Source organism: Nicotiana sylvestris, chromosome 4, assembly GCF_000393655.2.
Source record: "Nicotiana sylvestris chromosome 4, ASM39365v2, whole genome shotgun sequence".
NCBI classification, from domain to species: domain Eukaryota; kingdom Viridiplantae; phylum Streptophyta; class Magnoliopsida; order Solanales; family Solanaceae; genus Nicotiana; species Nicotiana sylvestris.
The window spans coordinates 176715380-176859558 of record NC_091060.1 but is presented as its reverse complement, the minus strand read 5'-3'; the positions used below and the strand labels follow the sequence as shown (position 1 = coordinate 176859558).

General features: G+C 39.6%; 1 protein-coding gene across 1 annotated transcript; it reads left to right on the top strand.

The window, feature by feature from the left end:
- Positions 1-36084: 36084 nt before the first annotated feature.
- Positions 36085-36579, top strand: LOC138890579 (uncharacterized). Its single transcript, XM_070173975.1, has one exon. It carries the CDS (start codon positions 36085-36087, stop codon positions 36577-36579), a length of 495 nt encoding a protein of 164 aa, XP_070030076.1.
- Positions 36580-144179: the final 107600 nt, after the last annotated feature.

Below are 144179 nucleotides of genomic sequence, written 5' to 3'. Positions count from 1 at the left end.
ACATATCAGAACATAGTAGAGAAAAATACAGTAGAAAAAGCATACGAGAACACAGTATAGGAAAATACAGAAACATAGTAGAGGCAAATACATACAAAAAAGAAAAGGAAAGTCAAAGAAACATTAAAATACTTTCAGAAAACCCTAGATCGGAAAAGAAAGATTTTGAAAGTAGTTTTTGAAAGAAAAGTCAGGAAAATCATTTAAAATCTTAAGGAAAGCATGGATATGGAACAGATCTAGAGAGATTAGAAAAACCTCACAACTAGGGTTTTCAGAGGAACCCAAATGATGAGAAAGGCTTGGATCTAAGCAAGAGGAGTCGAGACCATGCTTCAAAATAGATATAGCTCGCCAGAATGGGGTCGGAGATGGCCGTGGAACTCGAATCGACAAAGGTCTGGACACAACCCTTCATGGTCGAGTCATGGAGCTTCAGTTAACCAGACGTAAGGAACCATAAGTGGCTTGGTGGGTGGTGAAACCACCATGGATCTAGGTTAGAGGGTGGCCAGAGAAGGTGAAAAGGATTCATCGAAGAAGAGGGGACGGGGGGAAGGTTCTAGAGAGAACCATAGGTTAGAGAGATAGATACAAGTAATGGGAAATGAGGGGTGTTGGGGGGTCGTTTAATTAAAAACGGTAAGGGCGGATCTAGACCGTTGATCAAATTTGATCGACGACCACGATTTGATCCGGGTTGGGCCGGGTAGTTTTAGGATTGGGCTTGGAGTTTTGGGTCGATTTAATTTGGATTGGGGAATGGGTTTAATTAGGCCAGATTAGAAAGTCAAACGTGGCTATAAGTTAAATAGCCTCGTTTTCCCTTTTAATTTATAAAAAAAAAAAAAATCTGAAAACAAATTCAAAGTACTAAACTGACTTATAATATATAATTATCAATTTAAAAATATAAAATCCCATTTTATAAATATGACACGGATTTAAACTTAAAAATGGTTAATATTGCAATTATGCAATTCTATCCTTAAAAATTACCAAATAATTTTGTAAAAATGTGTAAAAATACCTTAGCTATATTTTAATACAAAAATGAGACGCCAATAAATGAATCACCAAAAATGATAATTTTGGGGATAATTATTGGGTTTTATTGATAAAATAAAGCAGTAAATTGATTTAAAAATCTTTGAAAAATTAAGAAAAAAACAATGTAGCCTTGGAAAATACTCATATATGCTTAGACATGCTATTTTGAAAGGTATTTTACACAAAAAAGATATAGGGAAAAATTGGCTGTCAACAGGGAGGTGATTTGAGACTTAGGAGCGTGATCATAATGTGTTTTGGAGGTCCGGAGTAGATTTAGGCTTGAATTGGCGAAATTGGATTTTTGGCGTTCTCCGGTTGATAGGTGAGATTTTGATATAGGGGTCGGAATGGAATTCCAAGAGTTGCAGTAGTTCCGTTATGTCATTTGGGATGTGTGTACAAAATTTCAGGTCATTCGAACGTAGTTTGGTTGGTTTTTTTTATCAAAAGCGTAATTTAGAAGATTTTGGAATTCTTAGGCTTGAATCCGATGCGAATTTGGTGTTTTGATGTTGTTTTGTGCGTTCGGAAGGGTGGAACAAGTTTGAATGATGTTATGGGATATGTTGGCATGTTTGGTTGAGGTCCCGGGGGCCTCGGGTGAGTTTCAGGTGGTCAATCGGACCATTTCATGTTTTGGAAAAGTGCATTGAGTTCGCGAGGGAGGCTTCGCGTTCGCGTAGAGGAAGTTGGGCAGCTGGGTTTGAGGTTGATTTGTTCATCACGTTTGCGAGAAGGGTAGCGCGTTCACGAAGGTCAGGCTAAGGAACCATCGCGTTCGCGAGGGACTGGACGCGTTCGTGTAAGAGGAAATTTGGTCAAAGTTAGATTGTGCTTTGTGAACGCGAGGCATTGAGCGCGTTCGCGAAGAAGGAATTGAGGCCTGGGCAGAATGTTTAAATACTCATCTTGTCCGTGATTTTGGGGTTAACTTCCACCATTTTTGAGCGATTTTGGAGCTTTTTGAAGAGGATTGAAGAGGGATTCAAGGGGAAACACTTGGAGGTAAGATTTATGGACTTAATACTCGATTCTAATGTAAAATTTACCTAATTGATCATGAAAGTTAAGCCTAATATTGAAGAACTAGGGCTTGTACTTGGAGACCTAGAATTTGGGATTTGAGGGGTCGTTTGTGGTTGGATTTTGATTCTTTTGATATGAATGAACTCGAGGAATTATAAGGATTCCATTGATGTTATTTTTATCGGAATTCGAGACGTGGGCCCGGGGCTCAGGTTTGGCCAGTTTCGGGATTTGTGCTATAATTTAATTGTAAGGCCCCGTGAAAACTTGTACTCAAAACTGGGTAGCTTGTGGTGCCAAGTCCCGAATATCTTTTAGGAATGTGTAAAATTAAGCGAGCCGCAGTTCGGACCCTTTTGGTACTGATCTATGTTATAAATACTGTTTTCCAGAAATACTGTTTTCCAGGAAATGCAATTCTGCGGTCTAGAATGCGGTCGCATAACAGATATGCTGACCGCATAATCGCCGCAAAGTGAGTCAGTGTGTTGGTCGAATTAGAGGTTAAATATGCGGTCTAATATGCGATTGCATAACGGATATGCGGACCGCATAGTCGTCGCATATTTCCCTTGGGATTTTGTGAGGGGCAGTTCTGCGGTGCACTATGCGACCGCATAATGGGTATGTGGACCGCATTTCTGCCACATACCCAGGCAGTGTATTCAGATTTTGGGAGTACTTTTGCGGTCCATTCTGCGAACCGCATTTCTACTCTGCGATCGCAAAGTGCGATCGCATACCTAACTCGGGCTCCTATTTTTCTAAATTTTAAATCCGACCCCTTCTTCAATAAAACATCCCAACCCCTTATTTTAACATATTTTCTGAACAAAACTAGAGAGAGGGAAGAGAGAATTCTTGAGAGATAAAGTCCTACCTTCATCAATTTGATTCTTCAAAGTCACTCGGGGCGGGGAATTTCAAGTAATTGTCTTCATCTCTATTCTTGCAGGTAAAATCCCCAACCCTTTTTCATTGTTTTCATATTTAAACAAAAAGGGGGATTCTCATCCGTTAATTCTTGAAAATGGAAGTTGAGATACACATGCATGTCCTTTAAAACCTAGAATCTAGTAAGAGGAATTGGGTAGAACTAAAGATTTGCAGAAGAGGGGTTGATAACCTAAGTAAGTTCGGGCTGAGTTTGTGAACTTCAATTCTAAGTTATATGTGTTAACTTGTGAACTAGATTGACGGTACTAGGTTGTTGGTGAATTAGAAATAGAAGAAAAAAGGGGGGGGAATTCGACTCCAGGTATGTATTGCTAACTTTAACCTTTGTAAAGTCACCTTGTTTGGTGTACGAGTGTCACACCTCCTTTTTCACTCGCGCCGCCCAAAGGGGCTCGGAAGGGAGTTTTTCCAATTAAAGGACAATCGAAACGGAATTTTATTTAAAGATTCAGAGTCGCCACTTGGGAGATTTATGGTGTCCCAAGTCACCGGTTGAATTCCAAATCGAGGAAAATATTGACTCTGTTTAATACTCTACGCACCAAAAATCCGGATAAGGAATTCTGTTAACCTGGGAGAAGGTGTTAGGCATTCCCGAGTTCCGTGGTTCTAGCACGGTTGCTCAATTGTCGTATTCAGCTTATTTATCTGATTTTATACATGTTGAATTTATGCGCAAATTTTAGCTCTTTAACGCTTTTATTATTATTATTATTATTATTATTATTATTATTATTATCATTATTATTATTATTATTATTATTATTATTATTTTACAATGAATTGCAATGTTGTGAAAATGTATCTCGAACCACATCACAATCAATGCATCTGTGGTCGTCGACACACTTCGACTTCGTTGAGATTTGGATTTGGGTCACATCAATGTACACCCGTGTTTAAGAAAGTAAATTATTAAAAGGCTCACCTAAAGCGACTAACACATTATTATTTTTGAGAAGGCCGTGAAATCTTGCTAAAACGGCCTATCCGAAGTCTAATTAATTATTAACCATTTATTGAGGGCCCCGCAACTTGCGTTTTATTTGGCGAGGCTCGTCTCATTTATTTTTAAAGGTCAATCCTAAAGTAACTATGATTTTCCTATATTATTTGTCTAAAAAAAAGTAAATAAATCCTAATTAGTTAATATTAAAATTTGAGTTTCAAGTTCAAGTCCATATCTAAACAAAAAAAACGCCTTTCAATCTGGAACCGCTACCTAACTTAAAACTCACACTGGGCCACTTGACTACTAACGAGCCAATTGCCAAAAGGCCCAGGCCATATGATGTATGCTTTGGACAAAAGTCCCACTTTTCCTGATTGCGTTTACCAAACAGCATTAGAGTTCAACATTATACATTTATTCAGATTAAACACTTCATTCATGTCCACTTATCAAACAGCCGCTTCATTAAATGGTGAGCCGATGCTGATATCAATTATTCATCTACACTATTAAACCTATGTTGAAATAAGGACCTCAACAGGACGGGAGAAATGACATTAATAGCTAATCCGTGGGTACTAACTGACGCAGTCTGAAATGTTTTTTAAAATACGTGTTTATCTTAAAATCGAAAGGGACCGGGCCATAACAAGTTTGAACAGTCCAAAGATTCAACGGAATACGTACATAGGCCTATTGAGATTATTCGTTATACTATCATCATCAGCTAAACCAAACTAAATTGCTAAACATATGGAAATACATTTAATTAGTCTAACAGCATGCGATTTAACAGTCCACATTAGTTCGAGTATGTTCCAATTCATATGAAATAAATACAATTGGAATGAGCCTAAACAAATACAAACTTCCTATCATTTGCCCTATTGCTACATCTTGAACATAGATACTATGAAGCAGGCAAACGTGCATTTCTCAGTTCATTTCAACTTCTGCTTCAAATTTAAGCTTACATAAACACATGGTTTCAGAAGTGTGTACTTGGAAATGTTTACAATGGGAGAAAAGGAAGATTAGCAGCAGCAAAACAGCAACAGCAGTATAACAGAACAGCTCAGTGACAGTTTTTAAAACCAATAGTGGAGTCCCAAGAATACTCAATGAAACAGCACCAATACAAAACAATGCAGACCGGGAAATAACAGCTTAAAAAAACACTTAGAACCTTAGTTAAACCCCAGAAATATTCAGCAATTAGAACAGAACCAGGATGTATTCAGAAATACCAAAGATGCAAGGATCAGTCCTGATTTTTCAACAGTGGAAGAAAGACTTCACTTTTCAGTTTTGTTTTATCTCTCAACCCTCTCTTTTAACTTTCTCCAATTACTGAACTTTTAGGTGTTTAAAATTCACCCTATTCAACTCTAAAATTACCGAATTTTGATGATAAAATCCAGCAAGTTTTTAACTTGAACTATGAATGTTTTCTCTTTCTTCAAAGTTCAGTTTTCATTCACTCTTCTTCTTAGTTCTCCTCCTGCAATTCTCACTCTTCCTTCTTTTAAAATCAGTCCCCAACACCCTTTTTATACAAATCTGCCCTTCCTTTCAACTTACTACCCAACCCTTTTCCTTATTCAAATCAGAACTTTCCACTATAATTCCACTAAGGAAAGCTTTTTCTTAAATTCAACCCCTCACTCCCTTTGGTTCCCCATTAGTGTATTAATTAATACCCCACTAACAAAGCACTAACACTAAAATATAAACCTAACTGTTTCATTCCCAAATCAGCCCTGAAAATCCCTTAATATTACTGCCTCCTAATACAACTATTCAACTGTATTAAAATCTTAATTCTGAAATCTGTTTAACTAACCATTAACCCAAAACTGATTTGATTACAGCTATAACCAATTCAGCTAGTACTTTAAGGCAGAAAAATACATCAAATATAAAGGTTCCAGGGATTCAGAACAATGCTCCTAATCAAAATAGAATCTGAATTAATCGGATAACTAATTTGAAAACTATGAACAACAGAATGCCGAATGATTCAAACTATACGAACGACCTAATCAACAAAACTTAATTAGTCGATTACGTATTACAACTGACACTGAGCAAATCAGCAACAAAGAAATATGCAATTCGGGTAATTTCAGTGTTATTGACAGAATCATGGATTAACTGGAAACTAACTAATCGACGCAACTTATTAATCGGTTACACACATAATAATTACAGCAAACATAAACAAATGACAGATTTGGACCAAATAAAAAGGTCTATTGGAGATGAGAAGATGAATTGAAAAAGTATGGAAACTCAATAAAACTAAACTAAACAGATACATAGATAGAAAAATCATAAATAGAGAATAAAGGAAAAAGAAAAATACCTCATAACCTCAGAACTATAAGGACCCAGGCTCGAACTCGGATTTGGACACTTTGAGGTCGAACAGACCTTAGTCGAAGTGTTCTCAACTAAGAACACTTCGATTAAGGTCGATTAAACCCCAAATCCTCACTTAATTTGGACGGATTCCATGATTTGGAATTTCTAGGGTTCCGTTTTTTCGATTTAGGGTTCGAACGTTTCTAAGTAGATTTGAATGGAACCAAAATCATTTATGGTATGAGGGAGGTCTGGGGGTCACCTGGTATGAATTTGGAACGGATCGGGGTAGGTTCATGTTTGGCTCGAATCTTCAAACGAAGATTCGAGGAGTTTCAGGAAGATTCAAAGCCAACGGGTACTGATCTGTAATGAGGGTGGTCAGATGGCTTAGGGGTGTTAATTTGGTAGTCATCGGAACAAGTGAGGTCTCAGACGGACTCTTTGATTGAAGATTCGAGACATTGGGTATGGATTCGAGGGAAACTAATACCAGATCTGGAAAGAGGATGTCGTGGGGAAGTTATGGTGTAATTTTGGGGTCGTTTGGACCACCGGAACCGCCGTGAGGCGATTTCCGGTGAATGGTGCTCGGTGGCTAGAGGTGGCAGACATGTCTGGTCTCTGAAGATCAGAGATGAAGGTAAAAGGGGGGTATGGCTTTGGGGGTGTGGGGTAAGGATTTGGGCTTATATACGGAGGGGTTGTTTCGATCTTAGCCGTTAGATCAATTAAGATCAACGGCCAGGATAAAAGGGGTTAAACTATACGGTGTCGTTTGGTTTAAACAGGGGGTCGGGCTTAACCGGGTAATGGGTCAGGGGTCGGGTTTGGTCACAGCTTTGGGACTGTTTGATCATCTGAGATCAATGGTCCAGATTGAGACGCTTGAAACGGCGTCGTTTGATAGAGGCTGGAGACGGGTTGGATTGGACTTGGGCATGGGGTGTGATTTTGGGCCTGACTTCTCTTTTAAAAACTGGCCCAGTCCGAATTTCTTCATATTTTTTGAACTCTTTTCCTTTTCCTTTTTTAATTTTCAAATTTAAACACAATTCCTAATTAATTTGTAAAAATCAAAAATAAAACTACACAAATATTAATTAATACTTACAACAATTAACACATAAATTAAAACCTTAAAATAAAAATCAACCAATGACAATAAATAGAATAAAACACATATTTTTATGATTTTCCTTTTAGAGCCAAATAATGGTTTAATTAATTCTTAAATGCATAATTAAATCCTAGATATGCATGCAACATGTATATTATTTTTTATTTTTGTAATTTTCAATTAACTACAACAAGGTAAACATTTACGGACAGAAACATAAATAATTATCCAAAAATGCCACGCAAATCCTAAAAATTGCACACCTAGAGAACTTTGTTTTATTTTTGATTTCTTTTGGAGTAGTTTTCGTGAAGCAAAAATCACGTGCTCACAGCTTCCCCTCTTTGTCCGAAAACACGAAGGGTTTTCATGCAAAGATAAAGTGAGCGGATACGAGCGATTTTTGCCCGTTGGAATACTCCGTGTGAAGCATTTTTTTGAAAAAGATTTAACCGAAACTTTGCTTCAAAGGTTTCCTACATATCCCTGGCTAGAAGGGAATCAGGTTAATGTAGTTCAGGAAATTTTTGGCAGCTGGAACTACCATGGAACTGCAATTTTATTGTTACTGCTGCTGCATGCTGTTACTACTGTTTACCGATCTCCTTATTACACCGTGCCAAAAGAAAACAAGACGTTAGACTAAACTAGGAATTGCAAAATCTTATCTATCTTCCACTTGCTCTGGTTGCTTTTGCTTTCTTGTCGGCTTGTGTTTCCTCTGGTGCCTTTCTTTCGAAAACTGCTGGGGATGTCACTAGCCTTTTGCTTTTCTGAACACAAGTTTTATTATTCCGCTATGTCTGCTGGGGACACTGCTTCCTACATTAAAGCTTGTTATGCTGAGGATTTTTGTTGTATCCCTCCTTATTACTGACTTCTGTTTGATCTTGAAATGTATTCCTCTATTCTGCAGGCGGGGACGCTCCTGACACCAACTTGACTTCTTCAACTTAAAATATAACAACCTCCGTTCTACAGGTGGGCTCCTGACTCCAACTTAACATTCCACAACCTCCGTTCTACAGGCAGGCTCCTGACTTCTTCAACTTAAAAATATAACAACCTCCGTTCTACAGGCGGGCTCCTGACTCTAACAACTTCTTGAAAAATAATTCAGCCCCCATTCTCCAGGCGGGCTCCTGACTTCTTTTAAATATAACAACCTCCGTTCTACAGGTGGGCTCATGACTTCAACAACTTCTTGAAAGTAATTCAGCCTCCATTCTCCAGGCGGGCTCCTGACTTCTTTTAAATATAACAACCTCCGTTCTACAGGCGGGCTGCTAACTTCAACAACTACTTGAAAAATAATTCAGCCTCCATTCTCCAGGCGGGCTCCTGACTTCTTTTAAATATAACAACCTCCGTTCTACAGGCGGGCTCCTGACTTCAACAACTTCTTGAAAAATAATTTAGCCTCCATTCTCCAGGCGGGCTCCTGGTTTCTTTTAAATATAACAACCTTCGTTCTACAGGCGGGCTCCTAACTTCAACAACTTAAAAAATAAATCGGCCTCCATTCTCCAGGAGGGCTCCTGACTTCTTTTAAATATAACAACCTCTGTTCTATAGGCGGGCTCCTGACTTCAACAACTTAAAAAACAAATCATCCTCCATTCTCCATGCGGGCTCCTGACTTCTTTTAAATATAACAACCTCCGTTCTACAGGCGGGCTCCTGACTTTAACAACTTAAAAAATAAATCAGCCTCCATTCTCCAGGTGGGCTCCTGACTTCTTTTAAATATAACAACCTCCGTTCTACAGGCGGGCTCCTGACTTCAACAACTTCTTGAAAAATAATTCAGCCTCCATTCTCCAGGCGGGCTCTTGACTTCTTTTAAATATAACAACCTCCGTTCTACAGGCAATCTCCTGACTTCAACAACTTCTTGAAAGTAATTCAGCCTCCATTCTCCAGGCGGGCTCCTGACTTCTTTTAAATATAACAACCTCCGTTCTACAGGCGGGCTCCTGACTTCAACAACTTAAAAAATAAATCAGCCTCCATTCTCCAGGAGGGCTCCTGACTTCTTTTAAATATAACAACCTCCGTTCTACAGGCAGGCTCCTGACTTCAACTACTTAAAAAATAAATCAGCCTCCACTCTCCAGACGGGCTCCTGACTTCTTTTAAATATAACAACCTCCGTTCTACAGGCGGGCTCCTGACTTCAACAACTTAAAAAAGAAATCAGCCTCCATTCTCCAGGCGGGATCCTGACTTCTTTTAAATATAACAACCTCCGTTCTACAGGCGGGCTCCTGACTTCAACAACAACTTAAATGTAACACCTCCATTCTCCAGGCGGGCTCCTGACTTCTTCAACTGATTCCTTCAAAACTGGTGTTTTATTCCTCTGAAGACTGCTGGGGATAACACCGATATTTCATTTTACCAATTTGTCATTTTCCTTCTTCAAAGACTATTTCCTTTAAAGCTGGTGCTTTCACTTCCCTGGAACATGCCGGGAATAATACTGCTGGGGAATTATCTTCCTCCTTTTAACAATGGTGGGGATGATATTGATCCAAAGGTCATAACTTTGGGTTATCTTACTTCTTCCAAGATTGTTTTTCTTTTAAAACTTGTATCTCCCTTCTTGTATACTGCTGGGGATTTTATTTCCTTTAAAACTTGTGTCATCTTCTCTCTTTCCCAAATGGCTATCTGCTTTCAAGAAAATTTTCGTAATGAGAGAAAATTTTCTGCCCCAGTTTGATAATCTTCTTTGTGACCCTGTCTTCCTGCTGTCAATAATATTTCTTTTTCCTGCTTAAAATCAAAGAGAAATTTGTTAGTTTAAAATGTGGTGAGTGGTCGTGCCACTTCTGCTGGGGATGGTTTTCCCTTTTTCCTATCCCTGCTTTGCTACAAAACTTGCTGGGGATGATATTATTTGCTGAGGATGATACTCCTGATGGGATGGTTTTTCTTTTCTCTTCCTTCCCACTCTGTATTGTCTGACCATTATGGAGCTTGGTCGAGAATCTGTCGGAGTTGTTCCTGTATCTCGCAAATCTGCTGGGGATCCTCTTGGAATTTGATCCATAACTTTTTAACTGTCGTTTTTCCATTTTTTCCCAACTTCCCCTGGAAATTTGGTCCTCTTGGGATCTAGACCCATTCATCATTTAGTCTTGCGACCAACTTCTTTTTGCTTTGTCGCCTTATCTTTGGCCTGTCCTATTCTCATTTTTGCTTTGCACCATTTTGGCAATTGGTAGTAAGCTCTGAAGATCCTTTTCAAAAATAAACTGCTAAGGAAGTAAAGTCTTTAAACCAAGAAATGATAAAGTGATTTTCAAAAATAGAAAAAGAAGAAGTCTTTCTGAACAAATGCTGGGGAAAAAAGAAAGAAAAGAACTTATCTGAGATATAACTGATCCCAACGATCATGTCGTGCATTCCGGATTGATCAACCTAGTCTATTCGTATCAATCAATCTTTCGGATGGCCTCATTTTGCTGGGGATAAACAAGTACTCAACTCTTTGCCAAATGCGGATCCTTTCCGCCAATCTTGTCTTGTCGCCTCATAGTGCCCTTCGAGGGGTTTTCACTAATAAGACTCTCTCATTTCTCTCAACTCTCGTTGCATTACGGTGCCTGCGAAGGTTTTCACCAATAAGATCTTTCGTTTTATTTCTCTCATCTTTCGTCGCCTTATGGTGCCTGTGAAGGTTTTCACCGATAAGACTCTCTCATTTTATTTTATTTTTCAGCTGGGGATTGGAGTGCTGCCGATATGACTCTATCTGTTGGGGATTCTTTAGGCTATCAATTCATTTCCGACTTATGATCTTCTTCTTTGCTGGGGATCAGAGTGTTATTCCCGACTTCCGTTTGCATGACTTTGCACTTCTCGAATACTGATCGGGAGGTCTTTTTGGACATCAATATGGGTTTTCGTGTCTGGCTAAAAGGAAAAGGGGTATTAAAAAAATCTCAAAATAATTTTGATGGGTAAAACATTACAAATCTTGGAATCAAACTTTCTTTCCCAAAATTATAAACACAACTTCTGCCCCAGTTTTTCTTGCTTGGGGATTTTTATTTTTTGTTACACTATGACCGAGCCGTGAGGCGCCTACGTATCCTTCTTTGAGGAATCAGGTTAAACGTAGTTCCCAATTCCTTTGTTTTTCCTGTGATTTTTTCTTTTGTCTTTATTATCATTATTTTTCTCTTTTTCTTTTTCTTTCATTTTAATTACTGATTCCAAAAGAGGGATATGAAAGAATAAATAAGGCTCAAAAGGGGAAGCAAAGAATAAAGTGTTTGGATAGAAGAAATAATTGCCTCCGTCACTTCATTCTCCGATAAATGGAAACCACAAACAAACAACAATTAAAATCAAAAGAAATCATACATTATATCTCTTAACTGCGTCAGAATTGATAGCCATGTCGACGCATTTCCCGTCGATATCTATTAAACATAAAGCGCCATTGGACAACACTTGGGTTATAATGAACGATCCTTGCCAATTCGGGGAGAACTTGCCTTTTGCTTCGGCCTGATGTGGCAGGATTCGTTTCAACACCTGCTGCCCCACCTCAAATTTTTTGGGGCGCACCTTCTTGTTGTAGGCGCTCGCCATTCTCTTTTGATATAATTGGACATGACACACAGCTGGCAATCTCTTTTCATCAATTAGGTTCAACTGCTCCAACCGGGCTTTGACCCACTCGTCATCATCAATCTCAGCCTCAGCGACAATCTGAAGGGATGGAATTTCAACTTCTGCCGGTATTACTGCTTCAGTTCCATATACCAATAAATAAGGAGTTGCCCCTACTGAAGTACGGACAGTGGTGCGATAACCCAATAATGCAAATGGTAATTTTTCATGCCATTGTCGGGATCCTTCTACAATCTTCCTCAGTATCTTCTTGATATTCTTGTTGGCTGCTTCAATTGCTCCATTCGCCTTGGGACGATATGGTGTGGAATTACGATGTGTAATCTTAAACTGTTGACATACCTCTTTCATCAAATTGTTGTTAAGATTAGCACCATTATCCGTGATGATCACTTTTGGGACCCCAAATCTACAGATGATATGGGAGTGAACAAAATCCACCACTGCTTTCTTGGTTACCGACTTGAAGGTTTTAGCTTCAACCCACTTAGTGAAATAGTCGATGGCCACTAGAATGAACCTATGACTGTTGGTTGTTGCTGGCTCAATAGGTCCAATGACATCCATGCCCCAGGCAACAAATGGACATGGCACTGACATTGTATGCAATTCTGTCGGCGGAGAATGAATCAAATCTCCGTGTATCTGACATTGATGGCATTTCCGCACGAAATTGATACAATCACGCTCCATAGTGAGCCAATAATACCCTGCTCGAAGAATCTTCTTCGTCAATACATATCCGCTCATATGTGGCCCACAAACTCCAGCATGTACCTCTGTCATAACTGTCGTGGCTTGACTGGCATCTATACATCTCAGCAATCCCAAATCTAGGGTTCTTTTGTACAACACTCCTCCACTGAGGAAGAATCCACTTGACAATCGTCAAATGGCTCTTTTTTTATCTCCGGTGGCCTGCTCCGGGTATATCCCCATCCTGAGGTACTCCTTGACGTCATAAAACCATGGCTCGCCATCCACTTCTTCCTCTATCATGTTGCAATAGGCATGCTGATCGTGAACCTGGATGTGCAACGGGTCAACATGAATTTTGTCTGGGTGGTGCAACATCGATGCTAAAGTGGCCAATGCATCGGAAACCTCATTGTGAACTCTTGGGATGTGTTTGAACTCTAATGATCGAAATCGCTTGCTCAAATCGTGCAAACATTGTCGATATGGTATGAGTTTCAAATACCGTGTTTCCCACTCACCCTGAATCTGATGCACCAGGATGCCCGAGTCTCCCAAGACCAAAACGTACTGGACATCCATGTCTGCAGCTAGTCGCAAACCCAAAATGCATGCCTCATACTCAGCCATGTTGTTGGTACAATAGAAACGCAGCTGAGCTGTAACAGGATAATGACATCCTATTTCATAAATAAGTACCGCTCCTATTCCAACTCCATTCGCATTTGCGGCTCCATCAAAGAAAAGCTTCCAACCTGTTTCCTCAGGTAATTCCAACTCATCTATATGCATTACTTCCTAATCAGGAAAATACGTCCTCAACGGCTTGTATTCTTCATTAATAGATTCTCAGCCAAGTGATCGGCCAGCGCTTGGACCTTCATTGTTGTCCTCGTCACATAGACGATGTCGAACTTCATGAGTAATATTTGCCATTTTGCTAACCTCCCTATGGGCATAGGCTTTTGGAAAATATACTTTAATGGATCCAAGCGGGAAATGAGATAAGTAGTATATGAGGACAAATAATGCTTCAATTTCTGGGCCACCCAAGTTAGGGCGCAACATGTCTTCTCGAGTTGAGTGTACTTGACCTCATATACTGTAAACTTCTTGCTGAGATAATAGATGGCTTGCTCATTCCTTCCTGTAATGTCGTGTTGTCCCAACATGCAGCCAAACAAATTCTCCAGGACCATTAGATAAAGAATTAACGGTCTCCCCGGCTCAGGTGGAACCAACACAGGCGGATTTGATAAATATCCTTTGATCTGGTTAAATGCCTCCTGACATTCTGCAGTCTTTTCTATCGCAACATCTTTCTTCAGTAGCCGAAAGATGGGTTCACAAGTTGTTGTGAGTTGAAGCCATATGTTGGGATTAATTACTTGCAAGTTTTGCTAGTGACCATTTTATAGGGGAAAATTGATCGGAAATTTCCATTGGAATCCACGATGATTTAAACTCCCCATAAACCCTTACATTCGAGGACGAATGTTCCTAAGGGGGGGAGGGTGTTACAACCCATATCCACATGTGTTAGTTCATGCCATATATTAGTTAACATAAATCCAAGAAGGAATTATCTTTGAGATGATAAGAAGTCAATCCTATTGGTCTTAAGTGATACAAGAGTGTATAAGGGTGATTAACCAGTATTAGAAGTTAAACGAATCAAGGATGTTGTAACTCGTATTTTCAGGTAATCTAGCGGTGCTTAATACACTCAAGAGGTCATTTATTAAGGTATTTTAATCATATAATATCCGTATCATAAGTCTTGAAGTCAAACGAGTTATGAAACAAAAGTCGACAAAAGTTGTCGCAACTTAGGTTCATAATTTTACTTAAACATTAGGTCAAATGTTTCTAATCTTTTCTCATAATTTACAAGGCATTGGAGGGATATTTCATGGAAATTTAAGGTCAAATTGGAGTTGTTCTTTCTGTATAAAGGTAAGGAACCTCTTACTCTATATGTATTTAAGATTATCCAAGTTGCGGCTAAGCCATTGAAGCTAGAACTTGTGAGATATATATCGAAAGGCTTGGTAGTAATGTTATTGTTTTGTGGACTGTTTTGCGTTGTTGTTGGGCTGCGTATTTTACTACTATCTTGTGGAGTTTTGGAGGAGGAAGGGTGTGGAGAAACACCATATATATGTAGGGTTATGGGCTGATAGTTATTCGTAACATTTCCAGGTTGTTTGACACGACTACGGTGGTCGTCGTATGTATGGAGTGATTAGGCTGTGTGTGGACTATTTTGGGAGGCTCAATATGTTTATTATTGATGTTGTTTGGGCTGTTTGGTGACTGTTTTGAATGGTGTGAGGTCATATATATAGGGGAGGTGCTGTCCGTTTCATCGTAAAATAGGTTGTGGTCGATACATAATAGTTATGACGCTTAAATGATAACGATAGTATCGTTTCTCTTATTGTAGACTAAGGAGTTTTGACAATTGCATAGCTTGAGATTGGGGCAGTATATACAAGGTATGTGAGGCTATCCCTTTCCTTCTTTTGCACGACTCCGATTGTACATAATGTAATGAACGAGCTTCCAAGATACTCTACTCTTAGAAGCTAGCAGTACTTACATTGTTTTCCCTCTTATGGAACGATTGATGTTAATGTTGCTTCTCTTATTCTTATGTTATCAATGTTGTTGGTACTTCCTGATTCTTATAAGGTTCATAGTGAAGAGTTAGTCCTAATAACGTGTACAGAGGATACTGACCTTACGTCACTCCGAAAGGTTTAGAATGTGATTCCATGAGTCGAGCATGCATTATATATATGTATCTATTTTAATCTACCGAGCCACGCTATAGTTGGCCGGGTACGGCACCTATTGTGCAACCACTGATCAGTTGGGTTTTACCGAGCCTATTATGGCCGGGTACGATATGATGATGATGATGCCCACAGAGGCGAATGTTTTAAAGGTTTATGTATTTATACATATGTATCATGCATTTCATGTCAGTAGCCCTCAGAGGTACTAAGATGTTACAGGTTGTATATTCTCTATCCTTGCTTACATTACTGATCGTATTTATGGTTCCCTACCTTACATACTCAGTACTTTATTCGTACTGACGTCCTTTTATTTGTGGACGCTGCATGTCGTGCTGCAGGTCCTGATAGACAGACAGGTGCAGCTCCCCCACCACAGTAGGCTGTCCAGTTCAGCGGTGATTGGCGAGATCCCTTCTCCGGACTTGCCTTGGTCTTGGTATGCATTTTTGTTATAGACATTATGGGTATGTCGGGGCCCTGTTCCGGCTATGTTGCAGCACTTATGTTCCTTTAGAGGCTCATAGACAGGTGTCGACTCATGTATAGTTTGGTATGCCTTGTCGGCTAGTTTTTGTTGTATAGTCTTTCATGGTAGCGTGGTAGCTCATACCTTATATATAGTTTCTTGATTGTCTGGTCATCCCATATTATATATGTTCATGCCATCAGTTTTTATTGTTGGTTGTCCATGATCCATGTCTACCATTTATATTGATCTCGTCAGCCGTAAAAGATAATAAAGAAGGTTAGATAAAATGTACGTTGGTGCTCGACAAGTATGGTCGGGTGCTAGTCATGGCCCTCCAGTTTGGGTCGTGACAAACTTCGTATCAGAGCAGCTTGTCTATTAGCCGTGTCTAGTAGAGTCTTGATTATGGATGTGTAGCGGGCCACATTTATTATCAGGAGGCTACATGACATCTAGGGTTGTTACTTTCTTCCTGAATCTAGATCGTGCGTAGAGTTGAGTCGTAAGTGTTTGTCTCTAATATTCACCTTGGGGTGCACCAGTCCTATTCATGTGGAAGAAAGATGGGTCGTTACGGATGTGTATCGACTATCGATAATTGAATAAGTCTACTATTAAGAACAAGTATCCACTTCAAACAATTGATGACCTGTTTGACCAACTCCAGGATGCCAAGTATTTCTCCAAGATTGATTTACGTTCAGGGTATCATCAGGTGAGGGTTAAGGAGAAGGATATTCCAAAGACGGCCTTCCGAACAAGATATGGGCACTTTGAGTTCTTGGTGATGTCGTTCGGGCTAACAAATGCCCCAGCAGCTTTTATGGATCTCATGAATACTATATTCAGGCCCTATCCTGATGTGTTCGCGATTGTATTCATTGATGACATTCTAGTGTATTCTCGTTCGGAGGCGGAACATGCGGGCCACTTGCGGATAGTATTACAGATGCTTCAGGATCGTAAGTTATATGCTAAGCTCTCCAAATGTGAATTCTGGCTGAACTCAGTAGCATTCCTTGGCCATGTGATATCTGATGAGGGTATTAGTGTCGACACTCAGAAGATCGATGCAGTAAAGAATTGGCCGAGACCTACAACACCATCAGAAGTCCGCAGCTTCCTAGGGCTAGCAGGATATTATAGGCGGTTTGTAGAAGGATTTTCCTCTATATCATCACCATTGACTAAGTTAACACAAAAAGCTACCAAATTCCAGTGGTCTGACACTTGTGAACGTAGTTTTCAGGAGCTGAAGAATTGATTGACATCCGCACCAGTGCTCACTCTCCCTGAAGGAACAGAAGGTTATGTGGTATATTGTGATGCCTCAGGTATAGGTTTGGGGTGCGTATTGATGCAGCATGGGAAGGTGATTGCTTATGCATCAAGACAATTGAAGAAGCATGAAAAGAATTATCCAACCCATGATTTGGAATTGGCTGCAGTAATATATGCTTTGAAGATATGGCGGCACTACTTATACGGCGTCCATGTTGACATCTACACAGATCACAAGAGTTTACAATACATCTTCAAGCAGAAAGAGTTGAATTTGAGGCAGCGTAGGTGGCTTGAATTATTGAAAGACTACGACGTCGAGATATTGTATCATCCCGGTAAAGCCAATGTTGTGGCAGACGCTCTCAGCCGTAAATCAATGGGAAGCTTAGTACATATTGAGGCAGGTAGATGGGGGTTGACTAAAGAGCTTCATCAGCTAGCCAATATGAGAATCAGATTGTTAGACTCTGATGACGGAGGTGTTACTGTACAGAATACATCAGAATCATCTTTGGTAGCCGAGGTAAAAACACGACAATATGTAGATCATATCTTAGTACGATTAAGAGAAAGCATTAAACAGTGTAAAAGTATGGCTTTTGGGATCGGAAAAGACGGGGCACTGAGATACCAGAGCCGATTGTGTGTGCCTAATGTGGCAGGGTTGCGAGAGAAGATTATGAATGAGATTCATCAATCCCGATATTCCATCCATCCCGGCTCGACAAAGATGTATCATGATGTCAAGGAGCAGTATTGGTGGGATAATATGAAGAAGTCTATTGCAGAATTTGTAGCCCAGTGTCCCAATTGTCAACAAGTAAAGATAGAACATCAGAAACCCGGTGGATTGCTTCAAAATATAGAGATTCCGACCTGGAAGTGGGAGGTGATTAATATGGACTTCATTATTGGATTACCTCGCTCTTATCATAAGTTTGACTCCATCTGGGTGATAATTGATCGACTTACAAAATGTGCCCATTTTCTGCCAGTGAAGACAACTTACACGGCTGAAGATTATGCGAAGTTGTATATCAAGGAGATTGTTAGGCTTCATGGTGTGCCCGTATCTATTATATCAGACCGAGGAGCTCAATTTACGGCTAACTTTTGGAGGTCTTTCCAGAAGGGTTTAGGCACACAAGTAAATCTCAGCACTGCATTTCATCCGCAGACTGACGGACAGGCTGAACGTACCATTCAGACACTGGAAGATATGCTACGAGCATGTGTTCTAGATTTTAAGGGGAATTGGGATGATCATCTTCCACTCATAGAATTCGCCTATAACAATAGCTACCATTCCAGTATTAAAATGGCCCCATACGAGGCACTATACGGGAGGAGATGTAGATCACCAGTTGGATGGTTCGAAGTCGGTGAAACAGAATTATATGGGCCAGATTTGATTCACCAAGCTATTGAGAAGGTGAAAGTGATACAGGAGCGATTGAGGACGGCACAAAGCAGGCAAAAATCTTATTCTGATGTCCGACGTCGTGATCTAGAGTTTGAGGTTGGTGATTGGGTTTTCCTGAGGATCTCACCAATAAAGGGTATTATGCGTTTTGGGAAGAAAGGTAAGCTGAGTCCAAGGTATATCGGGCCGTATAAAATTCTTCGACGAATTGGACAGGTTGCTTATGAGTTAGAATTGCCATCCGAATTGGAATTTGTCCACCCGGTATTCCATGTATCTATGTTGAGGAAATGTATTGGAGACCCTTCTCGAGTCGTCCCTATCAAAGATGTACAAGTTACAGAGGACCTATCATATGAAGAAGTGCCAGTGGCGATATTAGATCGACAAGTCCGCAAGCTGAGAACAAAAGATGTAGCTTCCGTCAAAGTATTGTGGAGGAACAAAAATATGGAAGAAATGACATGGGAAGCAGAAGAGGAGATGCAGTCTAAATACCCTTACCTATTCCATAATGAAGATAACAAGGATGCTGGTGGAAGACAGGATACATTAGAAGGTGAAACGGCTCTATGAGGTAAGCAATAATTTGAGAATACTCCTCCTTAATACAAAATGGTGATATGTAGATAATGTAAATATGCATAATGCTTTGTGTAGCCTTGTGAAGCCATATGTTGGGCTTAATTGCTTGCAAGTTTTGCTAGTGACCATTTTATAGGGGAAAATTGATCGGAAATTTCCATTGGAATCCACGATGATTTAAACTCCCCATGAACCCTTACATTCGAGGACGAATGTTCCTAAGGGGGGAGGGTGTTACAACCCATATCCACATGTGTTAGTTCATGCCATATATTAGTTAACATAAATCCAAGAAGGAATTATCTTTGAGATGATAAGAAGTCAATCCTATTGGTCTTAAGTGATACAAGAGTGTATAAGGGTGATTAACAAGTATTAGAAGTTAAATGAATCAAGGATGTTGTAACTCGTATTTTCAGGTAAATCTAGCAGTGCTTAATACACTCAAGAGGTCATGTATTAAGGTATTTTAATCATATAATATCTGTATCATAAGTCTTGAAGTCAAACGAGTTAAGAAACAAAAGTCGACAAAAGTTGTCGCAACTTAGGTTCATAATTTTACTTAAACATTAGGTCAAATGTTTCTAATCTTTTCTCCTAATTTACAAGGGATTACTGGGTGATATACTAACCAAATTAAAGATCTATGAGTCTAGTTTCCAACGCATTAAACCGTTCATCGATACGATCTCGGAGTAGAGAGATATTCGCGTTTTCGCGAGACTGCGCCAAGCACCTCTCTATGGGGCCCACTAAGTCGGTTTAAGATATTTGGACCTATATAGGATGACTACAACCCGTTTTAAGTCATTTCTTTTCACTATTTTCAGACCTTAGAACCCTAGGAACATCCTCTCAAGGTTCTCTCAAGATTCAAGACCCAAAAAAAGGGCAAACAACACAAATCAAGTGTCGGGAATTCCGTGGCGCTAGTAAGTCTCTTGTTCTTCTTGTTGTTGCTCATTTTTGTGTCGTTCCAGCTCATGTGGGAGGTTGTTTTAAAGGGTTTATGTTCTGTAAATACTCCCTCATGTTCTTAATATCAATCCTAGGTGATTTCAAGCCTTCTAAAGTGATTCTAGTGCCGAAAAACACTAATTGATCGCTAGTTTCACTTTTTTGTTGTTGTGGCAGCATTGGAGGGATATTTCATGGAAATTTAAGGTCAAATTGGAGTTGTTCTCTTATTGTAGACTAAGGAGTTTTGACAATTGCATAGCTTGAGATTGGGGCAGTATATACAAGGTATGTGAGGCTATCCCTTTCCTTCTTTTGCACGACTCCGATTGTACATAATGTAATGAACGAGCTTCCAAGATACTCTACTCTTAGAAGCTAGCAGTACTTACATTGTTTTCCCTCTTATGGAACGATTGATGTTAATGTTGCTTCTCTTATTCTTATGTTATCAATGTTGTTGGTACTTCCTAATTCTTATAAGGTTCATAGTGAAGAGTTAGTCCTAATAACGTGTATAGAGGATACCGACCTTACGTCACTCCGAAAGGTTTAGAATGTGATTCCATGAGTCGAGCATGCATTATATATATGTATCTATTTTACTCTACCGAGCCACGCTATAGTTGGCCGGGTACGACACCTATTGTGCAACCACTGATCAGTTGGGTTTTACCGAGCTCCACGTGGCCGGGTACGATTCTACCGAGCCTATTATGGCCGGGTACGATATGATGATGATGATGCCCACAGAGGCGAATGCTTTAAAGGTTTATGTATTTATACATATGTATCATGCATTTCATGTAAGTAGCCCTCCTTACATACTCAGTACTTTATTCATACTGACGTCCTTTTATTTGTGGATGCTGCATGTCGTGCTGCAGGTCCTGATAGACAGGCAGGTGCAGCTCCCCCACCACAGTAGGCTGTCCAGTTCAGCGGTGATTGGCGAGATCCCTTCTCCGGACTTGCCTTGGTCTTGGTATGCATTTTTGTTATAGACATTATGGGTATGTCGGGGCCCTGTTCCGGCTATGTTGCAGGCACTTATGTTCCTTTAGAGGCTCATAGATAGGTGTCGACTCATGTATAGTTTGGTATGCCTTGTCGGCTAGTTTTTGTTGTATAGTCTTTCATGGTAGCGTGGTAGCTCATACCTTATATATAGTTTCTTGATTGTCTGGTCATCCCATATTATATATGTTCATGCCATCAGTTTGTATTGCTGGTTGTCCATGATCTATGTCTACCATTTATATTGATCTCGTCAGCCGTAAAAGATAATAAAGAATGTTAGATAAAATGTACGTTGGTGCTCGGTAAGTATGGTCGGGTGCTAGTCATGGCCCTCCAGTTTGGGTCGTGACAAACCCCAAATGCACATTTGGCCGGGTTGAGCTTAATATCATATATTCGAAGTCTTTGAAAAAACCTCTTTAGGTCTGCTACGTGGTCTTCCTGATACTTGGATTTTATGATCACATCGTCCACGTACACCTCAATTTCTTTGTGGATCATGTCATGAAACACAATGGTCATCGCTCTCATGTACGTTTCTCCAGCATTTTTCAAACCAAATAGCATTACCTGGTAGCAATACGTTCCCCACGGCATAATGAATGTCGTCTTTTCCGCATCTTCTTCATCCATCAGAATCTGATGATACCCAGCATAGCAATCTACAAAAGATCCGATCTCACGTCTAGCACAATTGTCGATCAAGATATGGATGTTGGGTAAAGGAAAGTTGTCCTTTGGACTCGCCCTGTTCAGATTGCGGTAATCGACACACACCCTGATCTTCCCATCTTTCTTCGGCACTGGCACCACATTAGCCAAACAATTAGGATATCGAGTGACACGAATAACCTTTGTTTGCAACTGTTTGGTTACTTCCTCTTTAATCTTCACACTCATGTCTGTTTTGAACTTCCTCAATTTTTGCTTGACGGGAGGGCATGCCGGGCCAGTAGGCAATTTATGAACTACTAAATCCGTGCTTAACCCCGGCATGTCATCATATGACCATGCAAAAACATCTTTGAACTCAATAAGTGTTTTGATTAATTCTTCACTGATATTTGGTGCAATGTGGATGCTTATTTTAGTTTCCTTGATATCGACTGCATCCCCTAAATTGATGGCTTCTGTGTCATTTAAGTTGGGCCTGGATTTTTCTTCAAACTGGCTTAATTCTCTGTTTATCTCCTCGAAGGCTTCATCCTCATCGTATTCCGATTCATTATCATAATCGACCTCTTGTATAGTTAGTTCGGAATCAGATTGATCTTTTAGACTAGGTTGAAGATCCGTTGTGCATGCCATGTCGTTAATACCAGTATGAAAAGAACTGTCCAGAAAAAGAAAAGAAGGAAACAAAATTAAAAATAAAAATAAGGAATAAAGAAGAAACTTTTCATTTTATTGAATTATGGGATAACAAGGTTTCACACTTTGTTGAGCAATAATAAAAATAAAAAGGAATCTGGATTATAACCCTGGAATAATCCAGAAAACAAGAAGGAAAATTAGAGCCAACTACCAGGACTCCCTCCTAGTAGGAGGAGGAGTAGCTGTCCAGTTGTTGACATTGGCCCTAGGCTCCACAAACTTTATGTCTTCCCTACTGGAACCCTCTCCAGCTTCTATCATGTTAACATCAGCGAACATTCTTTCAAATCCCTCATTCAAATCTCCATCTGGCCCGATCAAGGGTCCAAGAACTTCCGGGACTGGCAACTTTCTGCACCCTGCTTTGACAAATGATCTGGACAGGCGTGGGATTGACTTAGGAAGGACCCAGACTCTTTTCTTCAACTTGCGAGCCCGCTTTACATCCACTGCGGTGGGCTTGAATCCCAGCCCAAAAGTATCCAGGTTCTTGGGCAAAGAAACTGGCTGAACCATTCCCTGCAGATCGATCCCCAAACCTTTTCCTGGTACAAACCCGTTGTTCAACATCTCTGAGGCTATCATGAAGGTTGCAGCTGTGATTCTGGGAAGTGGAAGGCCCCCACCCTCAGGAATTTTGTCTACTGAGATTGTGTCAAAAATCTGATAAACCCATGGGCCTTTGTCATCGTCGGTTTCTATGAAAGGTACAATAGCATCACTGACGGCATGTGTGCCGTCATCCCCGTGTACCACAATCTCTTGTCTACCCCATCCAAATTTGACCATTTGATGCAGTGTAGAAGGCACTACTTTAGCTGCGTGGATCCAGGGTCGTCCCAACAAAATATTGTACGATACCGCCACATCTATCACTTGAAATTCCATGGTGAACTCGACTGGACCAATGGTTAATTCCAATACGATATCACCCACTGTGTCAGTACCGCCCCCATAAAAACCTCGGACGCAGACGTTGTTCTTGTGGATCCTATCATCAGCAAACTTTAGTTTGTTCAGAGTGGCCAAAAGACAGATATTGGCACTTGATCCATTATCAATTAGTACTCGAGTGACCACCGAGTCTTCGCATTTTACCGTCAAGTAGAGTGCCATGTTGTGTTTTGTACCCTCTATCGGTAACTCATCGTTAGAGAATGTCACTCGGTTTACTTCGAAGATCTTGTGCACTATTTTCTCCAAATGGTTCACTGAGAGCTTGTCCGGGACATGGGCTTCATTCAGAATCTTCATTAAGGCCTAACAATGATCGCTTGAATGGATCAACAAGGATAGCAATGAAATCTGGGCTGGGGTCTTTCTCAACTGCTCTATAATTGAGTAGTCCTGGGCCTTCATCTTCTTCAAAAAACTCTTCTGCTTCTTCCTCTGTTACTGGCTTCTTTATTGCTACAGGATTGGTCCTTCTCAATTCTGCGGGAACAAAACACCTTCCCGAACGAGTTAACCCCTGAGCCTCGTATACCTCTTCCACAACCTCCTTTCCCTTATGCATCACTGTCACTTGACTATAGCTCCACGACACAGCTTTCTCACTTGTTATCGGCAACTGCATGACTGGCCTGATAACAACTGGTTCCACGTGGAATCCCTTTACCACCAACACTGGTGTGCTTGATACTCCCTGCAACACTGCCTTGGCTGTCTCTGGCTTCTTCGCAGCAACAGACGAATCTTTCCCCATTACCACAAATGGCTTGTCATCTGCCTTTCCCAACTGTACCACTGCCTTTCCACTGGTCGAATTTTCGTTCGGACTGGCACGAATCATCATTACCGTTTGTGAGGGTGTTTTAAGTTTCCCTCCTTCGTGCACTAGTTCGATCATGTGGTCCTCATGGTGCACTGGTAACGGGTTTTCATTGATGTTGGGTGTCTCTGGTGCCTGAACCTCGATCCTATTTGTGTCAATAAGATCTTGTATGGTAGTCTTCAACTTCCAACACTTCTCAGTATCATGCTCGGGAGCCCCCGAACAATATTCACAGCTTACTGAATGGTCCAAATTTCTGGGAAGGGGATTTGGCAATTTGGGTTCAACAGGACTTAATAAGCCTATCTGCCTCAACTTGTGAAACAGAGTAGTATAGGTTTCTCCCAACGGAGTGAATGTTCTCGGCTTCTGCATCCTTTCATTTCTGAAAGCCTGATTTCCGCGGAAGCTTGGCCCTGAAGGATTCCTGTAGGCCCTTAGTGGTGGATATGTGTTTTGTGGAGGGGGATATGTATTTTGTGGAGGTGGATATGTATGTTGGGGAGCCGGCGCATGCTATTGCGGACGAGCCGGAGGCTGGGTGTAAGTTTGGGTGTGATGGACGGAGAAATGGGGTTCTTGTGGTGGATAATAGGGTTGTGGAGGGTTGTGTGGATTGTGTGGATAATTTGGGTAATGGGGTCTGGTTTGGTAGCGAGGGGCTGGACCTCTTGATCTGGACCAAGTACCTGCTTCGACTGTTGCGACCTCCTCTCTCTTCTTTTTCCCGAGCGCACCTCCCGTGCCGCTTTGGATAGCCTGAGTTGTGGCCTTGATCGCCGAATAACTCATTATCTTGTTGGACCTGAGTCCCTCTTCAACCATGCCGCCCATTTTTACTACTTCATTGAAAGATTTACCAACTGACGTCACCAGGTGACCAAAGTAAGTTGGCTCCAAAGTTTGTAAGAAGTAGTCCACCATTTCACCTTCCCTCATTGGTGGATCGACTCTTGCTGCTTGTTCTCTCCAACGGAATCCGAATTCCCTGAAGCTCTCTCCAGGCTTTTTCTCAAGTTTTAACAGTGTGAGACGGTCGGGGACGATCTTGAGGTTATACTGGAAATGACCTGCAAACGCTTGTGCTAGATCGTCCCAGGTATACCACCTGCTAGGATCCTACCTTGTGTACCATTCTAATGCGGACCCGCTTAAACTTTGACCGAAATAAGCAATCAGCAACTCATCCTTTCCACCTGCCCCTCTCATCTTACTACAGAAACCTCGTAGATGCGCCATGGGATCACCATGCCCCTCATATAGATCAAACTTTGGCATCTTAAAACCTGCCGGCAATTGAACATGGGGGAAGGGATAGAGATCTTTATAAGACACACTGACTTGGCTTCCCAGTCTATGCATATTCCTGAAGGATTGCTCCAGGATTTTCACTTTACGGAGCACTTCGTCCTGCTCCGGATTCTTAGCTGGCCTCTCAGTTTCAGTCGGGAGCTGAAGGTGAGAGGTGTAAGTGTATGGCTCGGGTAGTTTGAAGGTGAGTTCAGGAGGATAGTACTGGTTGTCGTGAACCTGAAACACTGGTTCCTCGGGTGATTTTTGCAATGTGGAGGGTGGAGGTTCCACGAAAATAGGAACAGCTGGTGGAGGAGAGTTTTGTTTAGGTGGTGAAGCTTGGGGATTATAGGAAGTTTCCCCTTGATAGTATTGGGCAATGGGGAATATCGTTGATGGACCAGTGGACGGGTGTTCCGGAGTCCGAGCTGGTGAAAGGGTAGGAGTAGGGGGAAGTATTGGTGGTGTTTGTCCCTTAGCCCAGGCTAGGTGCATCCCAACAATCTCTTATCTCAACCTGTCCACTTCCTCCTTCATCATTTGCATCTCCGACTTTTCCTCCTCAACACTTTTGTCCGAACCAGACATACTTTCCGGAATGGGCCCTTTTGATCTTGTGTGGTAATGGTAATCTGCCAGAACGTTCTAACGAGCTAACTGTTTTGAAATCTTTTTCTTTGGAAAACAACAAACTTGTTAGCGTTAGAGTTTAACACATATTGCAATTTCACATTGGGGAATGCAATGTTCCTAGGCAGTTAACCATTTCTAACATGTTTTTGCTTTGACTACATGCGTCATTCCGGCTTATATCCTTTCTTTATTCACTTTGCCTCTTCTTTTTATCTTTTAGTGGTGGTCGAATCTTATGTAGATTGCCTACGTATCATGTCCTCGCATGAATCAGACCGGGCGTAGTTCTGCCATTAGTAAACATAAAAACGCAATTTTGCATTTTATTACCAAAATATATTATTACAAGCTACGCATTTGAAGAAAAACAAACAAACGAAATACAGACTCCACACTATTAACATTGTTTGATATGAAAAGAGAACAGAGGGGTAGACAACAGATTTTTAAAAACCAAACAAGTGCAGACTTGAACTAGGGATACATTAAAGCCTTAAATTTTGGTGCCCGCGAGGCATCGTTCGGCCTTTCCGCGGGTTTTGATGCCAGGCCTCTTTGCAAGATTTTTAATTACTCCATGATCCGGTGGACATAACCGATGACTGAGGCAAAAAAGGGTATCATGGGGCATTTCTTCACATGTTAGGCACTTCGTGGTGATGTAGCGCCCAATCTCATCGATCCTACCCCTGATTCTATCCCTTTCCATACACAGCTGTTCTATTCGTTGATTCTTTAATCCCAATACTTGAGTGTTGTCAACGAGCTGATCTTGGAACCTCTCCATTTGTTCTTCCATTCGGGCTATTGAATCATAGCAGTGCTCCCTGTCCGTTCTAGCATCTCGGGCTTGTTTAAAGACCCGATCTCTGAGAGTGGAATTTGTTTCTCTCAATACTGCAATTCTCCCTTCATAATCCCTTCTCACTTGCCATAGATGCTTTTTCCGTGCTGCTGTACCTTTTGCCCATCTGGCCCGCATTCTTGCTATGCTAGCCTCGGATCTTTCCAAGTCTTTTCGGCTTTCAATGACCTGATTCCTTAACCCTGCTATCAACCTCTTATCGGACCGACTTCTCCGTTGGTTGTCGGCATCCATTTTCATCTTTTGGATCTGAGCTTTGAGGATCTCGCTTTCTATGGCTAGCTTGTTCTTTTCTCCTTCATCGGCAGCAACCTGCACTTTGTTCTCAAATTTCAGATCCTTAATCTGTTGTTTCAGCTTGCCTATTTCTGCCCTGTAGCTCTCTTCTTTACCCAACCAATCCCATTGTTCTTGTGACGCCTGGACGAACTCTTGGAGATGGGGTTTTTTGGCCGGTCTCCCGAACTCGATTTCTTTCCTAAACCAAGCAAGGTATCCCGGCAAAACATCACCCTTGGACCGATCACGTACACATGTATTGGCTGTTAGGCATTGACATTCGCTCCAAATTTGTCGGACGGCTGCTTCAAGAAACTGTCCGCTGGGCCCGATCTCGACTACTTGGCAACTAAGATCTTCATATTTCGGAACTATTTGGCATCTCCCCAGTTGTCTCAATACTCGATACGGGGCGTAGGGTTGAATACTACGGAGTCACATCAAAAGGAAATGGGGTCCCATGGCGGTCATATATATGATTTCATTCGTAGGCAACCATCTAAATGATTCGGCCCGCAGTATTAGAACGGAGTCAGGCTATCCATTCTGTGACCCCCTCTAGTAAGTTGATCCCGTCAACCCCTCTCTGTCGATCCATAACTCATAAATTGAGGACAACGACATAGGTGTTCGATCATCCACATCTGCAGCAACACATTGCACCCCTCAAAGAAATTTCCCCCGACTTTGCAAGCTGTGAGAGCGAGGAAGATTTCAGTTACTATCATGGGTACGAGGGTGCTTTTGGCCTGAGTGAGTAAAGTGCTGACAACCCCGGACACTCATATGTCAATGTTCCCGTCTTTTCTAGGAAACACCAGGAGTCCCAGAAAGGCCATCATGAACGCAACACACCTATGTTCTTCCCACTTTAGGCGGTTTCCTTTGCTACAAATTTTGTTTTCCGGCTTGTTGAACCCCCCTATGTGGCCATACTTGTTGTATATAAACCGCAAAGTACAAAAACCAGCTGCCAAGTCTAGATTGTAGACCCCTCTGCTTATGTTCAGAGAGTCTAGGAACCTGTGTACGGCTACGGCCCTTGGAGCGATTAGGTACTGGTGTCTCAAAGGAATTTTGGGGCTCCCGATGTACCCGGCTATTTCTTCCAATGTTGGGGTAAGTTCAAAATCCGAGAAGCGAAATACGTTGTGAGCCGGGTCCCAGAATGCGACCAAGGCCTTTATGATATCCCCTCTAGGATTAATCTTCAGCAACCCAGGGAGGCCTCTCAGGTATAGATTGATTGTGTCGCGTCCTGCCTCGCCCAAGTCATCCCACCACATGTGCAACTCCAAAGGGATCTTGTTCACAATTGTTACGTGCGAAGTCTGACTTGTGCTCATTCTGCACATTTATTAGTGTGATTAAGTAAAAAAATAAAATTTATCTGACTCAACACGTTGGCTATATATATATATATTTTTTTTCTTCGAGATTTAAAGGAAGATTTGGTTCCGAACACGGCCTTCGAGCATTTCGGAAATGAAGATTTTAAGGCTGTGAGGGTCAAGTGACCAAAACTCTAAAGGATGATCAAAAGTGGTCGTTTACGTAAAATTAGCCTTCCGGCGTCCCTTTCGGGAACATTCGGCTATTCTTGCAAAAAACGGCATCACCCGATTTATTTATGTTGACAATCAAAAATTGACATTTTTTGACTATTTTTTGCAAAAGGGGAGGTTGAACCCGATGAGAGTTGTCTACGTATCTCACACCCTGTGAGAATCAAACCGGCGTAGTTCGGGCCGATAAAACAAACTTATTTTGAAAAAAAACTCCATTTTATTGGCAAATAAAACTATTTTTCTTTTTTTTTTTCTTTCTATTTTCTCAAAAATTCGGCAGAGTTTCGACATCATTTTCAAAACAAGTGATTAACCCTCATGCCTATATTTCTCTTTCCTCAAAATATTCACAAGCCAGTCAGCATGTCAGTCCGAAGCAAATAAATGCACAAGTAGAAGCAAATAAGATGTATCATGATGGTCATTTTCATTTTTGGTACACCTGTCCTAGACAGACCCAACCCCTATGTTGAGCCTCCAAAGTCAAATGCGCGTGATGCAAACAAACGTTCCTACTAGGGATCCGGCATGAAACTAAGTTATTCTAGGTTCATAACTTGGGTATTTGTTCTAGACTGTGTACCCGAGCGGACAACTCGAGTCGAGGAGGGGGCTACGTACCGGGAACCTAAAGGCCATCCGGCTTAGTAACTTGTCCGGCCTCTTTCTTATTTCAGGTATTGACACTAACAGAATAGGGAGTCTCGACCAGCAAGCACATCCCCGGAGGTAAGAATAGAAGGGTTTCGGCACAGTTTATATACAGTTCAGATAATATCAAAGCGGTAAAAGCAGCATTTAGCACATTAGGTCCAAACATGTAACCAAATTCAGATAAAACTAAATATAACAATTTATCTAAGCTCGAATTTCTAACCCTGAACCAGTGGTTCTGGGTTACCTCCCCATCATAGTCGCCAGAGCTGTCACACCTCCTTTTTCACTCACGCCACCCAAAGGGGCGCGAAAGAGAGTTTTTCCAATTAAAGGACAATCGAAACGGGATTTTATTTAAAGATTCAGAGTCGCCACTTAGGAGATTTATGGTGTCCCAGGTCACTGGTTGAATCCCAAATCGAGGAAAATATTGACTCTGTTTAACAGTCTATGCATCAGAAATCCGGATAAGGAATTCTGTTTACCCGGGAGAAGGTGTTAGGCATTCCCGAGTTCCGCGGTTCTAGCACGGTTGCTCAATTGTCGTATTCAGCTTATTTATCTGATTTTATACATGTTGAATTTATGCGCAAATTTTAGCTCTTTAACGCTTTTATTATTATTATTATTATTATTATTATTATTATTATTATTTTACAATGAATTGCAACGTTGTGAAAATATATCTCGAACCACGTCACAATCAATGCACCCGTGGTCGTCGACACACTTCGACTTCATTGAGATTTGGATTTGGGTCACATCAATGTACACCCGTGTTTAAGAAAGTAAATTATTAAAAGTCTCACCTAAAGAGACTAGCACATTATTATTTTTGAGAAGGCCGTGAAATCTTACTAAAACGGCCTATCAGAAGTCTAATTAATTATTAACCATTTATTGAGGACCCCGCAACTTGCGTTTTATTTGGCGAGGCTCGTCTCATTTATTTTTAAAGGTCAATCCTAAAGTAACTATGATTTTCCTATATTATTTGTCTAAAAAAAAGTAAATAAATCCTAATTAGTTAATATTAAAATTCGAGTTTCAAGTTCAAGTCCATATCTAAACAAAAAAAACGCCTTTCAATCTGGAACCGCTACCTAACTTAAAACTCACACTGGGCCACTTGACTACTAACGAGCCAATTGCCAAAAGGCCCAGGCCATATGATGTATGCTTTGGACAAAAGTCCCACTTTTCCTGATTGCGTTTACCAAACAGCATTAGAGTTCAACATTATACATTTATTCAGATTAAACACTTCATTCATGTCCACTTATCAAACAGCCGCTTCATTAAATGGTGAGCCGATGCTGATATCAATTATTCATCTACACTATTAAACCTATGTTGAAATAAGGAACTCAACAGGACGGGAGAAATGACATTAATAGCTAATCCGTGGGTACTAACTGACGCAGTCTGAAATGTTTTTTAAAATACGTGTTTATCTTAAAATCGAACGGGACCGGGCTATAACAAGTTTGAACAGTCCAAAGATTCAACGGAATACGTACATAGGCCTATTGAGATTATTCGTTATACTATCATCATCAGCTAAACCAAACTAAATTGCTAAACATATGGAAATACATTTAATTAGTCTAACAGCATGCGATTTAACAGTCCACATTAGTTCGAGTATGTTCCAATTCACATGAAATAAATACAATTGGAATGAGCCTAAACAAATACAAACTTCCTATCATTTGCCCTATTGCTACATCTTGAACATAGATACTATGAAGCAGGCAAACGTGCATTTCTCAGTTCATTTCAACTTTTGCTTCAAAATTAAGCTTACATCAACACATGGTTTCAGAAGTGTGTACTTGGAAATGTTTACAATGGGAGTAAAGGAAGATTAGCAGCAGCAAAACAGCAACAGCAGTATAACAGAACAGCTCAGTGACAGTTTTTAAAACCAACAGTGGAGTCCCAAGAATACTCAATGAAACAGCACCAATACAAAACAATGCAAACCGGGAAATAACAGCTTAAAAAACACTTAGACCCTCAGTTAAACCCCAGAAATATTCAGCAATTAGAACAGAACCAGGATGTATTCAGAAATACCAAAGATGCAAGGATCAGTCCTGATTTTTCAACAGTGGAAGAAAGACTTCACTTTTCAGTTTTGTTTTATCTCTCAACCCTCTCTTTTAACTTTCTCCAATTACTGAACTTTTAGGTGTTTAAAATTCAGCCTATTCAACTCTAAAATTACCGAATTTTGATGATAAAATCCAGCAAGTTTTTAACTTGAACTATGAATGTTTTCTCTTTCTTCAAAGTTCAGTTTTCATTCACTCTTCTTCTTAGTTCTCCTCCTGCAATTCTCACTCTCTCATTCTTTTAAAATCAGTCCCCAACACCCTTTTTATACAAATCTTCCCTTCCTTTCAACTTACTGCCCGACCCTTTTCCTTATTCAAATCAGAATTTTCCACTATAATTCCACTAAGGAAAGTTTTTTCTTAAATTCAGCCCCCCACTCCCTTTGGTTCCCCATTAGTGTATTAATTAATACCCCACTAACAAAGCACTAACACTAAAATATAAACCTAACTGTTTCATTCCCAAATCAACCCTGAAAATCCCTTAATATTACTGCCTCCTAATACAACTATTCAACTGTATTAAAATCTTAATTCTGAAATCAGTTTTACTAACCATTAACCCAAAACTGATTTGATTACAGCTATAACCAATTCAGCTAGTACTTTAAGGCAGAAAAATACATCAAATATAAAGGTTCCAGGGATTCAGAACAATACTCCTAATCAAAATAGAATCTGAATTAATCGGATAACTAATTTGAAAACTATGAACAACAGAATGCCGAATGATTCAAACTATACGAACGACCTAATCAACAAAACTTAATTAGTCGATTACGTATTACAACTGACACTGAGCAAATCAGCAACAAAGAAATAGGCAATTCGGGTAATTTCAGTGTTATTGACAGAATCATGGATTAACTGGAAACTAACTAATCAACGCAACTTATTAATCGATTACACACATAATAATTACAGCAAACATAAACAAATGACAGATTTGGACCAAATAAAAAGGTCTATTGGAGATGAGAAGATGAATTGAAAAAGCATGGAAACTCAATAAAACTAAACTAAACAGATACATAGATAGAAAAATCATAAATACAGAATAAAGGAAAAAGAAAAATACCTCATAACCTCAGAACTATACGGACCCAGGCTCGAACTCGGATTTGGACACTTTGAGGTCGAACAGACCTTAGTAGAAGTGTTCTCAACTAAGAACACTTCGATTAAGGTCGATTACACCCCAAATCCTCACTTAATTTGGACGGATTCCATGATTTGGAATTTCTAGGGTTCCGTTTTTTCGATTTAGGGTTCGAACGTTTCTAAGCAGATTTGAATGGAACCAAAATCATTTATGGTATGAGGGAGGTCTGGGGGTCAGCTGGTATGAATTTGGAACGGATCGGGGTAGGTTCATGTTTGGCTCGAATCTTCAAACGAAGATTCGAGGAGTTTCAAGAAGATTCGAAGCCAACGGGTACTGGATCTGTAATGAGGGTGGTCAGATGGCTTAGGGGTGTTAATTTGGTAATCATCGGAACAAGTAAGGTCTCAGATGGACTCTTTGATTGAAGATTCGAGACATTGGGTATGCATTCGAGGGAAACTAATACCAGATCTGGAAAGAGGATGTCGTGGGGAAGCTATGGTGTAATTTTGGGGTCGTTTGGACCACCGGAACCGCCGTGAGGCGATTTCCGGTGGGTGGTGCTCGGTGGCTAGAGGTGGCAGACATGTCTGGTCTCTGAAGATCAGAGACGAAGGTGAAAGGGGGGGTATGGCTTTGGGGGTGTGAGGTAAGGATTTGGGCTTATATACGGAGGGGTTGTTTCGATCTTAGCCGTTAGATCAATTAAGATCAACGACCAGGATAAAAGGGGTTAAACTACACGGTGTCGTTTGGTTAAACAGGGGGGTCAGGCTTAACCGGGTAATGGGTCAGGGGTCGGGTTTGGTCACAGCATTGGGACCATTTGATCATCTGAGATCAACGGTCCAGATTGAGACGCTTGAAACGGCGTCGTTTGATAGAGGCTGGAGACGGGTTGGATTGGACCTGGGCATGGGGTGTGATTTTGGGCCTGACTTCTCTTTTAAAAACTGGCCCAGTCCGAATTTCTTCATATTTTTTGAACTCTTTTCCTTTTCCTTTTTTAATTTTCAAATTTAAACACAATTCCTAATTAATTTGTAAAAATCAAAAATAAAACTACACAAATATTAATTAATACTTACAACAATTAACACACAAATTAAAACCTTAAAATAAAAATCAACCAATGACAATGAATAGAATAAAACGCATATTTTTATGATTTTCCTTTTAGAGCCAAATAATGGTTTAATTAATTCTTAAATGCATAATCAAATCCTAGATATGCATGCAACATGTATATTATTTGTTTTTTGTATTTGTCAATTAACTACAACAAGGTAAACATTTACGGACAGAAACATAAATAATTATCCAAAAATGCCACGCAAATCCTAAAAATTGCACACCAAGAGAACTTTGTTTTATTTTTGATTTCTTTTGGAGTAGTTTTCGTGAAGCAAAAATCACGTGCTCACAACGAGTAATTGGTATGTGTTACTTATGTGGACTATTTGCAAATTCTTGTGATTAATATGCCTTTAATGTTGTTGGTTAAGTCTCGCGATATAAGGGTGTAAGTAAATGGCAACAAACAAAGTGTGTGTGTGTGAATGTGTTTGTGTGGTAAGAACTGTGTAACAAATGATGGAAAGAAATCGTAATTGATGCAATTGAAACAACTGAATATCATACGCGACTTGTCGCGAGCAATTATCGTTGTGACTTAAGTTTTATACGGGTTGTTGCATATGATGGAAATGGTATTGACGTTTATGAAAATTCTTTGTGAATTGTTGTTGTTGTCGTGTGAAATGTGATTATCCGGTGGGATCGGATTGGGCGCCGCAACACGAAGTTATAAGGTGTGGGTTGTGGCGATAAGGGTGACCGAGGTAATAAGGGTGGAAAAGTGATTGAAATCACTATTGAAATAAAAATATGTGAAAGTTGTGAAATCATTGATGTGATGAATAATGTTGAAAGGGGAAAAGGAGAGATTGTGGAGTTTATTTGGCTTTGGTTGTTCCTTTCATGTGCATTTGTTTGTTGATTCTATTATTGTTTGTTATCTGTGCATTTCTTGATTTTACTTGGGGTAAAATTTGTTCATACATACCAGTACAATTCAAATGTACTGACGTCCCTTTTGTCGGGGGCGCTACATTCGTGTTATGATTGTAGGTGGTTCCATAACAGGTACTCCAGCCTACCGACAGTAGCACTCCTTCACCTCCCGTCACCTGAATTGGTGAGCCTCTTTCCTCTCGGGGCCCTGCGTGGCTCATGCCGCTTATCCTCCCGAAAATTTTATTTTGGTATTTGTGTAAGGTATAGCCGGACCCTTGTTACCGGCAAGTATTGTAACACTCTTATGTATCTCTAGAGGCTCCGTAGACTGGAAATATGGGTTATGTACTTATATATTTTGGGCAGTATAACTTGTAAACCACGCTAAGTAACTATGCATGTTATGTAAATCTCGTAAGAATGTGTTTAAATTTATAAATGGCTATTTCACTTGGTTAATGGGTAATGGAAACGCAGGGTATCACGTGGAATAGGAAAGTCACCCAGGTCCGCTTGGCTGGGGCTACCCGGTCACGCCTCTCGATTTTTGGGGCGTGACAAACTTGGTATCAGAACCTAAGGTTTTAAAGTATCCTAGGATGTCTCAAAGCCGTGTCTAGTAGAGTCTCCTTTATCGGTGTGTTGTCGATCACATCTATAAGTTGGAGGCTAAATGGGCATTTAGAAAATTACCTTCTTCTTTGTTACTCTATATCGTGCGGTGAAGTGAAAAGTGGAAGTATTTACATCTAACTCGTGCTCTGTTCCAAATTTTCAGTAATCGCACCTAAGAAGAGATCTAGACTCGACCTTGGGGCCAATGCCACCCCAAGTGTGGCTGTGAATCATGTACCTGATGTCGTGGGTGAGAGTGACTCCCCGGTCTTGAATCTACCTGGCCCATCTATTCCAGATCCAAGTATTCATGTTCCAGCTGCGGCAGAGGGTGCTACCATCCCTCCCGCTGATATTCCTGATCTTGATGCAAATCCAGCTTTTGGTCCCGGGGTTTATGATGGGACCTTAGAGGAGCCATCCATATGTTGACCCAGTTAGTGGCCGCTCAGGACAAGAGATCTCATGATGCCCCTGCGCCCCCCAGCGGACAGGGAGATTCCGCCAGCTCCAGAGTCAACCAGTTTCTGCGGTTGGCCCCTCCAGAGTTCACGGGCACAGACCCAGAGGCCGATCCACAGGATTTCCTTGATGAAATGTATAAGACCCTTCGAGTGATGAAGGCTACAGAGACAGAAGGGGTTGAGTTGGCTTCATACAGGTTGAGGCGAGCAACGTATTCGTGGTTCGAGATGTGGGAGGATTCCCGTGGGGAGGGAAGACCTCCGTCTAGATGGGATGAGTTTGTAGATGCATTCATGGACCACTTCTTGCCTGCCGAGACAATGGCGGCCCATGCCACAGAGTTTGAGGTCCTCAAGCAGGGCAGTATGAGTGTTTGGGAGTACCACATGGAGTTTGTGAGGTTGTCCAAGTATGCTCCTCAGTTAGTGTCGACCATGGATGCTCGAGTTCGGTGATTCGTTCAGGGTCTTAGTCCTTTGGTGGTGAATGAGGCTGCTACAATGGCCTTACACTCATATATGAATTATGGGGAGATTGTGGGGTTCGCTCAAGCCACAAAGGCTAGGAAGTTGAAAATATGGGCAGAACGGGAGAGTAGCAGCAGGAACCGATCAGCGTGTCACTCAGGGAGACCAGTTCCGGGGAAAGGGCCATCAGGGCCAACCCAGTCATATGCCCAGTCCTCAGCAAGTGCACCGCCATCTGTGCATAGTTATCAGTAGAGCAGTCACTTGAGATCAGGTTCAGACAGTAGGAGACCCCATCATTCCGGTCGTTTAGGAGGATCACAGTAGCAGGGGAGGGCTTCATTCCCCAAGTGTGGGAGGTTCCATTCCGAGACTTGTTATTTGGATATTCCGGTGTGTTATAGATGCGGGGTAAGAGGTCATATCCAGCGGGACTGTCGTGCGCCCAGTCAGGGCATGGGTAGGGGGTTTGCTCAGTCATCCGGTTCTTCAGCTGCCACATCATCCGTGCATCCTCCATCCCCAGCAGGGCGTGGTGTAGTTAGGGGTAGAGCTCGTGGTATAGGTGTACCCAGCCGGTTTTACGCCTTGAGTGGTCGCCAGAGTGCAGAGGCCTCCCTAGATGTTGCTACAGGTATCTTGTCTATTCAGGCCATTGATGTTATGCTCTTATTGATCCGGGGTCCTTTTTGTCTTATGTCACCCTATTCATTGCTTCAAGTTTTGGGGTAGAACCCGAACAGCTTCATGAGCCGTTCTGTGTATGGACTCCGGTTGGTGATTCTAATACAACCACGCGAGTTTATATGAATTATGTTGTCATGATATGTGGTCGTGCTACCACGACCGATCTTATTGAGCTTGAAATGGTAGATTTTGATGTGATTATGGGAATGGACTGGCTTTATTCATGCTTTGCTAAACTTGACTGCCGAACGAGAGTCATGAGGCTTGAGTTCCCTAATGAGCCGGTTATTTAGTGGAAGGGAAATGGTGTGGTGCCGAAAGGTAGGTTTATTTCCTACCTTAAGGCTTCGAAGATGATTAGGAAGGGGTGTATCTACCATTTGGTCCGGGTGGCGGACACCACTTTAGAAGTGTCTATCCCCGAGTCCGTGGCAGTTGTGAATGAGTTTCTTGAAGTGTTTCCGAACGAGCTTCCAGGGATCCCGCCAAATAGGGAGATTGATTTCGGGATTGATGTATTGCCAGATACGCGGACGATATCTATTCCACCATACAGAATGGCGCTAACGGAGTTAAGGGAGTTAAAGAACAGTTGAAGGATTTATTAGAAAAGGGGTTCATACAGCCAAGTGTGTCACCGTGGGGTGCCCCGGTTCTTTTTGTCATAAAGAAGGATGGGTCGCTCCGGATGTGTATTGATTATCGACAGCTTAACAAGGTTACCATCAAGAATAAATATCCTTTTCCTCGGATAGATGATTTGCTCGACCAATTGCAAGGTGCGAGGTTCTTTTCCAAAATTGATCTACGGTCTAGGTATCACCAATTGAAGATCGGAGAACAGGATATTCCTAAGACCGCTTTCAGAACTCGCTATGGTCACTTTGAATTATTGGTCATGTCTTTTGAGCTAACCAACGCCCCGACAACTTTCATGGATCTTATGAATCGGGTCTTCAAGCCATTTCTAGACTCCTTTGTGATTGTTTTCATTGATGATATCCTTGTTTATTCGCGGAGCCGGGAGGATCATGCCGATCACCTCAGGGCAGTTCTGCAGACCCTTTATCAGCACCAGTTGTATGCTAAATTTTCAAACTGTGAATTTTGGTTGGAGTCCGTTACCTTTCTGGGCCATATTGTTTCCAGTGAAGGGATTCAGGTGGATCCCCAGAAGATTGCAGTAGTAAAAGATTGGCCTAGACCCACGACCTCGATGGAGATCCGTAGCTTCTTGGGTTTAGCGGGGTATTATCAGAGGTTTGTGGAGGGATTCTCTACCCTCGCCTCCCCTTTGACTAAGTTGACGCAGAAAGCAGTTAAGTTCCAATGGTACGACGCTTGTGAGAAAAGTTTTCAGGAATTGAAGTCGAGATTGACCTTGACGCCGATATTGACCTTGCCGGAAGGCACGAAAGGATTTGTGGTTTATTGCGATGCCTCCAGGGTCGGTTTAGGGTGTGTGTTGATGCAACATGGGAAGGTTATAGCGTATGCTTCAAGGCAACTCAAGAATCATGAGAAGAATTATCCGATGCATGATTTGGAGCTTGCGGCAGTTGTATTTGCCTTGAAAATATGGCGGCATTATCTTTATGGGGTCCATGTGGATGTGTTCTCGGACCACAAGAGTCTCCAATATTTGTTCAAGTTGAAGGAGTTGAATTTAAGGCAGCGGTGGTGGTTAGAATTGATCAAGGATTATGATATGGATATTATATACCATCTAGGGAAGGCAAATGTGGTGGCCAACGCTCTCAGTCAGAAGTCCATGGGTAGATTGGCTCATTTGGGAGCGGATCAGAGGCCTTTAGCTCGGGAGGTTTATCAATTGGCTAGTCTGGGGGTTCGTATTTCGACCTTAGACGAGGGGAAGGTTATGGAGCGTAATGGAGCAGAATCGTCACTAGTAGCGGAAGTCAAGGAAAAGCAGCTCATTGATCCAGCATTAGCACAAATGAAGGAGGCAGTTTTGAATAACAAGACTTCGACATTTTCACTCGGTGGTGAGGATGGTGTATTATGATGTCAAGGTAGGCTATGTGTTCCAGATATGGATAATCTTCGGGGGAGGGTAATGGCGGAGGCTCATCATTCCAGGTATTCTGTGCACCCAGGTTCTACGAAAATGTACCGTGATCTCAAGGAAATTTATTGGTGGAACAGTATGAAAAGGGATGTGGCGGACTTTCTATCTAAATGTCCGAATTGTCAGCAAGTAAAAGCTGAGCACCAGCGGCCCAGTGGGTTAACTCAGCTTATGGAAATACCAATGGGGAAATGGGAGATTATCAACATGGATTTCGTGGTAGGGTTACCTCGCACTCAGCGCAAGTTCGACTCAATTTGGGTAATAGTGGATCGACTCACCAAATCAGCTCACTTCTTGCCAGTCAAGTCCACGGATACTGCGGAACAATATGCTCAATTTTATATCAAGGAAATAGTAAGGCTTCATGTCACTCCACTTTCTATTATCTCAGATCGAGGGGCCTAGTTCACAGCTAATTTTTGGAAGAAATTTCAGCAAGGTTTGGGTACTCAGGTGAATCTCAGCACGGCTTTCCATCCGCAGACTGATGGTCAAGCGGAGCGGACTATTCAGATGCTTGAAGATATGTTACGGGCTTGTGTCTTGGATTTCAAAGGTAATTGGGATGATCACTTGCCACTTATAGAATTTTCTTACAATAACAGCTTTCATGTTAGCATTCAGATGGCCCCATTTGAGGCATTGTACGGGAGGAGATATAGGTCTCCGATTGGATGGTTCGAAGTGGGTGAAGCAGAATTGTTAGGGCCAGATCTCGTGCACCAGGTTATGGAAAAAGTTAAAATCATTCAGGAAAGGCTGAAAGCTGCTCAGAGTCGCCAGAAATCTTATGCGGACATTCATCAAAGAAAATTGGAATTCCAAGTAGATGATTGGGTGTTCTTGAGGGTATCTCCTATGAAGGGAGTCATGCGATTTGGGAAGAAAGAGAAATTGAGTCCTAGATATGCCGGGCCGTATCGGGTCACTCAAAGGATAGGACAGGTGGCCTATAGACTGGAATTGCCCCTGAAATATCATTAGTGCACCCGGTGTTCCATATATCTATGTTAAAGAAAGTGGTTGGAGACCCATCCATCATCGTGCCAATCGAGGCTATCAAGGTCCATGAAGAGTTATCATATGAAGAAATTCCAGTCGTTATTCTTGATAGGCAAGTCCGCAAATTGAGAAACAAGGAAGTTGCTTCAGTTAAAGTGCTATGGCAAAGTCAACAAGTCGAGGAAGCCACGTGGGAAGTGGAAAGTGAAATGAAATAAAAATATCCCCATCTGTTTGAACAAGTCTAGTAGTGATCGTGCAAACTCTTGTCTCTAAGTAAACTGATGTTGTGTTCAATCTGGTGCAAAGACACCCCATATTTTTCCCTAAATGCTTTACTATTGTAACTCCTCAAGTTGTGCAAGAATTGTATGTGTTGTGATTAATTGAGTCATGCGCAAGCCCCTGTTTGGTAAATGAAAGTTTTATAAGAACTCATGTGATAAGTGAATGATTAAAGACAATGTAGATTGGTAATGATTAATTGGAATACGTATAGTGTATTGGAGTGGTTGAACTGTATGGAACTCATTGAAGTGGCCAAATTATGTGCAGGTGTTGAGGTAATGAATTGTATACCAGTTGTAGGGATAATAGGGATAGCGTAATGGTGCTTGGAAATAATGTTTTCGGGGCTCTCTGACATGTAGATAAGTCTAGTTACAAAGGGAACTCTGGAATTTTTTTTTTTCAAAAATTGGGAGTTTGCATATCATGTTTTCAAAACCAACCGATTTCCAAAATCCTCATTCGAGGATGAATGATTTTAAGTGGGGGAGGATGTAAGGCCCCATGAAAACTTGTACTCAAAACCGAGTAGCTCGTGATGCCAAGTTCCGAATATATGTTAGGAATGTGTAAAATTAAGCGAGTCGCGGTTCAGACCCTTTTGGTACTGATCTATGTTATAAAAAGTCAAGAAATACTATTTTCCAGGAAATGCAATTATGTGGTCTAGAATGAGTTCGCATAACAGATATGCGGACCGCATAATCGCCGCAAAGTGAGTCAGTGTGTTGGTCGAATTGGAGGTTAAATATGCTGTCCAATATGCGATTGCATAATGGATATGCGGACCGCATATTCATCGCATATTTCCCTTGGGATTTTGTGAGGGGCAGTTCTGCGGTGCACTATGCGACTGCATAATAATTATGCGGACCGCATTTCTGCCACATACCCAGGCAGTGTGTTCAGATTTTGGGAGCACTTTTGCGGTCCATTCTGCGGACCGCATTTCCACTGTGCGATCGCAAAGTGCGATCGCATACCTAACTCGGGCTTCTATTTTTCTAAATTTTAAATCCGACCCCTTCTTCAATAAAACACCCCAACCCCTTATTTAAACATATTTTCTGAACAAAACTAGAGAGAGGGAAGAGAGAATTCTTGAGAGATAAAGTCCTACCTTCATCAATTTGATTCTTCAAAGTCACTCGGGGCGGGGAATTTCAAGTAATTGTCTTCATCTCCGTTCTTGCAGGTAAAATCCCCAATCCTTTTTCATTATTTTCAGATTTAAACAAAAAGGGGAATTCTCATGCGTTAATTCTTGAAAATGGAAGTTGAGATACACATGCATGCCCTTTAAAATCTAGAATCTAGTAAGAGAAATTGTAGAACTAAAGATTTGCAAAAGCGGGGTTGATAACCTAAGTAAGTTCGGGCTGAGTTTGTGAACTTCAATTCTAAGTTATATGTGTTAACTTGTGAACTAGATTGATGGTACTAGGTTGTTGGTGAATTGGAAATAGAAGAAAAAAGGGGGGGGGGAATTCGACTCCAGGTATGTATTGCTAACTTTAATCTTTGTAAAGTCACCTTGTTTGGTGTACGAGTAATTGGTATGTGTTACTTATGTGGACTATTTACGAATTCTTGTGATTATTATGCCTTGAATATTGTTGGTTAAGTCTCCCGATATAAGGGTGTAAGTAAATGGCAACAAACCAAGTGTGTGTGAATGTGTTTATGTGGTAAGAGCTGTGTAACAAATGATGGAAAGAAATCGTAATTGATGCAATTGAAACAACTATGGTAATATCATACGTGACTTGTCGCGGGCAATTATCATTGTGACTTAAGTTGTATACAGGTTGTTGCATATGATGGAAATGGTATTGACGTTTATGAAAATTCTTTGTGAATTGTTGTTGTTGTCGTGTGAAATGTGATTGTTCGGTGGGATCGGGTTGCGCACCGCAACACGAAGTTATAAGGTGTGGGTGTTGGCGATAAGGGTAGCCGAGGTAATAAGGGTGGCCGAGGTAATAAGGGTGGAAAAGTGATCGAAATCACTATTGAAATAAAAATATGTGAAAGTTGTAAAATCATTGATGTGATGTAATAATGTTGAAAAGGGAAAAGGAGAGATTGTGGAGTTTGTTTGGCTTTGGTTGTTCCTTTCATGTGCATTTGATTGTTGATTCTATTACTGTTTATTATATGTGCATTTCTTGATTTTACTTAGGGTAAAGTTTGTTCATATATACCAGTACAATTCAAATGTACTGACGTCACTTTTGTCGGGGGCGCTACATTCGTGTTATGATTGTAGGTGGTTCCATAACAGGTACTCCAGCCCACCGAGAGTAGCACTCCTTCACCTCCCATCAGCTGAATTGGTGAGCCCCTTTCCTCTCGGGGCCCTGCGTGGCTCATGCCGCTTATCCTCCCGAAAATTTTATTTTGGTATTTGCGTAAGTTATAGCCGGAGCCTTGTTACCAGCAAGTATTGTAACACTCTTCTATATCTCTAGAGGCTCCGTAGACTGGAAATATGGGTTATGTACTTATATATTTTGGGCAGTATAACTTGTAAACCACGCTGAGTAACTATGCATGTTATGTAAATCTCGTAAGAATGTGTTTAAATTTATAAATGGATATTTCACTTGGTTAATGGGTAATGGAAACGCAGGGTATCACGTGGAATAGGAAAGGCACCCAGGTCCCTTGGCTGGGGGCTACCCGGTCGAGCGCTGGTCACGCCCCTCGGTTTTTGGGGCGTGACATTAATTTCTTTCGAGTGGCCTTTGTTCCCTTAGCATATTTTTATGGTTTTGCACTACTTTGGTTATATTTGGAGCATCCGGAGGGCGATTCGAGGGGCAAAGGCATCGTGAGCTATAGATTTGGACCGGGTAGAGGTGAGTAATGATTGTAAATGTTGTCCTGAGTGTATGAAACCCCAGATTGCACATCATTGTGCTATATTGAGGTGACACACATGCTAGATGACGAGTGTGGGATCGTGCACTGTTGGGGATTGTGACTTAGTCCATCCTGAATGATTGTTATTTGATTGAAAATTGTTTGTTATCATTATGTTTTGGGCTGAATGCCATATTTGGGCCTCGTAACAACTATTTGAACCCTTAGGGGATTTTTACTGATATTTCCTCACTGTTTTGACTCTATACTTGAACTCGATCATGCTATATTCTATATTTTCATAACTCAGCCATGTTTACAACACTTTAACACTTAAATGATATTTTAAATGATATTTTGGGCTGAGCACCATGTTTTACTGTTACCCGAGTGGCTTGTGAGATTCTGACTGAGTAAGGCCAAGGGCCTATGTTGTGAGGAAACATTGATTATGATTATGAGGCCGAGGTCCTGAGTTTTGTACGCCACGAGGTGGCTTGTTGATATGAGGCCAAGAGCCTAGTGATGATGCCATGAGATGGCTTGATATTGTGCTTGGGATGTAAGAGGCCCCTCCAGGAGTCTGCACACCTCAAGTGAGCGCGGGTACCCATTGTGACGTGAGATATAGCCCAAGGGGCTAGTATTGTTCCATGTGTTGCCCAAGAGGCTGATTCTGTGGTATTGTGCCCGAGGGCGGTTCTTTATGTGTTTATCTTTTCTAGCTTCCTGTCACTTACTTGCTTAATTGTTAAAAAGGCACTTTTTAAGAAGTTTAAACTGAACTAAAGTGACTTCACATATTTTTATTGCTTCATTGTTTTTACTGGCTTTTACTGCTTTTTTATAGCCTGTTGATGTGGCTTTGTGTGGTTTCTTATTACTCAGTCTGCATTTATTATTATTATTCACTTATTTGGAGTACTCACTTTACTCCCTGCACCCCCTGTGCAGATTCAGGCACATCAGGTCCTACTTACGAGGGTTGAGAGCTGTCTAGCAGATTCCGGAGATTCACTAGGTAGCTGCCCGACGATTTGCAGCCCAGTGCTTCTCCCTCTATCTTATTTCCTTCTGTTTTAATTATGTAATAGTGGAGTAGACTCTTTCAGACTTGTAATATTATTATAGATGCTCATGACTGGTGACACCCCGATGTCGGGCTATGTCTTTTTCTGCAAACTGTATTATTTACCTTATTTTGGGATTTATGATTATGATTAAGACTTAGTTTTATTACATAATTGCTAAAAATTAAATTGGGAACGTGTCGGCTGGCCTTGTCTTCATGAGAGGTGCCATCACGATCGGATTCGGGTTTAGGGGTTAGGTTACATAGGTCTCACGAGTCATGAGCAGGTTTAGTAGAGTCTCGCGGATCAGTATGGAGACGTCTGTATTTATCCTCGAGAGGCAGCAGAACCTTTAGGAAAAACTTCATATTCTTGAAATTCTTGTCGTGCGAATATGTTGATCCGAGCACTAAACTTCTATTATTCTATTCTCTCACAGATGGTGAGGATACATGCTACCGATCAAGATGGACGACTACCAGTACCACCAGTTGTGGTCACTAGAGGCCGAAGACGCGGTCGTAGTCATGGTAGGGGCAGGGGTGTGGCCCGCACAACAGCTAGGGCAGCACCTGCAGATCCACCAGTCTCCCCATTTCAGAATTAGGTCCTAGCTGTGGACGCTCTAGTAGCACCAGCTCAGGCACCAGTTGTGCCCATTGTGATTCTAGGTCTTCAGGAGGCCTTGGCTTAGATTTTGTCAGTATGCACTAGCCTAGCTCGGGTGGTCTAAGTTATTACAATCGTAGCTACTTCTCAGGCCGGGGGAGGCACTCAGACGCCCACCGATTGCACACCTGAGCAGGTTGTGCAGGGACTTCAGACACTGGGGGCACATCCAGCCCAACCAGTTGCAGCCGCTCAGGACTATGTAGTTCCTGCCATGCCAGAGGACGAGCAGTGTAGGTTTGAGAGGTTTGGCAGACTTCAGCCTCCGACCTTCAGTGGTGCAGAGGGCGAGGATGCCCAGGATTTCTTGGATAAGTGTTAGAGGATGCTTCGTACAGTGGGTATTCTGAAGACCAACAGGGTCGCTTTCACTACTTATCAGTTTTTTGGAGCTGTCGTCACTTGGTGGAAGGCTTTTGAGAGCTGTAGGCTTGTTGGTGCAGCACCCCTTACCTGGGAGCAGTTCTTCGTTCTCTTTCTGGAGAAGTATGTGTTGTAGTCTCGCAGAGAGGAGCTGCGCATACAGTTTGAGTAGTTGCGTCAGGGAGAGATGATTGTGATGCAGTATGAGATGTGGTTCTCCGAGTTAGCTCGTCATGCTATTTGGTTGGTTCCGACAGATAGAGAGAGGATTGGGAGGTTTGTGGATGGCCTCATTTATCAACTTCGTATTCTCATGACTAAGGAGAGGGTGACTGGTGCTACTTTTGAGGAGGTTGTAGACATTGCTCGTGAGATTGAGTCAGTTCGTCGCCAGGAGCGAGAGGAGAGGGAGGCCAAGAGGCCTCGAGGATTTGGTAGTTATAGTGGTGCTCCTTCGAGAGGTCAGTTTCAGCACTGCAAAGGCCGTCCATTCAGGCATGCTCAGCCAGCTCGCCCAGGTTATCGTGGGGCATCATCAGGTCATGGTTCTCACAATTCTCATCAGGGCCAGTCATCACTTAGTGCCCTTCTAGCTCAGAGTATGTCCCGCGCTCCATTAGTTCAGGGCTCTTCTATGCCAGGTGCATCTGCTAGTCATTCTGGTGCTAGGGGTTCCCTTCAGTCCCCATCTCCAGCACCCGGGAGCTGCTATGAGTGTGGAGAGATGGGTCATATATGGAGGCAGTATCCTCATTGTCTTGCGGTTTCATCTCAGTAGAGGACTCAGCCATCGGCTTCAGCACTAGTTACTTCACCACTACCCGCCCAGCCAGCTAAGGGTGGAGGTCAGTCAACCAGGGGTTTCCCTAGAGGGGGAGGTTGATTAGGTGGCGGCCAGGCCCGTTTCTATGCACTTCCAACTAGACCCTATATTGTTGCTTCCGATGTTGCTATTACAGGTATTGTTTTAGTCTGCCACATAGATGCCTCTATATTATTTGATCCCGATTTCACCTTTTCTTATGTGTCATCATACTTTGCTCGTTATTTGGATACGCCCGTGAGTCTCTTGTTTCACCTGTTCATGTATCTACTCTGGTGGACAATACTGTTTTTGTAGACCGTTTGTATCGGTCGTGTTGGTGACTATTTGGGGTCTTGAGACCCGAGTGGATCTTTTACTATTATGTTTAGTGGATATTGATGTCATTTTGGGCATGGATTGGCTATCTCCATATCGTGTCATTCTGGACTGTCATGCTAAAACAATCACATTGGCTATACCGGGTGTGCCATAGATTGAGTGGCGAGGTGTGACTGATTATGTTCTCAGTAGGGTAATCTCATTTTAGAAGGCCCAGCGTATGGTTGGGAAGTGTTGTCTTTCATATCTAGCATTTGTGAGGGATATCGGTACAGAGACTCCCAGTATTGATTCTGTTCCAGTTGTGAGGGATTTTCCCGATGTGTTTCCCTCAGACCTGTCGGGCATGCCACCGGACATGGACATTGACTTTGGTATTGACCTGGTGTCGGGCACTCAGCCCATTTCTATTCGCTCATATTGTATGGCACCAGCGGAGTTGAAGGAGTTAAAAGAGTAGCTTCAGGAACTCCTTGATAAGGGGTTCATTCAGCCTAGTGTGTCACCTTGGGGTGTGCCGATTCTATTTGTGAAGAAGAAGGATGGCATAATGAGGACGTGCATTGATTATAGGCAGTTGAACAAAGTAACAGTTAAGAACAAGTATCCTTTGCCTCGCATTGATGATTTATTCGACCAGCTTCAGGGAGCGAGAGTGTTCTCTAAGATTGATCTCAGTTCAGGTTATCACTAGTTGAAGATCAGGGACTCGGATATTCTTAAGACAGCTTTCAGGACCCGATATAGTCATTATGAGTTCTTGGTGATGTTTTTTGGGTTGATCAATGCCCCAGCAGCGTTCATGCATTTGATGAACAGCGTGTTCTGGCCTTATCTCGACTCATTTGTCATAGTATTCATTGATGATATTCTGGTGTATTCACTTAGTCAGGAGGAGCACGCGATGCATTTGAGAGTAGTGTTGCAGATATTGAGGGAGGAGAAGCTTTATGCAAAATTCTCTAAGTGTGAGTTTTGGCTCTATTTAGTGGCTTTCTTGGGGCACGTGGTGTCCAGCGAGGGTATTCAGGTTGATCCAAAGAAGATAGAGGCAGTTCAGAGTTGGCCCAGACCGTCCTCGGCCATAGAGATTCACAACTTTCTTGGTTTGGCGGGCTATTATCACCGGTTTGTTCAGGGATTCTCATCTATCACATCACCCTTGACCAAGTTGACTCAGAAGGGTGCTTCATTTGTATGGCCGGATGAGTGTGAGGAGAGCTTTTAGAAGCTCAAGATAGCCTTGACCACGGCTCCAGTGTTAGTTTTGCCATCAGCTTCAGGTTTATATACCGTGTATTGTGATACTTCAAAAGTTGGTATTGGGTATGTATTGATGCAGAAGGGTAGAGTTATTGCTTATGCTTCTCGTCCGTTGAAGCCCCATGAGAAGAACTACCCCGTTCATGATTTAGAGTTGGTTGTTATTGTTCATGCGTTGAAGATTTGGAGGCATTACTTGTATGGTATGTCTTGTGAGGTGTGTACTGATCATCATAGCCTCCAGCACTTGTTCAAACAGAAGGATCTCAATTTGAGGCAGCGAAGATGGTTGGAGTTGCTAAAGGATTATGATATCACAATATTGTACCATCCGGGGAAGGCTAATGTGGTGGCCGATGCTTTGAGTCAAAAGGTGGTGAGTATGGGGAGTTTGACATATATTCTAAATGGGGAGAGACCTCTTGTAGTTGATGTTCAGGACTTGTCCAATCGGTTCGTGAGGTGAGATATTTTGGAGCCCAGTAGGGTATTAGCTTGTGTAGTTTCTCGGTCTTCCTTATATGATCGCATCAGAGAGCGCCAGTATGATGATCCTCAATTTCTTGTCCTTAGGCACAGAGTTCAGCACGATGATGATAGAGATGTGACCATTGGTGATGACGGGGTGATGAGGATGCAGGGCTGGATATGTATGCCCAATGTAGATGGGCTTCGGGAGTTGATTCTAGAGGAGGCCCATAGCTCATGGTATTCCATTCATCCGGGTGCCGCGAAGATGTATCAGGATTTGAGGCGGCATTATTGGTAGAGGAGAATGAAGAAAGACATTATGGTATTTGTAGCTCAGTGTCTCAATTGTCAGTAGGTGAAATATGAGCATCAGAGACCGGGTGGCTTGCTTCAGCTGATGGATATTGCAGAGAGAAAGTGGGAGCGGATCACCATGGACTTTGTAGTTGGGATCCCACAGACTTTGAAGAAGTTCAATGCTATTTGGGTGATTGTAGATCGGCGGACCAAGTCCGCGCACTTCATCCCTGTGTGTACTACCTATTCTTTAGAGCGGTTGGCAGAGATCTATATCCGGGAGATTGTTCGTTTTCATGGTGTCCCAGTTTCCATCATTTCAGATAGGAGCACTCAGTTTACATCACAGTTTTGGAGGTCTGTGCAGCGAGATTTGGGTACTCAGGTTGAGTTGAGCACATGTTTTCACCCTCAGACGGACGGGCAATCCGAGCACACTATTCAGATATTTGAGGACATGTTGCGTGCTTATGTCATTGATTTCGGAGGGTCATGGGATCAGTTTCTACTGCTTACAGAGTTTGCTTATAACAACAGCTACTAGTCGAGTATTCAAATGGCTCCATATGAGGCTTTGTATGAGAGGCAGTATAGATCTCCAGTTGGTTGGTTTGAGCTGGGTGAGGCTAGACTATTGGGGACAACCTTGGTGCAAGGTGCTTTAGAAAAGGTGAAGGTAATTCAGGAGAGGCTTCGTACAGCGCAATCAAGACAAAAGAGTTATGCTGACAAGAAGGTTAGGGATGTTGTCCTACATGGTTGGTGAGAAGGTTTTGTTGAAGGTTTCACCCATGAAGGGTGTTATGAGGTTTGGGAAGAAGGGTAAATTGAGTCCTCGGTTCATTGGGCCTTTTGAGGTGCTTCAGAGGATTGAGGAGGTGGCTTATGTGCTTGTTTTGCCACCCAGCTTGTCGAGTGTGCATTTTGTATTCCATGTTTCTATGTTTCGGAAGTATATTGGGATCCCTCTCATGTTTTGGATTTCAGCACGGTTTAGTTAGATTGTGATTTGACTTATGATGTGGAGCCAGCAGCTATTTTGGAGCGTTAGGTTCGAAAGTTGAGATCAAAGGATATAGCTTCAGTGAAAATGCAGTGGAGAGGTCGTCCCGTGGAGGAGGCTACCTGGAAGACCGAGCGGGAGATGCGGAGCAGATATCCTCACCTGTTTGAGGCTTCAGGTATGTTTCTTGACTCGTTCGAGGACAAACGTTTGTTTAAGAGGGGGAGGATGTGACGACCTGGCCAGTCGTCTCATGAGTTACTGCTTTGTTTCCCCCATTTCTACTTCTTATTGCTTTGTTTATCGGTTTTATGAGTGATCGGGTTGGTTCACTCGGGTTTGGAAAGGATTTTGTAAGGTTTGAGATATTTAGTCTCTTTTGAGAAAGCTTAAGTTGGAAAAGTCAACCGGAAGTTGACTTATGTCTTAGAGGGCTCGGATGTGAGTTCCAATGGTTCGAATAGATTCGGGAGGTGATTTAGGACTTAGGAGCGTGATCGGAACGTGTTTTGGAGGTCCGGAGTAAATTTAGGATTGAATTGGCGAAATTGAATTTTTGGCGTTCTCCGGTTGATAGGTGAAATTTTGATATAGGGGTCAAAATGGAATTCCGAGAGTTGCAGTAGTTTCGTTGTGTCATTTGGGATGTGTGTGCAAAATTTCAGGTCATTCGGACATGGTTTGGTTGGGTTTTTTTATCAAAAGCGTAATTTAAAAGATTTTGAAATTCTTAGGCTTGAATCTGATGTGAATTTGGTGCTTTGATGTTGTTTTGAGCATTCCGAAGGTTGGAGCAAGTTTGAATGATGTTATGGGATATGTTGGCATGTTTGGTTGAGGTCCTGGGGGGCTCGGGTGAGTTTCGGATGGTCAATCGGACCATTTCATGTTTTGGAAAAGTGCAGAAAACTGTTGTTCAGTGTTGCAGAGAAATGACCTTCGCGTTCGCGAGTAGACCCTCGCGTTCGCGAAGGGTTAGCTGGTGAGGCTGATATTTTAGCCTTCATGTTCGCGAGGAAGGCTCTGCATTCGCGAAGGGCTGGGGTCGTTGTGCATCACATTCGCGAGGTAGGCTTCGCGTTCGCGTAGAGGAAATTGGGTAGCTGGATTTGAGGTTGATTTGTTCATTGCGTTCGCGAGAAGGGTAGCACATTCGTGAAGGTCAGGCTGAGAAACCATCGCGTTCGCGAGGGATTGGACGCGTTCACGTAAGAGGGAATTTGGTCAAAGTTAGATTGTGCTTTGCGAATGCGAGGCGTTGACCGCATTCACGAAAAAAGAATTGAGGCCTGAGCAGAATGTTTAAATAGTCATCTTGTCCGCGATTTTCGGGTTAACTTCCACCATTTTTGAGCGATTTTGGAGCTTTTTGAAGAGGATTGAAGAGGGATTCAAGGGGAAACACTTGGAGGTAAGATTTATGGACTTAATACTCGATTCTAATGTGAATTCTACCTAATTAATCATGGAAATTAAGCCTAATATTGAAGAACTAGGGCTTGTAATTGGAGACCTAGAATTTGGGATTTGAGGGGCCGTTTGTGGTTGGATTTTGATGCTTTTGGTATGAATGAACTCGGGGAGTGATAAGGAGTCCATTGATATGATTTTTATCGGAATCCGAGACGTGGAACTGGGGGTCGGGTTTGGCCAATTTCGTGATTTGTGTTGTAATTTGATTTCTTTTGAGTGGGCTTTGTTCCCTTAGTGTGAGCATATGATTTTTGCCGCATGCGAAATACTCCTATAAAATCCCAAGAAAATAGATTTTTTGTTAATTACTTGCCATTTTAGGAATTTTTGTAGAATTTTCTTAATTATTTGCATTTTTCTGTGCATGTTTAATCTATTTAAATCATGAAAAATACCAATGGCATTTAGGATTTGTTTTTACATTTATTGAATTAATCAGTAATATTTGTTTTATAGAAATTTGAAAATCACAAAAATAGCTCATTTTTACATTTTTGTTTTTAATTTTTAGTTTATTGACTTTTTCCTTTTTAACTTAGAATTAAATGATGTTTTCTGAATTGCACCAATTTCAATCTCCCAAATCAGCCCAAACCTGGCCAAAAATTCGTTCCCAAACCCGCCAAAACCCAAGCCCAAACCAACCCAAACCCGGTCCAGCCCCGTCTAACCCCAAAATACCCCGTTTTTGTAGCAATCAATCACAGCCGTTGGATTCGATCATCTAATGGCTCAGAACTAGTTGGTCACTTAATATTTAACTGTCTTAACCCGGTCCAACCCCCCCCCCCAAATCAAACCCTTGTCATTCTTCATCTCCTTACCTCAAATAATAAACCCTAGCCGCCCTTTAATCCCACGCCGCGTCCACTGCAAACCACCGCCGGAAATCGCCTCACGACGGTTGTGATGGTCCAATCACCCCCAAAATAACACCATGAACTCCCCTTCACCTCCTCAATCCATATCCCTAGTCCTTTTCCTTCGAATGTTCGAATCTTAAATCAAAAATCTGGCCAAAACTTTAATCGTTCCAAATCGCTTCAAACTCACACCCTATGACCCTTACCCCTCTCTAAGCCCCAAACCACCCTTAGCCCCCCTCGAGTCAGCCCCAGTTTGTTCAAATTCCAAATCTTAGATTCCAGAAAAGCCCTAGGTCCTCCCCTCTTCTTTTCTTGGTCAGTGAGTGGTTGAATGAACCCCAAACCGTCATTAGTCGATTGTCCCCTGTTGAGGACAGTTGATTAATGACGGTTGAAGGTTCACTTTCTTTCTTTGAAGAATTCGTCCAAGTTCATGAAAGATTTCTAAAGCAGACAAGGTTATTTCTCCTCTTTTGTTTTATTCGTTTCCCTCTGATTTTCTCCTCTTCTTTCATTCTTCATGGTTTTTGTTTTGCTTTAACTGCATGGCTAGTTTTTTTGGTTTTAAATTTATTAATTATGCTTCTGTACTTGATCGTTAATAATAATCATTTAGTTTAGGGTTAATGTTCGAGTTTTCCATCAGGGTTTCAGTTTCCTTTTCAATTTGGTTTGTTAGTGTTCATGAAGTTAAAATCAACATATTAGTATCATTCGAATCCCTGTTTTTAGCTGGCTGTTTTAATTGTTTCAAAGGTTGAAATAGGTTATTCACTATTTGTTACTTGTTAAATGTAAGTTTCAATTGGTGAATCATTGGATTGTTTCTGATTTCAAAACTTATTGATGCCCTTCGATTCAGTTTGCCTTTGGTTTCTATTAGAAAATTGTTAGTCCTGTTTGTAATTTTTCAGGACTTTTAAGGTTTAACTGAATAGGATAGAAACTTTAGGGACCCCATTTGAATTAAAAGGGTTCAGGTAAAATGTAATAAGCAGGCTTCAAAGGGGTAATTTAGGGTTTTTCTATTTAGAGAAATATCAGAATCCTCTAGAACGGGGGCCGCTGGCCTCTTTTGGTTAGTACAAACTACTAAAACCAATAGGGGAAGACCAGTTGTCCCAATTCTGTTGGGAATATGTTGTTTATGGCTAAGAAATAATTCCTTCAGCATAAGGCATTATATATCCCTATATATAGTGCCTTTTCCCATAGAGAAAGGAGGATTTTTTTATCATCATTTTACTGCACAAAAGCCCTATCTACTTTTTTAAAAAGCTCAGATTCCAGAAGTCATGAGAAAACTTCCAAACTTTTTATTTTTTTCCCGATTCTTGTCAAGTTTAAAATATGGTTGAAGTAAAGGATCTCCTTGTTTTCGTTTGGCTGGTTTCTTGGTCTCAAATTATCTCTATTTGGTCTGGATTTACTACTGGTTTTTGGCTAGTTTCTTGCTGAAGTTTGGGTTTCCTATCCTCTTTTGGTTTTCTTGACCTTTATTTGGTCACTCTTCTGCCATACTTTTAGTTTCATGGTATGTACAGTGTTCAACTTGAATTAAATCAATTTTGAGTTCAAAATTTGTATTTTTTTTAAGCTTGTTTGGTTAGTTGATTCTGATGTTAGCCTAGGAATCATAGCTGTTTGAATTTGAAGTTAATTGAACCATGGGTTAGTCTGAATGTTTGTTGCATTTGATCGTAAAGTCTGTGATGCATATGTGTTAAAATTCAATATGTTTGACTGCTGAATCAGTATATGTACACTTATGAAAGATGTGTTCAAAACTCCTCTCTTATAGCAGCACAAAAGGAAAGTGAATCTGACCCCATAAATGGTCAGATTCATCCCTTAATAGTGCATAATAGTATTGATTTGTTCAGTATATGCCTATGTTATTTCCCCTTCCCCTCTTTCCTCTTTTACTAAAATGAGAGCCATGGAACAAATCATGGTTTACGAAATCACTATTTGTCTATAAGGCTGACCTTCAACATGGTTAGACTTATGAACAACATTATTTTTTCCTTTAATCATTTTTTATTAAGATTAACTCGGTAATATTGCAGGTCCATACATTTGAAGATATCTTGTGAATCTGACCCTTCCACATGGTCAAATTCATGAGAATCTTGACTCATTTGAAGCTGGAGCAACAGCAGCTTGAGAACCCCCTTTCATTTTTCTATGTAATCTAGTTTAGGGCACTAATGTAGTCCATATTTGATACTTTGGTCAATTCTTAAATCTGTAATTAATTGGACTGGACTCTACAAATTTATATACTAGTTAATGTAGTATGTAGCTATATTTTAAAGTGTGTTAGTATGCTATGAAAAAAAGGGGGGGCAAAACTTGGTTATTGATTTTAGTTTGGCTATTTGACTCCAGTAATCTCAAAAGCTTGTTCATCCACGTTTAAAAATGGTTTTCTTTTCCATATTTTAGGACTCAAGTCTGATTCTGTGAAAATGTTTAATAATAAATTAAGGGCCCAAACGAAACTGACTTGCGAAATGAGTTTGAACCTGGGCCATTGGGCCTGGGTCCTAAGCTTAAACCCAGGTTTTTACCTCATAGTTCATGGCATGAATGTGATGTTTCTTGCAAATCGTTTTTTAGTATGATTAACATTCAATTTGTAGTTGTGGATCTGAATTCCCTTTATTTCGAAAAGAAAGTTCACTTATAGCTCATGATTTATATATATACTATGGCTAAAAATGCAAAAGGGGTGGATAGGCCCAACCGGTGAAAATGCACAACTGGGCCCGCCTAAAATTTAAGTCCAACGTGCGCTGGTTGTTGCAGATTCAGCACTGTATTTTGAGGTTCCGGGCCAAATAGTGAGCCCAAGCATGCCTTTCAAGCTGATTTTTTTTATGCCACAGCTAGCTTTTGTCCAAAAAAGATTAAAGGCCTGATTCTTGTACCCTAAAACCTGTTTATAATCATTAGTTCTCGATAAGTTTAAGTTAGTTTACAAATAAGAATACTCTTAGGTGGATTTAATTAATTGCTTTTCTTTTAAAATAATATGAGGCGTGCCATGCCAAATAAAACCCCTAAGCTTATGGCACTCACAGAACTAGCTAGCTTCTATAGAAAATTTGAAGTGTGCCATTTTCATTAAACAACCCATGGCCCTCGTGTAATTAATACTAACTCTTTTAAAAATCTAGGTGTGCCATCAATTAAACTTTCCATGACCCTCGCAAACATTGTTATTAATTTGAACCTTCGTAGTTGCTTTAGGCATGTTTTTTAAATTGATTTTGTTCCAAAATTACTAAATTCGGGTTTACATTTCATGTGACCCAATTTCAATCCTCAACAATGTTAAATAGAACGTGTCGCAAACCGCGGGTGCATTTCATGTAGCGTGGTTCAAGGCATGTTTTAAATAACGTTGAATCTTCCTAAAAGAGTTTTAAAATGATTAAAAGCGGTTCTAAAGTTAAAAATGCACCATAGGTTAAAACACGTAATAAATCAGACAATAGGCCAATTTTAATAGTTTAAGCGACCGTGCTAAAACCACGAAACCCGAGAATGCCTAACACTTTCTCCCGAATTAACAGAATTTCTTATCTAGAATTTCTGGTTCGCAGACTTCAAAATAAAGTCGAAACTTTCCTCGATTTGGGATTTAAAAATAAATCGGTGACTTGGAACACCATAAACTATTCCAAGTGGCGACTCTGAAAAATTAAATAAAATAATCTCATTTCGAATAATGTCACTTTAACTAGAAAAATTCCCTTATACCCTTTCGGGTGGAAAAAAGGAGGTGTGACACTTAGCATATTTTCTTGGTTTTGCACTGATTTTGGTTAGATTTGGAATTCGAGGGGAAAAGGCATCGCGAGCTATAGATTTGGACAGGGTAGAGGTGAGTAATGATTGTATGTTGTCCTAAGGGTATGAAACCTCGGATGACACATCATTGTGCTATGTTGAGGTAACGCGCACGCTAGATGACGAGCGTGGGGTCATCCACTGTTAGAGATTATGACTTAGTCCATCCCGAATAATTGTTTTACCACATATTTGATTGAAAACTATTTGTTATCATCATGTTTTGGGTTGAATGCCATATTTGGGCCTCGTGCCAACTATTTGAACCCTTAGGGAATTTTTACTGATATTTTCTCATTGTTTTGGCTCTATACTTGAACTCAGTCAGGCTATATTTTACTGTTTTCATAACTCAACCATGTTTACTCTGTAATGATATTTTGGGCTGAGCACCATGTTTTACTATTTTCCGAGTGGCTTGTGAGATTCTAACTGACTAAGGTCAAGGGCCTATGTTCTGAGAAAACACTGATTATGATTTTGAGGCCAAGGGCCTGAGATTTGTACGCCACGAGGTGGCTTGTTGATATGAGGCAGAGAGCCTAGTGATGATGCCACGAGATGGCTTGATATTGCCTTTGGGCCGTAAGGGGGCCCTCCAGGAGTCTACACACCTCCAGTGAGCGCGGGTACCCATTGTGACGTGAGATATAGCCCGAGGGGCTGGTATTGTTCCATGTGTTGCCCGAGGGGCTGATTTTGTGGTATTGTGCCCTAGGGGCGGTTCTTTATGTGTTTATATTTCCTAGTTTCCGGTCACTTACTTGCTTAATTATTAAAAAGTCACTTTTTTAAGAAGTTTAAACTGAACTAAAGTGACTTCACATATTTTTATTGCTTCATTGTTTTTACTGGCTTTTACTGCTTCTTCATATCCTATTGACGTGCCTTTGCGGGGTTTCTTATTACTCAGTCTGCATTTATTATTATTACTCACTGAGTTGAAGTACTCACTTTACCCCCTGCACCCCGTGTGCAAATTCAGGCACATCAGGTCCTGCTTGCGAGGGTTGAGAGCTATCCAGCAGATTCCGGAGATTCACTAGGTAGTTGCCCGGCGATTCGCAGCCCAGTGCTTCTCCCTCCATCTTATTTCTTTCTATTTTAGTTATGTAATAGTGGAGTAGACTCTTTCAGACTTGTAGTATTATTATAGATGCTTATGACTAGTGACACCCCGATGTTGGGCTATGTCTTTTTCCGCAAATTGTATTATTTACCTTATTTTGGGATTTATGATTATGATTAAGACTTAGTTTTATTGCTTAATTACTAAAAATGAATTGGTAACGTGTCGGCTGGCCTTGTCTTCACAAGAGGCACCATCACGACCGGGTCCGAATTTAGGGTCGTGACATAACCTCACCCACTAGGTAAGTCAAATAACAACAATTTGATTCAATTAATATTTAACTGACTCTAATATACTCCCCAAGGACTGGTAGTACAAATCATGAACTTCTAAGATTAGAGTTTACAAAGCTGGTATGAAATAAATACATTATCTGTTTGAAATATACATGAACATATTCAAAATTCTAGAGCTACCTAGAGCAAGAGGCAACTAAGTCTGGATCGCAAGTACATCCTCAATACTAACTCCCGCCATGCACAGCAACATCGACATCCGAGATCTGCACGCAATGTGCAGAAGTGTAGTATGAGTACAACCGACCCCATGTACTCAATAAGTAACAAACCTAACCTTAGGTTGAAAGTAGTGACGAGCTGGAACATTGGTCGGGTCCAACATCAATAACCAACAGCAATTCATAACAATGTAAAGCAAATAATAAAAGAAGCACTCGGAATTTAAACTACTCAACTTTTTCATAATTCCCGAACAAAATAGTCCCGATTTTCAAGTATATCAGTGAAAATCCAAATCCTTCACCGAAATTGTCAAAAATATGAGTAAGTTTGAAAATTATAATTTTTCCCAAAAATCTTTCATTAGGTAGGTGTTTCATTTTCAGATAGCATGAGGAAAGTACATCTCTATGCCAACATGTCAAGACACGGGTAAAATCATGAATGTCACCAAAGTTGGTCAGTAAAAGGAAATACATTTTTATGCATGTATCTCAAGTACACATGTCAAATGTAATGCCTCTCAGTGATTAACTCATGTACTCACACTCTCAGAGTACTCAATCTCACTGTCTCGCATTTCTCCCTTATCGGGCTAAATACTCAGCACACTAAATCACTCAGCACTGTACAATACTCGTTGCGGCGTGCAACCCGATCCACATACATATAGTCATAAGGCTTGTTGTGGCATGCAACCCGATCCATATATATAACCATAAGGCTCTTTGCAGCGTGCAGCCCGATCCCATAAAATGTAATCAATATAACATGTTGTGGCATGTAGCCTGATTCTATAACAATCACGCATAATCAAGCTCGCAGCCTCACTCAGTCCTCAATCTTTCCAGTCTCACTCACAGGCTCACAATATCATAAAATTAGCCCGACAACAATGATATGACGTATCAATAAATAACAACTGAGATTGAGATATGATATAAATGCATGAATATGACTTAGTACGAACATATAAGTAAAATCAAAGAGATGACAGCAAAAAATGACTACTATGGGTCCCATATCGGCATAAAGCCTAACATGATATCTAGCATGATTGACAGCTCAATAACTTTATCACATGATGAAAACACAAATAACAACAAGATAGGGCCGCTATACAGTCCCATAGAAACAACGGAGTCACAATTCACAGGGTGCACGCCCACACGCCCGTCAACTAGCATATGCATCACCTCAATACCAATCACACAACATGTAATTCGGCGTTTCATACCCTCAACACTAAGTTTAGAAGAGTTAGTTATCTCAAACCGCATAATTCTTTTATTTCATTATGCCTTTACCTCGCGAATCGACCTCTTAACGCCTCGAATATAGACATAATTAATTTGAATCAGTCAACACAAATTATAGGAATTAATTCTGTATGAAAATACTGATTTTCCACAAAAATCCAAAATTTAACTCAAAAATTGCCCGTAGGGCCCACGTCTCAGAACCCGACGAAACTAACAAAATCCGACAACTCATTCAACTACGTGTTCAACCATACTAATTTTATTCAAATCTGACTCTGAGTCGGTATTCAAAACTCAAAAATTTATTTTTGTGAAATTATAGAAATTTCTTCAGATTTCTTTTGAAAAATCAATAATCTAATGCTGAAAATAAAGATTAATCCATGAAATATAATTACAAGTGAGTCAAGAATGCTTACCTGAAATACACCCGAGCCCCTCGGAACCCCGTCCGAACGTGCCAACAAGTCTCAAAATATATCACGGACTTAATCGAGGCCTCAAATCACATCAAACAATGCTAAAAACATGAATCACACCCCAATTCAAGCCTAATGGAACTAAGAAATTCCAACTTCTACATTCGATGCCGAAACCTACCAAATCAAGTTCATTGACCTCAAATTTTGTACATAAGTCATAAATGACATAATGGAGCTATTCCAATTTTCATAATCGGATTTCAGTTCCGATATCAAAAAGTTAACTCCCCATTCAAACTTCCAAACTTAAATTTCTGTTTTAGCCATTTCAAGCCTAATTACACTACAAACTTCCAAATAATTTTCCGAGCACGCTCCTAAGTACAAAATTACCATATGGATCTAAGGGTGGAAAGTGGGTCGGTTAGGCCCGGGTCCGGCCCAGGCCCGCGAGCCTATATGGGTAGTGGGCCTAAACGGGCCTACCTATTTATGCTCAGGACCATGGGGTTTGAGGCCCATGTGGGCCAGTTCACACGCAAAGCCCGTTAGGACCGGGACCGTTTGGGCCCGGGACCGGCTCCTAAGTGGGCCAGTTCAACCGGTCCTAACCGGTCCCAAATGGGCCCAACGGCTATAATTTAAAAAAATTCTATTTTAAAAATTTGACCGTTGGCTATTGAAAAAATAGCCATTATGGCTGCCAAATTGCCACGACCCAAATTCCACTAAGGGTCGTGATGGTGCCGGACACCGCTGTCAGGCAAGCCAACCAAAATACTTAATTAAATTCTCATTGTAATAATTTTGAAAACTATGACTTTCCTTCAATTTTACCAGTAAAAGATAATCGTTTCAAATCGAATATGACTGTTAAGCAGTTAATACAAGATACCCCATAATCATCCCAGAACCCGGTGTCACAAGTGCATGAACATTTACTAGGAATGAAATAAAATATAGTAACTGTCCGGAATACAAGTGGACAGAAATGAAAATACAGTACAATACTCCGAATGAGACTCTGCTGGCTATGGTCGTCTCGATAAATGCAACTCACCTGAGTCTCCGTATCAACCATGTCGTTATTCCACTAGCCACACATAAACCTGTGCAACAAAAATGCCCAGTAAGTGTAGTATGAGTACGAAAATAACGTGTACCCAATGAGTATCCCGTCTAATCTCGAAGAAGTAGAGACGAGAGGTTGACTTCAATATTTACTAGTGGTTCAATGGTAATATATTATTAATGCGAATAATCATGGCTTTATTAAGAACGAAAGAAATTTCAAATAAGTCCCAAACAGGTAAAAGTTCCTTTTTATATTAAAAGTTTCTGGATTCATAATCTATTAATTTTCAATTATCTCAAGGCTAGGAGGGAAAATATTAATATCAATAAACTTTAAGGCAAGCAATACCAGCATGTGCAAACCCTGCCGAGGTCGTACGGCCTAATCCAACAGAAATGTAAAATGTGCACTGCCGAGGGTCGAACGGTGCGAACCATAGATGCATCTATTACCCCTCTCGCGAATCATCCTTGCGATGCGATCAACATAAAATAAACAAACACCCTGCTCGCGAATCATACATGTGACGCAAGTACACATAGAATCACATATTTAAACAGTTAATCAAGGCTTCATTAATGAAAAACTATCCATGAAAATCCAAATCCTCCCTTTTTTAACGATTTAAGATAAAAAATGAAGTTTAATCCTTTTAGAAATTCATTTACCAATTCGATAGAATTTAAGTAATTCAAACTGTCAATAGGATCACAAATATTTCCAAGTACAACATGCTTTTGGGTCCTAGACTACCCGGACAATAGCATAATAGTAGCTACGCACGGACCTTCGTCACCTCGTGCGTAGCCCCCACAAATCGGAGCACATAATCAATTAACTCACCTATGGGGACAATTCCCTCTTACAAGGTTAGAAAGGAGACTCACCTCGCTCCGAGGTTCCATAACCGGCTTCCAAACCCTTCCGACGACTCAAATCAATGCGCAACGCTCGAAAACTAGCCAAGAAATGAGAAAATCCATAAATATAGGCTCTAATACTCACAACAATTTAACTCAGATAAATTCCTAACTCCGCTCGAAGAGTTGACAAAATCGCCCTCTAGCCCACTTGCCCGGATTTCAAAAAAACTCACAAAATCTGACAACCCATTCCGATACGAGTTCAACCATACCAATTTTATCATATTCCGATAACGAATCGACCTCTAAATTTAGAATTTTTGTTTTTGAAAAGTTTACAAATTTTCTCCAATTTCTTCCATTTGATTCACTAATACTTGATGAAAATAACTATGGAATCATTAAATATAATAACTTTTGGATATAGAACACTTACCCCAATCCATATGGTGAAAATCGCCTCAAAAATCGCTTTAATCCTAGCTCCATAGCTCCAAATATGAGTAAAAAACTCGAACTTCTCGATTTATACACTGTCCACCATTTTCGCACATGCGGTTACTGTTCACGCACCTGCGAAAAACACAGCAGCTGCCCAGAAATTTCAGCAGCTTTTAATTTCACTAAAAATGCTCTAACTCCATCATACGAACTCGGAATTCGATGATTCTTGTTTCTATGAGTCACAAATAATAATACAAACCTATTCTTTCAATCGAAACTCAATTCGGAGCTCATTTACTCAATGCGATACCAATTTCGCTCGTTAAACAACTAACTCATGTTTTGCGCTAAAAACTCAATCACGACTTGAAGAAATTAGACCAAACCTTTCAGATCACCCCTACAATTCATTATCAAAATCTCAAAAGTTTCGAAATTGAGTTTCGATCTTTAGAACTAAAAATAGACCTTTGGATCATTACATGCTTATGCTCAAAACGCTAAACTCTTCCAAAAACTCCTCCAAAACTCATCCGAGCTCCATGGGATCCCAACCAAGTATACTAACAAGTCCCATAACATGACACGAACTTAGTCGATGCCTCAAATTACATTGAACAATACTAAAACATGAATCGCACTTCAATTCAAGCTTAATGAACTTTAGAATTTCAAACTTCTACATTCGATGTCGAAACCCATTAGATCACGTCCGATTGACCTCAAATTTTGCACATAAGTCATATTCGATATTACGGACCTGCTCCAACTTTCAGAATTGGAATCCGACCCCGATATCAAAAAGTCAAACTCTCGGTCAAACTTCTCAAAAACCTTCAAATTTCTATCTTTAGCCAAATGACTTCAAAATGACCTACGGACCTCCGAATTCACTTCCAATCGCGCTCCCAACTCCAGAATCACCATACGGAGCTACTCCCAGATTCGGAATCCCAAACGGACATTGATAACCCTGAAATGCACTTCAACCCAGACTTATGAAATTACTCCAAAATGCTAACTTCCACAATAGGTGTTAAAACGTTCCCGGATTTTTCAAAACCCGATCCGGACATACGCCCAAGTTTGAAATCATCATACGAACCTGCTGGAACCTTTGAATCCCGATTCTGAGGTTGTTTAGTCAAAAATCCAACCTTAGTTAATTCTTTCAACTTAAAGCTTCCGAAATGAGAATTCTCTTCCCAAATCAACTCCGAACTTCCCGAAATTCAATTCTGATTGTGCGCACAAGTCATAATACCTGAAGTGAAGTTGCTCATGGCCTCAAACCGCTGAACGACGTGCTAGAGCTCAAAACGACCTATCGGGTCGTTACAAAAATGGTCGTTGGATATCGTCAAATTCAATTCTTTTTATATAGGTTATTGTCAATGTCAATTCTTAGTGCAATATTTCTTAGGACAAGCATGGGAAGAGAGGGTAAGAAAGCCCAAAAAATCTTTTATACACCTTTACTTCAAGAATCAGAGATTGGTAGATTCTCAAAGTAGTTTGAGTGGCATATTGTACACATACACTGAAGTATTAAATTAATCACCTAAGTAATACTAAAAGAACATGAAAGATAAAGAATTAAATAAATAAATAAATTATAAAAAGAGAAGAGAAGTTGATAACTCTAACAAGCTTTATCCATAAAGAACTAAATCTAGCAATAAAAAGGAGAAAACATAGTCAATCTCTAAGATTCTAAAACCATCTCTAAAAATAAAATACTTTCTAATACATCAGAGATTTTTTCTCCAACAATACACACGCGCAGGATGACAGCATAACATCTTGAAATTTAAAATGAAATATGCAGAACAAACAATGTCCCAACATAATGAATAGGCTCCTTTGCTGAAAGAGAACTCTAATTTAAGCCGTTTGACTTGAATTCTAATTTGATCCTACTGCTACTAATTCTTATAGCAGCAATTGCATGCTCTCTCAAAGCTATATTTTTATATCTAAATCACAAACTTCTTGATGCATATTGTTCTTTGACGTTACTCAAAATTCACTTAGAATACTTAATCGAAGCTAAGCTCCTGCATATTTGAATAAACTGAAAGAAGCATAGTTGCTACAGGAGGAACAAGCAAAGTTTATATCGATAAATATTTTTAGCAATTGACATAAAACTTAAAGTCTTAAACCATGACATCCTGCTCTGGATTGGAGCCAATAAGGAATGAGGAAAGAACACAAATATGAAAATGAGGACGCTAATTAGTAATACCAACAAGTGCCTTCCTGTATCCCAGACTTAGGAGCACTAGCAGTGGAATGAAAAGAATAGAACATGATTTTTTTTCTCTTCAACCTCTCCATGCCCTTCTTCCTCACTTTGGTAAAAAAATAAATAGGAGAAAACAATTTGAAGATGAAAATCCAATACTCAACAAAGATGCCATTTGAGCTTCTTTTACACCATAAATATGCCAGATCCAATTTACAGCGGAGGACACAAATGAAAAAAAACAAAAAGGTAAAAAGGCATGTTGTTTCTTTTGAGAAGCAAATATAGATCAGACTATATATTGTCACAAAATGTTGAATTACTTTGGACGCAAAACAAGTCTCGTCTCAGGAATTTTACTTATTATCGGAAATGTTGTCTAAACAGCTGAATATCGAAGATTGACGGCCTAAAATTAAAGCAAACAGAAAATTAGAACTGAACCTCAAAAGAAACCTTGAACAACCTTGCCTCTGCTAGAATGGAATACATACCACTATGGAGACATGAAACTTGATCCAGGTGACTCCTTCTTTCTGTCCCTCTCTGACTATATAGAGTGTATGTGTCTCATTCTATGAGGACGAGTACGAGTGAGGGTCTGAGTGACTGTGTGCGGTTAAAAGTGTATCAGTGCGTGTGCAAGATTTTTCTTCTTTTTTTTGGGTATTTTGGCTTTCCCTCATTTTTTGCTATTTTCTTTCCTTGTATGTAAGGGTGACAAGTGGACCGGTTGGGCCCGGCCCAGGACCGCGAACCTATATGAGTAGTGGGCCTAAACGGGCTTACTGGTTTAAGCCTGGGACCAGGGGGTTTGAGGCTCATGTGGGCCGATTTACACGCGAAGCCCGTTAGGACCGGGATCATTTGGGCCGGGACCGGCTCCTAAGTGGGCCGATTCAACCGGTCTCAAACGGTCCTAAACGGGCCCAACGACTATAATTTTAAAAAAATTCTATTTTAAAAATCTGACCGTTGGCTATTGAAAAAATAGCTGCTATGGCTGCCAAAATGGTCGTTGGCTATTTATAAAATAGCCATTTACCCTCCCCCCCCCCAACTTTGTTTTAACTCCAAACTTTTTATAATCACACTTTTTCCCTATTTTCAATTATAAATACCCCCTCATTCTTTCATTTTTCTTCACCGAATCATCAATATCTCTCTAATTTTCTTCTTAAATTGGTTACTTTGTTGTTGCAACTTGTGTGAAAAATTATAAAGTTGGTGAATTGAAGTCTTCAATGATAATTAATTCGTAAATTCGGTAAACTTGTTCCAACTCTTTAGTTTAGATATTATATTTTTGTTTGTTTTATTTAATTACTTTGTATAATTATAATTAAGATGGCATATTCCTTAAAAATATTTAGTAAAAATAAGGGAAAATCCAAGAGTGGTGAACCTAGTGGCCAATCTATTCCTCCTCTAGTTCCCCCTCCTCCCCTACCCAAACCTCATACCCGCCCTCCACCTACTCCTATTCTTGATAGTGATAATACTTTATTACAATTTACGGATAGTCAATATGTGCATAATGTTGGTGGTGGTGGGCGTTTAGATGATGAATATATGAACAACCTTTATGGTAATCCAACTATAGATGAAGAAGATGAGCAGGAAATAGATTTAGATGAAACACAACCAGATGATGATACACCCACTAGTCATGTTGCTCAAGTTAACCCAGCTAATCCAAATGATGCCCTGGATGACTCCCCCCCCCCCCCGTTACTACCCCCACTTTTTCTAGAAAACCTTCTAAACGGGCCGAAATATATCTTGTTTGGCCATTTTTTATTCAAATAAGAGAAAAAAATAAAGCTCAGTGTAAAACTTGTGGCAAAGAGTTAGCCTTTAACTATGTTGATCGGGGGGCGAGAAGTTTGAGGAAACACATAATGTGACGATCCGACCCGTCGTCTCATAGGTTACCGCTCTGTTTTTCCCATTCTCAGCTTCTTTATGCTTTATTATCCGTACCTTATGTAATCGAGTTGGTTTGGAGTGGTTTTGATAAAAAATGAGACACTTAGTCTCTTTTAAGAAGGCTTAAGTTGGAAAAGTCAACCGGACATTGACTTATGAGTTAGAGGGCTCGGATGTGAATTCTGACGGTTCGGTTAGCTCCGGGAGGTGATTTGTGACTTAGGAGTGTGATCGGAAGTGGTTTTGGAGGTCCGGTGTAGAATTAGGCTTGAATTGGCGAAGTCAGTATTTTGGCGAATTCCGGTTGATAGGTGAGATTTTGATCCGAGGTTCGGAATAGAATTCGGAGAGTTGTTGTAGCTTTGTTATGTTATTTATGATGTGTGTGCAAAATTTCAGGTTATTCGGACATCATTTAGTCGGGTTTTTTTTCAAAAGTGTATTTCGCAAGTTTTTGGAAGCTTAGGCTTGAATTCAATGAGTTTTGGGTAATTTGATGTTGTTTGAGGTGTTTTGATGATTGGAACAGTTTTGAATGATGTTATAAGTTATGTTGGTATGTTTGGTTGGGGCCCCATGAGGCTCGGATATGTTTTGGAAAAGTTTTTGGAAGATTTTGGCATTTCGATTATGAGCATGTAATGATCCAAAGGTCCATTTTTAGTTCTAGAGTTTGAAATTTGATTTTGAGACTTCAAGAATTTGATAATGAATTATAGGAGCGATCTGGAAAGTTTGGTCTAATTTCATCAAGTCGCGATTGAGTTTTGACACGAAACATGAGTTAATTGTTTAACGAGCGAAATGGGTATTGAACTGAGCAAATGAGCTCCGAATTGAGTTTCTACTGAAGGGCTATGTTCATATTATTATTTGTGACTCATAGGAACAAGAATCATCAAATTGCGAGGTCCAAGTCCCGAGAAATGAATTTTTGAGTAAAATTGCTTTCTGAAAATATTTAAGGAAAATGGAAATGAAATTTGATTAGAAAGTGATGGTATCGGGCCCGTATTTTGGTTTCGGTGCCCGGTACAGGTCTTATATATAGTTTAAGCACTTTCTGTAAAGTTTGGTTGAAAACAAACGTCGTTTGACGTGTTTCGGACTCAAAATGGAAAATTTGATGTTTTATGAAATTTGAAAGAATTCATGGATTTTAAAGCTTAATTCGTGGTATATGACGTTACTTTGGCGATTTGATCGCACGGTTAAGTTCGTAGGATGTTGTTGAGTTAGTGTATGTGTTTAGTTAGGAGCCCCGAGGGCTCGAGAGTGTTTCGGAGGTGTCTCGGGGTGATTTCGGACTTAGGAAAATTGGAGAAAATTGCAGAAATAGTACCCCGTGAACAGTACCGTGTACAGTACTCAGTGAACAGTACCGTGTACAGTAACACGCGTGAACAGCAGCCGAAAATTTTGGACAGTGTAGAGAAAGAGCAGTCCGATTTTCTTTCATTTTTTGGACTTTCAAGCTCGAATTTTGGGCAATTTTGAGCGAGAAGTTATGGGAATTCTTGGGGTAAGTGTTCTTGACCCCCTTGTGATTATATTCCATGAATAAATCTTCATTTTTGGCTTTAGATTATTGATATTTGAAGAGAAATGGATGATTTCCTAAAATTCCCTAAAGATGAATTTTTAAGATTTGAAAGTCAATCCGATGTCGGATTTTGGTAAAATTTATATGGTTGAACTCATGGTTGGATGGGGGTTCATATTCCGTGACTTTTGTCGTATTCCGAGATGTGGGCGGGCCCCACGGGCAAATTTTGAGTGTAATTTCGAATTTTTGATGGACAATGTAGAATTCCATATGGAATTAATTCTTATAATTTTTATTAACTGGATCGAATCGTTATGGCTAGATTCGAGGCATTCAGAGGTTAATAAGGGGCAAAGGCATCGCGATCTAGAGAATTAGCCTGTTCGAGGTGAGTAATTGATGTAAATGATGTCCTGAGGGTTTGAAACACCGGAATTTCACATCGTAACGCTATATTAAGGTGACTTGCACGCCGGATAACGGGCGTGGGGTAGAGCACCATTGGGGATTGTGACTTGGTCCATCCCGAGAGATGTTTTTACCGTGTTTTCTACTTGAACTAAATTGAGAATCATCCTTACTTGGATTTGATTGTTACATTTGGGCTTCTTGCCAATTATTTGAATCTTTCAGGGATTGATATCACTGTTTTCGCATATTTTGCTTATCATTTTATCTCAGTCCAAGGTTTTAAATACTATTTTGCAAACTCAGCCATCTTTCTAAGATTTGAAAACTTAAATGATATGTCTAAATGATATTTCGGGCTGAGAACTACTGTTTTACGAATGCCCAAGGGGCTTATGATGATTTCTGGATTGAGCATGGATCGGGCTGCTCGCCGCAGCAGTGTTACATTGATATTGAGGCCGAGGGCCTGGTTGATTACATTGATATTGAGGCCGAGAGCCTGTGTGATTATACTGATATTGATATGAGGCCGAGGGCCTAGATTTGATGCCACGAGATGGCTTGATATTGCGCTTGGGCTGTAGGAGCTCCTCCGGAGTCTGTACTAACCCCCCAGTGAGCGTCGTCGACGATAAATAAATATGGATGGCTCGGAATGCACGCCATAATGGGTACCAGAGGGTACCGTCATATGCATTGCATTGCACTCATGCATTTATTCCTTATCTGCATTATCTGCCATAATAATTATGTGCTCTTATTTCATTGACTGGTTGCTTCATACTATTCTGAGCCTGAGGGGCTGATACTGTTCTGAGATACTGAGCCCGAGGGGCAGATTTCTACTTATTATTTTGATACTGAGCCCGAGGGGCAGATTTCTACTTGTTATTTTGATACTGAGCCCGAGGGGCAGATTTCTACTTGTTGTTTTAATAGTGAGCTCGGGGGCAGATTTCTACTCATCATTTTACTGCCAAATTACCTTTTTTACTGGTTTAAAAGAAATTTCACATGATGTTTATCCGAATTGTTATTTTAAATGATTTCACTGCTTCTGTATAGAATGTTGTGTGCCTTAACGTGTTTTAGATCATTACATGCTTATGCTTAAAACGGTAAAAATCTTCCAAAAACTCTTCCAAAACTTATCCGAGCCTCATGGGATCCCAACAAAGTATACTAACAAGTCTCATAATATGACACAAACTTAGTTGTTCCTTCGAATCACCAAAAACAACGCAAAAATACTAAATTCACCTTGGATTCAAGCATATGAACTTTGAAACTTCTAACTTTCACATCCGATGCCGAAACACGTCAAAACTAGTCCGAATGATCTCAAATTTTGCAGACAAGTCCAAAATGACATAACGAAACTATAGCAACTCTCGGAATTCCATTCCGACCCTCGGATCAAAATCTCACCTATCAACCGGAATTCGCCAAAATACTAACTTTGCCAATTCAAGCTTAATTCTACATCGGTCATCACAAACATATTCCGGACACACTTCTAAGTCCCAAATAACCTAACGAAGCTATCCGAACCATAAAATTCGCATTTCGAGTGCTCCAACACATAAGTCAATATTTGGTTGACTTTTCCAACTTAAGCTTCCTTAAAAGAGACTAAGTGTCTCAAACCTTACCAAAATCATTCCTGAATGACTTCAAATTCTGCACACAAGTCACATTCGACATTACGGACTTGCCCCATTTTCAGAACCGCTTTCCGACCCCGATATCAAAATTTTCACTTCCGGTCGTATTTTCTCAAAAACCTTCAAATTTTTATATTTAGCCAAATGACTTCAAAATGACCTTCGGACATCCGAATTCACTTCCGATCGCGCTCCCAACTCCAGAATCACCATACGGAGCTATTCCCAGACTCAGAATCCCAAACGGATATCTATAGCACTAAAATGCCTTCCAACCCAAATTTATGCAATTCTTCTAAAATACTAACTTCCACAATATACGCCGAAATGCTCACGGGTTATCCAAAACCAAATCCGTACATACGCCCAAGTCCGAAATCATCATACAACATGCTGGAACTTTCAAATCCCAATTCTGAGGTCGTTTACTCAAAATTCCAATCTTAGCCATTTTCTTCAACTTAAGGTTGCCGCAATGAAAAGTTTCTTTCCAATTTGACTCCGAATTTCCCGAAATTCAACTCTGACCATACGTACAAGTCAATATACCTGAAATGAAACTGTTTATGACTTCCAACTGCTGAACGACGCGCTAGAGCTCAAACGACCGGTCAGGTCGTTACATTCTCCCCCACTTAAATAGACGTTCGTCCTCGAACGTTCCATGAATTGCTCTTAAGTTATCTGAAATCACTGTTTAACACCTCGTGCATCTGCCCGTGCTACCACAACTTATATGGACACATTAGTTTGATCAAATCTGTAGATATCCTCTTTTATCCATACAATAAGCTCAGAACCCAATTCCAACACATGAAATTCTCTGCCAGACCTGTTCCCTGTATATAAACATCGTATCAACTACCACACGAGGTACCAGAACACGACTGCGTACCTTTGTTGAATTAGCACCATGCATCGCATAATTCACCATCTAACCACAATGAACTCCATGAACCTTAATAGCCAAAATTCTACGACTCTGATTCTCCCAATGCATATGATGATATACCTATACATTCTGTTATAATGCTGACGATACAACCACAATGGAGGAGATGTGCAGAAATTTCTAACCAATTGCAGAGTTAACCAAACATTAATTCTCTCTTTTTTGACTAAAATCATCACCTCATTACTACCCAAATACTGGTAACTGCCCTGTAATATACCTCACATAATCCCACTGCAATGGTCCCCGATACCAATAGTCTCGCCTCACCTAGTACGAGCTGCTCAGACAACCAATCACCACAGGCAATGACCAACGGTCTCACATGATGCAAAAATGCGCCAATAGGCCATAATGCGAACAAGATACATAAGGAAATGATCCAGGAATGGACTGCTGAACTCACACAACTAATATGGACTTTTCCCCAGAGAATAGGAATTTATCAAGCCGTTTCATAGCACACATGGCACAATCACAATATTACATAAGTTGTCGAACACGGAACAACATATGATATTCCAACACCCCTCCTTGAGGAGTGCTATACTAAAATGAACACATCTGACTCACATGAAGCCCATAATCATATTTAAATCCATTTACCCACTTCAGATCGATTCTGCTCGCACTGAACTAGGCTGATAGCCTTTCCTGGGCCCGTAATAAGTCATTTCTTCTCATAACATGAAAGAACTACCACCATAGCCGGGACAACACCCCACAATCCACAACCAGATGAACCGAACGACTTCATATAGACCTTAGATATTCTTCCAACATTTCAACTTTCTTAAGTCCCCAAAATTTGACTAACTCCCAGATTTTTCAAATATTTCGGTAGAGTCTCCCTTGTAATTGGGCTTATCCACCTGTCAGAGTAACACCAAAACAACTCCTAACAGCATGTCCACAACCCAACAAGTATCACAAGTATATCAATAACACTAATCTCCGCATTACAAGCCTGACATTATCACAATGATATTTTGACATGAAACGCATCATTTGTATGATCATAACCACATTTCTGGTCTTAATAGTTGTTCATAAATAACTCCATCATTATCAATAAATCTCATATTAACCACCACCTCATTTCAAATTTTTACAATACTGACAACAGAATGTGAGGCATGAAGACCTCATTATTACTTACTCGGATTAATGAGTCACATTTAATGCCACCTGGGAACTCATCTCATAAGCTAAAACGCAATGTTTACAGTACGAAAATGGCTGAATATGAACATAAAATATACAAGAATTATCAAATCAACCTAACTGGCATAACTCCCTTTAATATTATCGTACGAATTAAACTTTACAAAGGAAAACTTTAAACTCATAATTATTTACCACAAGGACCTTGTCCTTACATAACCTCCACTGCGGCTTGCAGCCCGGTTTAAATATTTCACATTGTGCCAACTGCAGTTTTCAATTTCCTTTCTTTCTTCTTCTCTTTAAATTTCGTAAACATTTTTTTTTCATAGCACATAACGAACCCTCATACCGGTAGGGCATATAATTCATAAAAAAAGTTGGAACCAATTATTCCAAAACACATTAAACCCATTGTAGTGAATAATAAACATTACTTTAACCTTACCCCAAATCCTTGGAGCCCAATTTCTAACATCCAAAATTCTTTTCAAGACCCGAATCTCACATACACACACTGTATAAGTTCGAACAAACTGTGTCAAGCCATAACAATAACCCTAGATATAATCGCATAACATACTACACAACTCGTATACTCGCAACACCATTCTCGATCACCATAACCACTCAAACCAACCAAGTACCAGTAGGAAACCCTACATTAAACAGAACCTCGCTCCAAAACCTTCGTACCCCATCAATAATGAAGAAATATACAGGAACTCACAATACACAACATGTTCCCCATACCTGTAGAAAGTATCTATTTTAAACCATGGTAGAAACCATCAAGAACACTTGGAAATTCATTTTCTCCTAATCAAGCTATCAGAACTAAATTCCTCTAATTCAACCAGGCCACGCAGGTCATCAAACTCAGAACTATTATCATATTACTACAGCTAGTTCAACAAAAATTCTTCACAAGCTTAGGTAACACAGACCGTAAAATACCTCAATTCCACTACTAAGATCACCTTCATTCTCGTGACAATCAACTCAAATTTCTCAATTAGAGTCAAATTCAAATCTCAACACATACCCTGTTAGTAGAAAAGAAACTCTCTACTCAACATTATAAGGAACACATCTACATAGATTATTTCGCATGAGATAACCCACCTACTTTGCCTCCAATTAACATTTTTGTATACCTTCCACCGTCGTACACATTACACAATCACTTAGTCTTCCTGGGTCTAAACTCATACTGTAACATGAAATTTACTTCACTCCAAATAGGAGACTTGAAAAGATTCTTCACACCCATAACTCAGAGCTACACCTCTAATCACAATGGAAATCATACACTTAATAGTTCACCTATCATCCAGCAGATCTTCCTCAACACTTCCAAGTCATATAGAAACATCTCGCAGTACTAACATACCCATCACATTGCTACCCAACCGTCATTCCCACTAATAGGGGCAATACCGGATATATAAGTTCAAAATACTTGCTCACACAATCAGCACCTCGGTGCTCAAGCCGTAGGAAAAGATCCGGCCTCAAGTCCTTCAGACTGGACCAACATCAACTCATAGAGATCACGTATCGCCCCTCAATCAGGGAATCACAAGCCATCAAGGCACATCTGATACTGAGCGCTCATGCGCGCATGCGAACGCGTCAAAAGAATTTCAAGAGTTACTTTTCAAGCTGAATTAAGAACGCACGATAAGAATTCAAGAATGTGAAGTTTTCCTAAAGGTTCTGCAGCCTCTCGAGGATAAATACAAACGTCTCCGTACCGATCCGCGAGACTCCACTAAACATGCTCATGACTCGTGAGACCTATGTAACCTAGGCTCTGATACCAACTTGTCACGACCCAATTCCCGAACTTGGTCGTGATGGCACCTCTCATGAAGACAAGGCCAGCCATTCAACCCAATTCATCATTTTAAGACAATTAATTAACACAATTATAGTATAAACATGGTTTAATACTATCCAATAGCGGAAAATATAGATAAAATACGGAAATCCAACCCAACTCAGCCCTAACCGGGGTGTCACAAGTCATGAGCTACTACAGAATTTACTAAAATTCTACAAAGTATGGAATTAGGAACGACATCTGAAGATATCATAAATACAGAAGATAAGGGAGAAAACGGGTCTGCGAACGCCATGCAGCTACCTCGATAAGTCAAATGAAAACTGAACAATAGAAAACTTGTTTTATGCCTCAGGAATACCTGTACCTGCACACATGGTGCAGGGAGTAATGTGAGTACTCCGACCCAGTGAGTAATAAATATAAATAATAACTGAAGGTAAGAAAACATGTTAAGGCACACAACACTCTATACAGAAGCAGTGAAATCATTTAAAATAACAATTCAGTGAAACATCATGTGAAATTTCTTTTAAACCAGTAAAAACAGGTAATTTAGCAGTAAAATGACGAGTAGAAATCTGCCTCTCGGGCTCAATATCAAAACAACAAGTAAAAATCTGCCCCTCGGGCTCAGTATCAAAATAATAAGTAGAAATCTGCCCCTCAGGCTCAGTATCTCAGAACAGTATCAGCCCCTCGGGCTCAGTATTTCAGAAAAGTATCAACCCCTCGGGCTCAATATCTCAGAAAAGTATCAGCCCCTCGGGCTTAGTATCTCAGAACAGTATCAGCCCCTCAGGCTCAGAACAGTATGAAGCAACCGGTCAATGAAATAAGATCACATAATTATTATGGCGGATAATGCAGATAAGGAATAAATGCATGAGTGCAATGCAATGCATATGACGGTACTCTCTGGTACCCACTGCGGCGTGCAGCCCAAGCCATCCATATTTATTTATCGTCGACGGCGCTCACTGGGGGTGTGTACAGACTCCGGAGGGGCTCCTACATCCCAAGCGCAATAACAAGCCATCTCGTGGCATCAATCAAGTCTTGGTCAGTCATTGTTACCTGACCAATTTATATCACACAGTGCCATTGTTACCACTGTTTCAAGTCACATCATACAGTGTCATTGTTACCACTGTTTCAAATCACTGCTGCGGCGTGCAGCCCGATCCATGCTCAGTCCAGAAATCATAATAAGCCCATTGGGCATTTGTAAAACAGTAGTTCTCAGCCCGAAATATCATTTAGAAATATCATTTAAGTTTTCAAATCTTAGAAAGATGGCTGAGTTTGCAAAACAGTATTTAAAACCTTGGACTGAGATCAAATGATATGCATGTATGCGAAAACAGTGATATCAATCCCTGAAGGATTCAAATAATTGGCAAGAAGCCCAAATGTAACAATTAAATCCAAGTAAGGATGATTTTCAATTTAGTTCAAGTAGAAAACACGGTAAAAACATCTTTCGGGACGGACTAAGTCACAATCCCCAATGGTTCTCTGCCCCACGCCCGTTATCCGGCGTGCAAGTCACCTCAATATAGCGTTACGATGTGAAATTCCGGGGTTTCAAACCCTCAGGATATCATTTACAAGCATTACTCACCTCGAACCGGTGAAATCTCTAGCCCGCGACGCCTTTGCTCTTCAAATCGGCCTCCACGCACGTCAAATCTATCCAAAATTAGAGCGAATACATCACAATAAGATAAGGGAACAATACCCAATCGAAAACAATCGAGAAATAGCAAAAAATCTCGAAACTAGCAAAACCCGAGCCCCGGGCCCGCTTCTCAAAAAATTACAAAACTCATATTACCGGATTCCTCGTCTCGCCACGAGTCCATATATACCAAGAACTCCCAAATCCGAGCTCAAATGACCTATCAAATACCAATTTGAAATATCAAAAACTCAAGCCCTAGTTCATCAATTTTAGGCTTAATTTCCATGAATTTCTAGACCAATTTCACAATATAATCGAGTTTTAAGTTCAAAGATCTTACCTCCAATCAATCCTCTTCGAAACCCTCTTCATTTGCTCCCAAAAAGCTCTCAAGATGCTCAAAAATGGATGAAAATGACCCAAAAATCGCGGATATAAACTCACTGCCCAGATTTTTCGGAATTACCGTTCACTCGCGCGGTACTGATCACGCGCGTGGTCACTGTTCACCCGCGTGGTTACTGTTCACGCGCGGGGTTACTGTTCACACTGCTAAAAAATATAGCAACAGCCACAGAAAATTGCAACACTTTTATTTTTCATTAAAATGGCTCTAACTCCATCATACGAACTTGGAATTCGATGATTCTTGTTCCTATGAGTCACAAATAATAATACGAACATAGTCCTTCAATTGAACTCAATTCGAAGCTCGTTTGCCCAGTTCAATACCCATTTCGCTCGTTAAACAATTAACTCATGTTTCGCGTCAAAAATCTAATCGCGACTTGATGAAATTAGACCAAAATTTTCAGATCAGTCCTATAATTCATTATCAAAATTTCGGAAGTCTCGAAATCAAATTTGGATCTCTAGAACTAAAAATGAACCTTTAGATCATTACATGCTTCTGCTTAAAACGGTAAAAATCTTCCAAATACTCTTCCAAAACTTATCCGAGCCTCATGGGATCCCAACAAAGTATACTAACAAGTCCCATAATATGACACAAACTTAGTTGTTCCTTCGAATCACCAAAAATAAAGCAAAAATACTAAATTCACCTCGGATTCAAGCCTATGAACTTTGAAACTTCTAACTTTCACATCTGATGCCGAAACACGTCAAAACTAGTCCGAATGACCTCAAATTTTGCAGACAAGTCCAAAATGACATAACGAAGCTATAGCAACTCTCGGAATTCCATTCCGACCCTCGGATCAAAATCTCACCTATCAACCGGAATTCGCCAAAATACTAACTTTGTCAATTCAAGCTTAATTCTACACCGGTCATCACAAAAATATTCCGGACACACTCCTAAGTCCCAAATCACCTATCAAAGCTATCCGAACCATAAAATTCGCATTTCGAGTGCTCCAACACATAAGTCAATATCCGGTTGACTTTTCCAACTTAAGCTTCCTTAAAAGAGACTAATAGCCTGTTTGGCCAAGCTTCTCAAGAGGCCAAAAGTGCTTTTTTCCCCAAAAACACTTTTTTCTAATTTGAGGTGTTTGGCCAAGCTTATTTGGGGAAAAAAGTGCTTTTGGGAAGAAGCAGAAGCAGAAAAAAGTAGCTTCTTTCCAAAAACAGAAGCAGAAGCAGTTTTGGCTTTTCTTCTTACCTAAAATACCCTTAACAAAATATAGTATATACCAAAATAACCCTTAAACCTATTACTTAGGATATTAATTTATAAATATTTCTTCTTATTTTTAGGAAAACTTTTTAATATATAGTGACTTTAGGGATGAATGCTTTTATATTTGTTGAAGGAATTTTAATATATTTAACTTATATTAAAAGAATTAAGTACTTTTTAATTTTATTTTCATATTTTACTTGAATAAAATGAATTTTTTATTAATTATTGCATGTAATAACAAAATTTTGAGATTATTTATTTACTTATAATATTAATTATTAAGTAAATCTATTCATGTCCTTATTCGTAATTTGACACTTAAAAGCACTTTCTAAAAAGCTTGGCCAAACACAAATTATTTCTCAAAAGTACTTCTCAGACTGATTAGCCAAACACAAACTGCTTCTCTACAAAAGTACTTTTTTCAAAAGCACTTTTGAAAAAAGCACTTCTCAAAATAAGCTGATTTTTCCAGCTTGGCCAAACAGGCTATAAGTATCTCAAACCTTACCAAAATCATTCCGAAATGACTTCAAATTTTGCACACAAGTCACATTCGACATTACGGACTTGCCCCATCTTTCGGAACCGCATTCCGACCCCGATATCAAAATTTTCACTTTCGGTCGTATTTTCTCAAAAACCTTCAAATTTCTATATTTAGCCAAATGACTTCAAAATGACCTCCGGACATCCGAATTCACTTCCGATCACGCTCCCAACTCCAGAATCACCATACGGAGCTATTCCCAGACTCGGAATCCCAAACGGATATCTATAATACTGAAACGCCTTCCAACCCAAATTTATGCAATTCTTCTAAAATACTAACTTCCACAATATACGCCACTCACGGGTTATCCAAAATCAAATTCGGATATACGCCCAAGTCCGAAATCATCATACGAACATGCTGGAACTTTCAGATCCCAATTCCGAGGTTGTTTACTCAAAATTCCAATCTTAGCCATTTTCTTCAACTTAAGGTTGCCGCAATGAAAAGTTTCTTTCTAATTTGACTCCGAATTTCCCGAAATTCAACTCTGACCATACGTACAAGTCAATATACCTGAAATGAAACTGTTCATGACTTCCAACTGCTGAACGACGCGCTAGAGCTCAAAACGACCGGTCGGGTCGTTACATTATTTCTGTTTTTAGGTTTTATACTAGTATTTTAGTATTTCATTTTCATTTGGTAATGTAGAAAGAGAAAATACAAAAGCTGCTTCTTGTTGTTTTTGAAAAGAAAATGATTTGTATTAAACTTCTAACACCTAGAGAAAATCGAAATCACGAAAGACTTGGCAATCAAAGTTTTTATTTCCTTTTATTTTATTATTAGGTTTGTACTTTGCAGTTCTTTCTTAACTTCTGCTCAAGTTGTTGTCCAAATATACCTATTTGTTTTGTAGTTTGATGTAATATCAAAATAATCGTTTTTAACGATGTTTTACCTTATTTATCTTTAAAAATACTATATAACTCTACTTTCTTTTTACTTTGATATTTTTACCTTGGGGAATCCATCAAGATTCCTCTCTCCTTGTGGACTATAAAGATGATGATGAGGTTATTTATAAGTCTCTCAAGATCATGCAAAAACTGGTTGAAGAGGATCCAGACAAGAAGAAAGGTCTACTTTATTTACCTAAATCAGAAATTAGTTAACTTGTTGAAATAATTATCTCATTATTAAGGATTATGCTAACAAAAAATGTCAATATGCTAAACTACATAACGAAGGGACAAGGTCATAAAGCTTACAATAATAAATTCTGAGCCTCATAGGAACCAAGTTGCCAAACTTCCTTCGATTTGAGAGGTATTATTATACTCGATTAAATCGATTAATGTATGTCAAGAATGACGCATATAAACACATAAACTTCAAACATATACAATACTTATACAGAAAAGCAATACAGAAACATACTTGATACGAAATATTATTAGTTCAAATATTAGGCTCTGATACCGTATTACACCTAAACTTCAAACATATAAATAATCATATTGTGCTATAAACTAATAATAATATCAGGATCTTGAATACAATACTTTTACAGAAAAGCAATACAAAAACATACTTGATGCGAAACATGTGATCGTATACAAACAATTTAGGTCTTACCAAAATGAAATGGAAAATGATTTCACTTGACCAATATATGTCAAGAATGATATTAGGCCAAGAGAACATATTTTACATAAGTGACAACAAAGAGTAGTTGGAGAAGTTTCCCTTTCTTGAGATGCTTAAAAGAAAGACTACGATATATAACTTCTTGTTGGGGTGCATTTTACACTAGAACAACAACAACAACAACAACAACAACCCAGTATAATCCCACAAGTGGGGTCTGGGGAGGGTAATATGTACGCAGACCTTACCCCTACCCCGAAGGGTAGAGAGGCTGTTTCCAGGAGACCCTCGGCTCAAAAAAGCAACAGGAGCCGATATATTAGTACCATAAAAATGCATAATAAAAATAAAAATGCGTAATAAAAATAACAACAACAATATATAAGAGATATGAAATATGAAATACAGGATACAAAATACGAAATACGAAATAGATGGCTGGTATAGTACAACTAGAAGGGAAAGCCCTGCATCAATAGACGACCAATGACATTCCTAGTCTAACTCCTAACTGGATAGTCTCCCTCTATTGTGCTGTAGAAATATTCACTCTCCCCTAACCTACAACCTTAATGCTCGACCTCCATAATTCCCTATCAAGGGCCATGTCCTCAGTAATCCTAAGTCGCGCCATGTCCTGTCTGATCACCTCTCCCCAATACTTCTTAGGTCTTCCTCTACCTCTCCGCGTGCCCACTACAGCCAGTCGCTCACACCTCCTCACCGGTGCATCAGTGCTCCTCCTCTGAATGTGCCCGAACCATCTGAGTCTTACTTCCCGCATCTTGTCCTCCATGGGGGCCACACCCACCTTCTCTCGAATATCTTCATTCCTAATCTTATCCATCCTTGTATGCCCGCACATCCACCTCAACATCCTCATCTCTGCTACTTTCATCTTCTGGATGTGTGAGTTCTTTACCGGCCAACATTCAGTTCCATACAACATGGCAGGCCTAACCACTGCTCTATAAAACTTACCTTTTAGTAACGGTGGCACTTTCTTGTCACACAAGACTCCCGACGCTAACCTCCACTTCATCCACCCCACCCCTATACGGTGTGTGACATCCTCGTCAATCTCCCCGATCCCCTGAATAACCGATCCAAGGTACTTGAAACTACCTCTCTTGGGAATGACTTGAGAGTCAAGCCTCACTTCAACTCCCGCTTCCGTCGGCTCAACTCCAAATTTGCACTCGAGGTATTCCGTCTTCGTCCTACTCAACTTGAAACCTTTAGACTCAAGAGCATGTCTCCAAATCTCTAGCCTCTCGTTGACGCCGCCTCTTGTCTCGTCAATTAGAATAATGTCATCAGCAAATAGCATGCACCATGGAACCTCCCCTTGAATATGATGAGTCAGTGCATCCATCACCAGGGCAAATAGGAATGGGCTGAGCGCAGACCCTTGGTGCAACCCCGTAATAACTGGAAAGTGTTCAGAGTCGCCTCCTACTGTCCTAACCCGAGTCTTAGCTCCCTCATACATGTCTTTAATCACCCTAATATAGTTACTCGGGACCCCTTTATCCTCTAAGCAGCTCCACAAGACCTTCCTAGGCACCTTATCGTACGCTTTCTCCAGATCAATAAACACCATGTGGAGATCCTTCTTCTTATCTTTGTACTGTTCCACCATCCTCCTAATAAGGTGGATAGCTTCTGTGGTAGATCGTCCCGGCATGAACCCGAACTGGTTGTCTGAAATAGACATCGTCCTTCGCACTCTCATTTCTACCACTCTCTCCCAAACTTTCATGGTATGACTTAATAATTTGATGCCCCTATAGTTGTTACAGCTCTGGACATCACCTTTGTTCTTATACAGCGGGACCATTGTACTCCACCTCCACTCTTCAGGCATTCTATTGTCTGAAATGACTAAAATTTATTTTTTTCTCTTATTTTCTAGGTCATAGTCTTCAAAGATGAAATTGATGAATATGTGATGCTACATTTGGGAGAATATAATGCAAGAGATTCCATGATGTGTCTGAAGATATGTTCGAGCTTGAAAACTTATTCAACAAGCTTGCTCAATGGTGGAAAAATATTCTTGCTGAGGACAATATTGATGTAAAAATCAATCATGTTCTCGTTGACACTCCTTGTGTCATTGTCACATCAACATATAGTTTGACTGCATACTTGGAGAAATTATTGCAGTCACAAGCTATATTAGATTTAGTGAAGCAGACCTACATGCTTAACAAAAGAAAATTAACCATAAGTACCCAATTATTAAGGAGCTTCGGTCGAGAGTAGCAAAGGATCCAAAGGTATATTTTATTATGTCTTTGAAATCGTAAAATGTTAAATTGTTCTCTAACTACTATATCTCTTTGATTTATAGAATGACAATGCAAAGGAGATGGCAAAGATTATCTACGGCATAGCTTCACTAAAAATTATCTAAAAAGAATTAATTTTCATAATTACTCTAAATATTATATTAACCTCCCCAAATAATAATAATTATTTATAATTATCAAGCATATGTTATACATATCAAATGTATATTAGCAACATTGCGACAACAAAATTTATAAAATGCTACAAAAAGAATCAAAACCTATGATAATGCAAAAAAAAAAACTTGGCTCTGATACTACATACATGACATACAATATGAATTCTTACAGATAGCGAAAGCACAACAAGAAAATTAACCTCCAGCCATTGTCGAGATTTTTGATCATAGTCTTTCTTTTTAAGCATCTCAAGAAAGGGAGACTTTCCCAAATACTTTTTGTTCATTTATGTAAAATATACTCTCTTGGCTTGATATCATTTTTGACATATATTGGTCAAGTGAAATCAGCTTACCATTTGATTTTGGTAAGGCTCAAATTGTTTGTTTACGATTACGTATTTCGCATCAAGTATGTTTCTGTATTGCTTTTATATAAAAGTATTGTGTTCAAGATCCTGATAATATTATTGGTTTATAGCACAATATGATTATTTATGTATTTGAAGTTTATGTGTAATATGGTATTAGAGCCTAATATTTGAACTAATAATCTTTATCACAAAAGTAATTAAAAATCAATAACGAGAATGATCCTCACGCTTGATTTCGCATCAAATAATTCATGATATTAATTGGTAAAGTGTGATAATAGAAAGGTGATTTTTAACTCACTGTTTTGGTTTTACGTTGAGTTTTGTGCATAATTAAAAACTATTGTTCTGAATTTTAAAGATTTAATTGGCTTCTTATGATTTAATGTGAATACATATGTGATATCGTGCTATAATTTCATATATTTTGATGTTATTTATCCTATTTACTTGTTGTTTGGATGCTAATTTGTATGACAATTGCACTTAATAGAGCTTATTTAACGTATATGAATACTTGGACATGAATTGGAGAAAAAATGTACGAAATGGTACCTCAGAGCTATAAAATAGAGCAATAAAAGAAGACATGCAAGTCATTGTCCAGGGCACTATCATTGGCGACCCGGACAGTGCCTCACACTGAAACATTGGCCCTATAGACAGTGCCTCGGGCAAAAATATTGGTGCCCCAGATAGTGCCTTGCACTGACGATGTTATCCGAGCCAATTTTAATTCCTTACTAATTTTGGACGTGTAGATTTCGGTCCCAACCCTATAAATACCTCTTAAAGTTAGTTTTTGAAGGGTTAGACATCATGAAAGAGGGATGCGACCTAAGGAGACAAGAATACACAAGGACCAAGGCGGGGAATTCTTTTACGAGTTTTTCACTTTCTTCTTCCTATTTTCATTATTGGTTATGAATTCTAGTATTGTAGTTTGCATACTATTATGAATAGCTAATTTATTATTCAGGATTTGATGGAACCTATTGAACGATGAATTCTTGTTACGTTTTAACATAATTTTGCCTTTGAATATCCCTACTTGTTTAAGTACGTTTTTATTGTTATTGATTGAATGACTATCAATTGATTGTTCCTATTTATTATGTATTGCTTGAGAAATAGTGCATATTTAGGTTGTTGTCGAACAACGTCACTCCCAAGGTATATAAGAGATCAACATGGCTGGTTTAAAAGGGGGATTAGAGATAACGAAGCTTTGACGTGATCACAATGAACGGTGAAAAAGTGCGAGCTAGTGTAATTCGAGAGAATATGACTAGTAAATTATTATAGTTGCTCGAGAGAGAATTGCGATAAGTCGAGTGCGCATGATCAGTAGAGAATACTTAGGCAAAATTGTAGGAGACGTAGAGGGAAGGATTCCGACAATTGGAAAAATCATAACTCTAGGCTTTTCCAATCTTGTCTCCAACCCTTAGTATCCTATTTATTAATTCACTACATTAATTTGTTAGTTAAATTAGTTAGACATAAGAATCTTAATATATAACTTAGGAATTGTTCGAGCTTCTCTTCTTAGTGATAGTAAACAGTTGTAGCTAAACCTTAGTTCCTTGTGGGATTCGACTCTATACTTTTAGACCGGATTATATTTATATCAACTGCTTATCCTTTTTAGGACTAGAGTTGGACGTGATCAATATGCCTTATTTCTAATGATGAGTGCTTAATGTCGACGTCGACAATATCTTTATTTTTCTATTAGGGTTGTCTGTATTTTTATTTATACTAGTATTAGGGTACGCGCTTTGCGCGTGTACCTATATCAATAAATATATAATTTTTAAAAATTATATATATATTATTCAATAATGTGTTTAAGTTATTGAAAAAATATCAAAGAAAGAAAATGTAAGTTTCTAAATATAATGAATGTTAATCTCACTAAGCTAGCTCATTAAACAAAGAAATGCTATGCCACATAAGTCTTTATATATCTTATTATGATTTATGAGATAATATATATCTTATGAAAATTATTGTTATCTTTATTACCAAATACTATAAACAAATAACAAAAAAATACTTTAAAATAATTATTCAAAGATAATAAAATAAATTGAAGAATTTGAATCTTTGGGTCTTTTAGAAATTTGTGAGCGTAGAGATAGAACTATAGCTCCTAGAAACCCATAGATAAATAACAATATAAAGTATGAAATAGCTAATATTGAATTATAAAAAATGATGTAATACGATATGAAAAATATAGGGAGCTACATTTATTAAAATAAATATAAAAAGAAAGAAAAATGATAAGGGTAATTTTTGTGATTTTTTTTTTTGTCTTGGGTTATATCCTTATTGCTTCAACTTAACATTTTAGCAATTTAACTTTTAATACTATATTATAATAAATTTTTCTCTATTTTCTTATTTCTTTCACGGCAATTGCTCTTATTGTGTAAAATAATTTGTGTACCTTAAGAGTTTTATCAACTTGACAAATAAGTTTACTTACATAATAATTTTAAAACAAAATTGAATTGACTTTTCCGTTGCTTTATTAATTCAAAGACTTAATTATTTGTTGAGATTTTATGCTTTTTTGATAGTATAGAAGATACAAATTATTTTCAAACTATTCTCCTACTCGAGCATAATATTATTCTCTTTATCGATTTTATGTAATATTGAAAACTACATTTAATAATTAGAACAAATATTTAATTAGGTAATGTTAGAATTATAGGTTCCCTAATAAGAGGAATCAATGTAAACATATTTCTATGGAAATCACGTGAGTATACAAGGAAAAGAAACGTAATACTCTTAATTAATTCTCTTAAATAATATCTATTTTAAAGTCCTTAATATTGGGGTTTCTTATTTAATTCAATAAGGAAAAATCTAATAATCAAATTTTAGTTTCTTTTAAAGTCCTAAATATTAAGATAATAATTAAATGACTATTTTGTCTAGTGTGAGCTCTATTTTAAAAGGATAAAAAAGGCAAACGACATTTCGCTAAGGACCTTCGTGCTTTTAATATAGTATAGATAGATTAAATAAATTCTTTAATTTTAATTTATCTTTTAATTTATTTTAGTCTAAGCATTTCAAATGGAAACGGAAGAAAGAGTGAAAATTTTCTATTTGGTATGAGAATACGTAGGCCAAAGCGTGTTAGTGCATAGTTGGTTATAGTTGGAATAAGTAAAAGTTTAATATGGAAAAGTTTAGTTGATTTCAAATTCTTAAATATTTAGGATTCTTACATAATTTAAATAAGGAAATAGATTCAATAGTAAAGATTATAGTTGGTTTAAAAGTCCTAAATATTAGAAAAATAACTAAAAGACTTTTTTGTCTAATGTAAATTCTATTTTTAGAGGGTAAAAAAGGCGAACGACATTTCGCTAAGGGTCTTCGTGCTTTTAATATAATATAGATAATAATTAAAAATAATAATATATTATAATGATGAAGTAAATTAACGACAATTTTAGATATAAAACGTTGAATTAATTTTACTATTGGTTTGTGGCCCACCAAAGATATTCTGTCACAACATTTGAGGCCCATTATGAGAGTATTGTGAGTTAATTTTGCCATGAGTTATTTATTTCATTTAGAATTAAACTCATTACTATTTTGGTTCAGGTCATAAAGTAAATTGCTTAGGACTTTTTAAAATGTTTAGACAGTTAAGTTGATAAACCCATTAATTGGTTATTTTATGTTCATGTTTATGTCAATATAGTTTGTTAGTCACTTTGACAATATGTACATACGTAACATTTATGTTTATTTTATGTATGTATTTGTTTACATGGTTTGTCAGTCCCCAATGTGGCATTGTGGCCAAACTAAAATATTTTAATCAAATACACGTGCATAAAATTTGCTGATGTTTATTTACATCATTAATCTACAGATTGAAGGTCTATCAATAATGTTGTAGTTGGAATTAGTTTTAATTTCCTGTTATTTTTCATTATTAGTTCCATTATAGTTTGAATTTCTTTTCAGTTGAAAAAAACCTAGGAAATTGTTTCAAATAAAAGTTTCAATTCCATTTAATTTTCGTCTTTTGTTCGTTGCAAGTGGTATTAGAGCATCCCTTTTGCAACATTTGTGAGTACTTGTGATATATATACACACACTATATTATTATAAAAGCGCGAATAATTTATGCTAAATATTGAACGACTAAAATATTCTTAAAATATTGATTGACTTTATGTCTTTAAATATTTATATAATTTAAGAATCTAATTGTAATTAAATTACTCAATGATGGAATTCCTTTTTGATTTAAACTACACATATCCTACTTGAATTAGAAAAGCACATCCATTTTTCTTTTAAAAATAAAGGGTGTCTAACGTAATATTAATTTTGAGCATTTAAAAGCACTAAAAATTCAGAGTTGTGGTAAAGATTATTTTTACCTATTGTAGGTATTTACGTGTATAACATGGACATGTGACTTGAGCAACATTTGTCACGACCCGGATTTTCTACCCTCGGGAGTCGTGATGGTGCCTACTAATGGGAGCTAGGCAAGACAAACCTTAACTACCTACTACACTTTTATATCGCTTCATCTTAACAAACATGAGGCGATAACATGATAACAACGGAATTTTAAGTAAATAAGCGGAAGTCAACAATTATAAAACTTAAAACTACGTCTATTACAACTTTTAAACTTTAATTACCCCAAAATCTGGTGTCACAGTATCACAAACTGTCTAGAAGTTACTACATACAAGGTCTGAAGAAATAACAGCACATCGTTTCTGAAGTATGAAAAATGAAACAAGAAATAGAGATAGAGGGAGACGCCAGGGCCTACGGACGCATGCAGGTCCACCTTAGGTCTCTGAGTGGACTGAAGGAAGCCCTCCAACTACTGTCCGAAAGCTGCTCCGAAATCTGCACACAGTGCAGAGTGTAGTATCAGCACGACCGACCCCATGTACTGGTAAGTGTCTGGCCTAACCCCGGCGAAGTAGTGACGAGGCTAGGACCAAACTCCAGATAAACTTGTGCAGTTATATAACATATGGAGGAAGAGTAACAAGTAATAAGCAATTAAAGCTGGGGAAGGGGGACATGCTTCAAGGTAGCTGACAAAACAAAATAACAAGAAATAACAAGGAAGCTAACAATATAACTTCTAACATAGATAAAGAAAAGTAAAGACTACTTTCACTTTCAGTTTCCATCTTGTTGCAGGCGTGCAACCCGATCCCATTTCTCATATCTGGTGGTAGGCATACCACCCTCTCCCATTTCATCACATCTTGTGGTAGGCGTACCACCCGCTCCCATTTCATAATATCTTGTGTTAGGCGTACCACCCGCTGCCATTTCATAATATTTTGTGGTAGGAGTACCACCCGCTCCCATTTCATAATATCTTGTTGTAGGCATACCACCCGCTCCCATTTCATAATATCTTGTGGTTCTCAGTTCAATTAATGGAAATGCTCAATCATAGAAGATCATTAATTAAAGCATACAAGGTGTCATTCAAGAACACAACAACTTTCAATTTAAGACCCACGGTCATGCTTGACACTAACGTATAGATACTCATCACCATGCCTATACGTCGTACTCAACAAGAAGCAAGTAGCATATATGACTCAACTCCTAATCCCTCAAGCTAGGGTTAGACCAAACACTTACCTCGATGCCTTGAACACCACTCAAGTCTCAATTATAGTTTTACCCCTCGATTCTACCACCAATCCGCTCGAATCTAGTCACAAGTTACTTAATTACATCAATAAGTGCTAAATGAATCAACCCCAATGCATGAAAATGAGTTTTCTAAAGTTTTACCCAAAAGTCAAAAATCACCCCCGGGACCACGTGGTTGAAACCCGAGGTTCAGACCAAAACCCGATTGCCCATTCCCCCACGAATCCAAATATATAACTTGTTTTGAAATCGAACCTCAAATTGAGGTCCAAATCCCCAATTTTAGAAAAACTTAGGTTCTACCAAAACACTCAATTTCCTCCATGAAAATCTTTGATTTGAAGTTGAAATCATGTTAAAAGATGTTAAGGAGTGAAGAAAATGAGTTAGAAATCACTTACCAACGTTTAGGAGAAGAAAGGTTGTTTGAAAAATCGTCTCTTACGTTTTTGGGGTTTTAAAAAGTGAAAAATAACTGAAATTCCCATTTATTTATACCCCTTTCAGACCCCCAGTGCGGACCGCATCAAATGGACCGCGGCCGCACTAGCGTACCTGAAGACCTGCAATTCAACACCCTGTGCGGACCGTACAAGGCCGACTGCGGCCGCACAGCCTCCACCACGAACCGCACAAAGGCGACCGCGACCGCGCTGGCCCCTCCGCAGTCGCACGCATTTTCTCGCGGACCGCACTAGAGGGTTCAGAGACTGCAGCTTCCTGAACCTGCAACACCTGACTTTCTAAGCCTGAGGCATCCCAGAACCTACTCGAAATTCAGCCGAGCCCTCGAAACTCCAACACAAGTATACACACAGCCTCAGAAACATCCTATGGACATATTCGTGTAATCAATTGCCAAAATAGCATCACGGCTATCGAATTAAACCTAGAAATCAATGATATTTCTCAAAACTCTTTTAAACATCAAATTTCCCAATTAAGGTCCGGATAGCGTCAAACGACGTCCATTTTCAACCAAATTTCATAGGAATGACTCAAGTCGTATATAAGACCTGTACCGGGCGCCGGAACCAACATACGGGCCCGATACCATTGCTTTCTAATAAGTTTTCATTTCAAATTTCCTTAAATAATTTCTGAAAATAATTTCACTTAATAATTTATTTCTCGGACTTGGGACCTCAGAATTCGATATTCTGGGTATACGCCCAAGTCCCATATTTTCCTACGGACCCTTCGGGACCGTCGAATCACAGATCCGGGTCTGTTTACCCAAAATATTGACCGAAGTCAAATTTATTCATTTTAACATCAAAACTTAGCATTTTTCACAGAGTTTCATATTTAAGCTTTTCGGCTACGCGCTCGGACTACACACGCAAATCGAGGCCACTCTAATAAGGTTTTTAAGGCCTCAGAGACACCGAAATCAACTGAAAGCAAGTGATGACCCTTTGGGTCTTCACAATATTAAAAGTAAAATAATGAGAGGTTAACTTCGATATACTTAATTGCTTTTATATCATACGTTTTTTAGAGTTCAAGTAAACAGTAATTGTTGTGTTTAGTTTGGGTTTTAAAGTCATGCATCGACGTATTGTTTAAACATAAATTTTATATATTTACATATCAATGTGTAAATCATTTATCAATAAGATTCTGTCGTTTCAAGCAAGAAATCAAGGCTGAAAACTTATTCAAGATTGTTCATTACGTAGGTCTATAATATCTGACCACTCATATTCTAGCATACTAGATCCATATATAGATTTTAGTTCATTTTTTCTTAAATCATTAAATTAAGACCAAAAAAGGCTGATCCAATAGCATAGGTGGGAAAGACAAAATAGAAAAAGATGAAAGAGGAAAAATAATGGTGACCAATTAATTATATGAGACTATGAGAGTATGAATTATACACATTTATTAGATAAATTACAAGGCCAGCACAATATTGCTAACAAATTTAAAGACCAAAAGTTTCTCCTCCTTCATATCGTTTAAAAAAACAATAGGAAGCACGTTCTTATGGTTACCAAAGTCTTCTCATATGCACGGAAGTCTTCTTTGTCCATTTTCTTAAATATAACTAACTAAAAAAGTAATAATTATAAGAAAATAGATTAGCTAAAAGTAGCATTTTTAATAACATAAATTGCATGAGATTAATTTCTCACATACCTTATCTTAACATAGGAGCGCCTATTATTATACGTGTGAGGCACGTACATAGAGACTAGTATATATTATAAAAACATGAATACAATATCGGTTTACGAAAATAACCTTATAATATTAAGCATAATAACTCACAATAAAAGGATATAATCGGAATTCTAGACATTAACCTTATAATCCTATTAATTTTAGGACATATACCACACCTATAGGAGTCCTATTAGTAGACTTACTTTCGGGCATAGACATTTAATACTACATGTTAGCATGCATGTAAACCTAATACGTTAGATTTTATTTTTTTTAGTATTTTGGTTGACTAAATTGGAGTACTATTGGGTCTTAGCGTAAGATTGTAACGTAAAATTTCCGATTAAAATGTTTTGTCGTCTTACAAATTAGGTTTTGGCTCATCCAAAAAGGTCGTGATGCTTTTGATCAGTACCTTTTAATTTATTAGAAGGTGAAAAGGAAATCAACGATAATTAATTTGTCTTTATGAAAACGAAAGTTAATAAATTAATTTATTTATATTTATATTTATCTATTTATATTATTTATTATAAAAGTATGAATACAATATCGATTTATAAAAATAACCTTATAATATTAAGCACAATAACAGGACAAAATCGAAATTTTAGACATTAACCTTATAATCCTATTAGTTTTAGGACATATACCACACATTAGGAATTCAACATGATATCCTTAAGGAGTCCTATTAGTATAATTACTTTCGGCATAGACATATAATACTACATGCTAACATGTAAACTAATACCTTTAGGAATACGTTAGGTTTTCTTTTGGAATAATTATGTTCCGGATAGAGACATATTTTTAGTCATGTAATCCTATTACTTTTAGTATATACTTTTTAAAAATTTCTATTACTAATTTAATTTAAAAACCTATTATATTATCATATTACTAATTTAATTTGAAAAGGTATTATATTGTTCAAATCCATTTAGAAAAAAAAAATTTATATCTGTCTATATCTATATTATTATAAAAGCATGAATATAATATCGGTTTACCAAAATAGCCCTAAAATATAGCTATAGTATTGGACATAATTGTAATATTTCCTTTTGTATCCGATTTGGTTTTTAATTTAGTTTAGGCTTTTTTTTTCCAACAAAAATATATTAGTGTAGCCCGTGTGTAGGAAGATTCGTAGGATTCCAACTAACATTTCAAAACCTAATGATATACAAACCTATTCAAGTTTTATAAATATCTTTATGTATTCTATTGATAATTAACAACAAAGAAAACAACACTCTTGTACATGCTTCTATTCGAATTGAATTTATTATGTGCTATTGATCTAATTTTATGATTTGAAAGATAAAATATTTTAAAAAATAGATCAATATGAGATAATATGGTAATTAGATAATATTAGATAAAAATGGTAATTAATATTAGATAATATTGTAATATTTAAGAATCCAATATTTAAATCTTTGAATTCAACTAAAAGTAATATTGTATTTGTACCTTTAGGCCACTAAACCTGTATTTTGGGAATTCCAACAATAAGCTCTAGACTTTGCTAATAATCTATGTTTATATTATCTATCCATCTATTTATCTATATCTATCTATATTATTATAAAAGCCTGTATTGTGACGACCCGACCGGTCGTCTTAAGAATTAACGTCCTGATCCCCTATTAACTGTTTTTCCCAAGTTAAATTCTGCTAATTTGATTTGCCGGAATATTCGGTTGTGAGTTTCAGAGAGTTTTGGGACACTTAGTCCCTAAATGAGAGCATAAGTGTTGGAAAGTTGACCATAGACGGAACAGAGTGAAGACGGCCTCGGAATAGAAATTCGCTTGTTCCGTTAGCTTCGTTTGGTGATTTTGGGGTTAGGAGCGTGTTCGGAATGTGTTTTGGAGGTCCGTAGCTAATTTAGGCTTGAAATGCTGAAAGTTAAAATTTTGGAAGTTTCCGGTTCGATAGTGAGATTTGGATCCGAGGGTCGGAATGGAATCCGAGAGTTGCAGTAGTTCCGTTATGTCATTTTGGGTGTGTATGCAAAGTTTCAGGTCATTCGGACGAGGTTTGATAGACTTTTTGATCGAAAATGTGTTTTTAGAGTTTTTGGAATTTTTAAGCTTGAATTTGATGAAAAATAGGTGTTTTGATATTGTTTATGGCGTTCCGAAGGTTGGAACAAGTTTGAATGATGTTATGGGATATGTTCGTAGGTTTGGTTGAGGTCCCGGGGGCCTCGGGTGTGTTTCGGATGCTCAACGGGTCATTTTGAGTTGTTAAAAAGTTGTAGAAATTCAGGTTCAGGTGTTGCAGACTTTTCAATATCGCGATCGCAACCATCCATTCGCGATCGCATAGTGTAATTCCGGAGGGGGCCCAATTCCTTCTTCGCGATCGCATCACTTGACTCGCGATCGCATAGCACTGCCTCATTCCTCTTTTGCGTTCGCGGCTGCCCCTTCGCGTTCGCGTAGTAGAAACTGAGCCGGTGGCTCAGTAGCCCAATTTCTTCTTCGCGTTCGCGTGTCCTCAACCGCGATCGCGTAAGGCCATCTCTTCCTCTTTCGCGATCGCGTGCTTCCTGTCGCGTTCACGTAGGCCATTTCCTGGAGCCTTCGTTTTTACTCTTCGCGATCGCAAGCCTTCTTTCGCGATGTACAATACACCTGGGCAGATATATGATTTCAAAATCGAGGATTTAGCCATTTTTATCAAAACTTAAGCTTGGGAGTTCGGATTTGAGCGAGATTTTGAGGGATTTATCGATTGGGTAACGATTCTAAACTCCTTTTTGCTTGTAACCCACTAATCTAAGCATGAATTCCTCCTTTAATTTCGGATTTTGAATGAAAATTTGATAAAACTTCTTAGGCCGAATTATTGGGTTTTGATAGGGCATTTGATATCGGATTTGGATAATTTTAATATGGTTGGACTCGTGAGAGTACGAGGTTTCTGGAAATATAAATTTCACCCGATTCCGAGACGTGGACTCGAGGGGCATTTTGGTCATTTTACATAAAATTTCGCATATTAGTTTAGAATTTTATTGTATAATCAGCTTCCTGAAGTATTATTTACATTATGAAATGGAATTGAATAGATTTGGGCCATTTGGAGTCGGATACTTGTGGCAAAAGCGTGGCTTCTAGTTGATTTTGAGCCAGTTCGAGGTAAGTGGCTTGTCTAACCTTGTGTGGGGGACTTTCCCCTTAGAATTTGGTATATTTAATAATTGAAATGCCTTGTACGTGAGGTGACGAGTGCGTACTTGTGCTAATTGTTAGAAATCTGATTTTCTTTAAGTAAATACTATATGTTTCATTTCCTGTTTCTATTACTTGCACTACTAAGCCTGTTGTTAGCTTAGGAAATCATGTTTAAGTGACTTGATTGCTTTATTTGATTTAACCTGCCTTACTTGAATTCCGTGCAACATTCTAGGTTAGAATAACGTATTGCCTTAATATGAGATTTTGCCATTTCTGTATATCTTCTTGTTGTTGCTGTGTATTTACATTGGGACTACGGACGTGGGATTCCGGTAGCTCCCCCTTATCTATTTACTTTGGGACTACGAGTTAGATTCCTGGTAGATCCCCCTGCATATTTACTTTGGGACTACGGGTTAGATTCCCGGTAGATCCCCCTGTATATTTACTTTGGGACTACGGGTTAGATTTCCGGTAGATCCCCCTGCACAGTTATATGAAACTACGAGAATGGACCCGGTAGATTCCCCTAATACTAGCTATTTACATTTGGGACTACGGAACGGGATTCCGGTAGATCCCTGCGCACTATGAGTTGGACTACGGGACGGTATCCCAGGAGATCCTTTGGATATATATATGATGGACTATGGGACGGTATCTCGGGAGATTCACTGGATAATAAAGATAGGACTACAGAACGGTATCCTGGGAGATCCCCGATTGTTACTATCGGTGCTGAGTTGTATTTCCTTTCCATGTTTACCTTGTTCTGTATAGTTGTTGTTGTTTTGTTTACCCTATGTTATTTTATTGTTGTACTCATTTATGTTGTTCCGTTCTATACTGTTAATCTTTATATCTTATTTAACCTCAGTAGGGCCCTGACCTTCCTCGTCACTACCCAACCGAGGTTAGGCTTGGCACTTACTGAGTACTGTTGTAGTGTACTCATGCCTCTTCTGCGCATGTTTTTCATATGCAGATCCAGGTACCACTGATCAGGCCTACTATCAGTGAGAGAGGCGATCACTTAGAGACTCCGAGGTACATCTTCCGCGTCCGCAGACCAAGGAGTCTCTTTCTATTCATGCCTTTAGTATTTAGCCCTTCTGTACTTCTCTGTTCTTTGTTAGAAATTCCGGAGTTAGAGCTATGTAGTATTTCTTTTCTTAGCTTGTAATTCATGGGTTTTAGGGTCTTGGATTTATGTTTGGTGTTGAGAGTTAAACATGGTGTATGTCGAGCGGCACATTTACATATTGTTACTGCTTTATCTTTGTTTTTAACTTGTTTTACTTCCGCAAGTTTGGTTATCTTCCACAATTTAGGCTTATCTAGTCGTAAAGACTAGGTGCCATAACGATGGTTCACGAAGGGCGAACCGGGGTCATGACAAGTTGGTATCAAAGCCTTAGGTTTAGGAGTCATAGATCACAAGCCGGTTTATTAGTCTCGCTAATCGGTACAGAGACGTCTGTACTTATCTACGAGAGGCTATGTAACTATTAGGAAAATTCCACTTCATTTGATTTCCTTGTCGTGCGATATTTTGGCATCACCATTCTAAAATTTTGTCTTATATTCCCTCATAGATGGTGAAGACACGTGCTACCAGAGATGATCAGGCACTCGCTCCCCCTACTGCAGCCATCAGAGGTCAGGGCTGGGGTAGAGGCCAAGGATGCGCACGTGGTGCAGCCAGAGCACCTGCGTGAGCTGCCGCCGAGGTACCACCAGCGGATCCAGCCGGAGTCCATGCACATGACACATCTACTACTACTACCACACCAGCACTTCAGGAGACTCTGGCGCAGTTTATGAGCATGTACACCACTTTGGCTCAGGCAGGGTTGCTTCACCTTGCTGCGGCCACATCCCAGGCCGAGGGAGGAGCACAGACTCCCGCCGCCCGCACTCCTGAGCAGCGAGTTCATGTTGAGCATGTCCCTGAGATTATTCCTGTCCGCCTGCAGTGCCAGCTCAGCCCGAGGACAGGGCAGCTGCTTTCGAGGATGAGCAGTTGAGGCTTGAGAGGTTCAAGAAGTACAAGCCTCCTGTATTTAGTGGTCTAGCATCGGAGGATGCTCTGGGATTTCTTGACGAGTGTTACCGCATTCTCCGTACTATGGGTATCTCAGGATCAAGCGAGGTTCCTTTCACTACCTTCCAGCTTCGAGGAGCCACCTATAAGTGGTGGCGCACCTATGAGCTAGACAGTCCAGATGAGGCTGCTTCACTGACTTGGACTCAGTTTTCAGATCAGTTCCTGAGGGAGTATGTTCCTCAGAGCCTCAAGGACACATGGCGCGCAGAGTTTGAGCATTTGTACCAGGATACTATGACTATTTCAGAGTATGCTATCCGTTACACCAGTTTGGCTAGGCATGCACCAGCCTTGGTTGCTATTGTCCGCGAGAGGGTTTGCCGATTTATTGAAGGTCTTATTCCCAGCATCAAGTCTAGCATGGCTCGTGAGTTGGAGATGGATATTTCTTACCAGCGGGTGGTGAGCATTGCTAGGAGGATTGAGGATATGCATGCTAGGGAGAAAGAGGAGAGGGAGGCCAAGAGATTTTGAGAGTCGGGCCATTACTCTGGTGCCCGTACCCCAACTACAGGTCATCATGGTAGGGGTTATATGAGTTGCTCTGTTCATTCAGCTCTTCCAGCAGCCAGTGGTATTCCAGCTCCTCCTAGACCTCTGGAGCCTTATTATGCACTACCGGTATCTAGCGCGCCTCCTACGCGGGGTGCTTTCAAAGGTCAGTCCAGCAGACCTGGCCCGAGCTAGTCACAGCCACCACGTCCTCCCAGAGCTTGTTTTGAGTGTGGCGACACACGCCACATGATGAGGGATTGCCCTAGACTTAGGAGGGGTGCACCTCCACAGACTTTTCAGCCACAGCGTGCCCCGTAGGGTTCTCAGGCTATGGTTACAGCTCCAAATGCTTCACACGGAGTACTCGGATGGGCAAAAATCGCTCACTTTATCTTTGCACGAAAACCCTTCGTGTCTTCGGGCAAAGAGGGGCAGCTGTAAGCACGTGATTTTTGCCCTATGAAAGAATTACTCCCAAAAAATTCAAAATAAAATGATTTTCCTTGGTGTGCAATTTTGAGAATTTTTGTGACATTTTTGGATAATTATTTGTATTTGTCTGTGCATGTTTATTTGTTAAATTAATAAAAAATACAAAAATATGTCGCATTTTGCATGTAGGATTTAATTCTACAATTGTTAGTAATTAAGTTTGTTTTACAAAAATTGAAAATTACAAAAATAGGTATTTTTTGCATTTTTAGCATTTAATGTCCAAATGTACAATTTTATGCTTAATTATTACTTAATTGTGCGTTAATTGTTATTGGGAGTTAATTTGCGCTTTTATAACTTAATAATAATTTAAGGATTTTTAGAATTTAGTTTTAGAAAAATAAAAGAAGAAAAGAGAGCAAAAATATAAAGAAAATCGGAATTGGGCTCTTCTTCAAATTCAAGCCACAAGCCCAAAAAATACCCAACCTTTCCCATGACCCGGCCCATTTCAAACCGGATCGACCCGATCCATAACCCAAATACCCAACACCTCCCTATCTTACATTTAACAAAAAAAAAAAACCTAAAACCTAAAAGCTAATCCCATCCGCCACCCTCTCTTCTTCTTCTCCAAGACTTCACCATCTCCAAACCTCAGCCAACCATGGCTGCCACCCCTCACACCTCCAACCCCCTCAACACACACACACACACTAGTCGTCGAACCTCCATAGCCATACCAAACGACCCCGCTGCCATTGCTTCATCTTCTTCGTCAAGCTCGAAGCTTGCTCGACACCCATCTCCTCCATTGAGCTCGCTTCCGTTGAGCTTCCTCGACTGCTTCTGCTTTACCTCACTGCCATCGTCATCGTCTTCAACCAAATACCCTACTGTCCCGTTGCTGCTGCTTCTGCCTCGACTGCTTCTGCTTCCCGCTGCCTCCAGCCCCGCCAAGCAGCTGGTTCGCCACTGCTTCATCTTCTTCAGTCGACCCCAGCAAACACAGCTGCTGGTCGCCGCGTCTTCAGCTTCATCTTCTGCTACGTCCAAACGGAACCAATTCTGCTACTTCTTCGACGAACAACGAACAGCCCAAATGTCTCATGTTGCATCCAGCCTCGTCGAGCATTTGGCTCAACGACGAGACTCAACCATCCGCTTTCAGTCCAGTCCAACAACGAGACTCAACCATCTCATTTGTTCGAGCTTTGGTCGGGGTTTGTCGAAACAGTCCATACACAGTTTGAGTTCGTCGTTGGTCAGTCGTTGTTCGTGGTTCCAATCCGGTTAATGGGTTTGAGTTTCACTTTTGTCCGTATTTTGTTTTTGATATTCTCGAATCTAAAATCGGTAAATGTTTGATTTTTGTTTTGTTCGTGTTCATTGTTTTGTTAATTTTTCAGTTTGTTCATGTGAAATTGTTAGTTTAATGTCGTTAGATTCAAATTGAAGTTTAATTAATTATTTCTTCAGTTTGTTTCATGTGTTGTTATGTATTTTTTCAGAAATTGTTAATGTTGGTTAAATCATTTGAATCCGTCATGTTTGTTGTTTAAAACAGATTTAATTCATGTTCATCTTTGTTTGAAGTTCGTTTGTAACCCCAGTGATTTAATGTGAGTTTAGGTTTTGGTTTTTGACTTGTTGATTTAGTTTGAATCATGTATTTTGTTGTTGATATTGTTGTCTCCTTGCTCATCCATTTTTGGTCTAAGTTAACCAGGATTGGTTCCTAATATGGTTAATTTATTCCCATTAATTTGAAGTTGTATGATTCATCTGTGTTCATGTGATTTGTTGTTTGAATTTGTTTAGAAATTGATTATATTTGCTATATTTTGGTTGGAATTGATTAGGCGAATTGGTTATAGCTGATGGGGGTAGTTTGGTAAATTGCAGTACGTTCAGGGGTAAAATGGTAATTTTAGTAAAATCGGAGGGATATTTTCGGAATTGAACATTTGATATAATTGTTTAATATAATGGGAGACAAGACATAAATTAGTGGGGGAATAATGTAATTCTTTATGTTAAGCATGGGGGACAAGATGTAATGGGGTGAGGTTGATATAATTGTTTAATATAATGGGGAACAAGACATAATGTAGTGGGGTGGGAATAATGTAATTATTTATGTTAAACATGGGGGACAAGGGTTTAAAATAAGGAAAACATTAAGTAGTGGGGACAAAAGCATGCAATTGGGGGAATATTTCAGGTTGGGGATTTAAGACAAGAGTCTTGTTATATATAGAGTCATTTGACACATTTTAGGGAGAGCTTTAAGACTTGAGAAAAAAAAACTTGAAACTTGAACTTAGAGAACTTAGGCTTGAACTTGAAAGATTTTTGAGGATTATTTTTTAGAGAGGAATATATTCTGAAAATCTGAAGAGAGTGTGGTAGAATTGAAAAAGAGAAAACAAAAACAAAGTGAGAAACGAGTTTAGTTTCGGGTTTAATACACGCGTGGTTTGTTGCTGTTTAGTTTGTTTATATACTTTTGGGTTTGTTCCATCGAGCTTGCTTGAATTTCTTCAAAGTTTTCTGGGTCTTGAATCTGGTTCGGATTGCTGCTGTGGGGTTGCTGTTGCGTTGTTGCGTTATTACTGTTGCTGACTCCTACTTCTCTTCTTTATGTATTGCCATTTTCAGGTACACATTTGTACACTCTTGGCTTGAGGCGAAAAATGAAATATTGACCAGGCTTTGTTCCTGTTGAATTCCTCCTGTTTAGACTTGGGTTTGAATGGAATTTTTCTTTCTTTGTATAAAAATGTAGTTGATTGATTAATGAGTAATGGGGTTGCATATGTATAATAACTCCTTCATCTAATAATGTTAGTTTAAATTAATCAAAGAATAGTTAATTTATTTTGATATTATTGTGTGTCAATCTCATGTTCTAGTGTTATTAAATAATAGAATATAGAACGAAAGCAATCTCTCTTTGTACAAACTCGATTGCAATGTGCCATTTGCATTAGCCGTAAACTAATAACTAATAAGCTATGTTTTTTTCAGCATGTAATTAATTGAGAGTTTCTTTTACATTAGAGACGAACTTAATAGAAAAAATGTAGTCACTGTAGGTTTATCCTTTTAAATAAAAATGAGATGAGCCTCGCCAAATAAAACGCACAGATTGCGGGGCCCTCACAAAAATATACGTGTTAATTACTTAGAACTCGGGATAGGCCGCTTAGAGAACTCCACGGCCTTACCCAGAATAATAATGTGTTAGACTCTTTAGACACGATTTAATTAAATTACATTCTTAAACTCGGGTGCACATTTATGTGACCCAAATCCAAATCTCAGTGGAGTCGAAATGTGTCTCTAATCTCGGGTACATTGATTGTGACGTGGTTCTAGATGCGTGTCCATGACGTTGCAAATTCCTTTAAAAAAAATAATAAGAATGAGATGAGTCTCGCCGAATAAAAATACAAAATTACGGGGCCCTCAGTAAATATTTGCTTTAAAATTGCTTAGATTCCGGGACGGGCCGTTTAGCAAATTTCACGGCCCTACCCAAAATAATGATACGCTAGTCGCTTTAGGCGCGTATTTAATAATGTTAGCTTCTTAAACTCGGGTGCACATTTATGTGACCCAAATCCAAATCTCAATAGAGTTGAAATATGCCAACAACCACGGGTGCATTGATGTGACGTGGTTCGAGATGTGTTTTCCACGATGTTGCAATTCTTGATAAAAAATAATAATAATTACAAAAGCGGTTAAAAGTTAAAATTCGCACATAGGTTCAATATGTATTAAATCAGATAATCAAGCCGAATATGACAGTTGAGCGACCGTGCTAGAACCACGGAACTCGGGAATGCCTAACACCTTCTCCCGGGTTAACAGAATTCCTTATCCGGATTTCTGGTGCGCAGACTGTAATATGGAGTCATTCTTTTCCTCGATTCGGGATTAAATTGGTGACTTGGGACACCCTAAATCTCCCAAGTGGCGACTCTGAAATAAATAAACAAATCCCGTTTCGATTGTCCTTTAATTGGAAAAACTCCTTCACCCCTCGTGGGGCGGAAAAAGGAGGTGTGACAGCTCTGGCGACTCTACTGGGGATTTTTATCAACCCAGAACCACTGGTTCAGGGTTAGAAATTCGAGCTTAGAATAATTGTTCTATTCGGCTTTGTTTATTATCTAATATTTTTATGTGATATGTCCTTCATGTGCAAAATGATGTGTGTTACCGCTTTGATATTATTTGACTGTATATATAAACTGTGCCGAAACCCTTCTCTTCTTACCTTCGGGGATGCGGCTCACTGGTTTGAGACTCCCTATTCTGTTAGTGTCATGCCCAAGTAGAAAGAGGCTCGGATAAGTTACAAAATCGGACGATCCCGCGGGTCCCCCGTACGTAGCCCCCTCCTCGACTCGAGTTGTCCGCTCGGGTAAGCCAGGTCTAGAACAAAGCCCAGTTTGAAACTTTGTAAAACACGACTTCATGCCGGATCCCTAGTAGGGAAACACTTATTTGCATCACGTTGCATTTGACTTAGGGGGCTCAACACAGGGGTTGGGCCCGTCTAGGAATAGCAACCTGGAACAAAAAGACCATCTTGCTGCATCTTGTCTGTTGGCGCATTTAATTTGCTTCGAATTTGCATGTTGACCGGTGGGTGAAAACGGGAATTTTGAAAAATTAAGAGTTGCTCATTTAAGAAAAATCAATGTCCAAATAATGTGAAAACGCTGCCAAAATTTTGATTTTTGAGGAAAGAAAATTGGATTCGTGATTTAGCTAATTTTTCTTACCCGAACTATGTCGGTTTGATTCTCACCGGATGTGAGATACGTAGGCAACCCTTATCGAGTCCAACTTCCTATTTTTGCAAATAATATATATATATATATATATATATATATATATTGCTTCTTTCATAAAAGAGTCGGGTGATGCCATTTTGCGGAAATAGCCGAATGTTCCCGAAAAGGACGCCGGAAGGCTGTCTTTGCACAAACGACCGCCTTTGGCCATTTTTCTTACCTTTTGGCCGGTTAAAACCCCACTGCCTTAAAATCTTCATCCCTGAAGAGCTGAAAGGCCGTATTGGGAAAGTCAGTCTTTCTTTTCTCAAAAATTAAGGAAAACGGGAAAAATAGTTTTGGAGTCAAAATAAAGTTTTTTGCTTTCGTCTAAATCACCTTAATAAATGTGCAGAATGAGGACGAGTAAGATTTCATCTGGGGCCATTATAAACAGAGTCCCTTTGGGCTTACGCATGTGGTGGAACGACTTGGAAGAATCAGGGCAAGATACAGTCAAGATATACTTAGGAAACTTGGTTGGATTACTGGACATCGATCCACGAGGGGACATTATAAGGGCTTTAATTTCATTCTGGGACTCAGCACACAATGTATTTCATTTCTCAGACTTTGAGCTCACACTGACGCTAGAGGAGCTAGCAGGGTACATCGGATGTCCTAAAATCCCTATGAGAGAACAGTATCTTATTGAACCGAGGACCATGACCATACACAGGTTCCTAGACATCGTGAAGATCCGCAGAACTGTACACAACCCAGAGTTGTCAGAAGGGTTTTGTAGTTTGGCATTTCTGTACGACAGGTACGGTCATCTTGGAGGGTTCAACAATCCCGAGAATAAGATCTGCAGTGGGGAAAGCCGGCCGAAATGGGAAAGACATAGGTGTATTGCTTTTATGATAGCCTTTCTGGGTTTTCTGGTATTCCCTAGAAAGGATGGGAAAATTAACATACAAATCGCTAGGGTCGTCAGCACTCTGCTCAAGCAAGACAACAGCACTCTGGCACCGATGATAATAACAGACATCTTCCGCGCACTCACTGTTTGCAAAACCGGAGGAGGTTTCTTTGAGGGATGCAATATACTACTGCAAATGTGGATGATAGAGCATCTATGTCATCGCCCTCAGTTTCTGAAATATGGGTCATCACAAAAGACTTGTATAGAAGAGTTTTCCACCAGGGTCGACGGGTTCAGCCTGCCAGAAGGGGTCGCCGAATGGGTCACTCTGCTGCGCTCCGTCTCAGCAAACCAGATAGAATGGGCATTTGGGTGGCTACCCATAGATGAGATCATACACATGTCAGCCATCGAGTCTCATTTGTTGTTGATGGGTCTCCAAAGTATCCAGCCCTATGTGCCATATAGAGTATTGAGGCAGTTGGGGCGATGTCAAATAGTCTCGAAGGAAGAGGATCTCAATAGCCAGGTGGTCGAAATTGGGCCTGGTGGGCAGTTCCCTGAAGCAGTCGTTCGGAGAATCTGGAATGAATGTCAAACCCTGAAAATAGATACTTGTGTACAAGATCGGGCCAAGGGCGAAGTGTCGCCAAAATACCTCACGTGGTACAGAAGAGAGCTTGAGCACTAGAGACCAACTAAGAGAGCTCACGTCCAAGACTTTGCAGAATCGTCGCATGCACAATAGGGTTGGTTAGCCAAAGAGAAAGAATATCGGGTCGAGATTGGCAAACTAAAACAGCAAATTGAGGGGCTTAAATATCAAAACAGCTTGCAAATTGATGCTGATACAGGGGAGAAAAGCAAGTTGACTCAAGAAAACAAGGCCCTGAGAGCCCGAATCCGCCAAGACAGAAAGAATGCCGGTGACCGACAGAAAAATCGATCCAATGAGAGGTTGATAGCAGAGCTGAGGAGTCAGGTTAGCAAAAGCCAAGAGGACTTAGAGAGGTCTGAAGCTTGCATAGCAAGAATAAAAGTCAGATGGGCAAAAGGTACAATGTCCCGGAGGAAGCATCTGCAACAAGTCATAAGGGATTCTGAAATGAGCATCGGGATATTAAGGGAAACGAACTCCACTCTTCAGGAGTGGATCTTCAAACAAGAACGAGATGCCCAAGCTGACCGAAGGCGCTGTTATGATGTGATGACCAGAATGGAAAAACAGATGGAAAGGTTCCAGGATCTACTCGCCGACAATGCTCAAGCACTGGGACTGAAAAAACGGCGAATCGAGCAATTATTCAGGGAAAGGGACAACATCCGAGATAGGATTGACGAGATTGGGCACTACATTTATAGGAGATGCTTGGCATGTGAGCAGATGCCTCGTGATATCCTACTCACCTTCGTCATGAGCTATGTTCACCGGATCATGAATGAGTTGAAAAGCTTACAAAGAGGTCTCGCACCAAAGCCCGCGGAAAGGGCGAACGATGCCTCGCGAGTACCTAAGTTGAAATCCCTAGTGTATCCCTAGTTCGAGTCTTGTTTGTTGGTTGTATGGGTCCATTGTTTTCCCATATGTTGTTTTTTCTTTTCATCGAGTCAGGTTAAGAATTTTGGAATATGTACTATTGTTGTTCTTTGTTTGAAATAAGTAATTTGTAATAGCAAATTTTGGTGATGAATTGAATGATTCCAAAAGAATTTTGTGTCTTTATTTTGAGACAGAACTACCCCCGGTCTGATTCACGCGGGACGTGATACGTAGGCAATCCACGTAAGATTCGACCGCCATTAAAAGAAGAGAAAAAAAAAAGAAGAAAGAAAGAAAAAGAAGAAAAAAAAAGAAAAAGAAGAAAAGGAAAGAATAATGGAAAGAAATACGGGGGTTCCCAAAACACTTTAAAGGCACAAATAAATCAAGCCGGGATGACGCATGTGTTTGAAGCAAAACATGTTAGAAATGGTTAACTGCCTAGGAGCATTGCATCCCCAATGTGCTATTATCAAATCTGTTAAACTCTAACGCTAACAAGTTTGTTGTTTTCTACAAATACCAGACAGTTAGTTGTTAAAGCATTCTGGAAACACACCCTTATCAGACCAGATCCAAGGGACCTGTACCATTAATCATGACTACTTCAGAAAACAGTACCGAGGAAGAAAGGCCAGTAAGCCAGTTGTTGAAAGAGGCAATGGAAAAGATAGAAAGAATGGGATTGGAGATGAATGCGATGTAGTTAGCCTTGGCTAAAGTACATAAGAGCCCTGAACCACTAGGGCATGTGCCGGACTACCCTCACTCTGGCCCTTCAACGAGCTTCCCGAATCACCGCCATTATCAGGAGAGAAACCCCCATGATTCCCAAGCTCCACCACCCCATCAACCTTTCCCACTACCAAATGTTCCCACCTTTATGGGACCCACACCAGCCACCCTGCAAAGATCAACCAGCGAGCCGTTGTTTCAGGCTCACGATACGCAGTACTATCCCCCTGAACCCACATTCAATACACCAGAACCCCATACCTATAATCCGCACTTGGAGGTACCGGCGGAGATTAAAAAGCCGGTTAAGATCCTAGAGCAAGATGAGGTAATGAGGAAGTTCAAAAGCCTGGAGCAATCCTTCAGGAGCCTGCATGGATTGGGCAACCAGGTCAGCGTGGCCTACAAGGATCTATGCCCTTTCCCGGACGTCCAACTCCCGGCTGGGTTCAAGATGCCTAAGTTTGATTTATATAAAGGGCACGGTGATCCCATGGCACATTTGCGGGGCTTTTGTAGCAAAATGAGAGGGGCAGGCAGCAAAGATAAGCTACTGATAGCTCATTTCGGTCAAAGCTTGAGTGGATCAGCATTGGAATGGTATACCAGGCAGGATTCCAGCAGATGGTACACTTGGGATGATCTAGCGCAGGCTTTCGCGGGTCACTTTCAATACAATCTCGAGATAGTCCCCGACCGTCTCACATTGCTGAGGACCGGAAAGAAGCCTGGGGAAAGCTTTCGTGAGTTTGGTTTCCGCTGGAGAGAACAGGCAGCCAGGGTTGATCCTCCCATGAGAGAGGGAGAAATGGTGGACTACTTCCTGCAAACGCTGGATCCAACTTACTTTGGTCACTTGGTGACGACGGTTGGAAAATCCTTCAATGAAGTAGTAAAGATAGGGGTTATGATCGAGGAGGGGCTGAGGTCTGATAAAATCCTGAATTACTCAGCACTCAAGGCAACGACCCAGGCTATTCAGAGCGGCACGGGAGGTGCGCTGGGAAGGAGGAAGAAAGAAGAAGTCACCACGGTTGAGGCAGGCAGTTGGTCCAGGTCCGGAAAACCATACTACAACCAACCTAGACCCCACAGGCCAAATTATCCATACAGCTCGCCACAACACTACTATCCACCTCAAGAACGACACGTCTCCGTGCACCAAGCCCAAACATACACTCAGCCTCCGGTTCGCCTGCAATGGCGTGCGCCGGCTCCCCAAAACACATATGCACCACCACAAAACACCTACCATCCACCCCAAAACACCTATCCTCCACCAAGGGCATACAGAAACCCTCCAGGTGCGGGCTTTCGAGGAAATCAAGCTGCTAGAAATGACAGGCTACAGAGACATAGAGCTTTTACTGAGTTGGGAGAAACCTACACCGCCTTGTTCCAAAAATTGAGGCAATTAGGTTTGGTGAGTCCTGTCGAGACTAGAGGACCAAATCCCCCACCCCAAAATTTGGACCGATCAATAAGTTGTGAGTACTGCTCAGGAATGCTGGGGCATGATACCGAAAAGTGTTGGAAGTTGAGGCATGCAATACAAGATCTTATTAATGCCAACAAGATCGAAGTCCAGATGTCGGAGGCACCCAACATCAACCAGAACCCATTGCCAGTACACCACGAAGCTCACATGATCGAGTTGGTATACAAGGGAGGAGAGCCAAAGAAACCCTCATAGATAGTGATGACAATCCAAGCCGCTCCAAAAGAGGAATCGACCGGTGGGGAAGTAGGGGTGCAGTTGAGGAGAGAAGATCAAGCCAGTGGTAATACTAGGGAAGAATCCGTCCACCGCAACAAAGAAACCAGAGCCAGCCAAATTGGTGGTGTCAGGGACATCATCCCCACCTGTAGTTGTTGTGAAAGGGGTCTGCAGAGGGCTGGTCACCATAAAGCCGGTAGTCCAATTGCAGATGACTGATAGCAAGGTCGTGCCTTGGAAGTATGAAAAGGCAGTGGTAATGTACAAGGGAAAGCAAGTGGAGGAGGATAGTTGTGAGGCGCAGGGACTGACTCGATCGGGACGGTATTTTGCTCCAGTGGAGTTGAGAAGACCCAACCCAGCTGTAACAAAGTAACCTATGTCAGAAGAAGAAGCTGAGGAATTCTTGAAGAAGATGAAAGTGCAGGATTACTCCATGGTCGAACAGTTGAAGAAAACACCGGCCCAGATCTCGCTGTTATCATTACTGATCCATTCAGATGAACATCGTCGGGCCCTGATGAAGGTACTGAATGAAGCTTATGTGCCCAAAGAAATTTCAGTAAACCACCTTGAAATGATTGCCAACAAAATCTTTGAGGTGAAGAGGGTAACATTCTCTAATGATGATCTGCCAGTGGAAGGCACGGAACATAATAAAGCTCTCTACTTGACTGTCAAATGTGAAGATTCGGCAGTTACTCGGGTATTGGTGGATAACGGCTCAAGTGCCAATATTTGTCCATTATCCACCCTGAACTAGTTGAAGATCGACCACGGAAGAATCCACAAGAACAGCATTTGTGTCCGAGGATTTGACGGAAGTGGAACAGCCACCGTGGGGGATATTATACTTGAGTTGACCATCGGTCCGGTCCAGTTTACCATGGAGTTCCAGGTATTAGATGTTGCGGTATCTTATAACCTTCTGTTAGGACGACCATGGATCCACACGGCCATAGCGGTGCCATCCACCTTGCATCAAATGGTCAAGTTCGAATGGGACAGACAAGATGTCGTGCTGCATGGGGAGGACACTGCGTGCACCATGGGAGGCGCTATTGTGCCCTTCATAGAGACCAATGATGACAAAGGTCCCTGGGTTTACCAGATTTTCGATGCAGTGTCGACAAACAAGATTCATGAGGGTGAAATCATTTAGCACCCTAGGGTAGCTTCCGCAACGGTCGTGATGGTTTCAGAGATGCTGGGTAATGGGTTTGTGCCAGGAAAAGGCCTAGGGGCTGAGCTTCAGGGGATTATTCAACCTGTCTCCTTGCCCAAGAATTTGGAGACCTTTGGATTGGGGTTCAAACCGATTGCGGCAGATGTAAAGCGAGCGCGGAAAATGAAGAAGAGAGTTTGGTTTCTTCCCAGACCCGTTACGCGTCTCTCAAGATTCTTTGTTAGAGCAAGTGCCAAGGGGTCACCGATCCCGGAAACTCTCGGACCATTGATTGGGATAGACGAGGATTTGAATCAGAGCTTCGAAAGACTGTTCGCTGATGTTGATATGGTAGAAATTGGAGAGGGTTCCAGCGGAGCAGACATACAGTTTGTGGGGCCTGAGGCCAAAACCAACAATTGGACGGTTACTCCTCTTCCTATCCGGGGGAGTCCTGGTAGTAGGCTTTGATTTTTGCTTTCTTGTTTTCGGATTATTCCAGGGTGTAATCCAAATCTCATTTTATTTTGTAAAAGTGTGCACCCTGTTATCCCGCATTTTAAATAAAATTCTCTTCTCTTGTCTCATTTTAATTTTGTTTTGTTCTTTTTTTTTCTTCTTTCTGAACAGTTCTCTTTTTACTGGTTCTAATGACATGGCATGCACAGCGGATCTTCGACCTAGTCTAATAAATCAATCTGACTCCGACTTAATGATACAAGAGATCGATTGTGACGATGAGTTTGAATATGACGAGGATGAAGCCTTCGAAGAAATAAACCGAGAACTGTGCCAATTTGAAGAGAAACCCAAGCCTAATCTGAATGACACTGAGGCTGTAAATCTAGGGGATGCAGACAATGTCAGAGAAACCAAAATCAGCATCCACATTGAGCCAAACGTCAGGGAGAAATTAATCAAAACCCTCATGGAGTTTAAAGATATCTTTGCATGGTCATATGATGATATGCTGGGATTAAGCACCGATCTAGTGGTTCACAAATTGCCCACTAACCCGGCATACCCTCCAGTCAAGCAAAAACTGAGGAAGTTTAAAACAGAGATGAGTGTGAAGATCAAAGAAGAGGTGACCAAGCAGCTGCATGCAAAAGTTATTTGGGTCACTCGATATCCCGATTGGTTGGCCAATGTGGTACCAGTGCCGAAGAAGGATGGGAAAATCAGGGTATGTGTCGACTACTGCAATCTCAACAAGGCAAGTCCTAAGGATAATTTTCCATTGCCCAACATCCACATCTTGATCGATAATTTCGTTGGGCGCGAGATCGGATCCTTTGTGGACTGCTATGCAGGATATCATCAGATCTTAATGGACGAAGAAGATGCGGAAAAGACGGCTTTCATTACGCCATGGGGAACTTACTGCTACCGGGTAATGCCATTCGGATTGAAGAATGCTGGGGCAACGTACATGCGAGCAATGACTACTGTGTTTCACGACATGATACACAAAGAAATTGAAGTGTACGTAGATGATGTGATCACAAAGTCTTGGCATCAGGAAGACCATGTAGCAGACTTAAGGAAGTTATTTCAAAGACTTCGGAGGTATGATATTAAGCTCAAACCGGCCAAATGCGCCTTCGGGGTTCCATCAGGAAAGCTGTTAGGATTCATCGTTAGTCGACGGGGTATTGAGTTGGACCCATCCAAGATCAAATCCATCCAAGATTTGCCACCGCCAAAGAACAAAACGGAGGTAATGAGTCAAAGACTAAATTATATCAGCAGGTTCATCGCTCAACTCACGGCGACTTGTGAACCCATATTTCGGCTGCTGAAGAAAGATGTTGTGGTAGACTGGACGGCGGAGTGTCAAGAGGCTTTCGACCAGATCAAAGGGTATCTGTCCAATCCACCTGTGTTGGTTCCACCTGAGCCGGGGAGGCCATCAATTCTTTATCTGACGGTCCTGGAGAATTCGTTTGGCTGCGTGTTAGCGCAACACGACATTACAGGAAGGAAAGAGCAGGCCATTTATTATCTTAGCAATAAGTTTACAGTGTATGAGGTCAAGTACACTCAACTCGAGAGGGCATGTTGCGCCCTAACTTGGGTGACTCAGAAGTTGAAACACTACTTGTCCTCGTATACTACTTATCTCATTTCCCGTTTGGATCCATTAAAGTACATTTTCCAGAAACCTATGCCTACAGGGAGGTTAGCAAAATGGCAAATTTTGCTCACAGAGTTTGATATCGTCTATGTGATGAGGACGGCCATGAAAGCCCAAGCGTTGGCCGATCACTTGGCTGAGAATCCCGTTGATGAAGAATACGAGCCTTTGAGGACGTATTTCTCAGACGAGGAAGTAATGCATACAGGTGAGCTGGAATTACCCGAGGAACCAAGCTGGAAGCTTTTCTTTGATGGAGCCGCAAACGCAAAAGGGGTTGGAATAGGAGCAGTACTCATTTCTGAAACAGGACATCACTACCTTGTTACAGCTCAGCTACGCTTCTATTGTACCAACAACATGGCAGAGTATGAAGCATGCATTTTGGGTCTGCGACTAGCTGCAGACATGGATGTCCAGGACATTTTGGTCTTAGGAGACTCGGACCTCCTGGTACATCAAATTCAGGGTGAGTGGGAAACACGGGATTTGAAACTCATACCATATCGACAATGCTTGCACGATCTAAGCAAGCGATTTCGATCAGTGGAATTCAGACATATCCCGAGAGTTCATAATGAGGTTGCCGATGCATTGGCCACCTTAGCATCAATGTTGCACCACCCCGACAAAATGTATGTTGACCCATTGCACATTCAGGTTCGTGATCAGCATGCTTATTGCAACACATTAGAGGAGGAGGTAGATGGCGAGCCATGGTTTTACGATATAAAGGAGTACCTCAAGATGGGGATATATCCGGAGCAGGCCACTGGAGACCAAAAAAGAGCCCTTCGGCGTTTGTCAAATGGTTTCTTCCTCAGTGGAGGAGTGTTGTACAGAAGAACCCCAGACTTGGGATTGCTAAGATGTATAGACGCCGGTCAAGCCACGACAGTTATGGCAGAGGTGCATGCTGAAGTTTGTGGGCCACATATGAGCGGATATGTATTGGCAAAGAAGATTCTTCGAGCAGGATACTATTGGCTCACTATGGAGCATGATTGCATCAATTTCGTGAGAAAATGCCATCAATGTCAGATACACGGAGATCTGATTCATTCTCCGCCGACAGAATTGCATACAATGTTAGCGTCATGGCCATTTGTTGCATGGGGCATGGATGTCATTGGGCCTATTGAGCCGGCAGCGACCAATGGCCACAGGTTCATTCTGGTGACCATCAACTACTTCACCAAGTGGGTTGAAGCTAAAACTTTCAAGTCGGTAACCAAGAAGGCAGTGGTGGATTTTGTTCACTCCCATATCATCTGCAGGTTTGGGGTCCCAAAAGTGATCATCACAGATAATGGTGCAAATCTTAATAGCAATTTGATGAGAGAGGTATGCCAACAGTTTAAGATTAAACACCGCAATTCCACCCCATATCATCCCAAGGCGAACGGAGCAGTTGAAGCAGCCAATAAGAACATCAAGAAGATACTGAGGAAGATGGTAGAAGGATCTAGACAATGGCATGAGAAATTACCATTTGCCTTATTGGGTTATCGCACTACAGTCCGAACTTCCATAGGTGCAACTCCTTATTTGTTGGTATACGGAACTGAAGCAGTAATACCAGCAGAGGTCGAAATTCCATCCCTCCGAATTGTCGCTGAAGCCAGGATTGACGACGATGAATGGATCAAAGCTCGACTAGAGCAGCTGAACTTAATAGATGAAAAAAGATTGGCAGCAGTGTGTCATGGCCAGTTGTATCAGAAAAGAATGGCGAGGGCATACAATAAGAAGGTGCGCCCCAGAAAATTTGAAGTAGGGCAGCAAGTATTGAAACGGATCCTCCCGCATCAGATCGAAGCAAAAGGCAAGTTCGCCCCAAATTGGCAAGGGCCTTATGTCGTGACCAGAGTGTTGTCCAACGGCGCTTTATGTCTAGCAGATATCGAAGGAAGATGCGTCGACATGGCTATCAATTCTGATGCAGTCAAAAGATACTATGCGTAATTTCTTTGATTATGATAGTTATTGGTTCGTTTGCTTGTACTTGGTGCTTATTGGATAATGAAATGACGGAGGCAATTCTTTCTTCTATCAAAACACTTTTAACCTTTGCTCCCCCCCTTTGAGCCTTAGTTATTCTTTCATACCCCTCTTTTGGAATCACTACGGAAAAAATATATATGAAAAAAAAAAGAAAAAAAAAGAAAAAAAAAATAAAAGAGAAACAAAGACAGGATAAAGGTCATAAGAAAATAGAGGAAGTAGGAACTACGTTTGACCTGATTCCTCAAAGAGGATACGTAGGCGCCTCACGGCTCGGTCATAGTGCATCGTAGTGTGCATAGTGTGCATAATGTGCATAGCTCCACAATAGTGTAAATATAAAAATTCCCAAGCAGGAAAAAACTGGGGCAGGAATTATGTTTTGAAGTTTCAAAAAGGGTTGATTCAAAGAGTTGTAGTGTTTCACCCGTCGAAGTTATTTTTGAATTTTTGATAGCCTTTCTTTAAACCCACACAAAACCAGCATCAATGTCCAAAAAAACCTCCAGATCAATATCCGAGAGGTGCCAAGTCGGGCAAATGAAAATCGAGAATAATACACTAAACCCTAGCAAAGAAGGGGATCATTAACTGGAAATGAATTGATAGCCGAAAAACATCTCCGAAAGAGAGGGTCATATCGGAAGCACTCCAATTCCCCGCTGGAAAATAAAATGAGAGAGTCTTATCGGTGTAAACCTTCACGGGCACTATAAGGCGACGGGAGCTGAGAGAAAAGAGAGTTTTATTAGTGAAAACCCCTCGAAGGGCACTATAAGGCGACAAGATAGATCGGTAAAAAGGAGCCGCATTCGCACGAGATGGGCACCTGTTTATCCCCAGCAAGTAAGGTCATCAGGAAGATTGATTGATACAAATAGACTAGGTCGAATAATCCGTAATGTAAAACATGATCGTTGGGACCAGTCATACCGTCCAGATAAGTTCTGTCCTTTTCTTCTTCCCCAGCATCTGTTCAGAAAGATTTTTTTTCTCTCTCTCTCTCTCTCTTTTCTATCTTTTTCATTTATTTGTCTAAAAAGACTTTTCTAGAAAATTGTTTTGAGAAGGACTTTTCAGAGTTTACTACCAGGGGCCAAAATGGTGCAAAGCAAATGCGAAAGCCACAGGCCAAAGCCAAGGCAATAGGACAAAAGGTGTTTGTCGCAAAATCAAACGAGAAACTAGCCTAGAAAGTTAAGGAGAACATGGAGAAAGGCGGAAAATGATGGTTGAAGGACTTGTGGGTCAAGTTCCAAGAAGATCCCCAGCTAGAACTGCGATAGATCACGGACCAAGATCTGAGATGGTAATACACCACAGAAAGGGGGAAGGAGGAAGAGAGAATTAATCCGTCGGCTGGGATAAAATAAACTTTTAAGGGAGTAGTTTTGGAGTTGAGGGACTCCCACAGCTTGTTTTGAAACAAAAGAGCGGGGAAGGGATAAATGAAAAACCATCCCCAGCAGAAATACCATCCCTAGCGGACATATCATCCCCAACAAGCAACTTCATCCCCAACCAGTTTTGGGGGCGCAGAGCAAGGGAAAGGGAAAGGGATACATGGAAAATCATCCCCCAGCAGGAGTGACACGATCACTCACCATGTTGAAACTAACAAAATTTTCTTTGATTCTACAGGAAAATAAAGGATGATGATGACAGAAAGACACGCCACAAGGCAGGTCACCAAAACCGGGGTAGAAAATTTTCTGCCGTTGTCCCAAAGATTTTTCTCGAAGGAACGAGGAAACAAATTCATACATTTTCTGTCTTTTCATTTCATGTTCTAGGTCGCCCACCAGTATAATGCGGGAATACATTTCTGTCTTTTAATTTCATGTTCTAGGTCGCCCACCAGTATAATGCGAGAATACATTTGGTCACCTACCAGTATAATGCGGGAATACATTTCTGTCTTTTCATTTCATGTTCTAGGTCGCCCACCAGTATAATGCGGGAATACATTTCTGTCTTTTCATTTCATGTTCTAGGTCGCCCACCAGTATAATGCGGGAATACATTTCTGTCTTTTCATTTCATGTTCTAGGTCGCCCACCAGTATAATGCGGGAATACATTTCTGTCTTTTCATTTCATGTTCTAGGTCGCCCACCAGTATAATGCGGGAATACATTTCTGTCTTTTCATTTCATGTTCTAGGTCGCCCACCAGTATAATGCGGGAATACATTTCTGTCTTTTCATTTCATGTTCTAGGTCGCCCACCAGTATAATGCGGGAATACATTTCTGTCTTTTCATTTCATGTTCTAGGTCGCCCACCAGTATAATGCGGGAATACATTTCTGTCTTTTCATTTCATGTTCTAGGTCGCCCACCAGTATAATGCGGGAATACATTTCTGTCTTTTCATTTCATGTTCTAGGTCGCCCACCAGTATAATGCGGGAATACATTTCTGTCTTTTCATTTCATGTTCTAGGTCGCCCACCAGTATAATGCGGGAATACATTTCTGTCTTTTCATTTCATGTTCTAGGTCGCCCACCAGTATAATGCGGGAATACATTTCTGTCTTTTCATTTCATGTTCTAGGTCGCCCACCAGTATAATGCGGGAATACATTTCTGTCTTTTCATTTCATGTTCTAGGTCGCCCACCAGTATAATGCGGGAATACATTTCTGTCTTTTCATTTCATGTTCTAGGTCGCCCACCAGTATAATGCGGGAATACATTTCTGTCTTTTCATTTCATGTTCTAGGTCGCCCACCAGTATAATGCGGGAATACATTTCTGTCTTTTCATTTCATGTTCTTGAAATCAGTAACCCACCGGAAGTCAGAAGGTTACAACAGGAATCCCCAGCAGGAAACAATAAAAATCCCCAGCACCGGAAGACAGAAGGTGGCAACAAGAGGTCCCAGCACAAATTCAAGCGCATGAGTCAAAAGGAAGAAAAGACGCGTCTTGAAAGAAGCGGCCTGTGAACATTAAATTATGCCCAACATAACAAATCTGATGAAGAAAGTCGTATCCCTAGAGGAACCACCGAAAAGCTTAATGAAGGAAGCCATATACCCAGCGGACCGAACAAAATGATGAAAACTGGTATTCAGAAAAAGCAAAAGGCCAATGTCATCCCCAAATTCTCGAAAGAAAAGCACCGGAAGAAGCACAAGCCGACAAGAAAGCAAGGCAATAAGAACAAGTTAAAGATAGATGAGATCTTATGATCCGTAGTCTAGCCTAGCTTCTTGTTTTCTTTTAAGCACGGTGTAACAAGGAAATCGGTAAGCAGTGGTAATAGCATGCAACAGCAGTAACATTGCAGTCACATGGTAGTCTCAGCTACCAAAACTTCTCGAACTACATTAACCTGATTCCCCTTTAGCCAGGGATATGTAGGAAACCTTTGAAGCAAAGGTTCGGTTAAATCTTTTTCAAAAAATGCTTCACACGGAGTACTCGGATGGGCAAAAAATCGCTCACTTTATCTTTGCACGAAAACCCTTCGTGTCTTCGGGCAAAGAGGGGCAGCTGTAAGCACGTGATTTTTGCCCTATGAAAGAATTACTCCCAAAAAATTCAAAATAAAATGATTTTCCTTGGTGTGCAATTTTGAGAATTTTTGTGACATTTTTGGATAATTATTTGTATTTGTCTGTGCATGTTTATTTGTTAAATTAATAAAAAATACAAAAATATGTCGCATTTTGCATGTAGGATTTAATTCTACAATTGTTAGTAATTAAGTTTGTTTTACAAAAATTAAAAATTACAAAAATAGGCATCTTTTGCATTTTTAGCATTTAATGTCCAAATATACAATTTTATGCTTAATTATTACTTAATTGTTCGTTAATTATTATTGGGAGTTAATTTGCGCTTTTATAACTTAATAATAATTTAAGGATTTTTAGAATTTAGTTTTAGAAAAATAAAAGAAGAAAAGAGAGCAAAAATATAAAGAAAATCGGAATTGGGCTCTTCTTCAAATTCAAGCCACAAGCCCAAAAAATACCTAACCTTCCCCATGACCCGGTCCATTTCAAATCGGGTCGACCCGGTCCATAACCCAAATACCCAACGCCCCCCATCTTACATTTAACAAAAAAAAAAGAACCCTAAAGCCTAAAAGCTAATCCCATCTGCCACCCTCTCTTCTTCTTCTCCAAGACTTCACCATCTCCAAACCTCAGCCAACCATGGCTGCCACCCCTCACACCTCCAACACCCTCAACACACACACACACACTAGTCGTCGAACCTCCATAGCCACACCAAACGACCCTGCTGCCATTGCTTCATCTTCTTCGTCAAGCTCGAAGCTTGCTCGACACCCATGGCTGCTGCTGCGTTTTCTCCTCCATTGAGCTCGCTTCCGTTGAGCTGCCTCGACTGCTTCTGCTTCACCTCACTTCCATCGTCATCGTATTCAACCAAATACCCTATTGTCCCGTTGCTGCTGCTTCTGCCTCGACTGCTTCTGCTTCCCGTTGCCTCCAGCCCCGCCAAGCAGCTGGTTCACCACTGCTTCATCGTCTTTAGTCGACCCCAGCAAACGCAGCTGCTGGTCGCCGCGTCTTCAGCTTCATCTTCTGCTACGTCCAAACGGAACCCATTCTGCTACTTCTTCGACGAACAACGAACAGCCCACACGTCTCATGTTGCATCCAGCCTCGTCGAGCATTTGGCTCAAAGACGAGACTCAACCATCCGCTTTCAGTCCAGTCCAACAACGAGACTCAACCATCTCGTTTGTTCGAGCTTGGGTCGGGGTTTGTCGAAATAGTCCATACACAGTTCGAGTTCGTCGTTGGTCAGTCGTTGTTCGTGGTTCCAATCCGGTTAGTGGGTTTGAGTTTCACTTTTGTCCGTATTTTGTTTTTGATATTCTCGAATATAAAATCGGTAAATGTTTGATTTTTGTTTTGTTCGTGTTCATTGTTTTGTTAATTTTTTAGTTTGTTCATGTGAAATTGTTAGTTTAATGTCATTAGATTCAAATTGAAATTTAATTAATTATTTCTTCAGTTTATTTCAGGTGTTGTTATGTATTTTTCAGAAATTGTTAATGTTGGTCAAATCATTTGAATCCGTCATGTTTGTTGTTTAAAATAGATTTAATTCATGTTCATCTTTGTTTGAAGTTCGTTTGTAACCCCAGTGATTTAATGTGAGTTTAGGTTTTGGTTTTTGACTTGTTGATTTAGTTTGAATCATGTATTTTGTTGTTGATATTGTTGTCTCCTTGCTCATCCATTTTTGGTCTAAGTTAACCAGGATTGGTTCCCAATATGGTTAATTTATTCCCATGAATTTGAAGTTGTATGATTCATCTGTGTTCATGTGATTTGTTGTTTGAATTTGTTTAGAAATTGGTTATATTTGCTATATTTTGGTTGGAATTGATTAGGCAAATTGGTTATAGCTGATGGGGGTAGTTTGGTAAATTGCAATACGTTCAGGGGTAAAATGGTAATTTTAGTAAAATCGGAGGGGTATTTTCGGAATTGAACATTTGATATAAGTGTTTAATATAATGGGGGACAAGACATAAATTAGTGGGGGAATAATGTAATTCTTTATGTTAAGCATGGGGGACAAGATATAATGGGGTGAGGTTGATATAATTGTTTAATATAATGGGGGACAAGACATAATGTAGTGGGGTGGGAATAATGTAATTATTTATGTTAAGCATGCGGGACAAGGGTTTAAAATAAGGAAAACATTAAGTAGTGGGGACAAAAGCATGCAATTGGGGGAATATTTCGGGTTGGGGATTCAAGACAAGAGTCTTGTTATATATAGAGTCATTTGACACATTTTAGGGACAGCTTTAAGACTTGAGAAAAAAAAACTTGAAACTTGAACTTAGAGAACTTAGACTTGAACTTGAAAGATTTTTGAGGATTATTTTTTAGAGAGGAATATATTCTGAAAATCTGAAGAGAGTGTGGTAGAATTGAAAAGGAGAAAACAAAAACAAAGTGAGAAACGAGTTTAGTTTCGGGTTTAATACACGCGTGGTTTGTTGCTGTTTAGTTTGTTTATATACTTTTGGGTTTGTTCCATCGAGCTTGCTTGAATTTCTTCAAAGTTTTCTGGGTCTTGAATCTGGTTCGGATTGCTGCTGTGGGGTTGCTGTTGCGTTGTTGCGTTATTACTGTTGCTGACTCCTACTTCTCTTCTTTATGTATTGCCATTTTCAGGTACACATTTGTACACTCTTGGCTTGAGGCGAAAAATGAAATATTGACCAGGCTTTGTTCCTGTTGAATTCCTCCTGTTTAGACTTGGGTTTGAATGGAATTTTTCTTTCTTTGTATAAAAATGTAGTTGATTGATTAATGAGTAATGGGGTTGCATATGTATAATAACTCCTTCATCTAATAATGTTAGTTTAAATTAATCAAAGAATAGTTAATTTGTTTTGATATTATTGTGTGTCAATCTCATGTTCTAGTGTTATTAAATAATAGAATATAGAACGAAAGCAATCTCTCTTTGTACAAACTCGATTGCAATGTGCCATTTGCATTAGCCGTAAACTAATAACTAATAAGCTACGTCTTTTTCAGCATGTAATTAATTGAGAGTTTCTTTTACATTAGAGACGAACTTAATAGAAAAAATGTAGTCATTGTAGGTTTATCCTTTTAAATAAAAATGAGATGATCCTCGCCAAATAAAACGCACAGATTGCGGGGCCCTCACAAAAATGTACGTGTTAATTACTTAGAACTCGGGATAGGCCGCTTAGCGAACTCCACGGCCTTACCCAAAATAATAATGTGTTAGACTCTTTAGACACGATTTAATTAAATTACATTCTTAAACTCGGGTGCACATTTATGTGACCCAAATCCAAATCTCAGTGGAGTCGAAATGTGTCTCTAATCACGGGTATATTGATTGTGACGTGGTTCGAGATGCGTGTCCATGACGTTGCAAATTCTTTTTAAAAAAATAATAAGAATGAGATGAGTCTCGCCGAATAAAAATACAAAATTACGGGGCCCTCAATAAATATTTGCTTTAAAATTGCTTAGATTCCGGGACGGGACGTTTAGCAAATTTCACGGCCCTACCCAAAATAATGATACGCTAGTCGCTTTAGGCGCGTATTTAATAATGTTAGCTTCTTAAACTCGGGTGCACATTTATGTGACCCAAATCCAAATCTCAACAGAGTTGAAATATGCCAACAACCACGGGTGCATTGATGTGACGTGGTTCGAGATGTGTTTTCCACGATGTTGCAATTCTTGATAAAAAATAATAATAATTACAAAAGCGGTTAAAAGTTAAAATTCGCACATAGGTTCAATATGTATTAAATCAGATAATCAAGCCGAATATGACAGTTGAGCGACCGTGCTAGAACCACGGAACTCGGGAATGCCTAACACCTTCTCCTGGGTTAACAGAATTCCTTATCCGGATTTCTGGTTCGCAGACTGTAATATGGAGTCATTCTTTTCCTCGATTCGGGATTAAATTGGTGACTTGGGACACCCTAAATCTCCCAAGTGGAGACTCTGAAATAAATAAATAAATCCCGTTTCGATTGTCCTTTAATTGGAAAAACTCCTTCACCCCTCGTGGGGCGGAAAAAGGAGGTGTGACACCTCCGATTCTGTTATCACAAGTATTATATTGGTTTGTCACAGAGATGCATTAGTTCTATTCGATCTAGGCTCTACTTATTCTTATGTCTCTTCTTATTTTGCTCCACATTTGGGTGTATCTCGGGATTCTTTGAGTTCCCTTGTTTCTGTTTCTACTCCTGTGGGAGATTCTCTCATTGTGGACTGCGTTTATCGATCGTATTTGGTTGCTCTTAGTGGTTTTGAGACCAGAGTCGATTTATTGTTATTCAGCATGGTTGATTTTGATATTGTCTTGGGCATGGACTGGTTGTCGCCCCATTATGCTATTCTTGATTTTCACGCCAAAATCGTGACGCTGGCTATGCTAGATGTACCATGTGTTGAGTGGAGGGGTACCTTAGATTACACCCCCAGTAGAGTTATTTCTTTTCTTAAAGCTCAGTGTATGGTTGAGAAGGGGTGTAATGCATATTTAGCTTATGTGAGAGATGTCAGTATTGATACCCCTTCAGTTGATTCAGTCCCAGTAGTACGGGATTTTCCCGATGTGTTTCCAGCTGATCTTCCAGGCATGCCGCTTGATAGAGATATTGATTTTGGCATTGATCTATTGCCGGGCACTCAGCCAATTTGTATTCCTCTGTATCGTATGGCTCCTCCTGAGTTGAAGGAGTTGAAGGATCAGTTACAGGAATTACTTGATAAGGGTTTTATTCGACCCAGTGTTTCACCTTGGGGTGCTCCTGTCTTGTTTGTGAAGAAAAAAGATGGTCGTGACATGAATATTAATGTCGGTTTACAAAAATAACCTTATAATATTAAGTTTAATAACTCACAATAAAAGGACATAACCGGAATTCTAGACATTTGTAATCCTATTAGTTTTAGAACATAATACTACAAGCTAGGAATCTTACGTGATTACATTCAGATTTCCTATTAGTATAATTAATTTAGAGCATAGACATATAATACTACATGTTAGCATGTAAACCTAATACCTTTGGGAATCGTTAGATTTTCTATTAGTATAATTACTTTTGGGATAGAGACATATTTTAAGTCATGTAATCCTATTACTTTTAGGATATACTTCTTAAAAAATTCTATTATTAATTTAATTTGAAAACGTATTATGATGTGCTATTACTATTTAATTTGAGAATGTATATATTGTTCAAATTCATTTAGAAAAAAGAGAGTCTATATTAATATAAAACATGAATATAATATTGATAGACCAAGATAGTCTTAAAATATGAAATATAAAAACTCATAGGGAAAGAACATAACTAAAATAACATATTTTTTGGACTACATGACCTTCTATTAAATTTTTTTAATATTTAATATTTTAAAATTAAATTTATCTATTAACTTATTATTAAAAACATATAGAAGGTTTAATAAAATTAATTTCATAAGAATTCTTCATATTGACACTACATTACCACTCCATAATATATAATACTAAGAGAAAATAAAAATAATATTAAATGGACTGTACAAGCCATTGAAATTGAGAAAAAATATTCCCATAATATATTTTTATATTATATTTGAACTGCTTTCCTGCTCAAATAATATATTTTAATCAATTATTGAAAAATATACCCAATTATTAAAAAAAAACTAAGAAAATATTTAAAAATATAAATGTGTGAGAAATAGAAAGAAAAATGGTTGGTAAGAGTCAATACCACTAATGATTCTGCAAACATAAAGATCTAAATGTGAAATGCTATATCTATCTTTTTACTCTTTGAAAAGAAAATTTACGGTGGATAAAATTATAATCAGATTAAATCTTTAAAACATGAGATGAACTAATAATAAGAATCTGAGATGAACTAATAGCAGAGCAACAATGCTAAATTTATAAAGAAAGCAAAATAGATAATATGTGATGAAGCGCTTATGGCTAATGTTAAATGATTGAAACAATTCCCCCAGGAGATATATTGAATACCAGTGAACCATTTGGTAAAAAACTAATGGCTTGGAAGGTAATTTTTGTCATGTACTATCAACAGTTACAAAATCGACGAAATCAGAGACTATAAAAATTAGCTTTCCAAAATTATACTTATGACCTCAAATAAAAAGATTTAACTGACAAGGATAATTTTCGGCATATTTATATTTTGCAATTATAATAAATAAAGCACAAGGATAAACTTCCTAAATACTAGACTATATTTATCGCAATATGTTTTCTTGCACGAACAACTATATGTTGCACTTTCAAGAGGAATGAATATCAATATCGACAACAAGAGTTCTGGTTATGACATAGCAACAAAAGCATTAGAAGGAAACATACACAAAAAAAATCATCTACAAAGAAGTGTTCGGTAAGATAACATCAAATTAAATACTTTTAAACTATAATACGTAATTATTTAACTAACATGACTAAATTGATCATTTGTGTAAGTTCTGATGATGTCCTTTTATTTTGAATTCACATGTCATGCTAATGTAATAATATTTTTCAGCTTTCAGATGATTTAAATGGTTATACCATCACGTGTCATTATTAACGTGCAACGCACGTTCGTAGATACTAGTATATATATATATATATATATATATATATATATATATATAAAAGCTAAACAGAATTAAGAAAAATATTTTTTAATCCTAAGCACTCTCGCACCTACCCTATTGAAGAAACGTTGGAGTGTTTTTTCTAACATACAAATTATCAATAGAGTATGGTATACCAAAAAACAAGAAAAATGGGTGAAAATCATTTCAGTCCTCCAATATTTATGCATTAAAAATCAAACACATTCGACATTGAACAATTATCATTTTGATTGCCTTATCTCAATCTCCAGCAATTGACCGGCAACTTCGCAATGACCGGTAAAATGTAATTTTAATTATTATATTCATAATTAACGGATACCCTAATTAAATCATATATCAACTTTCCACTCTTCGCCGCTAAAGTATAAAACTTTAACGTCGTCTAAAGTTAGTTTGGTTCAGTTTTTGAAAGTATAAAACTTCAAAAAGAGGATATTTTTTCAATCGTATACCCTATTTAAAACTTTATTATAAAAAATGTTCATGTTTTGGTATTTACCCGACCTAAACACATTTTAGTTATAAATTTATATAATTTATCTTAAAAGGCTCCAAATCCATTATTTGTGCCTTCAATCAAGAGATTTAATTACACTATTTTCCTTTTTTTCTCTCCTCTTCTCGCCAATCAAGGGATTAAAGCCGAATGCTGCAATAATTTCATATGAACTTCCTAAAATAAGTTCATGAGTATCCTATCAAAGCAAATTGAAATGATGTTGAATTACACAAAAATTATAAGAACTCAAGCACTTTACCTGGGGTGGGGGTGGGGGTGGAGTTTCTGTTTTAATATCATTCTTTAGTAGGAAGGCAACTGGGTGTTATCCTCCAAAATAGTGAAATCAGTACATTAATTATTTTCCTGAGTGTTTTCGTTCTGAAAATCAAGATGCACCCCCCCCCCTCCTCCCAAACCCCCAGTAATAAAAGCCTGGCCCCTAAAAAGAGTGAGGAAAACAACAGAAGGTGAAAAGAAACATACCAGTTCATGTAAGGTAATGTATGTCTCGAATTCTTGAAATTCTCAAGTTATTGAAAGAGTTGATGATTAGAGAGTTCATGCCATGGGCCAGGAATTTGTTTTTTCTACTTCATTTTATATTGTTAAGGTCACCTCTCTATAGCAAATGTGGAAAGCACTCATATATTCATACATCTATATATACATAGTAAAAATAAATTTTATACAATTAATTATATATTATACAACTTATCTACAATTTATCTACAGTTTTCATACATTATTTTACCCATTCATATACAACTACAATATTATACTACTTAAATACAATTTTTATACAATATATCTTTTGATATTTTATATCTGATTTATACATATTAAAAATAAATTTCATACAACTAATTATATATTATACAACTTATCTACAAATTATCTACATTATTTCTACCCAGCTATATATTACTTAAATATAATTTTTATACAATATTGTTCAACTTTCATACAATATTTGAATTTTATATATATATATATATATAAATAACAGAATACAATTTTTCTACAATTTTAATATAATTTTCTAAATATAATGTATATCATGTCTCCTGCTCCTGCTCCTTCTCCATCTCCTCTTTTTCTTTTTCTTTTTCTTCTTCTTCTTCTTCTTCCTCGACGAGTTTCAATCTGAAATTCAATCAAAATCAAGTCTAATCTTCACTAAAACACCCTCAACATTGAGATATAAATTTCAAACCATATTCTCAATATTTGCAACAATACCCAATCTAAACAAATATTGGTTTTTGAAAACCCAAATTCGAATTCAAAGCTTCAAAGCTTTTTAATGGTTGTCAATGGTGGAATTGCTTCTCTCTTTTCCTTTGCTTTATATTATTAAAATTAGGGATTGAAAGATAGAGAGAGACATAGAGAGAATTTTCAATTCTTTGCAACAGGACTCAATTCAAACAAATAATATTTTTTTAGGTGAATTCTCTGAGAAAATACCCAAATCAAATGTAGGAATATCGGCTGCTTTACCTTTTTTAGGGATAATCTTTGAAACTATTTTCTTTTTCATTGAAAATCAAGCTAAGCACAGACATTAATGGAGGTGATTTTTGAAGAAGAGAATTTAGAATGCTTGTGGAAGAAGAGAGAAAATAGGCGTTAATGGAGAGATTCTGAATTTTGTGAAGAGAAAATCGTGAGTGAGTGCAAGATACATGGGGGGAGGGGGGTGGAAGATACGTGAGAGTGATTTTAGGACACTGATTATTATCATTAATTCCCTTAAATTGTACATAAATGGTAATTGGGTATATAATATATAATTATAGTAAAACTTGAGTAGGGAGGGTAATATAGTTTTATATAGTGTATAGGAATGTAAAAATTCCCTTCAAAAATAGTACGTATAAAAAATAAATATATTTATAACTGTAATCAACATGTTTGATTCATATGTCTTAGAGAAATTTTAAACTCAATTTCAACTACGAATTTGTGACTCAAAACTAATCCAAATCACTTCCAATCTTTTTCAAATTTTATATATTAACTCATCTATATGTTTTCAATGAATTTCAATCATGCCCATTAAAAAAGGTCCCTTTTTGCTTATGTTTTTGGAATATTGTATATTCTTTTTCTTTGTAAATATCACCTTATTTGCTACCTTATCAATAAAATTTCTTTTTCGTCTTACATCTAATGCTGCTGGTCATGCTTAAGAATATGGAAGAAGATCTTTGCAAGTGAGTCTCGGAGGGAAAGAATCTTTATTTATATAGAGTTTTTAATTTTTGTATACATTTGACTAGTTTTAGTAAGTCTGCGATTAATTAGTATATTGGTAAAATTGGGCTTATTTTGATCATTTCCGGACCATGGGCCTGCGCTAAGCATCTGTTCCGACCTTTTTTTATAAAATTTTTGAAAACGAGCTAATGATTTATAGAATTAGCCCAAATTTGCGTTGTCCTTGATTTTTTCAGCTCTAATTTTTGCAATGTTCGCACCTACCACCGTCTTGGCTTGTCTCAAAAGAAAAAACCAACTAATCCATTTTAGACGATGTTAATCTTAAGTTTCATCGTGTAAAATCATTGCCAATACCGATGATACTTATTTGAAAAAGAAACAAAAACCACAAGACTATTACAAAATGGAGATATATATTACTGAAAATAATCAAATGGAAAAAAGCCACTTGCTCTATAAGCGTGTATTACACACCCCATACCTTAAACATAAAATTACAGGCAAAGAAACCAAGAAGCATTGACTTACTTGAGCAAACCAAAAGACAATTCAATTAAAAAACCTAAGAAATGACTTAGCATAGTATGACCTTATAATTAATTCATCACCCTCTACAAATATTAAAAAAAATAACCATGTAGAAGGTGTGGTTTATTTACTTCTTCATTTTTCCTATTTTTGCTACAACATAATTTTACAAAATAACAGTTCATCTAAGTCTAAGTAGTCGCCGGAGATTATTAGTAGCTCCGGCATCAACTCCGGCCGCCGCTTCTGCGTTGCAGCTAAGCTTTGGCCTCAATGAAAAAGTGGGCAAAGGTAAGCTACTTGGCGGAGGAGAAATAGTAAACACCGTAGAACTTGAAAACTTGTTAACTTTATCCAATAGGTCCACCCTGGTACAATCCTTTTTTGGATTTTCCAAATTACAGAAGCTTAGTGCGTCGAACTGCTCTTTTTTACCAGTAGATGACATAGAGAAAACCATGGGAACATCTTTGGGAAGATGCTTTGGGTTTGGACCCAAAGGGTTAGTAGATGAAATCATAACAATTTTTGATGATTTTGAGTTCTCTTCTTTCTTAGGACTTGATGTGAATGACTTGAATTTCTTTGACTTACCATTTTTATTGACTTTTCTATTGATGGGAGGACAAGAAAACCCTCTATTTAGGGGGAAAGTATTGATATTATTGTAGTGTTGAACACCATTTGAGATTGGAAGAGGAAGAAGAGGTGGTTGTTTTTGAGCTAAAAATGGAGGAAAAGAGTGGTAAATAAAAGGAGGTGGAGGAGTTTGTAAAATACCATTTTGATAATTAAATGGTGCAAGATTTTCACAAGGGGTTGTTGAAAATGTGCGATTAATGCTTTTTTTCAAGTTTCTAGCATAGTTTTTGCTTGGTGCAGCTACTTCCATTGATGTCCAAAATAAAGAAGAAGAAAAGAAGCTTTAGATTAAAGAAAATAAAAAACTAGGTGGCAATGATCTCAAATAAACAAGAATCAATAGCCAAAAATAAGATGGATTACAAGAATTTACATAAACTATATATATAGCTAAGAAAAGAAGAATATAAGAACTATATCATATATCTAAGAGAGAAAACCCAAAATGGGATTTGATTGAATATGGAGAAAGGTAACGTTGCTGAATCAGTTTCCTATCACCAAAGGCGACCTTAAATAATGGAGAAATCTTTCCAACGGCTACTTTATTCTTTTTCTTTTTCTTTTTCCTTTCATTATTACGTAAATACTATTATAATGGTCATTGTAGTACATACCAAATAGAGGCAGACCTCTGATCTACCGAGAGGGGTCACTAGCACACGTAAAGTTTAGCAAAAGTTTCATGTAATACATGTATGTCTTTAGAAAATAATGATATATTAATAGTAGCACCTCGTATACAAAGTAGATTTTGGTTGAATCCAAAAGTGCACCCACGACCTTCAAATTCTCGGTTCTAGTACCAAATATATAATAAAAGTGCACCCACGACCTTCAAATTCTCGGTTCATCATATACATAGGCAGCTCAAAGGTAAGGCAGCACAAGCAATGGCTTAGGCCCCCAAATTTTGGGGGCCCCACTTTCCCTTGGTAGTAATTTTAATTTTTTATATAAAAATTGAGTATCTTAATGTTAAAAAGTAAATAACTTAATACAAAAAGGAACAGAACATTTTAATTTGTGACTAACGTTGATAGTTGAGATTTTAATAATTTAAAGGGTATAGATATCTTTGGTTTTTTTATTTAGTGGGTAAAATTTAATTTTTTATTTAAAAGGTATAAAGATATCTTTTATTTTTGACAAGAGTGGGTTGCTTTAGTGGTGAACACCCTCCACTTCCAACCAAGAGGTTGTGAGTTCGAGTTACCCCAAGAGTAAGGTGGGGAGTTCTTGGAGGATGGGAGCCGACGTTAAAAAAAATATTACAAGTAGAAGATAATACTCTGATCCGTATACTCAATAAGATAACAAGAATTAATTTTTGTTAAATACCTATATTCCTCATAAAACAATATTCCTATAACAATTTTGCATTAGGATCAATAATGTATTAGGAGAATCTGAATGGATCGGATTAGCTATATTATCATTTAAAAAAGTTAAAAAAATAAATTTCAAACAAAAATATACAAATTTATTTTGTTAACAAATTAGGGCTTCTCATCGAGATTTTGCTTTAGGCCACCAACAATGCCCTGATCATATAAAGGTTGACAATCAGTATAAACATAAACTAAAAGTATGATGAATTGTGTATATATATATTAGTTTGTTAAATACACAATATATATTATACGGATGTTACATTGATGTTCAAGTATGAGCATAGAGCTGCTCGAATAGATTGTACTTCTTTTGTTTCACTTTATATCTTTTCTTTTGAGTTTGTTAAAATTGATCGATGTGTTTTATCGTAGAACTTCTTAGCTTAAATGTCCCGTTTATCCTTTATTCTATGATCATATATTTATGCTTAATGCTATAATTTTAAAAATGCTTTTGGTTTATGTAATGTGCCCAAAAAAAAAAAATTAATTAAACTTTATATTCAAATATGACGTATAAAATGAAACATAAGAAGTCTAACTATAAACTAAATGAAATTGAAGAAAATAATTTCATCCTAAATTGCCGACAAGATATGTGGTCGGCTACTTGTAAAATAGGAGTAATTCCGGTTTCACCATTTTTTAGATTTTATTTACAGAATTAAAGTAAATGACATACTTGGGATACTGTTGGGCGGCAACCGCCGATTCGATAAAGACCGTTGGATTTGGTTATTTTATAATTAGCCGTTGGGCCGATTATGACCGTTGATCTAGCCATTTAGTTCCTAAAAAATGGGCCTATACAGAAAGCGATATCCTTTTAATCCTGTCCATAAAACGAGTTTTCAAATGGTCCTTATGACCTCACGTGCAGGGAAATTTGCTAGCCCACTTATTTTCCACTTAATAATTAATTAAAAAAAGAATTAATTTAAATAGTCACTTACTTAATCACTTCAATTACAAATAATCAGGAAATACATAATATATATAATATGTATATAATCACGTATAATCTATGAATACCGACTGAGAAAAGTATTGACACTAACTATTTTTTTGTAAATACCTTAGAAAAATAACAACTATTCTGTTTTCTTTTTTTTTCTAAATCAAGAATACTACAGCCATGCAATTTATGTCTTAGAATACTCCATTTGTGGTAAAAGTGTATTCCATACCCCAAATGATGTTACTTTTGTTGTTTTCTGGATTTACCATTAACATACGCTTAACTCTGTCGAAAAGAAAATATCTCTAACTGATCTGTCTTGATATATGAATGTAATTTTATTCGGACACAGTTATTAAATTTGAGTTGAATTCTATTACCTTTTTTAGCAAAAAATATTATTTCACTTGAGGAATAAGCAATAGGTCAAAAATTTTTGGTAGGGAAAAAGTGCCCTCTGTTGAAAATGGCAAACTCCCACATCGGTGGGAGACTTAATTTGGGAAGAATTTCTCCCTATAAAAGAAGGCCTAATGTTTAGGATTTAAACACACCTCTCATTTGCCTTTTTATTTTCTTAAGGCATTTGTATCTTCTCTCTTTAGTATTATTTCATTTGTATTTTTTGAGTGGAATAAAATATTGGTTGTGTCCAAGGAAGTAAGCAAAATTGGTTGAACCTCATAAATTCTGGTGTTCCTTTTATTGTTGCTTTATTGTCTTATTTATTATTTGATGGCTGCCATAATTTTTGGTATATTAGTTGTGACTCATTCACACTATATGCATTTGGCTACCACAACAATTGGTATCATAGCCAAGGTACTGTCTAAGTATGCTCTGTGGTTGCAGCATAGTCTGATCTTCCACATCAGAAAAGATTTATCTTGGTAACTGTGTCAAGGTTTTGTCTTAGTATGCTATGTGGTTGCAGCTTAGTCTGATCTTCCACACCAGAAAGGAAATAATCTTGATTTGTGTCGTCAGCTATTAAATAATATTCGTGTCAAAATGAGAGACAATAAACAAGAAGAATCTACATCAAGTGTCAATAATACGTCATCGTTGGCATCTTCGCTTATGACAAGAATTGTGTCAAATGCGAAATTTGCGATAGAAATTTTTGACGGATCAGGACATTTTGGGATGTGGCAAGGCGAGGTTCTAGATATCCTTTTTCAACAAGGGCTAGATCTTGCCATTGAAGAAAAAAGACCAGATGTTATTGGAGAAGAAGATTGGAGAATTATCAACTGTGTTGCTTACGGTACCATTCGATCCTACCTTGCTAGAGAGCAGAAATATCCATACACAAAGGAAACTTCTGCAGGTAAATTATGGAAAGCACTGGAGGATAAATTTTTGAAGAAAAATAGTCAAAATAAATTGTACATGAAGAAGAGACTGTTTCGCTTCACCTATGTTCCTGGTACCACAATGAACGAACATATCACCAGTTTCAATAAGTTGGTCACAGATTTGCAAAATATGGATGCAACTTTTGATGATGGTGACTTGGCCTTGATGTTATTGGGGTCACTTCCTGATGAGTACGAGCACCTTGAAACTACTCTACTCCATGGGAATGACGAAATTTCTCTTAGAGAAGTTTGTTCGGCTTTGTACAGCTATGAACAAAGAAAGGGAGAAAAACAAAAGGGAGGAAAAGGAGAAGCACTGGTTGTGAGGGGTCGTCCTCAAAATCAAACGAGGACAAAGAAGGGAAGATCCAAGTCAAGATCCAGACCCAGCAAAGATGAATGTGCCTTTTGTCGAGAAAAGGGGCACTGGAAGAAAGACTGTCCGAAGTTGAAGAATAAGGCCAAACATAACAATGGAAAGGCCATTATGGATTCAAATGTAGCTGATTGTGATGATTCAGACTTCTCATTAGTTACAACAGAGTCATCAACATCATCAGACATATGGTTGATGGACTCGGCTTGTAGCTATCATATGTGTCCCAACAGGGACTGGTTCGTGGAATTTCAAGAAGGAGAATATGGAGTCGTCCACACAGCGGATAACAGCCCTCTTACCTCATATGGCATTGGTTCAATACGATTAAGGAACCATGATGGAATGATCAGAACATTAACAGATGTTCGATATGTACCGGATTTGAAGAAGAATCTCATCTCTGTGGGAGCCCTAGAATCAAAAGGGTTCAAAATCATTGCAGAAAATGGAGTGATGAGAGTATGCTCCGGTGCACTAGTGGTAATGAAGGCTAATCGGAAGAATAATAATATGTACCGCTATCGTGGCAGTACAGTTATTGGGACAGCGACAGTAACATCCAGTGACGACAAAGAGGCAGAAGCAACCAAGCTATGGCACATGCGCTTGGGACATGCTGGAGGAAAATCCTTGAAAACTCTATCAGATCAAGGATTGTTAAAAGGAGTAAAGGCTTGCAACTTGGAGTTTTGTGAGCATTGTGTCAAAGGGAAACAGACAAGGGTTAAATTTGGTACAGCGATCCATAATACTAAAGGCATTTTGGATTATGTACACTCTGATGTTTGGGGTCCTTCCAAAACACCTTCATTGGGTGGGAAGCACTATTTTGTAACCTTTGTTGATGATTTTTCCCGAAGAGTATGGGTGTATACAATGAAAAACAAAGATGAAGTGCTGGGAATTTTTCTCAAATGGAAGACGATGGTGGAGAATCAAACAGGCAGGAGGATCAAGTGTATTCGCACAGACAATGGAGGTGAATACAAAAATGATCATTTCAATAAGGTCTGTGAAAATGATGGCATCGTCCGACACTTCACTGTTAGACATACACCACAACAGAATGGAGTGGCAGAACGTATGAACCGGACCTTGCTGGAGAAGGTACGGTGTATGTTGTCCAATGCTGGCTTGGGCAAAGAATTTTGGGCTGAGGCAATTACATATGCATGCCACCTCATTAATCGTCTACCATCTGCTGCTATTGATGGCAAGACACCATTTGAAAAATGGTATGGAAAGCCTGCTGTAGATTATGACTCTTTGCACGTGTTTGGCTCAACTGCATATTATCATGTGACAGAGTCAAAATTGGATCCAAGGGCAAAGAAGGCTATTTTTATGGGAATTACTTCTGGAGTCAAAGGATATCGCTTATGGTGTCCTATGACAAAGAAAGTAATATTCAGCAGGGATGTTACCTTTGATGAATCTGCTATGGTAAATAAGGTAACAGAAGATACCAAACAAAATGAAGGTGCTTCTAAGCAGGTGGAGTTTGAGGGAAAATTTATTTTTCCTACACAAGAAGCAGAGGAGGAAACAAATGAAGATTACCCTCTGGAAGGAGAGCCAGTAGAGGAGATTCCAACTCAGGAACCTCAACAACAACTTGAATCAATAGCAACCAGCAGGCCAAAAAGAACAATAACGAAACCTGTTCGTCTCATAGAGACGGTTGCTTGTGCAACCTCAATTGTAGCTGATGATGTTCCTACTACTTATAAAGACGCTGTCCAAAGTTCAGAAGAAGATAAGTGGAGGATTGCCATGAATGATGAAATACAGTCCCTTCATCAGAATCATACATGGAGATTGGCCAATCTCCCGAAGGGAAAGAAAGCAATTGGGTGCAAATGGGTATTTGCAAAGAAGGAAGGATTTCCTAACCAAGTAGATGTTCGCTACAAAGCAAGATTGGTGGCCAAAGGATATGCTCAAAAGGAGGGAATTGATTACAATGAAGTGTTTTCTCCAGTTGTAAAACATTCCTCCATTAGAATTATGTTGGCTTTGGTAGCACAATTGGATTTGGAACTAGTTCAGATGGATGTAAAAACTGCGTTTTTACATGGAAACTTGGAGGAGGAAATCTACATGACTCAGCCAGAAGGATTCAAAGTTGCTGGAAAAGAAAATATGGTGTGCAAACTTGAAAAATCGTTGTACGGATTGAAACAATCTTCTAGACAATGGTACAAGCGATTTGACGAGTTTATGTTGCGGCAAGGGTACAAGAGAAGCAAATACGATCATTGTGTGTATTTGCACAAGCTTAAAGATGGTTCCTTTGTATATCTTCTCCTATATGTTGATGATATGTTGATAGCTTCCAAGAATTTGGAAGAAATTGATAAGTTGAAAATTCAACTGAAGAAGGAGTTCGAGATGAAGGATTTGGGTGAGGCAAAGAAAATTCTTGGCATGGAGATAATAAGAGATAGACGTTCAAAGAAACTCTGTTTATCTCAGAAAGAATATTTGAAAAGAGTACTACAACGTTTTGGCATAGATGAAAAGACTAAGCCAGTTAGTACTCCACTTGCTCCCCATTTTAAGTTAAGTAATACTATGTCGCCAACGGATGAAGCTAACGAGAGTATATGTCAAAGGTACCATACGCAAATGTTGTTGGTAGCTTGATGTATGCAATGGTCTGTACGAGAACTGACATTTCACAAGCTGTTGGAGTTATTAGCATATATATGCATAATCCAGGAAAGGAGCATTGGCAAGCTGTGAAGTGGATTCTACGGTATATTCATAATACTATAGATGTTGGGTTAGTTTTTGAGCAGGAAGGCAATCAGTCTGTAGTTGGATATTGTGACTCAGACTTTGCGGGTGATCTGGACAAACGAAGATCAACTACTGGTTATGTGTTTACTTTTGCAAAAGCATCAGTTAGTTGGAAGTCTACTTTGCAGTCAACAGTTGCTTTGTCTACAATAGAGGCAGAGTACATGGCTATTACAGAGGCTGTGAAGGAGGCAATTTGGCTTCAAGGGTTGCTAAAGGAGCTTGGTGTTGAACAAAAAAATATCAAAATTTTTTGTGATAGTCAAAGTGCTATTCAATTAGCGAAGAACCAAGTTTATCATGCAAGGACGAAGCACATTGATGTTCGGTATCATTTCGTACGAGAAATCATAGAAGAAAGTGGAGTCACAGTGAAGAAAATTCATACTACAGAGAATCCTGCTGATATGCTGACAAAAGTGGTAACTGCGATCAAGTTTCAACATTGTTTGGATTTGATCAATATTTGCCAAGGTGGAGATTTGTTGAAAATGGCAAACTCCCACATCGTTGGGAGACTTAATTTGGGAAGAACTTCTCTCTATAAAAGAAGGCCTAATGTTTAGGATTTAAACACACATCTCATTTGCCTTTTTATTTTCTTAAGGCATTTGTGTCTTCTCTCTTTAGTATTATTTCATTTGTATTTTTGGAGTGGAATAAAATATTGGTTGTGTCCGAGGAAGTAGGCAAAATTGGTTGAACCTCGTAAATTCTGGTATCTCTTTTATTGTTGCTTTATTGTCTTATTTATTATTTGGTGACTGCCATAATTTTTGGTATAGTAGTTGTGACTCATTCACACTATATACATTTGGCTTCCGCAACACCCTCAAGATACAATATTGTGCACTTACAAAACGTTTTATTAAGCTTAAATTATGGTATTAAGGACCTGTTATCATATTGTTTGCTTTGTGGAAACATGAAAGAGGCTTGAACATGCATAATGACTACTAAAATATAATTAACTTATTACTAAGAAAAAAGGAACGGTCAACATTTTCCCGAAGTTGGATAAAACGAACATTTGAAAAGAAATTGTTGAGATTAAAGAAAGAAAAGGTGTGAGTGAAGTATCTAGTTTTGCAGCGTCACAACTGTTGGCTGTTAAAAGATAAATAGAGAACTGTCTTAATAAAAGGAGAAAAAAAATATGATGTTTTACAAAATATCACTCCTTCCAGTTGTGAGTCTAAGTGTAAAAAGAAAGATTACAATATGTCTCGAATATTTTTACATTGTCAACAACAATGTAATGACAACAAATTCAGTATAATCCCATAAGTGAGGTATAGGAATAATATACGCGAAAACTTTATTTCTGTTTTGAAAATAAAAAAATTATTTTCGATAGATCATCGGCTCAAGAAAAATAGAAAGAAAGCAGCAGTAATAAATTACTGCGTACATATAATAGAAATAAAACGTACATATTATAATATGAATACCGAGAAGGGAGTCTGACACAGCGATGCCATCAAAATCAAACTGAGAACCGAAAGTAGGGTTTCTTGCCCACCACCTACGCAGCCAAAATATTAACCAATGAATAGCTTTGAAATATCTAAACCTTTCTTGTGATTGGTATTAATTCATCGCATTTTCCCGCCTTCATTGCTAAAAAAAATTCATCATCAGTGCAATTTAATCGAATATAACATATTAGTAGTATTATTTTATTTTCTAAGTAACTGTATTACACTTATTATAAATAATTACTCCTTCTGTTGCAGAAAGTCATAGATGTGGTCTAAATAAATTATAGTATTTGTGTTGCCGTAAATCTTTTGAAACTTGTGATTTTAAACATATCATAATATTTGTGTGGCTATAAATGCTTTCTATTAAGTAAATATTGAAAGATGTCAATCTTTTTTAAATTGACTAATACTCTCTCCGTTCACTTTTACTTGTCATGTATACTAAAAATAGATTTTTATTTTTACTTGTTACTTTATGCATATTAAGAGAAGACAAATTTTTTTTCTTGTTATACCCACAATATTTATTACTCATTTCAAATCATTTTCTCAAATCCCCAATAAAATATGCATCAATTAATATGAGTATCATGATAAATTATGCACTTCATTTATTATTTTTTAAGAGATGTGAAAAGTCAAAACGTGTCAAGTAAAAGTGAATGAAGGGAGTAAAAATATAGTGACAATCTTTTCGAGAAGAGGGATTATACATTATTTTAGGTCAATTGAATACGATATTATAAACTCATGCACCATTAATGAAAAACTTAAACTATTTATTATGGTTCGTCGTCATGTTGGTGGTCACCTTTATTTTTATTTTTATTTATTTAGTGAGTTATCATATGTTTTTGCAGAATTCTTTATCTATCCTTTTTTCCTCCTCTTACCTGGAAATGATCCTGCAGATTGTTTAAAATCTCTAGTCGGTGTAATTTTCAATATATTGCGAACATATGTTGACGTAGTGACTGAACAACATACCACCGCCCCTGTTCCCTCCTCTACACACCATATATTTTTTCATGATATTTTACTCAATATTCTAATTAAATATTGCTGAGTGTAAGCTATACAGATATTTGCACCAAATGATGCTTTTTAGAAATACCATTTTCAGTTCTTTGTACCCTTGTTTTTGCTTTGTCAACACTGTCAGTAATATATTGCACTAACATGTATGTAATATAAACCCTTTTTCGTATCTCCTCTTTGGCTCCCTAGTTTACGTTGGTGCTTGTATATATATGTGTTTTATTTTTTGGTGTACAGTGTAAGATCCATTAAAGAAGAAATATTGAGATTAGAAGAGTAGTGTGGATCAAAATGTAATTGTATAAACTTTAGGGAGTTAAAGTTGTTAGTTAGTTAAGAGGTGCACTTGTGTTGGCTATAACAGTGCACCTCTCTCCAAATCTCTGTATTCTTCATTCATTCTAATCAGAGACGGACCTACGTTGCAAGTTGAGGGGTTACAGGACCCCGTTAGCCTCGGCAAAAACTATGTATATGTATTTTACATATGTTTGTACATACAGCTGGAACCCCTTAAATATTTTTCTTGCGCCCCCAGACAGAAAAAGGCAGACGGAAGGAATGGTTATGAGGGCACGCTTTGGTTTCCCCCTTTTGCTGAAGGATGTGGGTTCAAGACTCCCTTCATCCTTTTTCACCTTCCTATTTCTATTTTGTACACTAAATCAGACGGGTTTAAATCACCTTCTTATTCCTATTGTGTACACTAATTCTGTGACGATTCGGCCAGTCGTCTCATGAGTTACTGCTCCGTTTCCCTCATTTCTACTTCTTTATGCTTCGTTATTCGTGTTTTACGGTATCGGGTTGGCGGTCGGATAGAATCCGGAATGATTTTGGTGAGGTTTGAGACACTTAGTCTCTTGTAAGGGAGTTTGAGTTGGAAAAGTCAACCGGATGTTGACTTATGTGTTAGAGGGATCGGATGCGAGTTATGATGGTTCGGTTAGCTTCGAGAGGTGATTTATGGCTTAGAAGCGTGATCGGAATGAGTTTTGGAGGGTTGGAGTATTTTTAGGCTTGAATTGATGAAGTTGATATTTTGGTTTCCGCTTGGTAGGCGAGATTTTGATATAGGGGTTGGAATGGAATTCCGAGAGTTGCAGTAGTTCCATCGTGTCATTTGGGATGTGTGTGTAAAATTTCAGGTCATTCGGACGTGGTTTGGTTGGGTTTATGATCTAAAACATAATTTGGAAGATTTTAGAAAGTTTGGCTTGAATCCGATGTGTTTTGAGTGATTTGATGTTGTTTGAAGTATTTTGATGATTGGAACAAGTTTGAACAAGGTACTAGGATATGTTGGTACTTTTGGTTGAGGTCCCGGGGGCCTCGGGATGATTTCAGATGGGTGCCGGGAAGGTTTGCGACTTGTGAAATTTCAGAAACCTTGCTGCTTCTGGTGTTTTCGCACCTGTGGTTTGGGGACCGCAGGTGTGGCACCGCAATTGCGTTAGGGAAGCCGCAGAAGCGGTTTTGCAGGGAAGTAAGGAATCTGCAAATGCAGTTATGGGGCACCATCCGCGGAACCGCAAATGCGGAAGAATGACCGCAAATGCGGATATGGCCGATTTTAGCGATTTCCGTAGAACGGAGTAGTAACCGCAAATGCGGTACCGCAGAAGTGGGTTTTGGATCGCAGATGCGAAATCCCTAGCCAGAAGGTATATATTGCTTCCTTCGCGAATTTTTGCAAAGAACTCCATTTTTTAAGACGGGAAAGAGGCTAAAGCATAGGATTTCAAGAGGGATCAAAGGATATCAGTTAGGTAAGTTCCCTAAGCTTAATTACTTGGGTTTAAGATCATTTTCCACTGTTTAGTCATGGTTTTAGTGGAGATTAATGGCTAAAAATGGAGGACTAAGGCTTGGGTTTAAGAGGCCTTTAATGGAGGATTTGAGGGGCCATTTGGACTCCGATTTTTATGTTCTTTATATGTATAGACTCGTGGGGAGACGAAGAATCTATTGATGTAAAAAATTCTGAATTTCGAGACGTGGGCCTGGGGGTCGGATTTTGGTAATTTCGAGATTTGTGCCATTTATTGATGGCTTTCGCTTGGGCTTCATTCCCTTGGCATATTTTGACGTCCTCGTTCTGATTTTGGATAGATTCAACGCGCGTGGAGGCCGATTCGAGGGGCAAAGGCGTCGCAGAGTAGTATTTTCACCGGTTTGAGGTAAGTAACCATTGTAAATCTGGAACTGAGGATATAAAACCCCGGTATTTGATTTGTTTTTGATAATACGGTGATGCACATACTAGGTGATGAGCGTGTGGGCGTGCACCGGTAGAGATTGTGACTTGGCCCGTCCCATAGCGACTATTAAGCAGTGTATTTGATTTGGAAATATTATGTTATTCCGCATTTTGGATATTTATGCTGTATTATGGGTTGTATGCCATGTTTAGGGCCTTGTGCCAACCTGTAGAAACCCTTATGGGCATTTTGACTATTTTTCCTCACTTTACATACTAGAAGCATACCCTCGGTCTTGTTTTACCCGTTTAAATGATCAATACTGCTTTTATTACTCTACTTCTAATTGTGAGGACTGTTTGGGCTGAGTTCCCTAATTTCTATTGTTGTGCCCGAGAGGCTGTTAGGTTAATGACTAAGAGAGGTTGAGAACCTAATAGTGAGGATATGATATGTATATATTATAGATCGGGTTGCACGCTGCAGCGATACATACACTGGATCGGGCTGCACGCCGCAGCGATATGTATATTGGATCGGGCTACGTGCCACAACTATATGACATTTGGGCTGTAGGAGCCCCTCCGGAGTCTGTACACCCCAGTGAGCGTAGTCGACTATAAATTACGGATCGGGCTGCACGCCGCAGCGGTTACTATGATTTCTATTATTATGAGATACTAAAGAGTCAAATGCTAAGAGTGAGTACTGTGTGACGAGAGTTGAGTCACGAGTGACTGAGAGGCTGCCAGAGGGCCCATATTCTGAGTGATTCCTTGCCCGAGAGGCCTTGTTATGATGTTTTCACTAATTTCACTCTTCTTTTAAATAAGCTTCTGTTTGATATACCGCTAAGTATTTGATTCCAAATTTTTAAACTGGAAATGAGGTTTCATAACGAAAACTGATTTTAAACTATAAAGATGACCTGATATTCTGTTGATTATCCAGTTATGTATTTTTGAACTGTTCATCACTACTTTCAATCCTTATTTACTCTAGTTACTTACTGAGTTGGCGTACTCACGTTACTCTTTGCACCTTGTATGCAGATCCAGGTGCCCGAGCGACCGAGTGAGGGCTTTCAGCTATTTCAGTAATTGACAGAGACTTCGAGGTAGCTGCATGGCATCCGCAACCCTGTTCTTTCCCTCCTATCTTATTATTTTTCCGCATTTCCTACACTATTGATGTATTAGGTATTCAGACTTGTATTAGAGGCTCTAGACTCGTGACACCAGATTGTTGGGGCTGTATAGTTATTGTTATTTTTGACTTTCCGCATATTTTTGTTATTTAATGCTTATAATGACTTTAGTATTTAAAGTCTGTGTTAGAAAATTGCTTAAATGTTAAAGGAAAATGGGTCGTGGTTAGTTGATTGGTTGGCTTGCCTAGTAATATGATAGGCGCCATCACGACCGGTATTTGGGGTTGTGACAAGTTGGTATCAGAGCCTAGGTTACATAGGTCTCGCGAGTCATGATCAGGTTTAGTAGAGTCTCGCGGATCGGTACAGAGACGTCTGTATTTATCCTTGAGAGGCTGTAGAACCTTTTGGAGAAACTTCATATTCTTGAAATTCTTTTCGTCCGAACTTGTTGATCAGAGTACTAAACTTCTATTATTCCATTCTCTCACCGATGGTGAGGACACGTGCTACCGGGAAGGGTGGACGACCACCAGTTCCACCAACTAGGGAGACAAGAGGCCAAGGACGCGGTCAAGGCCGTGGAAGGGGCAGAGCAGCTAGGGAAGCACCTGAGGATCCACCAGCTGCCCCAGTTTAGGATCAGGTCCTAGTTATGGACGCTACAACAACATCAGCTCAGGTACCAACTGTGCCCATTGTGATTCTAGGCCTTAAAGAGGCTTTAGCTCAGATCATATCAGTGTGTACTGGTTTGGCTCAAGCTGTCTCAGTTACTACGGCCACAGTACTTCTCAGGCAGGGGAGGCACCCAGACTCCCGTTGACCGCACACCTAAGCAGGTGGTACAGGGACTCCAGACACTGGGGGCACCTCCAACCCAACCGATTGCACCAGCTCAGAAGTTCGTGGTACCAGTTATGCCGGATAATGAGCAGCATCGACTTGAGAGGTTTGGTAGACTCCAGCCTCCGACATTCAGCGGTGCAGAGGGCGGGGATGCCCAGGGTTTCTTGGATAAGTGCCAGTGGATGCTTCGTACAGTAGGGATTCTTAAGACCAGTGGTGTGGCATTTACTACCTTTCAATTTTCTGGGACTGCCTTCACTTGGTGGGAGACGTATGAGAGGCGTAGGCATGTTAGTGCAGTGCCCCTTACTTGGCAGCAGTTCTCTGTTCTCTTCCTGGAAAAGTATGTACCACAGTCGCACCGAGAGAAGCTGCGCAAATAGTTTGAGCAGCTGCGTCAGGGGGAGATGACAGTGAAGCAGTATGAGATGCGGTTCTCTAGGTTAGCCCGTCATGCGGTTTGGATGGTTCCCACAGACCGAGAGAAGATCGGGAGGTTTGTTGATGGCCTGACGTACCCGCTTCGGATTCTCATGACTAGAGAGAGGGTGAAAGGTTCTACCTTCGAGGAGGTTGTGGATATCGCCCGTGAGATTGAGTCGGTTCGTCTGCAGGAGCAAGAGGAGAGGGAGGCCAAGAGGCCTCGGGGATCTGGTAGCTTTAGCAGTGCTCATTCGAGGGGTCAGTTCCAGCAGGTTAGAGGCCGCTCTTTCAGGCAGGCTCATTCAGCTCACCCAGGTGACCGTGGAGCATCATCAGGTCATGGCTTTCATAGTTCTCATCAGGGCCACTCATCACTTAGTGCCCTTCCAGCTCAGAGCTCGTCTCGTGCTCCATCAGTCCAGGGTTCTTCCATGCCAGGTCCTTTTACTAGTCATTTCGGTGCCAGGGGTTCCCTTCAGTCCTCTTCGTGATGGTCAGTCTCAGTAGAGGAATCAGCCCTCGACTTCTGCACCAGTTACTTTACCACTCGCCCAACCAGCTAGGGCTAGAGGTTAGTCAGCCAGGGGCCGCCCTAGAGGGGGACGTCGATCAGGTGGGGGTCAGGCTCGTTTCTTTGCCCTTCAGGGTAGACCAGATGCTGCTGCTTTAGATGTCATGATTTCAGGTATTGTTTTAGTCTTCCACAGAGTTGCCTCTGTATTATTTGATCTCAGTTCCACCTTTTCTTATGTGTCATCATACTTTGCCCATTATTTGGATATGCCCCATAGTCTCTTGTTTCACCTATTCATGTATCTACTCTAGTGGCCGATACTGTTGTTGTAGACCGTGTGTATCGGTCGTGTGTTGTGACTATTGGGGGTCTGGAGACCCGAGTGGATCTTTTACTATTATGTATGGTGGATTTCGATATCATTTTGGGTATGGATTGGCTATCTCCGTGTTGTGCTATTCTGGACTATCATGCTAAGACAGTCACATTGACTATACTGGGTGTGCCACGGATCGAGTGCCTAGGTGTGACTGATTTTATTCCTAGTAGAGTGATCTCATTCTTGAAAGCCCAGTGTATGGTTGGGAAGGGTTGTCTTTCATATCTAGCATTTGTGGGGGACGTCGGAGCTGAGGCTCCCAGTATTGATTCTGTCCCAATTGTGAGGGATTTTCCCGATGTGTTTCCTGCAGACCTGTCGGGCATGCCACTGGACAGGGATATTGATTTTGGTATTGACCTGGTACCGGATACTTAGCCCATTTCTATTCTGCCATATCGTATGGCACCAACAGTGTTGAAGGAATTAAAAGAACAGCTTCAGGAGCTCCTAGATAAAGGGTTCATTCGGCCTAGTGTGTCATCTTGGGGTGCACCGGTTCTCTTTGTGAAGAAGAAGGATGGCACAATGAGAATGTGCATTGATTATAGGCAATTGAATAAGGTAACAATTAAGAACAAGTATCCTTTGCCTCGCATTGATGATTTATTCGACCAGCTTCAGGGAGCGAGAGTGTTCTCCAAGATTGATCTCTGTTCGAGCTATCACCGGTTAAAGATCAGGGATTCAGATATTCTTAAGACGACTTTTAGGACCTGATATGGTCATTATGAGTTCTTGGTGACGTTTTTTGGGCTGACCAATGCCTCAGCAGCGTTCATGCATTTGATGAACAACGTGTTCTGGCCTTATCTTGATTCGTTTGTCATAGTCTTCATTGATGATATTCTAGTGTATTCACGTAGTCAGGAGGAGCACACGGAGCATTTGAGAGTTGTGTTACAGAGATTGAGGGAGGAGAAGCTTTATGTAATATTCTCCAAGTGTGAGTTTTGGCTTAGTTTAGTGGCTTTCTTGGGGCACGTGGTGTCCAGCGAGGGTATTCAGGTTGATCCGAAGAAGATAGAGGCGGTTTAGAGTTGGCCCAGGCCGTCCTCAGCTACAGAATCACTGGTTTGTTCCGGGATTCTCATCTATCGCATCACCCTTGACCAAGTTGATTTAGAAGGGTGCTTCATTTTTGTAGTTGGACGAGTGTGAGGAGAGCTTTAAGAAACTCAAGACAGCTTCGACCACAACTCCAGTGTTGGTTTTGCCATCAGCTTCAGGTTCATATACCATGTATTGTGATGCTTTGAGACTTGAGATTGGTTGTGTGTTGATGCAGAAGGGTAGAGTTATTGCTTATGCTTCTCGTCAGTTGAAGCCCTATGAGAAGAACTACCCCGTTCATGATTTGGAGTTGGCTGCCATAGTTCACGCATTGAAGATTTGGAGGCATTACTTGTATGACGTATCTTGTGAGGTGTTCACTGATCATCGCAGTTTTCAGCATTTGTTCAAGCAAAAGGATCTTAATTTGAGGTAGCGGAGATAGTTGGAGTTGCTTAAAGATTATGATATTTCTATATTGTACCATACGGGAAAGGCCAATGTGGTGGCCGATGCTTTGAGCCGAAAGGAAGTGAGTATAGGGAGTTTGGCATATATTCCAGTTGGGGAGAGACCTCTTGCAGTTGATGTTCAGGCTTTGGCCAATCGGTTCGTGAGGTTAGATATTTTGGAGCCTAGTCGGGTATTGGCTTGTGTGGTTTCTCGGTCTTCCTTATATGATCGCATCAGAGATCACCAGTATGATTATTCGTATTTGCTTGTCCTTAAAAATAGAGTTCAGCATGATGATGCTAGAGATGTGACCATTGGTGATGATGGGGTATTGAGGATGTAGGGCCGGATTTGTGTGCCCAATGTGGATGAGCTTCGGGAGTTGATCCTGGATGAGGCCCACAACTTGCGGTATTCCATTCATCCGGGTGCCGCGAAGATGTATCAGGATTTGAGGCATCACTATTGGTGGAGAAGAATAAAGAAAGACATTGTGGGATTTGTAGCTCGGTATCTCAATTATCAGCAGGTGAAATATGAGTATCAAAGACTGGGTGGCTTGCTTCAGCAGATGGTTATTCCTGAGTGGAAGTGGGAGAGGATCACTATGGACTTTATTGTTGGACTTCCATGGACTTTGAAGAAGTTCGATGCTATTTGGGTGATTGTGGATCGGATGACCAAGTCCGCACACTTCATTCCGGTGTGTACCACCTATTTTTCAGAGCGGTTGGCAGGGATCTATATCCGGGAGATTGTTCGTTTACATGGTGTCCCAGTATCTATCATTTCAGATAGGGGCACTCAGTTTATTTCGTAGGTTTGGAGGTCTGTGCAGCGAGAGTTGGATACTCAGGTTGAGTTGAGCACGACTTTTTACCCTCAGATGGACGGGCAGTCCGAGCATACTATTCAGATATTGGAGGACATGTTGCGTGCTTGTGCCATTGATTTCGGAGGGTCATGGGATCAGTTTCTACCGCTTGCAGAGTTTGCCTATAACAACAGCTACCAGTCGAGTATTCAGGTGGCTCCATATGAGGCTTTGTATGAGAGGCGGTGTAGATATCCAGTTGGTTTGTTTGAGCCCGGTGAGGCTAGGCTATTGGGGAATGATTTGGTGCAGGATGCTTTATAAAAGGTGAAGGTAATTCAAGAGAGGCTTCGTACAGCAGTCGAGGCAAAGGAGCTATACTGATAGGAAGGTCCGGGATGTGTCCTACATGGTTGGCGAGAAGGTTCTATTGAAGGTTTCACCCATGAAGGGTGTTATGACATTTGGGAAGAAAAGGAAATTGGGTCCTCGGTTCATTGGGCCTTTTGAGGTGCTTCGAAGGATTGGGGAGGTGGCTTATAAGCTTGCTTTGCCACCCAGTTTGTCGAGTGTGCATCCGACATTTCATGTTTCTATGCTTCGGAAGTATATTGGGGATCCGTCTCATGTTTTGGACTTTATCACGTTTCAGTTGGATGATGATCTGACTTATGATGTGGAGCCAGTAGCTATATTGGGTCGTCAGGTTCGAAAGTTGAGGTCAAAGGATATAGCTTCAGTGAAAGTGCAGTGGAGAGGTCGACCCGCGGATGAGGCTACCTGGGATACCGAGCGAGAGATGCGGAGCAGATATCCTCACCTATTTCAGGCTTCAGGTATATTTTCTTGACTCGTTCGAGGACGAACATTTGTTTAAGCTGGGGAGGATATGACGACCCGGCCAGTCGTCTCATGAGTTACCGCTCCGTTTTCCCTATTTCTGCTTCTTTATGCTTCGTTATTCGTGTTTTATAGTATCGGGTTGGTCAGATCGAATCCGAAATAATTTTGGTGAGGTTTGAGACACTTAGTCTCTTGTAAGGGAGTTTGAGTTAGAAAAGTCAACAGGATGTTGACTTATGTGTTAGAGGGCTCGGACGCGAGTTCCGATGGTTCGGTTAGCTTCGGTAGGTGATTTATGGCTTAGGAGCATGATCGGAATGGGTTTTGGAGGGTTGGAGTAGTTTTAGGTTTGAATTGGCAAAGTTGATATTTTGGCGATTTCCGGTTGGTAGGCGAGATTTTGATATAGGGGTCGGAATGGAATTCCGAGAGGTGCAGTAGCTCCATCGTGTCATTTGGGATGTATGTGTAAAAGTTTAGGTCATTCGGACGTGGTTTGGTTAGGTTTTTGATATAAAACCTAATTTGGAAGATTTTAGAAAGTTTGGCTTGAATCTGATATGTTTTGGGTGATTTGATGTTGTTTGAAGTGTTTTGATAATTGGAACAAGTTTGAACAAGGTATTAGGATATGTTGGTACTTTTGGTTGAGGTCCCGGGGGCCTCGGGATGATTTCGGATGGGTGACGGGAAGGTTTGCGACTTGTAAAATTTCAGAAGGTTTGGAGGGAAGTTAGGAATCTTCAAATGCGATTATGGGGCCGCATGTGCGAAACCACAAATGCGGAACAACAAATGCAGAAGAATGACCGCAGATGCGGAACCGCAAATGCGGAAAAATGACCGCAGATGCGGATGTGGCCGATTTTAGTGATTTCCGCAGAAGCGGAGTAGTAGCCGCAAATTCGGTACCGCAGAAGTGGATTTTGGATCGCAGATGCGAAATCCCAGGCCAGAAGGTATATATTGCTTCCTTCGCAAATTTTTGCAAAGAACTCCATTTTTGAAGACGGGAAAGAGGCTAATGCATAGGATTTCAAGAGGGATCAAAGGATATCGGTTGGGTAAGTTCCCTAATCTTAATTACTTGGATTTAAGATCATTTTTCCACAGTTTAATCATGGTTTTAGTGGAGATTAAGGGCTAAAAATGGAGGATTAGGGT

Excerpts from the sequence above, each read along its gene's own strand:
- LOC138890579 (XM_070173975.1), top strand. The coding sequence starts at position 36,085 with ATGTTGACCCAGTTAGTGGCCGCTCAGGACAAGAGATCTCATGATGCC.